A 144,179-nucleotide genomic window follows, 5' to 3' on the forward strand; every position below is an offset into this window, starting at 1 on the left:
GCAGCTGCCTCTTTTGTAGCCCTTTCTGACTCTCCAACCCAGAACTCTCTCTTCAGAACCACGTGGTACTCGTAACTCACCAGACACGGGTTCAGGGCTTTACATATATGTACATGAACTACTAATGAGGGAGTGTACACAACCAAGTAAGTAGTTACCCAGTCCTCCTATAGAAACAGAACCTCTGATGAGTAGATTGATTCCTTCAACACAGTAGTAGGCAAAACTACATGTCAGACACCAAACTACACATTGAATTGGTAAGCAAGAGAAGGTACTGGACTTCAAGATGCTATGGTGTAAAATTAGGTTAACTTAAGTTGCATATACACTACTTTTTTAGACTGCTAAATGCTATGTTAAACAGTTGATATGTACAAAATGTAAAATTCAAAAGGCAATAGGTGTGTGTGTTTCCTTTGTTCTCTGTTCCTAACCATCAAGTTATCCTTCTCAAAAGCATTGTTTCTGAGTATCCTTTTATGTATTTTAGTACTTCGCACATTTTCATAAATAGTGGTGTCATAATAAACTTACGTTGCACTATGCTTTTTTGCTTAGAAATTTTTTCTAATCAGGATATAATAATCGAGCAGTCTCATTCTTTTTAAGAGAGTTAACATCTGCACTGAGGTATTTGAGTTGGTTAACAGATTTTATAAAACACTTTTCTTTGTGTTAATATTTTAAGTCCTTTTCTATTGTACAAAATTTTAAGTAACATCGAATTCCTTTTTAAAATTTTCATTTACATGAAAAATACAATTGATACATATTCTATATCAGCAATAAGTAGAAAGAACTCGGTTCTTATATCAAAAATATTTTAAGGACATGGTACAGAATAAGTAATTAAAAATAGCTTTTGTCTTATTTTATTCAATATATTTGAAATAATCATTCACAAGTTTAACCTATCCTTAAAAATAGGCACTACTTATTTCAATATAATCCCATTTATGTACAAAGCAAACCCTTTACATAGTCACACTTAATTAAAAAGCATGAAAGGATATATATTATTAAACACTGGTAATCTCTGGGAGGGTAAAATAAAGGGAAATCATAATTCTTTATTCCATTTATTTCTGTATATTTGAAATTTTCACAAACATTATACTCACATAAATTAATTTTTTAAAAGGCCTAATGGGTCTTAGTTAAACCACTTTTCACCAACTGTTTGCATATTAATTAAAGCTTCTGTAGTTTCAGGGAGCTCTAAAAGTTTTTCTATGTCCTAAACTCCTTTTCCGGGAGAAGGCAATGGCACCCCACTCCAATACTCTTGCCTGGAAAATCCCATGGAGGAGCTTGGTAGGCTGCAGTCCATGGGGTCGCTAATAGTCGGACATGACCGAGCGACTTCACTTTCACGTTTCACTTTAATGCATTGGAGAAGGAAATGGCAACCCACTCCAGTGTTCTTGCCTGGAGAATCCCAGGGACGAGGGAGCCTGCTGGGCTGCCGTCTATGGGGTCGCACAGAGTCGGACACAACTGAAGCGACTTAGCAGCAGCAAACTCCTTTTCCCACTTGTCGTGTGAGTTAGTCCCAGTTCAGGGCATTAGGCAGAAGTATATTTGAAAGTGGTTTCACACTACAGGTATCCCACTGTTCAAGAAATCTGGATCAGTTTTTAGAACTCCTGCTACACACTATCTAAAACTTAAAAAAAAAAAAAAAAAAAGTCAAACAGATTTAGATAATATCCTCTATATTCAAAACCTAGAAATAAATATATTTGGTACCAAGGGATACTTTGTATTGCTATCTGGGCATTCCTTGGCGGTATTGTTGCCTTTAGGAAAGTGGCTCACAGTCCTTGGCTGCCCATCAGAAATCTGTGGAAGTTTAAAAACACAGATGCTTAGGGACCAACTCTAAAGATTTTGAACCTGTACTGTACTTTTAAGGGAAACAAACATTCTTTAAAATACTTTTTTCTAAATCTTGATCAGTGATTACAGAAAGGTATATTTAAAGAATGACATTACCTTGAGAGTAACTACAGAATATAGAATCTTATGGAATGCTACATCTAATTCAGAATCAACTTAGGTTTTTCTGGGGGGGTGGGGAAGAGGAACGTGTGTTGAAATGATTTGTTTTTGCTTAAGATATTTATAAGCACCAAAAACACTGTAAACAATGCTCAAGTTGGTAATAGTTTGTTTCCAGCAGTGGTGTTCCGCAGTAACCTTCCTTTCAAAGTCTAAATATACTGACAATTTAATGCAAAGACTGAAAACAAATATAATCCTGATGTTTGTTTATCAAATTTAATCAGTGAAGTAATCAATTGGATTTTAAAATAAGGGCAGTTTCATTATAATTGCATACTTGGCAAACCATGTAAGTGCAGAAACCTTTTTCAAGATTTTTAAAAGGGGGCAACACTGCTCAGCATTTGGTACATGAATATATAATAAACCTACTGAAAATCTTCCTATACATTATGGAAACCTGGAGGTAATTTGTATAGCTTGAAATGTCTTCATTTTAGAATGTTATGCACAAAAAGGGTTCTATCATCAAGATCAGAAAAGTGGCATTTTCTGTATTCAGACAATTTATAACACAACTGGCTTTTGATGTTACAGTAAGTAAATTATACTTCAAGCTCTAGAGCATGTGGTGTATAAAACCTGATTTAAATTTTATATGACAAAAATCCCAATAAATGTTTCTCTTAATAAATGGCTTATCAATATTCTCCGATTCACTTTAATCATCCAAGAAAAAGTAGTTTCCACTCTTCTTTTGTTCTACATCCTAAAAAACAAAGAGAAGCAAACAGAAATCAACACCATTCTCCGGTATGCCAGGGCTGGATTACCCACAGTAGTACCAGTGCTTACAACAGCGTCCCACAATCTCCTCTGTACTCACTGGCTGCTTCTGGAAATTCCTCATCCCACTGCTCAAAGGCAAGGTTACTATTCTGCTACTCACCTCCACAACCTACCAAAGACACCTTCCTTGGTACACCTCACACAAAATTCCTTTACATAACAAAATTTTGCTATATAAAATTCTGTTTCCAAAAAAACTATTAAAATTCCATTTTCTTCCTTTTAACTTTAAGCTCCTGATAAAAATATAACCATGTCAGTTTGGGAACTGCCTAGTATACAAAATGTATATAAAAATAGTTTTTCCCAGTACCATTTGCAGATTGGCAAGTAATGATCTATCTACCTATCTGCCTAGCACCTCCCTTATTAGAACTCAGGTGTGATTGTCTAGGATGAATTGATACAGAGACTATCCTGAATAAGTGTCCTTGGGGACTGAACTGAGTCTCTACCCAAGAAAACTACAGCACAAAGCGTAAGGCTTCAGAAGAGATTCTTATGAAAGTGCTCTAAAATTTAGTTCCTTTCTCTGCTTAATTCACTTTTCAAAACCGAGGAACTATTCAGTTTTAATTTAAAACTTGCATTTCATTGTCCTGGCTAGAGAGTAAACATAAAATATTATAGTGAAGGCTAAAGGCATCCAGAGTCTGTGTTAGGTGCTTAAGAATAAGTGATATGCACTGTGTCTCTGCTTTCCAAGGGCTCACGTTTTAGTAGCCAAGCTAGGGGAGTAGAGTATGAAAGGGCGATAGCAAGAGGGCCATGAAACGGAAGCTGTGCTTTAAGGAGGCATTCATTGCAGGCATACTAGAAACACAGAAACGCTTTTTTAGCATTTTTTTTGGGCGTGAAGAAATGACTGCTTTCTAAAAACCATATTTAACGTCAAGTATAGGGTGCACAATTACTTTACATACCACAAAGGAGAAAAAACTGCCGATTAAAAGACTGCAGATTTAACCAAATTTTTTGTTTCATTATTTAGAATTTAATGTTCACTGAAGAAGTGTTTAAGACTCTTAAAACATACATTTTAATCGTGTTGTTCTTATGCAAGCACAAAAAATGCGTAAAAAAAACTAAAAACTTCTCTATTTCAAGTGTAGTTTCCCTGAAAACACTTTAAATGGCAAGTACCCTCAACACAAGTAGTACAACGCGTGTGACTCAGATAATGCAGCGGTGGCAGCTCTATCACAAGTGCTGCCTCCAGACTGATGTGTGCCATCAGGGACTAAAACGTGAAAAACCAGAATCTCACAACTAAGGAGATGACAGAATTTTAATGACACAGTCTTCAATTCAAAACATACTCTCCAACTATCCACACTGAGAAAGTGCCCGTGACTTGAGATAGATTTTTACATACCTTGATTGAATTGAGCTTGTTTATTCTTGGCCTGTAGTTGTTTGGGTCTCTTCTGAATGTAATTTCAAGCTGAGACAAAAATTTATTCATGCCGGCCAAAAGGGTTTGAGGACTAGGGTGAAAAATAGAGTCTATCAATTACAATTGATTTTTACCCTCCCCCCAATTTAATTACTTTTTAAGAACATTAAGAATAACTGTTTCCTCTAATTCCTCAATCATAATTCATCTCGATAATAGTATAATCACAATATAAATCTATATTAAAAAATGTCTTTGCTTGGCTAGTTTGGCTGTATTTTTGTGCAAAACAAACACAGTTTAAAATGTTTATGATATGGAAAAAAACATTTAGCCAGAAGTACTACTTTAGAAAAATCAGGTGATTGCAGACTTTCAGATCTAAGACTTTTAGGAGAGAAGAAAATTTAACAGAGAAGGTACAATTATGTTAGAAATTTGGCACTGAAAAGACTATGTACAACATAATGGTTTTCAGTAATAATTCCTTTTAAAATTTCCATACTATTTCTATCCTAATCATTTTTTCTCACCTAAACTACTACTAAAACCATTCTAAATCATATCATACTTGTAGAACACTTAAGTATTTTTTAAATACAAAGCGTGGATCATTATTTGAAGGCTTCCCTGGTGGCTCAAACGGTAAAGAATCCACCTGCTGTGGGGAAGACCTGGGTTGGGAAGATCCTTGGAGAAAGAATAGCTACCCACTCCAGTATTCTGTCTGGAGAATCCCATGGACAAAGGAGACCGGCAAGCTATACTCCATGGGATCGCAGAGTTGGACACAGCTGAACAACTAACACTTTCATTTTTTTTCACACAGTCTAAGCAATTTCCCTAACAAAGTACATTATTTTCAATAATTGACAATTTTTAAATAAAAAAAGAATTTTAAGAAGTTTACTTAAGTACTTTTATTTCTTGGATGCATTATTCAAACAGCAAATCCACCATGAAATATTGCGTTGGAATCACATGAACTTACTGTTTTTATAGGTTAAATGGTTAAATATCCATAATTTCATATAGTTCAACCCAGTAAGATTTAAGCACTAAAAGCATAATAAATTTCTCATTAAAAAAAGAACTTTCTCAGAGAAATGCAAATCAAAACCACTGTGAGGTACCATTTCACACCAGTCAGAATGGCTGCGATCCAAAAGTCTACAAATAATAAATGCTGGAGAGGGTGTGGAGAAAAGGGAACCCTCTTACACTGTTGGTGGGAATGCAAACTAGTACAGCCACTATGGAGAACAGTGTGGAGATTCCTTAAAAAACTTGAAATAGAACTGCCTTATGATCCAGCAATCCCACTGCTGGGCATACACACTGAGGAAACCAGAAGGGAAAGAGACACGTGTACCCCAATGTTCATCGCAGCACTGTTTATAATAGCCAGGACATGGAAGCAACCTAGATGTCCATCAGCAGATGAATGGATAAGAAAGCTATGGTACATATACACAATGGAGTATTACTCAGCCATTAAAAAGAAAACATTTGAATCAGTTCTAATGAGGTGGATGAAACTGGAGCCTATTATACAGAGTGAAGTAAGCCAGAAGGAAAAACACCAATACAGTATAATAATGCATATATATGGAATTTAGAAAGATGGTAACAATAACCCTGTGTACGAGACAGCAAAAGAGACACTGATGTATAGAACAGTCTTATGGACTCTATGGGAGAGGGAGAGGGTGGGAAGATTTGGGAGAATGGCATTGAAACACGTAAAATATCATGTATGAAACAAGATGCCAGTCCAGGTTCGATGCACGATACTGGATGCTTGGGGCTAGTGCACTGGGGTGACCCAGAGGGATGGTATGGGGAGGGAGGAGGGAGGAGGGTTCAGGATGGGGAACACATGTATACCCGTGGCGGATTCATTTTGATATCTGGCAAAACATACAATTATGTAATTATGTAAAGTTTAAAAATAAAATAAAATAAAAAAAACAAAAAACTTTCTCATAAACTGTGAAAGTTAGGCTTCTTTATATTTCAAGTGCTCTCTATCAAGCCAATAAGGAGAAATGAAAGAAAAAAGAGGAGAGGTAAAATCATTCATTTTAAACTTGGCTGTACATTTATACCCGATATTTGGGGGATAGTAACCTTTACCACTAACTTTGTAAATTGGGCAAGTCACGCACCCAAATAAAAAAGCAGACAAAACATAACCAGAAAGAGACGGTGAGGGGCCCAAAGCTCTGCATCCTTATTCCCATGAGTCAGTGTTATACCACAGTCTAAAACCCACTATTCTAACCAATGTCATCCAATATGGTATACGAATAATCTTGGGAGTTAATCACTTCAAGAGTTTTCCTTATTAAAAATTAAAATAGTATGAGTAGTGTTTATATGCTGATTGGAAAAGTGTTGGAACTTATAATCAGGTTGAATGGTTTAGAAAATAGTTTACCTGTTTGCAACTGTGTTCTTGGATGGAACACCGTCAAAAACAATGACTCGATCTGCTAGATAGGTGGCCATGATGAAGTCATGTTCCACAACAAAGGCTGTCTTCTTAGCATGGAGTATGAAACTAAAACACATGATTTTGAGATCTTAGTTTTATATCATCAAATATTCAAGTGCTATATTAAGCACATTTGTCTTCTAGTACACATGATCACATGTAATACTCTTATGAACGGGATATTACCGTTTGACAACTCGAGCAGCCATCAATCTTTGCTCAGAATCCAAATATGCAGATGGTTCATCAATTAAATAGACATCAGCAGGTTTGCCCAAACAAAGAGCTAATGCTACTCGCTGCAGTTCACCACCAGATAATGTCTGCACCTATTTGCAGAAGAAGTTCAATAAACCATGTAGAGATACCCAACATTTAAAATGATAAAACAACAAAAATTATTTTAAGAGTACCTCTTGATCGATGATGTTTTCAATTTGCAGAGGCTTCATTACGTCAGTCACAAACTGTGGATGAGTGTAAGCATCTCTGATCTTTTCATGTAGTAGCTGGCGAACACTTCCCTGTTTTTAAGGGAAAAGTATTCAAATTTTATTTCAGTACAAAACTACTCTGATTAATGCACCTTGACAAAGTTAAGCCACAAAGCAAAAGTGTAACAATTTGTTGCCAACAGATATCCATAGTATTTTGATGCTTATCTATCAGCTAGGGCATGTTTTGAGACTTAAAAAATTAAAAACCCATCATGTCCAAGTAAAAAAAATAAAGCAATAATCTTAAAATCTGAAATAAATAAATGACTGCTTCAAGGGAGAAATCATTTCAGACTAGGAATACTTCTAAAGGTCAATATGTGTATCAAGTAATCTTAGGCAATCTGGGAGGTAACAAAATTTGCAACAGTATGACAGGGATGAATATAAGATGTCTTGAGAACTTAAAAAGCTAAGTTTATAGAAAACATCAATGATGAAATTTTTAATGTAAGTCAAGTCATCATAAATATTTTCAATATGAGTACTGAGCTACTGAAGTTAATAAGTTCATTACAACACCTGCAGAAATCAAAGGAAGTTAATTTCACAATGTTTTGTCTCATCCATGTTGTAATATATATCCGTGTCTTCTTTTTATGGCTGAATAACAGTGGCTCTACTGTTTTTCGTTCGTAACAGCAATCTATAAGGTTCAAATTTCTCTATATCCTCAGTAATACTTGCTCTTGTCTGATTGAAGTCATTTTAGTGGGTGTGATGTGGTGTCTCACAGTGGCTTTAATTTGCATTTCCCTTATGACTACCAATGCTGAGCATCTTTTCCTGTGCTTATTGGCCATTTGTTTCCTTTCTTTGGAAAAATGTTTATTCAAATCCTTTGTGCATTTAAAAATCGAGTTTTAAGAGTTCTTTATATATTCTGGGTATGAGTACCTTATTAGATATATAATTTGCAAACAGTTTCTCCAGTCTTGTGGGTAGCCTTTCACTTTCCTGATGTCATTTGCACCACCAAACACATTAGGTTTTTGAAGATTTATTTTGGAAAAAGATGCCAAACAGACTTAAAATAGTTTTCCCAGTAGTGGAAATGAAACTAAGGACTGCAGTAGTCTTAATATCTTCCTTTGCTACCTTATTACACCTGTGTGTGTGTGCTCAGTTGCTCAGTCATGCCCAACTCTTTGTGACCCCATGGACTTGTAGCCCACTAAGCTCCTCTGTCCTTGGGATTTGCCAGGCAAGAATACTGGAGTGGGTTGCCATTTCCTTCTCCAGGGGATCTTCCTCACCTAGGGATCAGACCCTTGTTTCCTGCATTGGCAGGCGGATTCTTTACCACTGAGCCACTTGGGGGCCCCAGACTGATTTGGAGAAACATTCTGACAGAGTGTAAGAGTAATAATGCTCTAGGTATATATACATATAAACTCTTCTTTAATAATAATAAAAAAAAATACCAGTATAACTCACGGTTGATTTGGGACTGATTTTCTGTGGCTTATAACTGACGTTTAGAACTGGAACTTCCCCTGCAAAATAATGCAAATAAATAAGACACTGAAAACTGCTCAGATCTTTAGAATCTACTACATGGAAAAGAGTAAAAAAACTCAACATTACAACAGTACCTCCTTCATCAGGTTTAAGCCTTCCAGCAAGCATTCTGATAAATGTTGTTTTACCAGTACCTGGCAACACAAAGCAAATTGATTTGAAAAATGTTTCACATTTAGAGTAAATCACTATGCATTACTGGGTTGTAACTGGGAAACTAGTTTTGAAAAAACATACTGACACTACAGAATTCTGGAGGCTATATAGAAAATCTACTTGAACTTTCATGATTCACCTCTCAAGCATCATTCTAAACTCATTAGGAGGAATACGTACTATTTAAAGTTTATAACGGCCATTTTAATAAATGGATCTATAAAGTCTTGGGTTAGTTCTTGACTTTTTTAGTTAAAGTATTGATGAACACAATTTATTGTTAAAACAGGACAATAACTGTTATGATTGACACTGTCATCACAAAGGCCATTTAACATGAAATATTTAATTGCAACCAAGCTAAAGACTAATACATTAACTAAAGACTGATATACCGCAACAATCTTCAGAAAATTTTTTTCTTCCAGTTTTGTAAGTTGTAAGCACAAAATTCCAAAATCATCTCGAAGTCATCAGCACTCAAAATCATCTAACTATATTTATGACAATAACCTATTATTTAAAAATGTCAGTAGTATAACTGTTTACAAAGTTGCAAGGAAAACATTTTAAACTAGACTGCTTTAGAATTACCAATTCTTTCCTTTCTGGTCAGTTTCTAGGATGAATAAATGTCATCTGTATCAATATATACATAGAAAAACCAACTTAGAAAAAGATCTAATTCTCACTGAAGGTTAACAAAATAAGAAATATGAACTTGATTAAATGACAAATTAAATCATATGCTGTCACAAAATGTGAACCACACTGAGAAATATAGGAATTCAATCTAGTTCCCAGACCTATAATATAACTGAGTCAAAATTTTTCAGAGTAATTAAAACTCAGTTATTGGATAAACAAAGTGAAAGTGAAGTCACTCAGTCGTGTCCTACTCTTTGCGACCCCATGGACAGTAGCCTACCAGGCTCCGCTGTCCATGGGATTTTCCAGGCAAGAATACTGGAGTGGACTGCCATTTCCTTCTCCAGGGGATCTTCCCAACCCAGGGATCGAACCCAGGTCTCCTGCATTGCAGACAGATGCTTTACCGTCTGAGCCACCAGGGAAGCCGCTGGATAAACAGAATCAACTTTCAAATATCACAGAATAAGGGAAACTTACCATTTTCCCCCAGCATCACCATGATTTCAGAATCTGTAAACTCTCCAGCTACAATCGCTAACTCAAACTCTCCCATCTTTTTCTTCATTCCAGGATATTTATACATACACATCTTTTTAACTTCTTCTTCATTTGCTGTCTCAGCCACTTTAAAAACAAGTGATGCATCTCTGAATCTCAAGTTTTCTGTTGGAACGTAGCCATCCAAAAAAATGTTTATGCCTATTGGAAAGTTATTGAAATAGATTAGCAAAGATCAATTAAAGACTAGACTTTTCCCACAGCAATAAATTATCATATAAAAACCAAACCCTAGGCTCTCTTGTGAGCAATCTATACATAGATTTAAACAGCAAGCAGTGCGACATGGTATTTCATGTACCTAATACCAAGTTTAATTCATGCACACATACATGCCTATATATACAAACCACACATATACAAAGCACATCTTTTCATTATTATGTGATTTTTATAGGACTTTTTCCATCAGATTTTATGTGAAAGGCTCTGATGCCATTTATTCTGTATTTTAAAATAAAAAAATTGTAATTTTTCTTTAAAAAATGACAAGTAAAATGGAGTATTTTCACAGATTGATATAAAATGAAATAAAATAGTTAAGAATTTAAGTTATAAGTATTCATTTTCATGTGAGACATAACCATATGCTGAACTTATGATTTATTGCATTTGTTTTCAGTTTAGCTTTGCAGATTTTTAAGAACTTCATTGAACTTTTCTTGGCTTTACTGTGCAAACAACATAATCTAAACAGATTTTAATAACTGAACAAAAACTAACATACTGGTACATGAAAATCCCTCCAAACTAAGGTTGTTAAGAACCACAATGGCAGATGCACAGAAATGGAAAAGCGGGTTATTTGGGAAACAATGAAAAGATCTGTTTTTGTGTTTACTATGTGTAACAGAAGAACAGTAGCTGAAGTTTCAGCAAGTCTTGAAAGAAAGTCTAGGATGTTATTCATTTCATTTGCAATCAAGAACCAAATCTAGGCCTTCTCAGACTAGAACACAGGTGGCTCAATAAATATATACTGACAGAACACATCACCAGATCCATTTATTCTGCCCAAATTAGCATTTTTAATCTTAAGCCATTTAAGATTAAGAATTCATGTTAAGAATAATGTGAGGTTAAAAAATTAAAACCAAACATTAAATAAAAATATAAACTCAAAGGAATCTAAGTGACCATTTACTACAATTGCCCAATCCATTAGGTAAGAAAAGAAAAGCTCAGAGAAGTGACTTTGTGGAAAAAAAATTAACAAATCGGCTGTATACACTCCAACTGCAATGTTTTTCTTTTTAATTTAAAAATGAGTTCAAGCTAAAATTCCTTTATAGTTCATAAAGAGCTTTTACATATAACGTGTTAATTTCAGCATATTAAAGGAAAGCAGAAAGATTAAGCGCAGTTTGTTAGTTCAATAGTTTTAACGGATAGGGTACATTAAAACCTCACCAGGAACTATTTCCCAGCATATGCTTTAGACATGGCATCTATAACTAGAATTATATAGTTACATAGAATTAGCAACCATGGATCACACAGAGTCGGACACGACTGAGTGACTTTCACTTTCAGGGCTTCCCTTGTGGCTCAGCTGGTAAAGAATCCACCTGCAATGCGGGAGACCGGGGTTCAATCCCTGGGTTGGGAAGACTACCCACTCCAGTATTCTGGCCTGTAGAATTCCATGGACTGTATATGTATATAGTTCATGGGGTTACAAAGAGGCGGACATGACTGAGCGACTTTCACTTTTTTCTAACTAGAATTATGAAAAGTGACTGCCACGTATCCATGTCGTTATTATCAATATGATTCTAGAACTACTTAATACTTTAGGCAGAGAGTAGATACTCTGATATTAGTTGCTAACTAAGGAGAATAAAACAGTAATTGCTTCTGCTATCATCTCTTAAGACTACTGGTAAAAAAAAAACTGGGCAATCTCACAAGTTTTTTCTTAAAATATATTATCTCAATAGATGGATAGTATCTATCTCAAATATATAGGTAGATAAGGGATATTAAGTCCTTCCCCACATCTTAAACTATTTATACCCTTTTTACAGCTTTAAAAAAAGAAAAGCCTGCCCAACTGAGGGAACTATAAAGCTACATGAATAATTATTCTTATGGAATATGGACTTTCAAGCATGGATTTTCAAGATATGGACTAAGGAGACCTTTCATGTCTAGATTATCAGTTTAAGGCATAGCTGGAGAGAAGAAACATAAAAAGTAAAAATAGGAGGAAGCAGTGAAGGAAAACAGGAAAGAAATTAAAAGGAAGAAGGCATACCAGGTGGAGCATGTACTGATTTTGCTTCAGGAGCCATTTAGTGGTAGGCTACTGCCGCTGCTAAGTTGCTTCAGTCGTATCCGACTATGCGACCCCATAGACGGCAGCCCACCAGGCTCTGCCATCCCTGGGGTTCTCCAGGCAAGAACACTGGAGTGGGTTGCCATTTCCTTCTCCAATGCATGAAAGTGAAAAGTGAAAGTGAAGTCACTCAGTCGTGCCCTACTCTTAGTGATCCCATGGACTGCAGCCCACCAGGCTCCTCCGTCCATGGGATTTTCCAGGCAAGAGTACTGGAGTGGGGTGCCATTGCCTTCTCCAAGTGGTAGGCTAGTTTTTACTTAGCCTACCTTGCTTGCCTAACTTGCTTAGGTAGGGAAAACACATGGACCAGAGAGACAGTCCCTAGTCCCTCTTTCCTGCAAGTAGTAGGAATAAGTGAAAATACACATACTGAGCTGTTGTATTAGAATTTTAGTCACTCACCAGACTATAATATATTTAACTGTTTTATTAGACTTTTGGATAACCTTAGTTCCACAAACTTAGGATACAGATTAAAGATAAATTTGAAACATGAAAACAAGATGAGCACTAAATGAATTTCAAGAGTTTTCCTACTGGTACTGGCCTGTCAAAGATAAAGCAGAAGATGACTAATAATACAGGGATGCTACAGAGGCCAAAATATAAAAGAACATTTTAGTATAGCAAATAAATAGTGAAACTGATAGAATATTTTTAGCCACAAAAACTTCTCCAAAAAGAAATAGGTTATGTTTAACAACTGACATATAGAACCTTATATATGTATATTCTATTGTGATTTTAAATTTAATAAGGCCAGAGTTTTGGATAAGTACTATGACAGCAACACTTTACTTAGTATCAGCAATACATTTTCTAAGCACTGATGTGAAAGAGCACTGTGAAGAGTTTTTCAAGTTACCTTCTCTTACACTAAAAGGCATAGTGACAACACCGTAAGCACTTGGTACGCCATATAAACAGCAGATGAAGTCAGAGAGGTAGTCTAATACACTTAGATCATGCTCCACCACAATGATATATCTGAAAATCAATACAGATGTTTATTTAAAAATGTAATATAACATAATTAAAATCATATTTAATTATAATTAAAACATTTACATAGCTTTAAAAAAACTATAGTGGAAATTTTAGGAAGATAAATACATTTAAAAAAATTAACTGTATAGACCACATTAAGCAAGTTATAAAATGTTTTCTTGGAATAAGACTCTAATCAATGTTTATATTTCAAATTATTTTCCTAAACTAAAAGAAAAAAGTTAACATGAAAATTTATGAATATATGAAATAAATGTTTTGCTAATAAAAAAAACATTTTTTTTACTAAATGTTTAACTAAAAATGTTTAAAAGCATTTTTAAACTTTACAAAGCAGAAATAATTATATAATAGGCCTACACTGTTTACTGTGCTGGTCAACTTATGTATTAAACCCTTCTACTTGTCCTATCCCACACTAGTTGCAGTACAGGTGTAGCAGGGGATGCGTAGAGAATATGACATAATCCTCAATCTGAGAACTTTCAATATTAGCTGTGGAGACTAGGAATTGATATAAAACAATACCAAAAAGACCACGTAGCAAAGTTTTACAGGTGATAAAAACCTAATGAAAGTCAGGAAGGAAACAGGTTAGTGTTGGAAATGGAGCACTTAATAAATGGGATAGAATAGGACCTGACTTTTTAATTAGTAAGAAAAAAAGTACTTCTAGTAGAAACAGGCAAATAAATAATAGTTATAAAGCTTTTATGTAGTATTTCATTCCTATTCAACTCAGTTTAAGATTTTCAAAAAGCAATGACCTGCAGACATCAAATTCCAATTTAATAGCTTTCTGTACAAAAACCAGCCATATTTTTATTTTAATGAAATCATTTAATCATTTAATGAAATCATTACTCCCATAAAAACTGACTCAATTTGATTCACGATGATATACTGTTTAAATTGTCAAGCGTGTCTAATTCACTGTTTTCTTTCTCTATCGAGATTCTAATTCAGGGTGTCATATTTCTATTTAATATTGCTATATGCTTTTAACAAATCTCATTTTTTTCTTCAGGGCCCCAGATAAGGCTCTTAGTTCCAGATGAAACAAATTTAACATCCTCAGATCTTCTTTTAAGACCTTCCAAAACTATAGCTACTACAGATATTCAATTTATAAAGTTACACTGATAAATCCATCATACTTAACCTAATCTAACAAACACGACACTTGGCCTAGCCTACCTGAAATGTGTTCAGAACACTTACTATTTTCCAATAAAGTGTTGACTGTCGCATGTAATGTGTTGACTACTACACTCAAAGTGAGAAGCAGAACGGTGGCAAGGGTGCCAGCTGTCTGTCCTCTCAACATATGGCTGACCGAAAGCTGCAGCTTGCTGCTGCTGCTCAGCACCACAGACCAAGAAAATACCAAAATCTGAAGTATAGTTCTACTGAATATGTACTGTTTTCACAACACTGTAAAGTCAAAAAATCTTGAGTTGAACCAAAGTATCTGTATATTCTTTTATTACATTTGTATATAGGATATACCAAAAAATGGATCTTTGTTTCCTGAATAATTTACTCTTCTATCTCTGTGTCTAAGGGCTAGTCTATGATTGAAAGGGTCTCCTGCCTAAAATCCTCATCTGTTCAAGTCCTATGTAACTCTTTAAGGTTCACCTCAAATTCTACCTCCAGTAGAAATACCCTTCTTAATGTGCAATAAACTTTCCCCCACTGTTGAACAGTGGTAAGCATCAATAAAAATGGCAAATCACCCAAGTGAGCCAATACTTATCCTGCCTTGGTATCATTACTGGCAATGTTCCATTACTTGGAATAATTCTCTGCTTTTTTATCACTGAAATCTTCAAGACCCAGTATATGGCAGCAGTTTTATCTAGTGGTTTTAAAGGTACTTTTAAAAAGAAAAAAAATAAGTCACCTGCTTTCTCTACTTTCATATGAATCTTATGCAGAAGTCCAAAATGTTATTAAAAAATATTTAGAAGACTCACTCTATTTTCAGAGGGTTTGGAACAATAATCTACAGCATAATGAGAAATCTATGCTGTGAAAATTTATGCCCTACACTTAATTTTGGGTTATCTGTTGGATTTTAATCTTCCTCTTGCATTATTGTTCCTCTCACTAATCCATCCTCTATTTCTTGTTGTTTCCTGGAGGATACGATCTTCAAAATCTTTTTACAGCATTAAAGACTGAATGGGTGCCTTGATACATCATAGAATTTCAGAATGCAGACATACTTCCTGAAACTTTTTATCGTCTAGCACTACAAAGAGATTATTTTGACCCTATGCCTATAAAATCATGACCCAGCACAACTGAGAGAACGTGTAACAATCATTCTCTTCACTTTGCCAATCTAATCTGTTTTGGTATGTTATCCCTTTTACCACTATGTACTGCGCTCTCATAACGTAGAAAATAGTGACTTGACTGAATACATGTCACCTGGTTGTAAATTATTATCCTTTTATTTCTCTGCTTATGTATTCCTTAATCTACCAGATCCTAAGGTCCCTGAATATTGGGACCGCATTTTATACTCTTACATTACCCAAAGGGGCTTCCGCCCTGGTAGCACAGTGGTAAAGAACCTACCTGCCAATGCAGGTAGCTGTGGATTCAATCCCTGGGTCAGGAATATCTCCTGGAGAAGGAAATGGGTACCCTACCCCGGTATTCTCACCTGGGAAATCCCACAGGCAGAGGAGTCTGGTCGGGTACAGTCCATGGGGTCGCAAAGAGTTGGACATTACTTGGTGACTAAACAACAGCAACAATTTCCCAAAGAGCCTATCATAATGCCCTGACCTATGCATGGAGTGAAAATAATGGTCACCATTTACCTCAACTAAGACTGTCTCTTTATTACTGATATTCTAAGTTTTACTTCAAAGTATGTACAGGAATCATTTGTTCCTTGAATCTAAGGAGTCAAGTTTTTCAATTCTGGAAAAAACCTGGCCATTATCTTTTCACAGTTTGATTTTTCAGATGCCTATAAAGACATACGCAATTGTCTTCTCATTCTGTTCTCTATCTTGTTCTATTCTCCATGTCCCTGAATCTCCTCCTGTTTTTCCATCTCATTCTCTGTTGTACTCTGGTGGCTTGTTCAGGTCAACTTTTAAAGTTTCTGATGCTCTTCTGTTGTCCCTAACCTGTCTAATCTGTCCAATGAGTTTTCAATGTCATGACTATATTTCTAATTTCTAGATTCGTTTGGGTTTTTAAAACATTTACCTGTTACCTTTTTTGGAGTATTATATTTCTAGAGCTTTAAACCTTTATGTTGACTCATCTTAAATACTGCCTTCCAGCCCCTTAGAGTGCCCCTTTCAGTTCTTGAAGATCTAAGTCCTGCTGTTTGTTGTTTACTGGCTCACTCGTACACTTTCCTTCTATCATTTATAACCCTGGCTTTGAAGCTCTTGGTCTTTACCTGAAGAAATCCTGTGTGACCAGGGTTGAGAGCGTATGTCTCTGGAGTGTTTTTATATTTGTGTCGTCTACGTACCATAGAACTGAAGAGTCCAGGACTCTCTCTGTGTTACTTTCTCAGCTTGGAGGGTTTTTAGACATCCCTGATTACATAAATTTCAATTCCATATCCATGTGAGCTGCCAGTCCATAAACAGATCTGAAGGGGAACCATCCCTCCATTCCCAAGGCTCTCACTGAGTGACAGGAGTATGTTTCCTTGACATCCTCATGTGTTTATTTACTCTTTTGCTGAGAAAGCAGTTGTTTGAGAGTCCTGGCATTTTGTGTGATAATTCAAAAGGAGGCTCTGCTACCTGCCCACAAATGGTTGTTAAAGCTCAAGACTTATTACAGAGACAAGCACAACCTTCAGGAAAGCCATCCTTGTTTCTCCCCTGTAATTTATAGTTCTCTGTTCGCTTTTTGATCCCCAGGGATTTCTCTTATGAAAGAAGTTATGAAATCAACTATTAAAGAATGGAACAGAAAACGCTATGCAGGAAAAACACTCTGTGTTCTGGCCATAGTCTTGCCATATCATAAATTAGAAATCTAGAAATAATTAATTTTTTTGACCTTAAACTTCTTCATCTGCAATATGGGAATACCACCTAAAGATTCTAACTTATGAGATTAATGAGGCTCAGATGAGATAACGGATATAAAAACTGCAAACTACAACAGCATCCTACGAATACATGATGTTGTGACTACTAAGAAGTTTTTAAGAACTCTTTTGTGCTCAGTAAAGACCTGGGACAACTGGAATTACTCTGTTCTAAATGATGTGTATAAGCGACATATCCATTTGAGGATCTGACAAAAGTTAAGGATCTGCTTCCTAGAAACCCATAAATATATGTCAAAAATTTGCATATCACTATAGTTGCTTCCCTGGTGGCTCAGACAGTAAAAGCGTCTGCCTACAATGCGGGAGACCGGGCTTCGATCCCTGGGTGGGGAAGATCCCTGGAGAAGGAAATGGCAAACCACTCCAGTATTCTTGCCTGGAAAATCCCATGGACAGAGGAGCCTGATAGGCTACAGTCCATGGGGTTGCAAAGAGTTGGATACGACTTAGTGACTTGACTTGACTTGACTTCACTTCATAATTCTTAGGCTCCCTGGAAACAGGTATGGTAGTAAATGCATCTTGCATTAAGAATTTCTGTTCTAGACAGAGGAAGGTTAAGTTCAAGTGATAGCTCAAAAACCAAGATGGAATATATGCACATGTATATGACATTGATGGTCCTGGTGTTGCATTTTTAGAAATTTATAAAACTTTTTAAACAGAACAGCATAGGCACACACCAAATCTTACTTACCTGTCTGGATTTATTAGAGATCGTATAGTAATAGCAGCCTTTAAACGCTGCTTGACATCTAGGTAACTAGAAGGTTCATCAAACATAAAACTATGAAAAAGAAAAGCAAACATAATATGAAAAGCAAGTATGATAATTATTCTATCTTGCATGTTAAAGCACTGAAATATTTCTGATTTAACAACAACAAAAATCCCATAACGGTAAAAATTTCTATATTCTGTTCAGAAGTAGAAGGAAGAAATTATGAAAAGCAGGACAGCATATCAAGTATGGGGAGAGGCTCACAGATTAGGCTAACTTACAAACTGTTATCTCCTCATGAAAACTATTCTGATATACTCCAAAATAATTCAGAGTGCTCTTATAATTGGCTGAAATCAGTTGCACTAAAGCAAACAGTTTTTGGAAAGGAGGGCCTTGCAAAAAATTATAGAATACGGAGAAAAACTAGCCTACATTGGACGCCAGAGTAGAAGTATGGAAAAAGATGAGAGGAAAAAATATCTGGGAAAAGAGAGACATTAAAAGGTAGGAAGGAAACTCGCCTTTACATTTGTCTCTCACGTGGCATGCCACCCTGATTTAGGATAACCTAAAAGACCTCATGTTCCACTTGAACTATTAAAAACCTTGCCGGCCTCGTTGGAGACCTTACATCTTAAAAAAAATAATCTTCCTATGTATAAATAGAGTTTACAAAATACCTGACCTTATATTAAAAGGCTCTAGAATTCATAAGTTGTAAAGTTTTTACCCCTGATGGAGTAACAGGGGAATGGGCAATGGATGCACAGCTGCTTCAACATCTGAACTCAAAAGTTAAAACATTCACTACTCCTTCTAATATTAACAATTTATCCCAAACCACTGCTCTTTTAGCAGCATTATAAATAAAAACTCTAAAGTAAGGGTAACATTTACAAGAATATAAAGTAACCTACATATCAGCTTTCTGTATGCAAACGACCGCACAGGCAAATCTCTGCAACTCTCCTCCTGAAAGATCTTCAACATTGCGTTCTTTCAGATGGGTTAAATCTATAAGAGGAATTGTCTTTAATGTTATTCTATTTTACCTCTTCAGGGTAAAATGTGCATTGCAAATCATCCTGCATTTGAATATTTCAGCTGAAAGTATGACAATTACTAGAGATTTTTCCCATTTATTTCAGTAATCCATATAAAGGCATCAAACTTTATGAGTTAAATTCATGGCCTATTAAAACACATACACAAAATAAACACTTACCAAGCTGCTGACATACAATTGCTTGTGTCTTTGTTTCATCTTTTCGGTCCAAAATAGACCCCACTGTCCCCTGTCACAATATATCAGTAACAGTTACTACTATTTTCCTTCAATACTAATCCCTTCAATATTAAGAAGAGTCACAAAGTAAAACAAGTTTAATTTATCTTTCATATGTCCACCAATATTTGTAATACCCACTACACATCTCCTAAAAAGCAACTGACCTTTGCAGCCTTGGGAATCTGGTCTACGTACTGAGGTTTGATAATGGCTTTTAGGTCATCTTCAAGAATCTTGGTAAAGTAATTTTGCAGTTCAGATCCACGGAAGTAAGTCAGAATTTCTTGCCAATCAGGTGGATCCTAGAAATGTATGTATAGTTATCTGAATTTAGTAATACAATTGCAAAGAGGATAAATGTTATACAAAATAGAACATATACTCAAATAGAATACTTTTGCTTCTAATATACTAATAATACCAGAGGTGGATTTTTTTTTTTTCAAATCAAGGAACATAACAGTTTACAAAATCTCAGAATTATCAATTAAGTAGCATTAACACATTTTTAACTAAAAAGGAGTTTCGTTTAGTTTCTCAGCACTAATTACACAAATAATCTTGAAAATAAGAACATTAAAAAATAAAATCACACATACTCTCTCCTTCACAGCCTCATAAAACTGACCCAAGATACTCATTTTTATAAGGTGGTAATACATACATCATACTTCCCAAGGTTTGGCTTTTGCTTTCCTGCTAAAATTTTTAAAGCAGTTGACTTTCCAATACCATTAGTTCCAACTAATCCCAAAACTTCACCCGGACGAGGAATAGGCAACCTGTCACAAGTGTACAAAAATAATGAAACAACTCAGACTTAGGTAGAAAAAGCTACATAATACCAGAACGATGTCTTCTGATGCATTTGCACTCCACACACATTCATTAATAAGCCAAAAGAGAAATATGCCAGATATTATTGGCTATTAGGAAAAAACAAAAACAGCAGCCAAGATTAACTTAAACTGTTAATTGTTAGAAATGCATCCATGACCAATATTACTCCAAATTTTATTTATTCAACTTTCACTCACAGTCTAAAGTAACAATTTTTCTTTACATATAAGGCTCAGTTTTAATGTACAATAAAATGCTTTGGTACAAAACTGCAGAGCAGGTGCAACCTCACAGTCTTTTTCCTTCTTTCTTTTTTTGGCCTGCCATTTACTTACAAGGAGAGAAGTGCCACATCAACCAGAAATATTCCACTTCATACTCCCTGCTGCAGTAGGGCCCCTTAAAGCTGGCAGGTTGAGAAATACCTTTTTATTAGTTAAATCTAGACTCCCCGATTCAAAATATTAGTGTTCAGCAGATTAAAAACCTCAAAGAATGTCTGTCAATAACAGTATATGTTGAAGCTCAGGGTAATATTCTCTGTAGATCATGAGATTAATAGATAAATAAAATCAACACAAGGCCCCTTAAAAATTATTTTGGGGAGAAGGATTTCATAACAACAATGATTCTCACCCCAGTTGTATACTAGAATCACCTGGGAGCCTTATCAGCTTACTAATGTCCAGACTATACATCCAGAGATAAGATGTAATTCAACTGGGTTGAAATTACCTGGGCATGAGTACTTTTAAAAAGACTCTCAGGTAATTTTAATGTCAGCCTGAATGAACCACTGACATATACAATGCTATTCTGCATGATGTTATAATATTATATTTTGCTTTAGTGGATGCAAAAGTTATTACCACTTATTTTCCATTTTTTAGTTTCTCTGAAAATTTCAAATGTATTTTACTCTTGACTGAAGCAAAGAAGAATGCTGACTTGGAAATATACCTGTGAAGTTTGAAGGCATTGGCACAATATCGGTGTGTTGTTTCTTTTTCCAAGTTGCTTGGTAAGTTGACAATTGATAAGGCGCCAAAGGGGCATTTCTGTTATTTAAAATAAAGAATTAAGTTTCCATTAATTTTTAGAAATATATGCATGACTAAAATGAACAGATTAAGAAGTGGTTTTTTTTGAGATAGAACATTTTTATTCAAATATGTAAGTACATTTTGTGTCCCATGCATTTTTTTTGTTGTTGTTTTTTATTTTATTTATTTATTTAAATTTTATTTTATTTTTAAACTTTACAATATTGTATTAGTTTTGCCAAATATCGAAATGAATCCGCCACAGGTATACATGTGTTCCCCATCCTGAACCCTCCTCCCTCCTCCCTCCCCATACCCTCCCTCTGGGTCGTCCCAGTGCACCAGCCCCAAGTATCCAGTATCGTGCATCGAACCTGGACTGGCGACTCGTTTCATACATGATATTATACATGTTTCAATGCCATTCTCCCAAATCTCCCCACCCTCTCCCTCTCCCACAGAGTCCATAAGACTGATCTATACATCAGTGTCTCTTTTGCTGTCTCGTACACAGAAGTTTTTATAATTAATTTTCCAAATGTGGGAGTTTCACACAGGTGTTTAAGTACTGTTTCACTTCCTATCCTTAAAAAAGTTAAGTTACTCGAAGGCAAGAATTTTAACTAATAAATCTGTATTCCCCTTAGTAACTGGCAAAATGCTGGAAATTTAATCTGTTTAACACTTAGTTAAAAACCTTACAGACCTGGAGATAGATTTTTGCGTTTTTGAAAAAATATTATTAGATAAAAGAAGGTTAAGAGCAAGATAAAACTTGATTATCTGGCATAGCTCAGCCAGTAACACTTCTGTCTGCAATGCTGGAGACCTGGGTTCAATTCCTCGGTTGGGAAGCTCCCCTGGAGAAGGAAATGACAACCCACTCCAGTATTCCTGCCTGGAGAATCCCATGGACAGAGGAGCCTGGCAGGCTACAGCTCATGGGATGGCAAGAGTCGGGACACGACTTGGTGCTATCTTTCTTTTCTATTGAGCGTACTATCTCATATACAGTCAATGAGAAACATCGTCCCTTTATTTCCTTCTTCCTGTCTTCTGTACGCTTCCTTTACAACTTTGTAAAGTCCTTTAAGGTCATGGTTTGTACCTTTCTTGGTCTATTTACATCTCAACAACAGCTAGCATAGTATCTGCACAGAGAAAGGACTAATGTCTTTCCATTGTGATTTTTAACCATTCCACATGAAAAAGATATTCATATTCCAAGTGAGTGAATTCACATAAAAAGAAAAACATTTATTCATAGAAAAACTTATTCAAATGGTGACTGTCAATCAGATAAATGCCCAAGGAACAAGAATGGTAAAAGTTGGAAGGTGATTTAAGAGTGGTAATGTGGCTAGAAAAATTCCTCCAAAGTACAGATAAAACCAAAAGGGTACAAGCGAAATGTATAAATGCAGATTAGAAATCTGTTCAATGAGCTTAGGGAACTAATTCAAAAGTTTATATACAAAGGTTTCAGTGAATTCCCATTTTCTAAGTTATAAGAACACAGAAGTTTAAAAAAACAAAACTCTTATTTTCAAGTTAATTCCTTATGCAAGATGGTTTTTTTTTTTTTTTTACAAATGGAGTCACTGCCATTTACAGAATTCTCTATTATTCTATCAATGTACATAAAATGCTTATTGGCTTCAAGTAATTTAAACTTCTCTTAATCTTCAAAGAAAAAATATCCATGTTGTTCATATACATGCTGCATTTCAAGTATCCTAAGTGTTCAGGAAGTATACACTACCCCTCTCCCCAAAGAGATTCATTACATCAGTATCTTTTCTGCCATGGAGTACATAACCCAAATTCTGGAATCTCAATATTCTATAGTAGCCAAGAAAGAAAATAAAATCAAATATAGTGTTCAAAATAAGATTTCCAGCACCCACAACATTGGTAGGCAAAAAATATTTGCTGGAAGAAATGTCTCCTGCTTATACTATCAAAAGAAGAAAAAACGCTTTCAGGTACCGAGCTTGGTACTTCTGGATACTTAACTGAAAATTCAGAAACCAATTTAAAATATACTTGAGCCTAATTAGAAAAAATAATAGGTGGTAGCCATATTCCAGGAAAGGTCCTTTCTAAAATATATTATGTGCAAATAAAAAATAACTAATTTAAGAACTTTATACTCTGGCTCCTAAATATCTTTTAAGAACCAAAGTTGGAAATCCATCACTCTTGAAGAAAAGCCCTAATCAAACTATTCAATATAACAAAAACTGAAGCATTTTGAAAAGTTACACTATTGGGATAAATTCAACAATAAAAGAATACAGCAAAAGCAGCACTTCAGGATTAGGTTAAGCTAAGAAAAGTTTTTGGCTGTGTCCATTTTTATTTAAAAGTGTGAATTTAAAATTTAACAGACTTAAAAAAAATAATATATAGTAGGACTCATATTTTTTGTATTTATATTTCCAAAAAGTTCTGGTAAAGATCTGGAGAATGTTCTTCTCATAAGAGGGTGAAAAAGAGAAATTAATTTTGGTTGGAGATGGCTTTACAAAATTGCATACAGCAAGGATAACTTTTATTATTATTTTTTAAAAGGATAACGTTTAAATGGGGTGGCTTAATTAATTGAAACTGCAATAATATTACTAATATAAGAAAACCATTTTTCTAAATTTGTATTATTTTTTCACTGTTTCATACTTGGCTCTTTAAAAACAGTTATAATGTATTCAGAATTTTTAAATTTCATTTTTAGGTTATAATTTAATACAATAAATAAAATATCACTTACTTTAATACAAATACCACAGCCAATACAAAGAGTTTCAGAAATCCAAGCTATTTTGCTCTGGGCGGTAACCTCTATGCATAATTTTCCTGCAAAGGAAAAGACAGAATTAAGACATTTATTCTGATAAGTCTAATTTTCTGACAACGCTGTTATTTCAGCAATTCTTGTTCCAAATTTCCATAAAGAATCAAATTTTCAAAGATCACAAAAAGAAATACACTTGAGATAATATCTTAAATCAGTGCTTTGTATGGATACACTGCTGGACTTATTTACTTATATGAATATTTGTCATGCAAGACAGAGGTGACTAATATACTTATTTTAATTTACTACAAGAAGATGCTGGTTAAAGTATTCGTTGTCATTGGGTCACTAAGTCATGTCCAACTCTTTGTGACCCCATGGACTGTAGCCCTCCAGGCTCCATCCATGGAATTTTCCAGGCAAGATACTGGAGTGGATTGCCATTTCTTTTTTTTTTTTTAATATTTACTTATTTTTTATTTGGCTGTGCTGGATCTTAGCTGTGGCATGTGGGATCTAGTTTCTTGACCAGGGTTCAAACCACGGCCCCCTGCATTGGGAGCATGTAGTCTTAGCCAATGGACCACCAGGGAAGTCCTAGGGGTTGCTATTTCTGATCTTAAAAGTTGACTAACCTGAATATTTAATCCACCAAATATGCCTTGACAATGGTAATGTATACCCGACAGGAGAATGAAATATATTAGCTAGATCAGGAAAGCTCCCCAAAGACATGCATCTAATACACAGACTAAATTAAATTTAGCATTAAGAATACCAATAATGGCATTTCTGAATAGCACAGTAGACTGTAAGATATGACATCTAAAGTTTCTTTTAAGATTTAGTAAGTTTATTTCTCACTAGTATGTTTAAAGTAACAATTATTTAGCATAGCTTTTAAAGACTAGCAATTCTGAATTTTTGAGAATTTATTTAATCTTGAAAATGTAGCAAAAGCTCATGAACAGTCATTCATACTAAGCTGTTTTTAAAAAGAATATTATCAAACGCAAACATCTTGGTAGTTCTTTCTTCGTGATTTAAAGTAACTAAAGGATTTTGTAGACCTGGAAGACTCTCACTAATCTGAACACTGGTTTGATTTTACAGTCAATGAACTTAAACAATACATGAACTGTGAACTTCAGATGTTCAAACTGGTTTTAGAAAAGGCAGAGGAACCAGAGATCAAATTGCCAACATCCGTTGGATCACTGAGAAAGCAAGAGAGTTCCAGAAAAACATCTATTTCTGCTTTATTGCCTATGCCAAAGCCTTTGACAGTGTGGATCACAATAAACTGTGGAAAATTCTGAAAGAGATGGGAATACCAGACCACCTGACCTGCCTCTAGAGAAACGTGTATGCAGGTCAGGAAGCAACAGTTAGAACTGGACATGGAACAACAGACTGGTTCCCAATAGGAAAAGGAGTAGGTCAAGGCTGTATATTGTCACCCTGCTTATTTAACTTATATGCAGAGCAACATCATGAGAAACGCTGGACTGGAAGAAGCACAAGCAGGAATCAAGCTTGCCAGGAGAAATATCAATAACCTCAGATATGCAGATGACACCACCCTTATGGCAGAAAGTGAAGGAGAACCAAAGAGCCTCTTGATGAAAGCGAAAGAGGAGAGTGAAAAGGTAGGCTTAAAGCTCAACATTCAGAAAACTAAGATCACGGCAAGAGGTCCCATCACTTCATGGGAAACAGATGGGGAAACAGTGGCAGACTATTTTTTTGGGCTCCAAAGTCACTGCAGATGGTGATTGCAGCCATGAAATTAACAGATGCTTACTCCTTGGAAGGAAAGTTATGACAACCTAGACAGCGTATTAAAAAGCAGAGATATTACTTTGCCAACAAAGGTCCGTCTAGTCAAGGCTATGGTTTTTCCAGTGGTCATATATGGATGTGAGAGATGGACTGTGAAGAAAGCTGAGCACTGAAGAATTGATGCTTTTGAACTGTGGTGTTCGAGAAGACTCTTGAGAGTCCTTTGGACTGCAAGGAGATCAAACCAGTCCATCCTAAAGGAGATCGGTCCTGGGTGTTCACTGGAAGGACTGATTCATTTGAAAAGACCCTGATGCTGGGAAAGATTGAGGGCAGGAGGAGAAGGGGACGACAGAGGATGAGATGGTTGGATGGCATCACCGACTCAATGGACATGAGTTTGGGTAAACTTCGGGAGCTGGTGATGGACAGGGAGGCCTGGCGTGCTGTGTGCCATTCATGGGGTCGAAAAGACTTGGATACAACTGAGTGACTGAACTGAACTGAACTTAAACAGGATCATTTAGTCACAAAGTATTAAAAGAAATTTAGAATAATATCTGGTCTTATTTTTACATTTTAAAGAAACTAACAGGGGTGAAAAGTGTACACTAAAGCCTAGAGAACCATGAAGATAATGTATTCTTTTAAAACTTTCTCTTATCCTTAAATGATCCACAGCTTACCCATCCGAACCACAGGGCAACTCTTCTTGCACTCCTGCCGACATTTCTTAGGTTTACATTTGTCATGGTTGACAATAGCAATTCTTGTTAATTTATCCGCCATGATTCTAAGGAAGTAAGAATATCCAGTTCCTCTATTAAAGAAAAGATTAACAAAATTATGGCATAGTCAGTGCAATTTATTAAGAGAAGTCAGTCACAGGTATAAAAAATTCAAGAGGAGGAGATATCACTATTTCAGATATTAATACCTGGAACTAATTAAAAAAAAAAACTAGTGAAAGCAATAAAATAACTTGTTATGTCTGGAAAAACAAAATTTTACTTATATACCATTAATCAGAAAACTTATATGTAGAAGGAAAAAAATACTACTTTCAACAGTATATACACGTGTGATGAAACTCAAAATTACCACTGAAAGACACAAAAGACCTGAACAAATAGAATAGCATGCTGTTTCAATTTTCACAAAAGAGAATAGTCAATATCATAGTTTTCAATCTTCCCTGAATTTATACATTTAATTCAATCTCAAAGGGAAAAAACTGAATCAGACAAATAAAATCTAAGCTCTTATGCAAAAAGTAGTAATAGCCAGGAAAATGGGAAAAGAGTAAGGGGTTGGGGAACCTATACTTGACATATGGAAAAAATTGATATAAGGCCTAAGTAATTAATGCTGATACCAGTGGATGAATACTGACAATAAAATAGAACAGAAAGACTTGACATGAAACATACATATGATAAAGATGTTTACTTCCTCCCTCTAACTAATCATCACTTCATGTCTTATCTATTTGACTATGATACTACTGGAGAAGGCAATGTGGCACCCCACTCCAGTGCTCTTGCCTGGAAAATCCCATGGGCAGAGGAGCCTGGTAGGCTGCAGTCCATGTGGTTGCTACGAGTCAGACATGACTGAGCAACTTCACTTTTTTCATTTTCATGCATTGGAGAAGGAAATGGCAACCTACTCCAGTGTTCTTGCCTGGAGAATCCCAGGGACGGGGGAGCCTGGTGGGCTGCCATCTATGGGGTCACACAGAGTCAGACACGACTGAAGCGACTTAGCAGCAGCAGCATGATACTACTGATGGAAGTGGCAATTACTAAGGGTTTAACCATTATGTTGGTCAATTGGAAAAAAAAGTAAAAACTGCTTTCCCTGGGAACTGAAAATATGGTCAAGATGAATTTTATGTTAACTGCACTGATATGAAAAGGAGACCGGGGACTTCCCTGGAGGTCCAGAGGTTAGGATTTTGCATGTGCAAAAAACCAAAACATAAGACAGAAGCAATACTGTAACAAATTCAATAAAGACTTTAAAAGGGATCCACACACACAAAAGAGAGACCAAGTAACTAAGTAACTGAAAGTTTGAAAGTTTAGTCGCTCGGTCGTGTCCGACTCTTCGAGACCCCATGGATTGTACACTACCAGGCTCCTCCGTCCACGGGATTTTCCACAAGAGTGCTGGAGTAGGGTGCCATTAACTATATGTATATAATTTTGGAGATTTTAAAGTCTTGATATTTAACAGCAACATAAATTACAGAGCTGAAGTCAAAGTTAACATAATCTTCTATATACTGGGCTTAGTGATAGAAATTAATTTTCTTAGAATGGGATCAAAGTAATTCCAAAAAGCACCTTACTACTCCAGTTTATTCCAACATGTAATGAAAGAACCTCAAGCCAAAAGATTATTGATCAACAAAGACATTCTGCTGGCTTTTTCTATCATGACTATGAACCCCCATCCAGATTTTTCTTGACCGAAAGCTTCCTCTAGCCTGTCCTCTCAGTTTATTAACCACTTTCCTCTAATGAGCTTGTCTTTTACCCTACCCCAGCCCTTCTTCCTTTGGCTAAATCCTTTACCTCGTCATTTTGAATAACTGCATTTTTCTGTAACCAACCTTTCAAATATGCCATTCTCCAACCAACATTTCTATCTTTTCACTTCACCACTCACATACACAACAATCCAACAACGCTTTGAACTCCCCTCATTCCTCAGACCTGTAACTGTCTCTACTGCTGCTGCTGCTAAGTCGCGTCAGTCGTGTCCGACTCTGTGTGACCCCATAGACGGCTACCCCGTCCCTGGGATTCTCCAGGCAAGAACACTGGAGTGGGTTGCCATTTCCTTCTCCAATGCATGAAAGTGAAAAGTGAAAGTGAAGTCGCTCAGTCGTGTCCGACTCTTCGAGACCCCATGGACTGCAGCCCACCAGGCTCCTCTGTCCACGGGATTTTCCAGGCAAGAGTACTGGAGTGGGTCGCCAGTGCCTTCTCCAGTAACCGTCTCTAGATTCTATCAAATTTCCACTGTCCTTCATCCCTTTGTATCTTTGATGTCTTTTGTACCCACCTAAAATTGTCAGTCACTTACACCCTTATCTATAATTCTGGTTAAATTCAACTCTTCACCTGCACACAGATGGCAAGAGAAAAAACAAAGCCACGCTGACTAGTATCATCTCAAGTGAACCTTTATGCCAATTAGCCATCACACGATATGTATTTCCATAGCTAAGTCCCTTTGCAAACTAAAAGATATCCATCCGCCAAGGAGAAGGTTGCAACAACTTTTTCCTGTCTTTAACATCATCAATTATTCAGTCTTTCCCAGCTTATTCCCAGCATTCAAACACTTCATCATCTGACCCCAACCTCCTCCCCTGCTTCATTTCTCCACATTTTTATAGCAGGACTATGTAAAAGCACAAGCTGGAATCAAGACTGCCAGGAGAAATATCAATAACCTCAGACATAAACGAGTTGCCTACAGTCAGTGTTTTACATCTCTCTGGGTATTTTCCGCGGAACCCACTGCAGACATTAGTGTCCATCATTCCATGAAAACAGCCTGTCAGGTCATCCCTGTATTTTCCATGACTAAAGCAAATGGTTGCTGGTATTTGCTTCAGGGTCTTAGCATTTTCTGCTCCCTTCGCGGGTAATGCTACTCCCACTAGTGGCTCACACCTTCAAGTCTTTAATGTTTATTCTCAGTGAGTCTTCTCTAGCTATAAAACTGCCTTGTTTTATTCTTCTTAGCTCTTTCTACAACTGCCTTGTTTTATTCTTCTTAGCTCTTTCTACTATATTACACAGTATATATTTCATATACACGTACGTATATGGTATATATAGGATTTCCCTCATAGCTCAGTTGGTAAAGAAACTGCCTGCATTGCAGGAGACCTCAGTTTGATTCCCGGATCAGGAAGATTCACTGGAGAAGGGATAAGCTACCCTCTCCAGTATTCTTGGGCTCCCTTGTGGCTCGGCTGGTAAAGAATCCCTGCAATGAGGAAGACCTAGGTTAGATCCTTGGGTTGGGAAGATCCCCTGGAAAAGCAAAGGCAACCCACTCCAGTATTCTGGCCTAGAGAATTCCCCTTTTATAGTCCATGGGGTCACAAAGAGTCTGACACAACAATTTACTGTGTGTGTATACGAATTTATGTGCTCTCTCTATATACATACACAGACAATATTTTTCCCTCACCAACTACAAAGTACTACATCATGAGTGCAGGAATTTTTGTTTGTTCATTTCAGTGGCTGGACCAGTGTCTATCACATAGTAGGAAAGCAAACATTTCTACTGAATGAAATGAGAAAATGAATTTAAATATAGTAAATAAATTTCCTACAGGTTATAACAACTTTAGGAGTCTCTGCAAGTTACCAATACATTATAGTGACAATTAAACATTAAAGTATATTATTTTTAAAAATCACCCAAAATGAAACAAACATTGTATGTAACAAAGTTACATTAATGGATAGGTTTACTTTACCTCTTTATAACCTTTAGAAACTCATCTAAAGATCAGCATAAGAAAATAAGTGATTTACGAATTGCTACCAAAAAAGCTATCATTCTAGAAGAGAATTCCCAAGTGACTGAAGATTCTTCAGCTATTAAAAATAATAAAACTAGAGATCATACAAATTATGGTGGATGAGCATGATTAATTCCCCTGCAGAGGATAAATCTTCATTGATTTATCAATGAAACTGTTCACAATAAGGTTTATTTCTGCCAAACTACTAAATTGTTTCAACTGCTATTTCAAACCATTTAAAAACCAAATGACTGTACGAGATGATTTTTATAAAATAAAACATACTATAGAGATGGTTAATAAGCTGATTTATATTTTAAAATGATAAATTATAATGCAATTAAGAAAAATGAATACAGATTCTTTGTAGAACTGTTAATTAACAGAGCAACGTGTAGACACTATTGTTAATTAAATTTCTATGTAAGTTTCAAGAATTGGGAAGAAGGATCCCCTCCTTTCTTTTTCAGCGAGAAAGATGGAGTACAAGAAAGCTTGGAGGGGAAGACTGTAGTTACAGACTCCTAGGAACAAACAGGGATCTGAAGCTATCTCAAACCTGAAAACAAACTGTTGAAAACAGGTACTTGAACAATGACATCCATCATCCTTCCAGCTGAGAGGAAAAAAGGAAGTGAGACATTTATAGAAAGCATTTGTAGTCTAAAGAAACTTAAGTTGAACAGTCGTGTCTGACTCTTTGCGATCCCATGGATTGCAGCCTACCAGGCTCCTCTCTCCATGAGATTTCCCAGGCAGGAGTACTGGAGTGGGTTGCCATGTCCTTCAGGGGATCTTCCTGATCCAGGGACTGAATCATCTGCTTTACCGTCTGAACCACCAGGGAAGCAAAGTCTTAACCACTGGACCACCAAAGAAGTCCCAGGAAGTTTCCCTGATAGCTCAGTTGGTAAAGGATCCACCTGCAAAGCGGGAGACCCAGGTTCGATTCTTGGGTTGGGAAGATCTGCTAGAAAAGGGGAAAAGCTACCCACTTCAGTAATCTGGCCTCAAGAACCAGTCCATGGAGTCGGACAGGACTGAGCGAATTTTCACTTTGTAGTCTAAAACCAAAATTATTTTAATACCCTGTGAAAGCATATGAAAACGAATGATGCTTATGTCATGTGAAATATTCTAAAATTATATGCTATTGCAGGTTATTAAATTTATAAAACGTGTCAGTCGGGAGAGGTGCACAACTCTGATTTCAGAGTCTTAAAGTGAAGACAATTAGAAGAGACACTAAATTACTATCGCTTTATCCTTGCCCCAGCAATTATAGTAAATATTCTTCCTAAAAATATTTTTTACAGGGGAAACAAGGATTTTAACTAAAATAAAAACAAACAACACTTTTTGGTTCAGATACGACAAGAGCCCTTGGTTAATACTGACAAAAATGAAGCATTATCGTCAAGTAGCTGGTATAGAATGCATATTCTCAGAACCAGGGACAAAAAGTACTGAGGGCTGCAAAAACAGATGCCACTGTCATAAATGCAGTTAGCAGTCCTGTGGAAGAGAAAGCACCCCTCCCCCCAATAAAACCATATACAGTGTTTTGACAGTTATTTCTCTCTTACCGGTTTTACCGTAAAAAATAAGAAAACCTGCTTAGGTAGTTTATGGGATGTGGGAATTGACTTTAGCCGTCGCGCCCACGATGCAAGAACCACTTAAGGGGAAATAAAGGTACTTTCAGTAAAGACATAGAACCTGACTTCCAGGGGTTTAAGATACAATAACGGGGAAATCGGAGAAATCATCAAGTGTCGTAAAAACTCTCGCGAAATGCAAAACGCGTTCAACTGGAAGATTATTTGAGATCACCATGGTGACAGCAGAGTACAAGCTGCTGTGAGAAAAGTCCAGTGACATCTGGCCATCATTTCTATAAAGACTGGGAGTGGACGAAGAGGATCCGACTCTTGGCGGTAAGATGCCGTGACTCATTCCACAATCCCCAAACCGCGAAGAAAAGGCTTCCCACCTGTGCCAGAAGAGCCGGGGCAGTAGGGGACGCTCTAAGTTATAAAAGCGGCTTTCACAAAGATTCAGTGCTAGGGGAGGCGCGGGGTCAAGGCGGGAGTGGAGGCGGCGGGGAGTGGACCACCGAGAGAATGACACCTATATCCATTTCCATGTCCCTTGGCGGGGCTGCCGGACCACAGCGGCCGAGAGCCGGGTCAGCTGTAGGGAAAGCGCCAGGCGCCCCCCGGCGCTCGGCGGCACCCGTGCTCCGGCGGTTCCAGCTGTCTCGTCCAAGCCGGCTGCCACGCGCTGCTGCAGCCGCCACCTGAGGCCTAACCAAAGGCTCTCGGAGAATGTCCCCACGGTGTTTAGACCGCGGCAGACTGCAGCTAAAGGCCAACCCCCTCCAGTCTATTCACGTACCTGGAGAAACAGATTCCCCTTGCGGAGGGGAACGCAGAGATCAAATCGGCGCTTGCTTTTCACTTCTCAGCCACACAGCGTGTTCCAGCGGCCACCGGCCAAAATGGCGGTGCCCAGCCGCCGCCTCACGCATGCCACAAGGACGTAATGCGCGTGCGCGCCAGGGCGCGCCAGGCGGAGCTGTAGAAAGAGGTAGGGAGGGGCGGCTGGGACTGACGTCATTGTACTGCGACCCCAGTGACATCTCTGGGGAAGCTAGGCGGGCCTGGGAAGCCGAGTGGGAGTGGCGCGGAGCTGCGGCGGATCCAGAAAAACTGAGTGGCAGCAAGCAGAGTCCGCAAGCTGTAAGTGCGTGGGCTTTCCCCGACGGGGAGAATGGTTCTAGCTTAAGCGAACACCTTCTCTTTTCCATTGTCAGTCTTCTTTTACGCCATTTCCTCAAGGCCCGGGGGTCAGAAATGGATCCTTAGAGGTTGCCCATTTTAGTACTTCTGACAGAGGTGTCAAGCAGAACCGACAGAGTCTGGACCAGACACTGCTCGCGGTGGCCTTCTCTCCTTGACCTTAGCTCCTGAACGGAATGGCCCGGAACCCATTCTTCTTCGAGCTCCGTGTTTTTTCCACTTGGTGGCGGCCAGTGCCAAGTTCGCCAGGTGAATTCTGCTCCAAAATAGAGATGGGCCTTTTGCGGCGACAGTTTGGCATTTTTTGGACATTTGAAGATGTGACCGTAGGTTTAATTACCTCATCTTAGATCTTACTTAACTTGCAGGTGGGAATACTTTAGTTTATTATTGAACCTATCCATTCACCCATGTACTGATTCAGAAAACTGCTAATGGATCATTTAAGCCTCAGTGCTTTCCAGTCTGTAGTTCAGTGTCTGGTATTATTTAAAGAGTATCAAGTGTGAAGAGTTAGGGAACAACTGAGATCTGATAGGAGGTGGATATCAAGGAGACAGTGTGCAAACCTTCTGGGCCAGGTTCATAATAGTATGTAGGTATAACGATGTTTAGTAGTTGAAACTGCATTACTGAAGCAATTTTACATGTTGTTCACTATCCAGAGGTTTTTTTTTTTTTTTTTCCCTCCCCACATTTGGACACTCTTACCAAGATTAACTAACAAAAGATGTGAAAGACGAAGTAAACTTGTGGTTTAGAATAGGCCTGTTACTCACTTCTAGACATTAAAGGCATTCTTCTGACTTTATGTTCTACGGTAAGAGCACATGTAATTGGAATTTTTGACAATTAATGAAGAGATGCAATTTTTCTCTGCATCACTTAATCACTTAATGGATTATTTAAGATGTAAACCAATATTTACATATTCCAGGATTAAGATTTCAGTCTGTCTTTTTTAGAGAAAAAACTGCATTTAAATTGGAATTTTTGCTCATAGAGGTATAGAACTGCACAGCATTATAGAGTTACACATCTACTCCTTTGGCAGGAAACGGGAAAGCCCAGACCCCTCAAAAGTCTAGACTAGTTAAAGGCAAGAGTCAACTCAAGAGTTGACATCCTGATCCTATGGCGTTCTGACTACTATATTCTGCTGCTTTGCACAACTTGTAAGTCATAATATGTTACATTGTAGAAACAAAACTGAATTCTCAAGCCTTTTAAATTGCAGTGGTTATGTCAACTGCTCTTGAAAATAGATGGTTACTATCCAGGTTACATTAGTGATACACTGGCTGTTAAACTTTTACCATTTGTATAAAGATGCTCAGGTCCTGGTATAATGTGAACATTCTTTTTTTTCTACATAGAGTATTTTTAAAATGACCACACCAAACAAGACACCTCCTGGTGCTGACCCTAAGCAGTTGGAAAGGACTGGAACAGTACGGGAAATTGGGTCACAAGCTGTTTGGTCACTCTCATCTTGTAAACCAGGTAAAACAAAACAGGAAGAAACTATGTTAACTACTGAAAGTTAACTTTAATATTCGTTTTGTTTAGATGTGTATGTGTGTGTGAGTGACTCAGTCGTGTTTGACTCTTGACGACCCTTAGCTCGCCAGGCTCCTCTGTCCATGGAATTCTCCAGGCAAGAATACTGGAGTGGAGTGCTATTCCCTTCTCCAGGGCATCTTCCTAACCCAGGGATTGAACCCAGGTCTCCCGCATTAAATGCAGATTCTTTACCATCTCAGCCACCAGGGAAGCCCTTTGTTCAGAGGCTTTAATTTTAAAATCTAATTGGATTTTCATTTGTTATATACCTCTTCTTAATTGCTTTACTAGTATCCACTTCAGTTTAACTGCACGTGTTGTAAGGTCCCTTTATCCTCCCTCTTTTTGCTATGATTCAGTTACTTGGTTGGCATTTTTTTGACTATTTCTCTGGATGGGATAAATGAATGATACATTTTCTGAGTGATTATAGACCCCTAAATAATTTTATTTTACTCTTGGTTGAGATAGAATTCTCTTTCTCCCCCCCCCCCCCCATTTGATAAAGTACATTTTTTTCTATTTTGAGAAAGGGGTCACTTCAGACTTTGACTAGGATGAAGTTGGATTAATTCTCCCCATTTAATGTGTAGTATTCAAGCTAGAACTCACATCACCAGGGACTGAAAATTTCTTTATGGACTTAACACTGCATCCTTTTCCTGGACCTAAAGCAAAATAAATATGTAGTGCTTTACAAATTTGCATGTCATCCTTACACAGGAGCCATGCTAATCTTCTGGCTGTCATTCCAATTTTAGTATATGTGCTGTCAAAGCAAGCACTGGGATAGAATTCTTGAGTGGCAGTCCTTTTCTCAAAAAGTTGTGCATGCTAGTTTACCATTTCCTTTTTTATCACGTTGCAGGTAAGACAGTGTATATCTGTCTGTCTTACTTGCTAAGTAACTTGTTCTTTCTTTCTTTCTATTGATTCTTAGAGTTCAAGACTTTTGCCAGGATATATGTGTATCTTTTCTCATCCATAAAGCCTGTAATATGATACGCATTTTCAGTCTGTAGACTCAAGCTCAGGGAAAGTTTTTAGCTTAAGGAATTTAAACGATAATGTTATTGATTCAGTAGTCATTTTTCTCTCAGAAAGCTCTACTATTTATACATAAGACTCCTGAAACCATCTTCCCAACCCAGCCTCTTCTGTTTCCTCTTAAGATTCTTTTCTCTCTCTTTTTATGAGTAATTTGAGGTATAATTTACTTAAGAAAAACTCACCCTTTTTGTATTTATAGTTATATGAATTTTAACAAGCACATCACAAATCAAAGCACCATCACAATTAAATATAGATTATTTTCATCATTTAAAGAAATTTCCTCATGTCTCTTTTTAGTCAGTCTTTTGCCCTGTCCCAGACCACTGACAACTTGATCTGTTTTGTGTCTCTTTGGTTTTTACCTTTCTCAGAATGCCATATAAATGTAATCATATTTTATGTAGCTTTTGAGGTCTTACTTCTTTCACTTAGTATAGTATATTTGTGATTGTTCCTTTAGGAGTTGGTTCCTTTTTATTGCTGATTACTATTCCACTGTATGGATGTATCACACTTTGTTACCTATTCACCAGTTAATGGACCTTTAGGTTTGTGGTAGTCAGCTTCCCAAATGGTACCAGTGATTCCTGTTTCCTGGTTTTCATGCCCCCCTGATGACCTCTCCCACATTGTGTCAGGGTTAGTCTCTGGAACCAGGAGAATATGGCAGATTGCAGTCTCAGTATGCAGTTTCTGAGGCTAGATCATAAAAGACATCATGGCTCTGCATGCTCTTGTTTGGATCACACCGTCTAGGGAAAACTAGCTCCCATTTTGTGAGGAAACAAGGGGACCCATGGAGAGGTTGATGGGGCAAGAGACATGGCCTTCTGACAATAGCCAGTGGAGGACTGGGGCCTCCTGGCAACAGTCATATGATTAAATCACCTTAGAATGGATCCTCCAGCCACTGGATAACCAAACTGGCCCCAAATTCCTATCTCATAGAAATTGTGAAGTAATGCATGTTTGGTGTTTCAGGGTGCTAAGTTAACTAAGATAAGGTTGCTTCCAATATTTGGTGATTATGGAGGAAGCTACCATAAGCATTCATGTACAGGTTTTTATGTAGACATATATTTTTATTTTTCTTGAGTAGATACTTAGGAGTAGAGTGACTGGGTTCATTTATTTTTATTTCTTCCTTTCCAGTCTATAACTTTTATTTCCTTCTCTTGTCTCATTGCATGAGCTAAGACTTTCAATATGATGTTACATAGAAGTGGCAAAAAGGGTTGTTGTTGTTTAGTCACAAGTCGTGTCTGACTCTTTTTTTTTTTGCAATCCTATGGACTGTAGCCCCCCTAGACTTCTCTGACCATGGGATTTTCCAGGCAAGAATACTGGAGTTGCCATTTCTTTCTGCAAGGGATCTACCCAACCCGGGGATTGAACCTGTGTCTCCTGCATTTAGAGGTGGACCTTTTACCGCTGAGCCACCTGGGAAGCCCCAAATATGGTGTTAGCTGTTGTTTCTTGTGGATATATAAAGTTGAGGAAGTCCCCCTAATTTCGGTAGATGTGCTGATAGAGTTTTGCCTTGAATGAATGTTGAATTTGTGAAATGCTTTCTCAACATCTCTTAGTATAATAATATGGTTTTTCTCATTTAGCCTGTTGTTTTGATAGATTATATTAATTTTAGAACATTGAACCAACTTTGCATACCTGGAATAAATTCCAATTGATTATGGTGAATAATTTTTTTATACTAACGTTCAATTTGCTAATATTTTCTTGTGAATTTTTGCATTTGTGTTCATGAGAGATATTATTCTTTAATTTTCCTTTCTTGTAATGTCTTTGTCTGGTTTCGTTTTTAGGGTAATGCTACCCATAGGTAAACAGTCAGAAAGTATTCCCTCTGCTTCTATTTTCTGAAAGAAATTTTGGACACTTGGTATTATTTCTTCCTTAAATGTTTGACAGAAGTCACCGGTGAAACCATTTAGGCCTAGTGATTTCTTTAGAAGGTTATTAAGTTTTGATTCAATTTTTATAATAGATATAGGCTTTATTCAGATTATCTGTTCCTCCTTGTGTGAGTTTTGGTGGGTTGTATCTTTCAAGGAATTGGTCCATTTTATTTATCAAGTTTGTGGGCTTGGAGCTCCTTATAATACCCTTTTATCCATGGGATCAATAGTGATGGCTCCTCTTTTGTTTTTTATATTAGTAATTTATGTCTTCTTTCTTTTTTTCTTGTTTAGCCTGGTTAGAGGTTTATTGATTTTATTGACCTTTTCAAAGAACCAACTTTTCAGTATTGGTGATTTTTCTCTATTAATTTCCTGTTTTTAGTTACATTGATTTTGATTTATTTTCTGATTTTTATTATTTCTTTCTCCTGCTTATTTTGAATTTAATTTGCTCCTCTTTTTCTAGTTTTCTAAGGTGAACACTTAAGTTATTGACTTTAGAGCTTTCTTCTTTTCTAATATATATATATTTCATGCTATAAATGCAGTAAATTTCAGAAAGCACTGCTTTCTGTTATTGATTTTTAGTTTAATTTTGTTGTGGTCTGGGTGTACAATTTGAATGATTTCTATTTGTTTGAATGTTTTTGTGTGTGTTTTATAGCACAAAATGTGGTCCATTTTGGTTAATATTACACATAAACTTGAGAATAACCATGCATTCTGCTGTCATTGGATGAAGCAATCTATAAATATCAAATTAATATAGCTGATTGATGGTGCTGGTTCAGTTCAGTCATACACTTACTGATTTTCTGCCTGATGGATAAAGGCTTAAGATTCAGAGTCTAAAATTCCTTTAGTGTCCTTGTTTTTGTCTCCCTTGTTATCTTTGAATTTCTCTAGAGACTCCTTATTGGAGAAGGAAATGGCAACCCACTCCAGTGTTCTTGCCTGGAGAATCCCAGAGACGGGGGAGCCTGGTGGGCTGCCGTCTATGGGGTCGAACAGAGTCGGACACGACTGAAGCGACTTAGCAGCAGCAGCAGCAGCAAAGACTCCTTAAATGGCATCTAAGCTTGCAGTTCTTTGAATTTAACCTACTGATAACTATATTGGAGTCCTGTTGATATGGTGTTAAGTTATGGGGAGAATGGAAGTGTTCTATAATCCTGTGATTAGAGCTTAGTCTTTTAGTGGGCCTGTGTCCATGCCTGTACCTTTGCAAGTGCTTCTCACCTTTTCTTACCCCACTTAGGTGAGACAGAAAGGCTAGAGGAGGATGGAGTCATGTATTTTCCTTTCCCTGCGTCAGTTGTGCTGTGCTTTGCTTAGTTGCTCAGTTGTGTCTGATTCTTTGCGACCCCATAGACTGAAGCTCTCCAGGCTCCTCTGTTCATGGGATTCTCCAGGCAGGAATACTGGAGTGGGTTGCCATGCCCTCCTGCAGGGGATCTTCCCAACCCAGGGATCAAACCCAGGTCTCCTGCATTGCAGGTGAATTCTTCACTGTCTGAGCCATGAGGGAAGCCCTCTGTGTCAGGCTCTGGTGAAAAAACAACAGCAACAAAAAACATATTGGTTAGGCTCTGTTAAAAGAGTTTTCCTTTAAGTCAGGCCTTTGTTACGGAAAAGAGAGTGCTTTTGGTGTGATTCATAATGATTACCTTCCTCTCTGTCTGCCTCCTGCAGAATTTTCTGGAGAATTTTCTCTGATCTTTACCATGAAGAGAACCTGGTGGGGCTTCTAGAGGTAAAATCCGTGAACATGTGGAACACTCTTTGAGGCTGAGCATCCAGCTGTTTTTACTGTCTCAAGCTAGCCTGTACTCAGTCTCCAGCAGTTAGTCCACTAGTAATTACTCTTAAGTTTTCCCTGTTGTTCAGTTTTCCGAGCAGTTGCTAACTCCAGTGATAGTTTCTGCTCCTGGTAAGATGTGATTCTCTGTTTTCTGTTTCTTCAGTTTTCTGAGTTGTGGTTTGCCTTGTGACCTCTATTGGACCTAAATAATTATTGGTTTTCAGTTCAGTTTAGTTCAGTCACTCAGTCGTGTCTGACTCTTTGCGACCCCATGGACTGCAGCACTCCAGGCTTCCCTGTCCATCACCAACTCCTGGAGCTTACTCAAATTCATGTCTGTCGAATCTGTGATGCCATCCAGCCATCTCATCCTCTGTCATCCCCTTCTCCTCCTGCCTTCAATCTTTCCCAGCATCAGGGTCTTTTCAAATGAATCAGCTCTTCGCATCAGGTGGCCAAAATATTGGAGTTTCAGCTTCAGCATCAGTCCTTCCAGTGAATATTTAGGACTGTTTTCCTTTGGGATTGACTGGTTGGATCTCCTTGCAGTCCAAGGGACTCTCTAGAGTCTTCTCCAACACCACAGCTCAAAAGCATCAATTCTTCGGCGCTCAGCTTTCTTCACAGTCCAACTCTCACATCCGTGCATGACCACTGGAAAAACCATAGCCTGGACTAGACAGACCTTTGTCGGCAATAGTGTCTCTGCTTTTTAGTATGCTGTCTAGGTTGGTTCTTCCAAGGAGCAAATGTCTTTTAATTTCATGGTTGCAGTCACCATCTGCAGTGATTTTGGAGCCCCCCAAAAATAGTCAGTCACTGTTTCCACTGTTTCCCCATCTATTTGCCATGAAGTGACCCAGCCATTTGTCATGATCTTAGCTTTTTTAATGTTGAATTTTTTGAATGTTCAGTTAATTCAGCTTTTTTATTTTTGTTGTTGTGAGAGTGAGAGTAACATTCTCCTTGCTCTTTACAAGTCAGGCTCTTTTTCCTTTTTCTTTTAAAATATGTATATCTTTTTATTTGAAGTGGATTTAATATAGACTTTTTAAAAAAAATCAAGTCTGACATTCTTTGTCTTATAACTGAGAGTGTTTAGATCATTTACACCTAATATACCTATTGGTGAAATTAGATTTAAAACTACTGTCTTGAAATTGGGGGATTTGTCCATTTTTTCCTCTCCTTTGTAACCTGATTTTGGATAAATTTAGTATTTTTTGTGACTCTTATCTTTCAACTGACTCTTAAGTTATACCTCCTTTTTGAAATTTTCTGAGGAACTGCCTTAAGTATTTCACTATATATCTTTTTCACAGTTTACCTTCAAGTAATATACTACTGCAATAGATAAGGCATACAGATCCTTTATCAGTATACTTCCAATTTCTCTCTCCCATCCTTTACGCTATTTTGACATACATTTTATTTTTTGCATATTTAAAACCTTAGGATACATTGATGCTATTTTTGTTTTAAAAGATCGGTTATGTTTTGGAGTGATTTAAAATCAAAACCTTTAACTTTTTCAATTTTTGGAACTTTTTATTTCTTTGAATAGATCCAGGTTTCTGTCTGGCATCATATTCTTCCTGCCTTAAGAACTTTCTTTACAGTTTTTATATTGCAGGTCTGCTAGCAATGTTTGGTTGAAAAAATTTTCATTTTGCTTTTTATTACTGTGGTATATTTTCCTTGCATGAAATTCTAGGTTGGCATCTAGGTTATCTATCATCTAGCATTCTAGGTTATCATCTCTATGTCTTAGAGATGATATTCTGTATCTTCTGGATTACATAGTTTCTGAAGAAAAGTCTGCTCTAGTCAATGTGGCTTTTTTCCCTCTGCCTTCTTTTAAGATTTTATCTTTAATATTTAGCAGTAAAGATATGAAGTGTGTGTATGTGTTTAATCCTGCTTGAGATTCATTGAGATTCTTAGATCTTCTGGCTTGATGTCCTGCATTATTTTGAAAATTCACTGCCATTATTTCTTCTAGTTTTTCTTTTGCCCCATCCTCATCTTTCTGGGAATCTAATTATACATATGCTTGTTGTTGTTGCTGTTCAGTTACTCAGTTGTATCCAACTCTTTACAGCCCCATGGATTGCGGCTCACCAGGCTTCACTGTCCTTCACTACCTCCCAGAGTTAGCTCAGACTCATGTCCATTGAGTCGATGATGCCATCCAACCATCTCATCTTCCGTCACCCCCTTCTTCTGCCCTCAAATCTTTCCCAGCATCGGGGTCTTTTTCAGTGACTTGGCTTTTCACATCAGGTGACCAAAGTATTGGAGCTTTAGCTTCACCATCAGTCCTTCCAATAAATATTCAGGGTTGATTTCCTTTAGGATTGACTAGTTTGATCTCCTTGCTGTCCAAGGGACTCTCAAGAGTCTTCTCCAGCACCACAGTTCGAAAGCATCAACTTTTTGGTGCTCAGCCTTCTTTATGGTCCGACTACTGGAAAAAACATAGTTTGATTAGACGGGACCTTTGTTGGCAAAGTGATGTCTCTACTTTTTAAGATGCTATCTAGGTTTATCATAGGTTTTCTTCCAAGGAGCAAGCATCTTTTAATTTCATGGCTGTAGTCACCATCCACAGTGGTTTTGGAGCCTAAGAAAATAAAGTCTATCACTGATTCTATTGTTTCCCCATCTGTTTGCCATGAAGTGATGGGACTGGATGCCATGATCTTAGTTTTTTTGAATGTTGAGTTTTAAAGCAGCAGAGCATTTAATTTTGGTAACCATTTGGTATTTGTCCCTTTGCTTTAGGTGCTCTATTTATTTCCCCTTTTTTTCCTCTTAGTGTTTTGCTTTGGGTTTTTTAATTGGTCTAGCTTCAAGTCTACTACTTCTTTCTTTGGCTTTATTGAATCTACTAATGATTCTAAGGAATCTTTCATCTTTGCTATGTTTTTTATTTATGGATTTTTCATTTGACCCTTAAAGGAGTTTTTCCTATGTTGAAATTCCCTGTTTCTTTGTTTCATCTACCTTTCCCCCTAAATTCTTTAACATATTAATCATAGCTATTTAAAGTCCCTGTTTGTTAATTTAAACATCTGGTTCATCTCTGAGTCTATTTCTAGTGATTGCTTTATCTTTTGATAATATTTGTTTCTTTTGTTTGTGTGTCGTAAATGTGCTGTGCTAAGTCATGTCCAACCTCAGTGGTGTCTGATTCTTTGTGACCCTGTGGACTGTAGCCTGCCAGGCTCGGCTGTCCATGGGATTTTCCAGGCAAGAATACTGGAGTGGATTGCTGTGCCTTCCTCCAGGGCATCTTCCCGACCCGGGGATCGAACCCTCATCTCTTACATGTCCTGCATTGGCAGGCGGGTTCTTTACCACTAGCACCACCTAGGAAGTCTGTCATAAATGTTTACCAAATGCTAAACTGTGGAAAATTCTGAAAGAGATGGGAATAACAGACCACCTGACCTGCCTTTTGAGAAATCTGTATGCAGGTCAGGAAGCAACAGTTAGAACTGGACATGGAACAACAGACTGGTTCCAAATAGGAAAAGGAGTACGTCAAGGCTGTCTATTGTCACCCTGCTTATTTAACTTATATGCAGAGCAACATCATGAGAAACGCTGGGCTGGAGGAAGCACAAGCTGGAATCAAGATTGCCGGGAGAAATATCAATAACCTCAGATATGCAGATGACACCACCCTTATGGCAGAAAGTGAAGGAGAACTAAAGAGCCTCTTGATGAAAGAGGAGAGTGAAAAGGTTGGCTTAAAGCTCAACATTCAGAAAACTAAGATCATGGCATCCAGTCCCATCATTTCATAGCACATAGATGCAGAAACAGTGGAAACAGTGACAGACTTTATTTTTTTGGGCTCCAAAATGCAGATGGTGACTGCAGCAATGAAATGAAAAGACGCTGGCTCCTTGGAAGAAAAGCTATGCCCAACCTAGACAGCGTATTAAAAAGCAGAGACATTACTTTGCTAACAAAGTCCATCTAGTCAAAGCTATAGTTTTTCCAGTAGTCAGGTATGGATATGAGAGTTGGACTCTAAAGAAAGCTGAGCTCCAAAGAATTGATGCTTTTGAACTGTGGTGTTGGAGAAGACTCTTGAGAGTCCCTTGGACTGCAAGGAGATCTAACCAGTCCATCCTAAAGGAAATCAGTCCTGAATATTCATTGAAAGAATTGATGCTGAAGCTGAAACTCCAGTACTTTGGCCACCTGATGTGAAGAACTGACTCATTGGAAAAGACTGATGCTGGGAAAGATTGAAGGCCGAAGGAAAAGGAGACAAAAGAGGATGAGATGGTTGGATGGCATCACCGACTCAATGGATGTGAGTTTGAGTAAACTTCAGGAGTTGGTGATGGACAGGGAGGCTTGGCATGCTGCAGTCCATGGGGTCACAAAGAGTTGGACACGACTGAGCGACTGAACTAAACTGAACTGAAACATTAGTAGATATTGAAAAAAATGGTATTTACACTCTGAAATGATTACCTCTTTTCTGTCAGACTTTTATAGTGGAAGTTGAGTAAGGAATGGACCTGGGTTTTAGATTGGTGTTTTTTTTTTTGTTCTGTTTTGTTATGGTTACCTTCAGTATCACAGGCTTCAGATTCCTCTAAAGATTCCAGTGTTTGTGGCAGGGGCAGTTGTGCCAGAGGAGTTTTCTTAGTATTCCTCCTCCATAATCGTTTTCAGTTATCTCTCTATCCCTGGGCTTCAAGGGTGTCTGTCTCCATGCTCTTGCCCTGCCTCCAGCGGTAAAATGTGATGGTTGTTACTCAATGCAGAGGATCAGAGGCAGGACTTCTCTGTTTTTCTAGTCCGACTTCAATCCTAGACAGCTCTTGTGTACCTGGTCTCCAGGGTGGGACCTTCTCAGCATTTTGGTCCCTCCTACCTATGATAGTGAAACTGGTCTTTGTGGCTCAGCTGGTAAAGAATCCGCCTGCAACATGGGTTCGATCCCTAGGTTGGGAAGATGCCCTAGAGAAGGGAAAGGCTACCCACTCCAGTGTTCTGGCCTGGAGAATTCCATGGGCTGTCTAGTCCATGGGGTCGAAAAGAGTTGGACACGACTGAGCGACTCTCACCTCACTTTCACCTATGATAGTGAAACTCCGATCTTTCCTAGGGGAGAGTTTTCTGTCCTGTTCCAGAGGAAGGAGTGTTCCTGCTCCTTTTCCAAGAGTATAGCGTTTTTTTCTTTCCTTCTTTCCCAGCAAGTCTGTATCTGTTCTGTGTGCTGGAGTCAGCAGGTTTGACTCTCTTCCCTTAGCGGCTTAAGTTCTTTTTCTGTAGGAGAGAGGCTTTGAGGGGAGGAGGGGTTTTTGCTTTTCCTGCAGTGGTAGTCAGTCCCCTCCTCCATGCTTGCACCGCTGACTTTCCAATTTCCTGTTCTCCCGGCAAAGTGTCCTCTTATGTGCATAGTGAGGGTTCTTAGAAAAGAATCTAAGAGTCAGTGTGAATTCACCTTGTGTGTGAGACTCCCAGGGCTGCTATTTTTCTATGATAGCCCACACTTAGCCTTTAGCAGTTTGTTGAAGTTCTACCTAATTCCTTTTTATGTGTGTATTGGGTCGTTGTTCCTTCCTCCCATGCTCTACCACAGTTGGGACTGGCTGTCCATCCTTTCTCTCCTAACCTGCAAACTATCCTTCTTGGGTTTCAGGGTATTTGGTTGCTGCATAATTTTAAGGGTTCATGTCTCCAAGAAAAATTATGAGATTTTAGTTTATCTAGCCATTTTTTGTTGTTTGAGTAAGGGTGGTGCCTTTTTCCAGCTTCATAAGTTCTAGACTGCTTCAGAAGTTTCTAATATTCTTTATAACACCAAATGTTTCTGTGAATTTACTCAAATTGAGTATCTTCTATTGCTTTACTTAGTAGCATAATTCAATTGGTGCCATGCTAATCTCAGTAACAGGGTAGGAATCAGTGCCAGTTCACACTGTTTTATGCTGTGGGGCTTGGCAGAGGGCAGCACATAGAAGTAAGTCATTGGTTGCCTGAAGATGCCCCCACTGTCTGACATGTTGGGGCTGCAGGGCAGACCAGTAGCTGACACTGCCAGAAGAACGCTGGGATCACTTACAATCGCGTTGGGTGGGAAAGTCATGAAATTCATCAGTGCACCGTCATATGTTTCATGTCTGTGACTTGCAGCTTTGGCTTCACCAGTGAAGTATAATTATGTGATTATCATTTTACATGTCATGAATGACGGAATACTCTTTATTAATGAGAAACAGCCTGAGAAAGTTGTTGAACTTTTACTTTGGTTCTTTATAGTAAGATGTTTTTCAGCCTAAGTCAGCAGACAGTTGCTGAAATCTCTAACACTGTTAGAGATTAAAAAATAAAAAAAGACCTTATTGTCAAGGAGTTCACAGTCTAGTGGAGAAAGTAGTAATTAGTCATTATTATACAGTGTAGTCATGGATAACTTTTAGAGTGAGGTTCTGTTTTAAGTACTTTGCATGTATAAAATAAACCATCTCAGTAAAGCCTCTGAAAGTCGTATGAAGTATTATTTACTGTTATTTTTTTAATTGCTTTCCAAATCAGGAAACTAGAGCCCAGAAAAATTAAGTAACCTGGCAAACATCACCTGGTAAGTGGGGATGCTGGGATTCAAGGTAGCCAGTCTGCACTAGGTCATACTGCTTTCCACAAGTGTGGGCTCAGTGCAGTGGTGGCTGGAGAAGAGGCCAGGACGATCGCCGTGGAGGATCAGGGACGTGTTTATGGAGATGATTCATATCTGGAGTGAGGGGGTAAGGTAGAATGTCACTGAGGAAGGACCTGAGGGCAAGAAGAATGGTCTGTGCAAAGATGTAGAGCCTAGCTGCTATGAGAACATGGTGCTTTCAAAGAATTGTGGATAGTCAGTAAGCCTAGAACAGAGCAGAGGAGCATAGGTGGAACTAGTTAGGAAGAGAGCTGATTAGAGGGGACTTTATTAAGCCCTTCATATTTCATTGTATATGTAGTATGTGCCACTGAACAATTTTAGCACAACAGCACAGTGTTCACATTTGAGAATTGTGGAGGATGGCCTGAAGTGAGGCAAGATTCGAGGTAAAGAACTGAGTTAAGAGCCATGCAGTAATTCAGGAGAGCACTGATAGAAGGGAGAATTTTAATATACTTCCAAAATGTTAGTATCAGTCTTTGGGAGATACAGATTTACCTCACTGCAATAGCATGGTTGGTAGTAGATGGCTTTGCAAAACTGTCATTTTTTTCTTTGGAAATATTCAGTATCTCACTCAGATGATAGTTGAAATGGATTTAGTAGATTCAGCTTAATTTAATACATATCAGAAAATTATCTTTCTTTAAAAATTATTTAATTAGAGGGTAATTACAGTATTGTGGTTTTTGCCATACACCAACATGAATCAGCCATGAGAAAATTATGTTTTGATTAGTGTAAGTTATTGTAGTTTTAATCAGGAAGAACTATATAGGATAGTTTTCCATTATCGAGAATGACTGGATAATTTAGAATTCTGGGTAAATTTAATTTTTGATTAATCGGATGTTAATCAGAAGCACTTGGTTTCAAAATGTATATGACTTTTGACAATATTTTTAAGTTGTCTCTTTTTCTTGTCACATTAAGTATGGCATTGTTGTTGTTGTTCAGTTGTTCAGTGGTCCAGCTTTCACATCCATACATGACTACTAGAAAAACAATAGCTTTGACTATATGGACCTTGGTCTGCAAAGTAATGTCTCTGCTTTTTAATATACTGTCTAATTTTGTCATAGCATTTCTTCCAAGGAGCAAGTGTCTTTTAATTTCATGGCTGCAGTCACCATCTGCAGTGATTTCGGAGCCCAGGAAAATAAAGTCTCTCATTGTTTCCATTGTTTCCCCATCTGTTTGCCATGAAGTGATGGGACCAGATGCCATGATCTTAGTTTTTTTAAATGTTGAGTTTTAAGTCAGCTTTTTCACTGTTCTCTTTTACCTTCATCAAGAGGCTCTTTAGTTCTCCATCGCTTTCTGCCGTAAGGGGAGTGTCATCTGCGTATCTGAGGTTATTGATATTTCTCCTGGCAATCTTGATTCCAGCTTGTGCTTCGTCCATCCCAGCATTTTGCATGATGTACTCTGCATAGAAGTTAAATAAGCAGGGTGAGAATATACAGCCTTGAAGTACTCCTGTCCCAATTTTGAACCAGTCTGTTGTTCATATCTGGTTCTAACTGTTGCTTCTTGACATAGTGAACTTAATAAAACCTGTTTTATTTTTGAGGGTTTTGTAGGACATGTGGGTCATTCTTATTATCAGCTTGTAAAAAGTTTAAGAAACTGGGTTTGAATACATACTTCAGAATATATTTAGAAGTTCTTCTTAAAAAATTAAAGCCAACAACCAAGAAAATGTGGTCCTAATAACTTTTGTGTGCAAATATGTTTTCTTTTGACCTGAAATGAATGGACTTGGAGATATTTCTCCAACAAAGGGGTTTATTCAGCATTAGCAGAAAATTGTGGTTTGGGGATTTTCAGCCGTGGAAAGCCACATGCAAGTTCCCATGTGACAGGGGAAGAAGCATACTTTAATAAAGAAAAGGAAGCGGGGGGAGTCTGTAGTAAACAAAGAATCCATGGCTTTTCATTGGCTGAGTCCCTGCTAGGGAAGAATAAGAGTCTTTCTTCTTCCTGTTTGGCTCTGCTATGGTCCCAGGGCATGTCAGCTCTCCCTTCTGGTCTCCCAGCTCTGTTTAATTGAGGTTTCTGTTTAATGTTTTGCATTTCCCTCTTTTGATTGAGAGCTTTCTCAAGTTTGGTGGACAAGGTGAATCATGTGAATCTAAGAGCCTGTTTCTTAGAGTTTGTTGGCACAAAGATTGGTTAGCAGTACTGATAGGGTCCTTTCCAGCAGTGTTGAAGAGTTCTTCTGGAGGTATGTTTTGCAATAGATGAAATCTTTAAGTTGTAAGGTATGATGCTTAAGGTCTTCGTCTCCCAGGAGCAGACTGTGGAAAGGTTGCTGTACCAAAGCAGGGTTATTCTTAATAGAAGCAGTTAGGCCTTTGCAGTACTGGAGCGCCTCTCCTTATATTGGTTGTGGGTCAGAAGATGCAGGGGCCAAGTGCACTGGGCATTTCATGATTTTGTCAAAGGGCTAGAGTTTATGAGTGGGTCTGAGACTTAGAAGGACCAATCACAGTGCTTCTGGCCACAGTATTTGGAGGGACTGTACAAATTTTGCCAGTTGAGTCTTAATGCCTTTTGTGCATTCAACTAAACTAGATGATCAAGGGTGGTAAGCATGATACAAGTGCTATAAGATTGGCCAAAGCATGTCGACTTGTTGAAATACCTGGCCAGTATATTGGGTTCTTCAATCACTGTAAAATTCAAGAAGAACCTCTTAGGTAGGAAAAATGATTTGCTAAAGGGCTTAAGCCACAGAAAAGGAGTAGCTTATATGCAAGGCTTCAGTCTTGTAAAAAAACATAGAGACCATGACTAAAACATTTATATCAGCAAGACAGAAGAAGTTGTATGTGATCCATTTGCTAGACCTCGAATGGTCCATTAAGCAGTTTAATATGTACAGGAGCAGTACAAACAAGCTTCCCTGGATTGTACTTCAAACAAGTGGACAAGTGAGGTAGGCACTCTTTGTAGCCTTGTTAATGTTTTCTCACCAGTATTGATGCATGAGGACTCTCATTATGTCAGTAGATCAATAGGACAGTGGTGGGGAGTGGGAATTTGAGTCTCTAGTAAAACTGGGTTATTATTTGGTTCAAACCAGAGCTTTCTCTTTTTATCAAACAGTTACTGAATTTTCAGTCTTGTTTTTTTCTTTTCTGAGGCCAACTGTTGGGTTCTAGACAGTTTTTCTAAATTACCATTTGGAGAAATATCCTTGTAGACCATGACACAGGTTTGATTGCTGTTGGTCCCTTTATTTTTTTTTTTATTATTTTTTTATTATTATTTTTTTCTGTTGGTCCCTTTAATGGCAGCATTCCTACAGAAATATCAGCAAGGTGATTTCCCTTAGTTTCCAGAGAGTCATGTTTAGAATTCCCCCAAATCTTAATAGCTAAAGCAGAGGTAAAAGTATCACATTCAATAATTTCTGAACTTAGGGGCCATTTTAAATTTTATTTCTGCTGTAATTAAGGAAATCATGTTGGTTTCACAACATTTCAAAATCATGAGCTACTCTGAAAGCATATCTACTATCACTAAGTATCAGCAGCTTTGTCTTTGGTTAAAGTACAGGATCATGTAAGAGTATATAATTCAGCCTTTTGGGCTGAAGTAGCCATAGTAACCAGTACTCTTGCCTAGAAAATCCCATGGATGGAGGAGCCTGGTAGGCTGCAGTCCATTGGGTCGCTACAAGTCGGACGCGACTGAGCGACTTCACTTTCACTTTTCACTTTCACGCAATGGAGAAGGAAATGGCAACCCACTCCAGTGTTCTTGCCTGGAGAATCCCAGGGACGGCAGAGCGTGGTGGGCTGCTGTCTATGGGGTTGCACAGAGTCGGACACGACTGAAGCGACTTAGCAGCAGCAGCCATAATAAAGATGCTGCCTCAACAGCATCAAGAGGAATTGTAATTGCTTACCCAGCACAATATTTGCCATTGTCACCTTTTAAATAAGCATCAGTGAACCATGAGAAGTCAAAGTTACCTAGAGGAATTTACTGTAGGTCATCATAAGGAGTCAAGATGTGGTCTGTCAGCATTAAGCAGTTGTGAAGGACTTCATTAGTGACAGGAGCAGAGTCCTGAGTTCAGGCTTTTACAGTGTAAGAGAGTTATTTGAGGAACAGTGTACAAAGGACATTTTAGGAGGTGAGGCAGCTGATTGAGAAATGTTAAGTATGAGAATTCAGGAGAGCTTCTACTGCATCAGGTACCAAAGTGGTTAAAGGGGATTCCACAATGATTTTTTTGCTGACCTTAACCAAAAGGGCAGTGGCTGCAATGGCTCTAAGGCAAGTGGAGAGTATCCCTCTTCCACAGGGTTTAAGGCTGAGAGCTCTAAGTGGTGGCTGTTTTCCTGTGAGAAATCTTGAGAAGGAGCACAAAGAAGCAAATCCTTCACATGTTGCAACAAAGCAGACAGAATCCCCAGGGACTTTTGTGTCATCCAGACCAGCCTTTGGGATTTGTGAGAAAAAAAGAAGGACCCTCAGTAAAACCCTGAGGCTTTATTATCTAGGTGACTTGTATTTCTTTCCAAATGAAGGCAAAAAGGTATTGGCTCCCTTCATCAGCTGGAGTACTAAAGAATGCACTGCGTAAATCAGTTACAGTTAAAGAATTTATTCCTGATGGGAATGGGGGGATTAGAAACAGCAAGGCGTCCAGGGATAAATAACAGTGTTGCTTATTGCTAGTGGGTCCTGGACAAACCTCTACCAATAAAATGGGAGTTTTTATAGGGATAATGGGGTCTTGAACCTTATAATCTTGTATTATTGGCTTTATGCCTTGAAAGACGTTTTTACTTATAAGGTATTGATTAATTCTAGGAAGAGGTTTTGAGGAGTTGTTTGAATCTTGATGGGAGATATGCTATGGATTTTGTTAGTATCAGTTGAAGATTTTGCCCATAAGGAGGGTGGTAGTTGATTTAATAGGGACAAAATGCTCGGTGTTTCTGAAATCTGCTCTAGTACCATCAGAGATGGAGCAAACAAAAGATGTCAAAGCGTCATTTAATTAAAGGATCATTTAATTAACTGTTAAAAGGGTCAAAGGGTCATTTAAATTCAAATTTTAATTATTTTGAATTAAATAATTGAATTGAAATAATAATAATTGAATTATTATTTAATTAAATTAAATAATACTTTGTTATTTTGCTGCTGTCAGTGTCTAATAATTTTCCCTTTTGGAAGAAAGAAATTCTGGCATGATAACTCTCTTAAGAAGTCTTGGCCCCTAATAAATGAATAGTGGTGGAGGAACTATTGAAAGTCTGAACTCTTGAAAGGGCCTAGACAAAAGGGAAAAGTTCAGGAACCTCCTGAGGGTGATCACAGATGCCCATTATTTGAACTGTGAGTTCTCTGAGACAGGGGCTGTTTTATAGTAGTGGGGTATAGAGAGTGGCTCCACTGTCGGAACTGGAAGAGATTGCTTCTCAATCTGGAGAAATGTCTCTCCAGACTGGCTGAGAGGATTGAGAAGAGTCCCTGTAGCTCCTTAGACCCCTATCGTTGAAAATTGGGAGGACACTGGAAAGGCTGATTAGAGGGCTGAAAGCACCTACAGTGCTTCAGTTTGGAATACTCTCTTTTCCAGTGTTGTAACTCTTGGCAATAGTAGCAGAAACTAGGAGGGCTTTGGTTCTGTCTAGGAGCCTTCATTTGCTAGAATTGAGAATTAAGAATTTAGGCAGTCTTCCTTTGAGATGACTCATCTAAAATGCAAGCGAATTAGCTCACCAGATTAACTGTATCTGGAGTGAACATAGTTTTCCATTCTATCCTGGTCCTTTTTACTAGAAGGGCAAGAGTCAGCCCATTAATAAACAGAAGTAGAGGTGACCTGAGTGGGATCAACATTCAGATGGAAGGCCAGAATTTTCTTCAGAAACAATTAGAAGTTGATTATAATAATCATAAGGAGGTTCATCAGATTTTTGTATGCAAGTCTGAATTTTGTTCCAATCAGCAGGCTTTGGAAAAGCCCCGGGGATGGCTCAATGAAACTGTTTATCGGTTGCTTGAGGCTGGTCACATAATAAGTTGGCAGGATGGTTTCCCAGTTATAATTCTAGAGACCTTTCAGGATTTTCTCAGTTAGTGGTTTTCATCCAGTGCTGGCCCTGGCCCTCACCAGTTATCTTTGAACTAGTTGATAGGAATCAGAGAAACCAGGTTGGTAAATTTTAATGACTGTACTAAATTCCTTAGCAAATATGTAAGAATCTTCAATTACTTTGGGATCATTTTTGGCTTGGGATCAGTTTGGCTTGCAGTTCAGTTTTGGTTTGGGAATTATAAGAAATTAAGGGTTTAATGTATATTATCATATGTGAAATAGATCACCAGTCCAGGTTCGATGCATGAGGCAGGGCGCTCAGGGCTGGTGCATTGGGATGACTCAGAGGGATGGGATAGGGAGGGAGGTAGGAGGGGGTTCAGGATGGGGAACACATGTACACCCAGGGCTGATTCATGTCAATGTATGGCAAAACCCACCAAATATTGTAGTTAGCTTCCAATTAAAATACATTAAAAAAAAATAAAGAGAAGACATACTTCTTCCCTCCCCCCACAAAAAAAAAGAAATTAAGGGTTTAGCCTTTAGAGCCTTAGGAGGCTTAAAGAGGAACATTCTGACAAATTCTAAAGAAAAGGGAGTTGGCAGAGTTTAAGAGACAAGGGGAAGGTTGGCGAGAGAATTAGTATGGGGGAATTAAAGGAACAGAGGAGGTGTCGTCAGCACAGAAGAGAAAGAGGAAGATGGCACCAGAGGTGGAGTCTGGCCACAGGAGCTACGGGAGGGTGACAAGATGGTGCCTGAGGTGACGCCTACAAGCAGCCAAGGAAGAAGAGCCTGAGGCTTCAGGAGCCATTTTATCTTTCTTTAATCATTTGTTTGCCTCAGTTCATCTTAAAATTTGATTTTGCAGAGAGACCATTTTAGACTCCTGATAATGTTGCGGAGCCTCAAAATACCAACCAAAATAAGCATTACACTCAGTTCTGGAAATTTTTGAGCTATTGTAGTCCGATTCAGCTCTAAGGAAATTAAGTTAGGAATCTCAAAAGTTCTTTGTAATGGCCATTGATATTTTTAATTGCCTTTGGTCAAGTTGGTCCATTTAGTTAGAAATGTGCCTGAGGAAGGACTTGGGCTTTTAAACATAAAATCATCTGGAGTCCTCCCAGGGGGCGGGCACACTCAAAATGTTTAGATCACTAGGATCTCATTTCTCTGAAGGTTTTCTCTGGAGTAAAAGAACAATTTCCAAACAGCTTACAGCACAGACAGCTCAATTCAAACAACTTGCAGGCTAATTTCAGCCAGTTTGAAGGAGACAGCTTGGTTTGGAGGAGGCAGGCCAGACTTTTTTAAGCCAGTTTCCAGAGGAGAGTCCCTTCCAAAGGAGTACGATGAAGAAAACTGGAACAGTTTCAGGGAAACAGCCCCTGTTCCCAAATGAATGGGCCAAAGGTATTTTCAGCCAGCTTTGGTTGAAACAGTCTGATCTCAAAATTAGAGTGACCTGCCAAATGAATACTTGTATACAAAACAAAGCCTTAACCGAAGAGATGAAACCTTAAGATAGATCCCAAATAAAGCCTGGAGAGCTTCAAATGCTAAGAGGGCATGTGCCCAGAATCAAGAGAAAGACTTACTTTCATACTCCAGGGTCAGCGAGAAAGCAGTGAGTGGGTTCACTGTGGGTATTGCACCTGTTTGCTCACCAGTCCTGGACCTTTGGAGGCCTGGACTGGTCCCCATTCCCTATGTGGGCCACTTCTAAATATTTGTTCTGAAATAAATATTCTGCCAGATATTTCTCCAGCAAAGATGGGTTTGCTTAGGATCAGAAGAGCATTGGAATTCAGGGTCTGCAACCACAGTAAACCATGCGCAAGTTCCCACAATGAAGGGAAGTAGCACCCTTTTATAGGGAGGAAAAAGAAGTGGGGAGGGCTTTAATAAACAGAAAGCCCATGGCTTTTCACTGGCTGAGTCCTTGCCAGGAAAGGAGAGGAGTCTTTCTTCTTCATTTTGGTTCTGTTATGGTCACAGGGTGTCAGAACTCCCACTCTGGTCTCCCAACTCTGTTTAACTGAGATTTCTGTTTATTAATTTTTTATGCTTCTAAGAATTGAAGTCTGGTTAAGAGGACGGGAGAATTTTGGTTAATTTAAATTACACAGTACTGACCATCCTGGGCTGGAAGAAGCACAAGCTGGAATCAAGATTGCCAGGAGAAATATCAATAACCTCAGATATGCAGATGACACCACGCTTATGGCAGAAAGTGAAGAGGAACTAAAAAGCCTCTTGAAGAAAGTGAAAGAGGAGAGTGAAAAAGTTGACTTAAAGCTCAACATTCAGAAAACTAAGATCATGGCATCTGGTCCTATTACTTCATGGCAAATAGATGGGGAAACAGTGTCAGACTTTATTTTTTTGGCCTTCAAAATCACTGCAGATGGTGACTGCAGCCATGAAATTAAACGATGCTTACTCCTTGGAAGGAAAGTTATGACCAACCTAGATAGCATATTGAAAAGCAGAGACATTACTTTGCCAACAAAGGTCCATCTAGTCAAGGCTATGGTTTTTCCTGTGGTCATGTATGGATGTGAGAGTTGGACTGTGAAGAATGTTGAGTGCCGAAGAATTGATACTTTTGATCTGTGGTATTGGAGAAGACTCCTGAGAGTCCCTTGGACTGCAAGGAGATCCAACCAGTCCATTATAAAGGAGATCAGCCCTGGGTGTTCTTTGGAAGGACTGATGCTAAAGCTGAAACTCCAGTACTTTGGCCACGTGATGCGAAGAGTTGACTCATTGGAAAAGACTCTGATGCTGGGAGAGATTGAGGGCAGGAGGAAAAGGGGACGACAGAGGATGAGATGGCTGGATGGCATCACCGACTCGATAGACGTGAGTTTGAGTAAACTCTGGGAGTTGGTGATGGACAGGGAGGCCTGGCGTGCTTCGATTCTTGGGGTTGCAAAGAGTCGGACACGACTGAGTGACTGAACTGAAGTGAACTGACCATCCTCTTTATCAAACTTGCTGGACAAATACATATAGTAGTTTTATGTTTTGAATATATGGCTCTTTCTTTTTCATGAGAATTCATTGTCACTTGTGATTTTAGGATTTGGAGTGGATCAGTTACGAGATGACAATCTAGAAACTTACTGGCAATCAGATGGATCCCAGCCTCATTTAGTGAACATACAATTCAGGTAATACATTTAAAATTTTTTTCAATTTGTATAGGTTATAAGTGGACAAAGAAGTTGATTTTATTGACAGAAAATTTAAATATAGAAATTATAGTGAAGTACATTTAACTCTGCTCTTTATAAGCCTCAGAGATTACTTTTCTACTCAATTAGATTCTGGGTTTTAAGTTTACTCTGTCTTATCCTTTATTAATTCTTTTTTTTTCCATTTAATCAATACTTTTTGTTGAAGTGTAGTTGATTTACAACGTTGTGTTAATTTCTGCCGTACAGCAAAGTAATTCACTTATATGTGTGTGTATATGTATATATGTACACGTTCTTTTTTTAGAATATTCTTTTCCATTATGATTTATCATAGGGTATTGAATGTATTAAGAGGTCTCTGTGCTATATATAGTACGACCTTGTTGTTTTCTTTATGTATTCTTCATGGTATTTACACAGTTCCTTTTATGTAGATATTTGTCAGATATAGTTTTCAGTATGATTTATATCAGAAAAATATGCTTTGCTTACGCCTTAATGAATTGCTTTAAGTATACCAGAAGTGATGATGTTAAGTTCGTTAGCTATAAACCGTTCATGTAACTTCTCATATTTATACTTCCATTTGGAAGAAAACTTTATTTACCTTATTACCTCTAAGGACACTTTCAGTTTTGAAATGCTTAATTTTGGTGTAAATGAAAAACAGCCATATGTTTGTCAGTTGCTTTGAATTTATTGATAGATAGGAACCAGTCAACTTGCTTATCTTGCTCCATATACACCATCTCTTTTAACATTCTGTGTATAGTATTTTTAGTTTGTTTTCATTGTCCTAGAATACAGATCAACACATTTCTTATGAAAAAACCTGGTAGTAAATCTTTTAGGCCTTTTGTGCCGTCTGGTCTCTGTTGCAGCTACTCGTTAATGCCACTATAGCGTGAAAGCAGCTGAAGGCAGCGCATAATCACTGAATTCAGCTGTTCAGAGTAGTCGTAACGTGAAGTGAAGTCGCTCAGTTGTGTCCTACTCTTGGCGACCCCGTGGACTGTAGCCTACCAGGCTTCTCTGTCCATGGGATTTTTCATGCAAGAGTACTGGAGTGGGTTGCCATTTCCTTCTCCAGGGGATCTTCCAGACCCAGGGATTGAACCCAGGTCTTCTGCATTGCAGGCAGAGCTTTACCGTCTGAGCCAGCAGGTAAAGGTCCTTGTTTATTTTATACACAATAGTGTATGTATGTTAATCCCAAACTCCTAATTTATCTGTCTGCCCTCCCCTCCCGCACCGCCCTGCTATTTTCTCTGGCAGCCATACGTTTGTTTTCTGTCAATACGTGGATTTGTTTTGTAAATGAGTTCATTTATATCATTTTGTTAGATTCTACTTGTGAGTGACATTTGATACTTGTCTTTGTCTGTCTGACTTACTTCACTTAATATAATAATCTCTAGGTTCATCCATGTTGCTGTGGATGGCATTATTTCGTGTATATTCCATTGTGCATATATACCATGTCTTCTTTATCCATTTGTCTTTGGACATTTAAGTTTCTTCCATCTTTTGACTATTATAAATTGTGCTGCAGTGAACATTGGGGTGCCTCAGTCTTTTTGAATTATAGTTTTCTCCAGATACATGCCCATCATTGGGGTTCCTGGATCATATGGTAACTCAAGTTTTAGCTTTTTTGAGGAACCTTTATACTATTATTCTCTAGGGCTTCCCTGATAGCTCAGTTGGTAGAGCCTGTAATGCAGGGAACCCTGGTTCAGTTCCTGGGTTGGGAAGATACCCTGGAGAAGGGATAGGCTACCCACTCCAGTATGGTAAAGAATCTACCTGCAGTGCGGGAGACCTGGGTTCAATCCCTGGGTTGGGAAGATCCCTTCTGGAGTGGAGAATTCCATGGACTGTATAGTCCATAGGATTGCAAAGAGTCGGACACTACTGAGCAACTTTCACTTCCTTCCTCATATTGTTCTCCATAGTGGCTGCACCAACTTACATTCCCATCGGACATGTAGGAGGGTTCCTTTTTCTCCACACACTCTCCAGCATTTATTATTTGTAGACTTTTTAATGATAGCCATTCCAACTGGTATGAGGTGATACCTCATTGTAGATTTGATTTGTCTAATAATTAGCGATATTGATAATCTTTTCATGTGCCTGTTGGGCATCTGTATGTCTTCTTTGGAGAAATATGTTTAAGTATTCTGCTCATTTTTTGATTTTTTTTTAAAATTAAGCCTTATGAACTGTTTGTGTATTTTGGAAATTAATCCCTTGTTGGTAGCATCATTTGCAAATATTTTCCCCATCTGTAGGTTGTCTTTTCATTTTGTATATAGTTTCCTTTGCTATGAAAAAGCTTTTATTAGGTTTCTTTTGTATATTTTTTTTTATTTAGGCGACAGATCCAAAAATATATTGTGGCAATATATGTCACAGAGTGTTCTGCTTATGTTTTCCTCTAGGAGTTTTACAGTATCTGGTCTTAAATTTAGGTCTTTGATTCATTTTGAATTTATTTTTGTGTGTTGTGTTAGAGAATGTTCTGATCTCATCCTTTTACATATAGGTGTCCAGTTTTCCCAACACCATGTATTGAAGAGACCATCTTTTCTCCATTGTATATTCTTCCCTCCTTTGCTACAGATTAATTGACCATAAGTGCATGGATTTAGAGCTTCCCAGGTAGTGCTAGTGATAAAAAACCCATCTGCCAATGCAGAAGATGCAAGAGATGCAGGTTCGATCCCTGGGTCAGAAAGATCCCTTGGAGGAGGGCATGGCATCCTGCTTCAGTATTCTTGCCTGGAGAATCCATGGACAGAGGAGCCTGGTGGGCTACAGTCCATAGGGTCGCAGAGTCGGACATGACTGAAGTGACTTAGCACACACACAGTCACACATTGATTCATTTCTGGGCTTTCTGTCCTGTTTCATTGATCTGTATGTCTGTTTCTGTGCTGGTACTATACTGCTTTGATGACTGTAGCTTTGTGGTAGTCTAAAGTCAAGGAGCGTGATTCCTCCAGCTCCATTCTTCTTTCTGAAGATTGTTTTGACTATTTGGCATCTTTGTGTTTCCATACAAGTTTTAAAAATATTTTGTTATAGTTCTTTGAAAAATGCTATTGGTAATTTGGTAGGGATAGGATTGAATCTGTAGATTGCCTTGGGTATTATGGTAATTTTAACAATAATGATTCTTCCAGTCCAGGAACGCAGTATATCTTTCCATCTATGTGTGTTGTCTTTAATTTTTTTCATCACCATCTTATGATGATCAGTTTTTGGAGTACAGGTCTTTTGCCTCCTTTAGTCAGTTTAGTTCAGTCGCTCAGTCGTGTCCAACTCTGCGATCCCATGAATTGCAGCATGCCAGGCCTCCCTGTCCATCACCAACTCCTGGAGTTAACCCAAACTCACATCCATCAAGTCAGTGATGCCATCCAGCCATCTCATCCTCTGTCGTCCCCTTCTCCTCCTGCCCCCAATCCCTCCCAGCATCAGAGTCTTTTCCAATGAGTCAACTCTTCGCATCACATGGCCAAAGTACTGGAGTTTCAGCTTCAACATCAGTCCTTCCAATGAATACCCAGGACTGATCTCCTTTAGGATGGACTGGTTGGATCTCCTTGCAGTCCAAGGGACTCTCAAGAGTCTTCTCCAACACCACAGTTCAAAAGCATCAATTCTTTAGCACTCAGCCTTCTTCACAGTCCAACTCTCACATCCATATATGACCACTGGAAAAACCATAGCCTTGACTAGATGGACCTTTGTTGGCAAAGTAATGTCTCTGCTTTTGAATATGCTATCTAGGTTGGTCATAACTTTCCTTCCAAGGAGTAAACGTCTTCTAATTTCATGGCTGCAATCACCATCCCAAAAATAAAATCTGACAGTGTTTCCACTGTTTCCCCATCTATTTCCCATGAAGTGATGGGACCAGATGCCATGATCTTAGTTTTCTGAATGTTGAGCTTTAAGCCAACTTTTTCACTCTCCTCTTTCACTTTCATCAAGAGGCTTTTTAGTTCCTGTTCACTTTCTGCCATAAGGGTGGTGTCATCTGCATATCTGAGGTTACTGATATTTCTCCCGGCAATCTTGATTCCAGCTTGTGCTTCCTCCAGCCCAGCATTTCTCATGATGTACTCTGCATATAAGTTAAATAAGCAGGGTTTACCTCCTTAGGTAGGTTTCTTTTTAGGTATTTTATTCTCATTTGATATGATGATAAATGAGATTATTTCCTTAATTTCTTTTCTGATATTTCATTGCAGTATATGGAAATGCAACAGATTTCCATCTATTAGTATCCAGCAACTTTACTGAACTCACTGATGAGCTGTAGTAGTTTTTTAGTAGTGTCTTTGGGATTTTCTAGGTGCAGCATCATGTAATTTTGCAAACAGTAACAGTTTTACTTCTTTTCCAATTTGAATTCTTTTTATTTCTTTTTCTTCTCTTACTGCTGTGGCTAGGACTTCCAAAACTATGTTGAATAAAAGTGATGAGAGTGGGCATCCTTGTCTTGTTCCTGATCTTAGGGGAAATGCTTTCAGCTTTTTGCCATTGACTATGATGTTAGCTGTGGGTTTGTTGTATATGCCCTTTATTCTGTTAAGGTATGTTCCCTCTATGCCCACTTTCTGGAGTTTTATCACAACTGGATGTTGAATTTTATCAAAAACTTTACCTACATCTCTTAAGATGATGACATTGTTTTATTCTTCAGTTTGTTAATGTATATTTCATTGATTAACTTGAGGATATTGAAATATCCTTGCATCTCTGTGATAAATCTCACTTGATTGTGGTGTATGATCCTTTTACTGTATTGTTGGTTTCGGATTGCTAATATTTTATTGAGAATTTTTGCACCTGTGTTCATCAGTGATATTGGCCTGTAATTTTCCTTTTTTGTGGTATCTTTGTCCAGTTTTGGTATCAGAGTGATGGTGTCCTCATAGAATGAGTTTAGAAGTATTTCTCCCTCTGTAATTTTTTGGAATAGTTTAAGAAAGATGTGTTAACTCTTCTCCAAATGAAGTTCATAGTTCCTGGCTTACCTCTGCAGCCCTCTGGTCCTAGACTTCTACTTGTTGGGAGTTTTTAAATTACTGATTCAGTTTCAGTACTGATAATTCATCTGCTCATATTTTCTGTTTCTTCTTGGTTCAGTCTTGGGAGGTTGTACTTTTCTAAGAATTTGTCTATTTCTTCCAGGTTTTCCCTTTTATTAGTTGCTCGTAGTGGTCTCTTTCAATTCTTTGTATTTTGTGCTGTTGGTTGTAACTTTTCCTTTTTCATGTCTGATTTTATTGATTTGGTCCCTTCCCCTTTTTTTCTTGATGAGTTTGGCTAGGGATTTATCAATTTTGTTTATCTTTTCAAAGAAACAGCTTTTAGTTTCATTGTTCTTTTCTGTTGCTTTTTAGTCTATCTGCATACTGAATTGCTTCAGTCATGTCCAACTCTGTGACCCCATGGACTGTAGCCCACCAGACTCCTCTGTCCATGGGATTTTCCAGGCAAGAATGCTGAAGTGGGTTGCCATGCCCTTCTCCAGGGATCTCCTCCGATCCAGGGATCAAACCTGCATCTCTTAATGTCTTCAGCATTGGCAGGCAGGTTCACTAGGATTCATATAGAATTGCTATTATTTCTTGCTTAGATAGGCTTCCTTGGTGGCTCAGATGGTAAAGAATCTGCCTGCAACGCAGGAGACCTGGGTTTGATTCCTGGGATGGGAAGATCCCTGGAGGAGGGCATGGCAACCCACTCCAATATTCTTGCTTGGAGAATCCCTATGGACAGAGGTGCTTCGTGGGCTCAGTCCATGGAGTTGCAAAGAGTTGGCTATGACTGAACAACTAAGTACAGTACAGCACTTGCTTAGATATTTGATAAAATTAACCATTGAAGCTATCTGTTCCCAGTGTTTTTTTATGTGAAGTTGTTTTTTTTTTTAAACATACAATTTATTATTTCTTTAATTTATTTTCTATTCCTGAATCAGCTTTCTTTCTTGCCGTAGCACAGATTTTCTCTTCAATTACCAGTTTATCTCCCATTTCATTGATACATTTCTCCCTCCAGAAAAATATAGTTTTTTATGCCTCAATTGTCAGCAGGTCTTAAAATTACTTTTTAGTGTAATTTTAATTTTATATTTGGGTATAGTTGATTTACAATGTTGTGTTTGTTTCAAGTGTACAGCTAGGTGATTAAGTTATATATATGTATATATATATATATATACACACATATTGTTTTTCAGATTCTTTTCCCGTATGGGTTCTTACAGAATATTGAGTAAAATAGTAGGTTCTTATTGATGATCTGTTTTATTGAATCAGTTTTGGTAAGTTGTTTTCAAAATTCATCTAATTTATTGGCCCAAAGTTGTTACCAATATTCTGTTATCGCAATAGTGTGATTTGTAAGAAAGATACATACTTGGTTATTCAGATGTCTCATATATACTTGGTTTTCATTCATACTTCCTGGCTCACAGCTCCCTAAACCCTTGGCATTTCCTGAATGATAAGAGCAATGGGATGATATTTGACTTCTTGCTCTCAGGTTCTTGAAAACACTTAAGGGAAGGGGACTTTTGGATTCCCCTCAAGGGTGGAGCTAGTTGTGGAGAGAATCAGCCATGTGACGAGAAGGTTGGAACTTGCAGTCCCACCCCGTGATTTCCAGGAAAGGGAGACAGTATTTTCCAGTATGTTCACATTATTCTGGAGAAGGAAATGGCAACCCACTCCAATATTCTTGCCTGGAGAATCCCATGCACAGAGGAGCCTGGCGGGCTACAGTCCATGGGATCGCAAAGAATCAGACACGACTGAGCGACTGACACTTCACATTATTTCCCATTGCATATGCTGTTCTTTAGCTTTGCTACTTCCTAATCAAGAGATGGCATCTATGACTCCTTTCTTGAAACTAATCAGGCCTTTGTGGATTTCTTGTCTAACAGAATATGGAAGTTATAATACTGTTCTTTCTAAGACCTGGTCATAAAAGTCAGTTTCTTCTTTGTTCTCTGTTTAATGGATTCTTTCCCTTGGTACTCATTTACCATGCTGTGAGAAAACCTATATCAAATAGAGAAACCCATAAAAAAAAATGAATCAAAACCCAAGTCCTCAGCTAAGCTCCCAGCTGACAAGCGGCACAGCTTGCCAGCTGTATGGGTGAGCCACCTAGAAGCTCATCCTTCAGCTCTCGAGTCAAGTCGTCACACCCGATGCTGTGTGGAGCCTTCACTTCTGGGCCCTGTCCAAATTCCAGATTCATAAACAAAGAAAAAAATTATTTTTTTAAGTCACTAAGTTTTGAGATGGTCTGTTGTATACCTATAGATACCTATTTATGTTTTCTCTTTTTAAGTTACTATTTTTTAATTCCATCATTTCTGTCTTTTCTTTAGCTGCCTTAATTGACTGATTTTTCCTCATTCAGTTCAGTTTAGTTGCTCAGTTGTGTCCGACTCTGTGACCCCGTGAATCGCAGCACGCCAGGCCTCCCTGTCCATCACCAACTCCCGGAGTTTACTCAAACTCATGTCCATCGAGTCAGTGATGCCATCCAGCCATCTCATCCTCTGTCGTCCCCTTCTCCTCCTGCCCCCAATCCCTCCCGGCATGAGGATCTTTTCCAATGAGTCAGCTCTTCACATGAGGTGGCCAAAGTACTGGAGTTTCAGTTTCAACATCAGTCCTTCCAATGAACACCCAGGACTGATCTCCTTTAGGATGGACTGGTTGGATCTCCTTGCAGTCCAAGGGACTCTCAAGAGTCTTCTCCAACACCACAGTTCAAAAGCATCAATTCTTCGGCACTCAGCTTTCTTCACAGTCCAACTCTCACATCCATACATGACCACTGGATAAACCATAGCCTTGACTAGACGGATCTTTGATGACAAAGTAATGTCTCTGTTTTTCAATATGCTATCTAGGTTGGTCATAACTTTCCTTCCAAGGAGTAAGCGTCTTTTAACTTCATGGCTGCAACCACCATCTGCAGTGATTTTGGAGCCCCCAAAAATAAAGTCTGACACTGTTTCCACTGTTTCCCATCTATTTGCCATGAAGTGATGGGACCGGATGCCATGATCTTAGTTTTCTGAATGTTGAGCTGTAAGCCAACTTTTTCAGTCTCCTCTTTCACTTTCAACAAGAGGTTTTTTAGTTCCTGTTCACTTTCTACCATAGAGTGGTTTTTCTGATTCTTCATAGTAATTTTTTATTAGATGCTGGATATAGTAAATTTTACCAAGGTGAGTGTTGGATTTTTTTTTTTAAAGAGAATTAGACTTTGGTCTGGCAGTCAGCTAAGCTACTCAGGAATAAAGCTGATGGGGTTTCCCTGGTGGCTCACTGGTAAAGAATCCACCTGCCAATGCAGGAGACATGGGTTTGATCCCGGGTCCAAAAAGGTACCACCTGCTGTGCAGCACACTCTAGAGCCCGGGCCCCACACTGCTCAGCCGCCATAGCTCCTGAAGCCTGTGCGCTCTGGAGCCTGTACTCTGCAAGAGAAGGCGCTGCATTGAGAAGCCTGTGCACTCTGGAGCCTGTACTCTGCAAGAGAAGGTGCTGCACTGAGAAGCCTGTGCACTGCGATTAGAGAAAACCCCAAGCAGCAATAAAGACCCAGCAAAGCAAAAAAACCAAACCTAGTTTCTTTATTAAAAAAGAAAGAATCAACTTGATCTGTTTTAAGCTTGACTTTAAGCCTCTTTATCGGGAACCTAGAGTACCTTTTGTAATGGGATAGACAGTAAATATTTTAGGCCTGGCAAACTATATTAGGGTTCAATAATATTGAACTCTAAAATTAAACAGACTTACCCATCCAGTCATCAAAGTGCTAGATGGGTGGAGCCAGCCCCTATTAAATGTGTGATGTGAGGGTTCTAAGCACATGTTTGCTTCCTGTCAAACTTTCTCAGAGGAAGGGGAGAGTAGTGGGTGAGGGGATAGAGAAAGGCTGGGAAGATTACTTATGTCATCAGAATAAAAGATTACACTCTTTCTTCTCCCTTCTTACAGTACTTTATCCTAAGATGCCTGGCATATAGTAAGCATTCAGTTATGGTGATTATTATTATGATGATTTGAGCAATTTGAGTAGCTGTCACTGTCTCCTCATCTATGCATTTACCCTTCCCACATACATTGCCATTGGACAAACAGCATGATTTTGTATGCAATATTAGTTTTTAAATTTACCACGAGATAAAAATTATAAATAAGTTTAAAAGGCTTTATGGAGTAATAGTTTTAAGTTTTTCGTGAGGCACAGTTTGCTTTGCAAATCTAATGAAACTACATATATAGTATAACTATGAACTGGACAGGGAACAACAGACTGGTTCCAAATAGGAAAAGGAGTACGTCAAGGCTGTATATTGTCACCCTGCTTATTTAACTTATATGCAGAGTACATCATGAGAAACGCTGGGCTTGAAGAAGCACAAGCTGGAATCAGGATTGCCAGGAGAAATATCAGTAACCTCAGATATGCAGATGACACCACCCTTATGGCAGAAAGTGAACAGAAACTAAAAAGCCTCTTGATGAAAGTGAAAGAGGAGAGTGAAAAAGTTGGCTTAAAGTTCAACATTCAGAAAACTAAGATCATGGCATCTGGTCCCATCACTTCATAGGAAATAGATGGGAAAACAGTGGCTGACTTTATTTTTTTGGGCTCTAAAATCACTGCAGATGGTGACTGCAGCCATGAAATTAAAAGACATTTACTCCTTGGAAGGAAAGTTATGACCAACCTAGACAGCATATTAAAAAGCAGAGACATTACTTTGCCAACAAAGGTCCATCTAGTCAAGGCTATGGTTTTTCCTGTGGTCATGTATGGATGTGAGAGTTGGACTCTGAAGAAAGCTGAGTGCCGAAGAATTGATGCTTTTGAACTGTGGTGTTGGAGAAGACTCTTGAGAGTCCCTTGGACTGCAAGGAGATCCAACCAGTCCATTCTGAAGGAGATCAGCCCTGGGAGTTCTTTGGAAGAAATAATGATAAAGCTGAAACTCCAGTACTTTGGCCACCTCATGCGAAGAGTTGACTCATTGGAAAAGACTCTGATGCTGGGAGGGATTGGGGGCAGGAGGAGAAGGGGACGCCAGAGGATGAGATGGCTGGATGGCATCACCGACTCAATGGACGTGAATTTGAGTGAACTCCGGGAGTTGGTGATGGACAGGGAGGCCTGGCGTGCTCCGATTCATGGGGTCGCTAAGAGCTGGACATGACTGAGTGACTGAACTGAACTGATACCTGTGATTTCTGGGGCTACCTAGACCTGGCTTACTGGTAGCTCAGTTGGTAAGGAATCTGCCTGCAGTGCAGTAGGCCCAGGTTCCATCCCTGGGTGGGGAAGATGCCCTGAAAAGGAAATGGCAACCCACTCCAGTATTCTTGCCTGGGAAATCCCATGGACAGAGGAGCCTGGTGGGCTACAGTCCCTGGAGTTGCAAAGAGTCAGACATATCTGAGCCATTAAATCATAGACCCGAGGGTAAGAACCCATGATGTAGATCAAATTTAAAGAATTATAACCATCTACACACTACTGTTAAATGGTGTCAACAGCAATGTTGAATAAGCTAAAATACAATTAATAGAAAAGTGATGATAGTTAAGATCCTGTGAGGCAGGCAGACACATGTGTGAACTCCGACTCAGCCCACTGACTAGCTTTGTGACTTAAGCCAGTTACTAACTGGACATGGAACAACAGACTGGTTCCAAATAGGAAAAGGAGTACATCAAGGCTGTATATTGTCACCCTGCTTATTTAACTTATATGCAGAGTACATCATGAGAAACACTGGACTGGAAGAAACACAAGCTGGAATCAAGATTGCCGGGAAAAATATCAATAACCTCAGATATGCAGATGACACCACCCTTATGGCAGAAAGTGAAGAGGAACTCAAAAGCCTCTTGATGAAAGTGAAAGAGGAGAGTGAAAAAGTTGGCTTAAAGCTCAACATTCAGAAAATGAAGATCATGGCATCCGGTCCCATCACTTCATGGGAAATAGATGAGGAAACAGTGGAAACAGTGTCAGACTTTATTTTTTTGGGCTCTAAAATCACTGCAGATGGTGACTGCAGCCATGAAATTAAAAGACGTTTACTCCTTGGAAGGAAAGTTATGACCAAGCTAGACAGCATATTAAAAAGCAGAGACATTACTTTGCCAACAAAGGTCCATCTAGTCAAGGCTATGGTTTTTCCTGTGGTCATGTATGGATGTGAGAGTTGGACTGTGAAGAATGCTGAGCGCCGAAGAATTGATGCTTTTGAACTGTGGTGTTGGAGAAGACTCTTGAGAGTCCCTTGGACTGCAAGGAGATCCAACCAGTCCATTCTGAAGGAGATCAGCCCTGGGATTTCTTTAGAGGGAATGAGGCTGAAGCTGAAACTCCAGTACTTTGGCCACCTCATGCGAAGAGTTGACTCATTGGAAAAGACTCTGATGCTGGGAGGGATTGGGGGCAGGAGGAGAAGGGGACGCCAGAGGATGAGATGGCTGGATGGCATCACTGACTCGATGGACATGAATTTGAGTGAACTCCGGGAGTTGGTGATGGACAGGGAGGCCTGGCGTGCTGCGATTCATGGGGTCGCAAAGAGTCGGACACGACTGAGCGACTGAACTGAACTGAACTGGAGTGTTACTTTTTTTCCCTTCAATCAGTAAAATTGAGATGATAATAGTTCCTATATCTCAGGGTTGAGGAGTCAATGAGATAATGCATATATAAAACATTCATTCTGGGCCAGACACAGAGTATATTCACTTATTCACTCACTGTTTCTGCTGTTGCTGTTGTGTTTATAATTATTAGTGTTGTTACTATCTATCCTTTGCCTTTCTAAGCTAACTCTGATTATCTTTAGGTTCAGTGACTAAATTATCCTGAATTTAATAACAGAGATGAAATTATTCTGAGCAGAAAGTTTGGTCCTTTAGATCTGCTTTTGTTAAGAAAGAAAAAGGAATCCTTAAGAGTCATCTTCATGATCTTTGATCTTTTCACGATAAGAAAGACCTTTCACTGCCTGTTTATGGCTGGTGTATCAGGGAAAAGATCTTTTGTACGCCCTTCAAAATTTACCCTTTTTCCTGTGTTTCCCCTCCTGTCTCCTTCCTGGCCCAGCAGACAGAGAATGATGTCTGTTTGATACCGCTGGCCTCTTTTGAAAATCTGGTAATGGCATTTATCCTGTCAGCAGTTCTTGAGTATTTAGCGTTTTACATCTTGATCTGTCTTTATTACTTGAGGAACAGCCCTTAACTTTCCCCATTCCTTTCTGATGAAAAGCTCAGGCTATAGAAGTTTGGTCCCCTCACTAAGCTACAGATCCCCTGCTGTTTTTATAGACCGACTTTTGACACAGACTGCTTCTGTTCAAGTAGCTCATTGTTACTAAGTGAGTGCCAGTTTATACCAGATCTTAACTTTTAAATCAAGTTGAAATAGACTTCTTAATGGTTATTTTGGTGCTCTTTAAATTGTCTGTTTTTTCCCCCAATGACCAAAATAATGCATGCTTATTTTAAAACATTAATCAGAAAATATAGAAATCATAAAAAAGAAAATAAGCTCTATGCCATCAGAATACTCACTTTTACTATTTTTGTATGGTTCTATATAGGCCTTTTTCTGTACGCATGTAGGTTTATATGACTTAAAATTTTTTTTGTTTTTCCCAAAATGACATCCTTTTTTTCCAGTCTGTTTTATAATCTGCTTTTCCCCCTTCTTTAACTATATATTTATGTGTATCTTAAATAGTTGTGTAATATTTCATTGAATTGGTATATTGTAATTTGCTTAACCAATTCTCTATTGAGATAGACATTTAGGTTATTTATAATTTTTCATTGACTTAACTGCAGGACCATGAACATTTCTCTTTATCTGTTTTAGAGTAGTTGTGTTATTGTCTTTTAATGCATTCTTAGAAGTTCTTTGTGAGTCAAAGACTTTGCCTCTACTAAATCGCCATGAATGTACATTTCCCCAATCATATTTGGGTATTATCAGTTATTTTCATATTTCCCAATATGATAAGAAAAACACCAATGTCTGTGTTTTAATTTCCTGTTTCTTTGATTATTGGCGATTGAATATATTTTAATTTTTTTTGGCCACTAGCAGCAGCAGCAGTTCTAAGATGTATATTTTAAAAGAGTAGAGGTTTATTTCTTGCACTAAGTAATAAGATTATGCTTTCTAGTTTTTAAACATTTTTCTCTTTGCTAGACTTAGTTTCTCACTTAGCTAGTTATTTTCAAGTATTAACATAGGAAATTAAGTAAGTACTAACTAGAAAAGAAAACCAAGCTTGTTAGAATAATCTTCTTTGTCTAAACACAAGTGAGGAGAACTGAAACTCTCAATGCTTATTTGCACTCTAAGGTACCTATTTTGGCTTAACTGGTCCTTCTTTAGCATCTGGCTCTTGACCATGTTCTAGGTGAGAGATGTTTGTAAAAGTAACGTGTATGTGTTTTGTCACATGTTCTTCATTTTTATTATTGTTAAAGGACATGGAAATCATTGATCCAAATACTCATTTTGGCAAAGTATGACTTTTAAAATCAGAAGATAAGATGTTTGGGATATAATCTTTGCACATGATAAAAGCATGTTGTTTTTACTTTATTGCTTTTAGAAGAAAAACAACAGTGAAGACATTATGTATTTATGCGGATTACAAATCTGATGAAAGCTACACTCCAAGCAAGATCTCGGTCAGAGTAGGAAATAATTTTCACAACCTTCAAGAAATTCGGGTATGTCTTTAAAAATTTTTTAAATATTTTGTCCGGTAACATTTGCCATTTAGAAGATGGTCACTTTTGACATTAAACAGATTAAAATGTTAATTTCTAAAAGGGAAAGTGTTAATATTTTAGAAAACACTTTATATTTCTTATATTTTAAATTTTCTTCTAAATTCTGATTGTCATCTGTATTTTATCTCCAGTATTTTATTATGGAAAATTTCAGATACACAGAAAAGCTGAAAGAACTGAACAGTGAACCCCAACATACTCATACTCATATTCTAGATTATACAATTGTTAGTGTTTTGCCATACTTTATTATGATCTTTTCATTATCTCATTTTTATGTACATTTCAAAATAGGTTGTAGATATTTCTACATTTCACCCCAAATACTTTAGCATGGTGTATGATAACCAGAGTCGTTAATATTTCTTTCTAAAGGTTCATTTTTTAAGGTAAAATTTATGTAAATTTTGCACAGATCTTAATTATTTGGTGAGTTTTGACAAATGTATAATACATCTGTATAGCCCCAACTCCTATTAAGATAGATATAGAACTTTCCATTACCCAGAAAATTCCCTCATATTTCTTTCTAGTCAGTCCCCATATCTGTCTTACCCTCAGTGGTAACTGTTGTGATTTTGTTTGTTCATTCATTCATTCATACCACAGATTAGTTCTGCCTGTCCTAGAATGTCATATAAATGGAATCATACAGAGTATACATTTATGTAAAGATTCTTTCGCTCAGCCTCATTTTTTTGAGATCCATCCATGTTGTTGCATGTATCAGTACTTCATTTTTTGGATTCCTGAGTTGTAATCCATTGTTTGAATAAACTACAATTTATTTATCTTCTGACAACTTTCTGAAGCCAATAGGACCATGCTTTTGTGACCTGAATTTTATTAATCCCCAAATATTTACATTCCAGACATATTTTCAGTGATTTTGAAATATACACTTGGAAAATTGTGACCCTTATTCAGCAGTTTTTCTTTTCAGAAAATTTTTGAGCTCAAATAGTCATTAAAATCCTCAAATTAGGTGGTTCTGAGAAATCTGCGACGGACCTATACTTTTTGAAAAGACTTCTAGTTAAATTGTGACCTGGACTCTTATTTGGTGTTTATATTTAGATCTATCTACATTTATATTTCTTCCCCGAGTTAGTAGTAGAATACTTAATAAAAATCGTATGTACTTTCATTGTTTTCTTATTAAGTGCAGTGTTTTCCTCTTGTGAAACTTGCTTATACATTAACAAATAATAAGTAAGTACATTGTCCACAGGTATTATTGTTGTTTGATCTTCTTTGAAATAAATTCATTGCTTTTTGAGATGAATACTTGATCTTCTTCCGGAGTTATCTTCCTTTATTTTTTTTTCCATGGTAAACATTTTATTTTTCTACCTCAGTTGCTTATGGGGGTAAAAATAAAACGTCATTAGGGAGAAGCACAGATGAACTATTTATGGAGATGAGGAAAATTCACGATGGCTCGAACGTCTGTGAGCTAAGTATACTAGCACAAGTTCACTAAAGCAAAGCAATTCACAGCAGAACAAAACAAACAGGAAAAAAAAAGCTATACAGATTTTGAAAAATAGCATCTATGAAAAAGTCTGTGGGAAAATAAAAGGAAATTAACCAATGACGACATCAAGCATCTTTAATGAGATGAGCCAAACTGCACATGTTGGGCCTAAAGGATGTGCGTGCATGCTTGTTGCTAAGTTGTGTCCGACTCTTTGCGACCCCATGGGGCCCGCCAGGCTCCTCTGTCCATGGGATTCTCCAGGCAAGAATACTGGAGTGGGTTGCCATTGCCTTCTCCATCTTCCTTTATTTTTAAAGAGTAATTCTGTAAATTTTCTCAAGGACTAATTCGGTTTTGAAAAATTGCCATAAAAAAGGTAGTCTTATTCTAGTTTAAAAACCTTTCTTATTTTCTCTTGACAGACCATACTGGTTAATTTGTACTTCCTGTGCTTGAATAAATTCACAAATAGATCAGCTCTGAATTTTCTTCATTTAAATTTTTTTCAATACTTTTTTCATTCAGAATCATTAAAAATTTTATTATCATAGTCATATTGGACCATTTGCTAGACTTTTATTAGTTAGTCATGTAACTAACAGTGCTTAAAGCCTTGAGACATTTACTTCTTGTACTTAAATTATTAAATATTTTATATTTATCACATGATTGGGTCACTCATATTGAGAAACCTTTGGGAGCAGAGTCAGCTTGTTTTGATTTAGAATTAAAGATTTGTCATACAATTCTTCATACAGGTTGAAATAAGTGAAACGCTAGGAAGAAAAGGTTTTGATCCAAGATATGTATGGTTGAATCGTCCAAAAAGAGCCTGTTAGAACAGTGCTGCTTTTCTTCTCTCAGAATTGTTACAGAGACTGCTAAAAGGAAATGATGTAGTCAGAATTGGTGTTCAAAGCACATTTGTATAATGTTAGCTTGCATTTTGGAGAAGGCAATGGCACCCCACTCCAGTACTCTTGCCTGGAAAATCCCATGGATGGAGGAGCCTGGTAGGCTGCAGTCCATTGGGTCGCTAGGAGTCGGACACGACTGACCGACTTCACTTTCACTTTCATGCATTGGAGAAGGAAATGGCAACCCACTCCAGTGTTCTTGCCTGGAGGATCCCAGGGAAGGGGGAGCCTGGTGGGCTGCCGTCTCTGGGGTCGCACAGAGTCGGACACGACTGGAGCGACTTAGCAGCAGCAGCAGCAGCAGCAGCAGCAGCAGCAGCAGCAGCATGTATGGTATATTTTTATAATGTCCACTAGATGTCACTGTTGTCCTTTAATTGCTGTTCTCCTAAATTTAAGAGATTAAGTTGATACCTCAAGTAGTCCTAGTTGCACTGGTTGTTTCAAGAGTGTATTAAAAAATTCTTTAATGCGTTTTGGGAACTGTAGGCTTCATGTCTAATTTCTAGCTATGTGTTAAATATATGTTTGTATCTGTAAATTATAGAAACTTTAAAGACCATTTGGACCATTGTAGAATACTTTTAATCTAGTCTTTGCTTTTATTATATCATTTAAGTCATGAAACATTAGCCATATAGAATAAGGGCTCTTTTAAATAGTCTCTAAGTGTGTTTATATTTCTGTGTAGTGACCACATAGCCTCATGAGACCAATAATAATAAATATTACCAGGTGATAATGTAAGTTGTTTTCCTGAAAAACTTAATGAACATACTGTTTCTCTGCCACAGTTCTCGCTAAGGAACCATAATTTTTGGATTTTGCTTTAAAATATTAGTGTTGCCTTTGCAGCTCATAGTATAAAGAATACTTTTATCTTTAATTATACATCTTTATAATGTGATTTATTCTGTTTACTTTTTATTCTTTTTTCTTTTGTAAGTTAAAGAAGTTAAGAATTTGATAGCACTTTGTTTTTTAAGGAAATATAAGCAAAGGATGATTTTATTTTCTTAATGTTACTCCTCTATAACATCTAAATTGTTACTTTAAAAAATCTTTGCTTTTTCTAACTCAGATACTAAGACAAGTGATTAAAATAGTGTGAACTTTTATGAGGTTTTTAGAACCATCATTTTATTAGTTATAGGACTGATTTAACTGAGTGGAAAATCCAACTAAATCTTTTTATATTTTTCCATGGATGCTTGCCCACCGGAGGGTGTAGTGTGTATTGGAGTGTTTTAATAGGTTTTCCTTTTTTACTAGAAATTATGGATTTGTTTACTTGAAACACTCTAAAGCCTATTTTCTGTAACTTTGTTATTGATTTGAAATAGCAACTTTGAAAAAAAACTATAGTTCAGGGTGAGAAAAACTTATGTCATCCTGTTTATCCAACTATTTCTAGTTTTCTAGCATATACTTTCTTTCATCTCAGTTATAAAGTATGACATTATATGTAGATCTTTGTTTCATCTGTTGAAAAATCTCTGCAAAAAGATCAGGCCCTTCCTTTACTATTCTAGAATGCATATTTTAACCTGTATTCCTGAAGAGGAAGTTAAAACAAATTAAGTTTAGACTTTCTGTCTAATGGATACAAGATACTGACTCTGGGCTTGGCCAATTAGAACACTTTTTGTACCAGAGTTGAATTAATTTATGCTGCTCATTCTGCTTTCCTGTTTTCAAAATTATCTATCCTACACAGATTGGAAACCAACAGCCTAAGAACATTTTATGTTTATAATTTATTGCTTCTGCAGAAGAGACTATTTCTATATGGAATTAAGAATTTAGCATTTCAAAGTCTGTTTCATTATCTTTTCAATATATTTAATCTCAGTTTTGTTACTTTTATGCAAGAAATCATGTTCATGTTGTCCAGGAAGTTATTCTAGAGATGTTTTCAAATAAAGATATGGTTTCTTTTTAACTATTTAAATCCTGTGTATTTTAGCATTATGTTTTGGTTTAATGTTGTTCTTTTCCTTCGCTCTCAGAAGGAAAATATGTGTGAAGGAAATTTTTTGTTGTTTAGTGTGAGGAACCAGAATACTACTGTGTATTAAATGTGATCATTTTAGAATACATCCCCAGCTAAAATTTAAGAAAATTTAAAATCTATGTTTTCTAGCTGGGCTAATAGATACATGTATATGTATGGCTGAGTCCCTTTGCTGTTTACCTGAAACTATTACAACGTTAATCGGCTATACTCCAATACAAAATAAAGTTTTTACTAAAGACGGTTCTCTTTTTATCTCTGTGTGTATTCTCATTCCCATAAAAAAAACTATTGTAGAAATTTTTGTTCTCAAATATAAAATGAAAGTCATTTATTAAACATATATTGGTGGCTCTCAAAATTACTTCTACACAGTTTATGAAAAACAACTTGCTAATTTAAGGTTAAGCAGATGTTTTCAGCATATGTGAAAGTTGTCTTTTGGTTCCTTGTTAGTATTTTACTTCTAAAATTTGTAGTCACAAGAGGATCAAGTACTGATGGAGCCCAAAATTGAGCGCTTAAGTGAATTTTAAGCCTTGCTTTTGTCTTCAGATAATAAAGCTCTTACCAAGTGTTTTTTTCTTTTTTTAAGAGGAGGCTTGAAACAAGTCTTTAATGTTAAGAGAGCCATAATGATATTTTCCTTTTCTTCCGTGTGGGCGAGCATTTTGGCTGTCTACCTCGTGTCTTAAATCAGTAGCATGGCTATGAGAGTCCATATATGGTACTTTGACAGAAGTGGTTAATAAGTCAGCTCTTCTGTTAAAATAACATTTACTATTATAATTTGCGTTCCATTAATGTGTGTGGTAGAGTGCAGAGATGCAGACAAAGGCTCTGACTCTCTCCATTGATCTTAAAATCTACTTTTATTTACTTTCTTATGAGAGGCCTATTTTAAGCAACTTGATATAAAGTAGAATGATTTAGGTGGTATCTACAGACATAAATTGGTTTGATAAGACAGTGTTTAATTTACTGAGCTCTTTGGAAAAAATAGTTTTTATTGAATTTAGCTAATTGGAAAGAAAATATTTTTTAAAATCAGCTTTTATAACAAATTTTAGGACATTTTGAAATGAGTGTAGAATATTTTGGTGTGGTACACACAATTTTTTGGCTAGAAATAGTGTTGTCTTTTATCCCTTTCTAAACATAATGAAAAATATTCATAATTATCAATGCATACATTGATATTTCTAAAATGGAGTTAAGATAACTATGCATTTGGCGTATGTTTCTTCTTGAAACTAAAATATATTACAGAATAGAAGAGTATATTTATTTTTAGGAGAGGAACCTTCTTTGTATCTCTTGTTTTTTGTTTGACCACAAACTTAAACTATAGATTTTTTGCATAGCCTGGCATTCCCATGTAATACAAATTCTTGCTTTGTTCAGTAAATATTTATTTAGAGGCTGTTAAGTGCCAGACACTGTATTAGGTACAAGGGATACAGCAGAGATAGTCACTAGTTCTGCCTTCAAGCACTTCGTAGTCTGGTGGAAGAGACAGGCAAATAAATCAACAATCACAGTTTAGTAAATACACGCAGCGTGTATGAGAACACAGTAGTTTAAAATTTTTTTAATTTAATGATAGTGATAGTTTGAAATTTTTTTCTAAAAGAGGTGATGGTTCGACTGAATCTGAAGGATAAAGTAAAGCCTCCTCAGGTGGAGAATAAAGTGGAGCTGTTTCAACATAAAGGTTCCGTACAATGTATGGAAGCATGCAGGTCTGGCATGATGGCAGAGCTGCCAGGAGTTTAGCATGCCTGACAGCTGGGTAGGTGTGAGGCGTCGCAGGAAGGACTGGAAAAGTGTTTATTCTTTCAGCATATTTACTGTGATGGTAATGGCCTGTGTATGTAAGGAGTTTACCTTTTTTTGTAGAGTAAATACGTAATTGTTCCACTGAAAATGATATAGGTGAAAGTCAGATTGTGCCTGCTGTCAGACTTCTAGGGAGCTTAGACTTGAAATGAGGAAACATTGATAAAGTGAAATCCTGGCTATGGTGAAATGGACTGGAGCAATGTGAAAACCAGGCATGCAGTCCTGTGAGTGCGGGCTTACTCGCTCAGTCGTGTCCGACTCTTTTGTCACCCTTTGAACTGTAGCCCACCAGACTCCTCTGTCCATGGGATTTTTCAGGCAAGAAAACTGAAGTGGGTCTCCATTTCCTCCTCCAGGGGATCAGGGTACAAATTACGAGGATTTAACTAAGGTGAGAGCGGTTGGGTTCAAGAGGAAGGGATGTGTTTGAAGTGGAATCCACAGGACTTGTGAATGATTGCTACCTGGGAGTATCTGCAGGTGATTCAAGTAGGTAGAATGGGACATCTAGCATTCTTCTCATGTCTGGCATCTGGTTGAATATTGCGATTTAATTGGAAATGGAATATAGAGTAAGGACCATAGAGGTGGGGATGGAGAGAAAGTTTAAGCTAATGAAATTAATTTTGCCTCTGATTTCTTGTATCCTTTCAGATGGAAGACTTTTCAGTGGGTAGTCAGGTCCATGAAACTGAACCCAAGGGAAAAAGTCTAGGTTAGAGGTATAGATTTGGGAATCATCCATATGTAAGTAGCAGCTTAGGTGTGAGTTTCAATTTCATTCACGGAGTGTGTATGGTTGAAAAGAATACCAGAGCTGAAACTGTGGGAAATGCCAGTATTCAAGGATTGGGTAGTAAAAGGTCATCCAATGAAAAACGCTGAGAGGAACTGCCAGAGATGAGAATAAAAATCAAGAAAATACAATGTCACAGAACTGATAATGGTCAAGAACTCAGTTAGATAGGGCCTGAAGAGTTTCCTTCCTAAGCCTGTGTGACATGTTGTAATAGGCAATGTATTTAATGCAGCTCTGAACTAAGTCACTCTTTGGAGGGATAGTTTCTAAATTTATATTAATAGATTGGAGGCTAATGAAATTGATTTGCTTTTGTAGCAAAAATTCTAAGTTTTCCTATCATAGTATTTGTGCTAAGTAAGAAGATTCTGATGGGTATTCTTGTTTCATAAGTCTTTAAATTGGAAGGTTTTGTCCTGCTGATGCATACTTGAAGGAAACTATGAAGTCGATGGGGTTTCTTTCAAGAGCATTGTGCTGTATAGTTACTTTTTCAAGAGCATTTTCACAGCAGTTATGGAAAGACTGCACTTAAAAAATTTTTTTAGGCAGAGTGACAGTAGTAACAGTCAAGGGCAAAGAAGACAAACAAACAAAAACCCAGAATTAGAAAGCCCTTTATTTAACCCTGGGCTTCCCTGATGGCTTGGTAAAGAATCTGCCTGCGATGCAGGAGACCTGGGTTTGATCCCTGGGTTGGGAAGATTCCCTGGAGAAGGGAATGGCAACCTACTCCAGTATTCTTGCCTGGAGAATTCCATGGAGCCTGGAGGGCTACCGTCCATGGGGTCACAAAGAGTTGGACACAACCGAGCGACTAACACTTCTCCTTTATTTAATCATATGGCAGGATGTGGGTTTCCCAGGTGGCACTGGTGGTAAAGAACCTGCTTGCCAATGCAGGAGACGTAAGAGACACGACTGAAGCGACTTCACACACACACGCGCGTGGCAGGATGTAATACAAAGATACAATAAAATGCACTTTATTATGTGTTTTACTTACAAATACGAAAATGAGATATGGATTATCAACCCCTGTTATGTAAAGAAAGCTTACTGAGTGTGAGCAGCTGAATGAGCCAGGACTGAGCACCTGACTGAAAACCTAGCGGGTGTCGAAAACAGTAGACTTTAATAAAAAAGTCAAACCAGCAGTCAGTCCATAGCCTTGCCACTGACCCATGTTTGTATACTTCAGGAAGATTATCTAAATAAATCCAATCGATTCCTTCTCAGGAAAAAAAAAAGTTTTAATTGTGATAAAAAAAAAAATAACCCCATAGGGTTTGTCATCTTAACATTTTTAAGTATATAGTCCAGTAGTGTTAACTATATTCACATTGTTGTATAACAGATCTCCAGAATGTTTTCATCCTGCCAAACTGAAAATCTGTGTCCATTAAACAAGTCCTTGTCGTTTCCCTACCCTCAGACCCCAGTAACCACCAGTCTGCTTTCTGTCTCTGAGTGAGTGAAGTCATACAGCATGTGTCGTTTCGTGACTAGCGTATTTCGGCTAGCACGATGCCTTCGAGGTTCATCCCCGTTGTAGCATATCACAGGATCCCTTTCCTTTCTAAGGCGAAGTCATATTCCATTGCATAGATAGACCACGCTATGTTTATCCATCCCCCTGACAATGGACAGTCAGTTGCTCCCACCTCGAGATTATTGTGAGTAATGCTGCTTTGAACACGGGTGGGCAAATAGTTCTTTGAAACCCTACTTTCAGTTCTTTGGAGTATAAATCCAGAAGTGGAATTGCAGAATCATATGGTAGTTCTGTTTTGTAATATTTTGCTTCTCTCCAAAGGATGGCTTATAAGAAACAGGCAAGTTAGCAGTAAGACTTGATGCAGAAACATAGTAATTTGAAGAAGGAGGGGTAAGGTGAAGGGCCGTGCAGCACTGAAGCTTTGAAGTTAGAAGATTATAAGCTGTGAGGTACAGGAGTGGGCAGGATGGCGTATGGATGGAGTGGGTGTAAGGACAGAGACAGACGCGAGGAGAGCGACAAATAGGGTGGGACAAGTGGCTGCTGCCCCAGCATTTTCATTTCCTGACCTTTCTGATACCTGGGTGTTTATTTTCTCCTGGTTTCCCATGTGTATATAAACTTTTCCGTAATCTCCCTCTCCCTATAGACTTTGGAGTGAGTTTTTGTCCCTGGCTACTAAAATGACCCTGATTAGAACACTAGTAGCAACAGAAAGCAGAGAAGGCGATGGCACCCCACTCCAGTACTCTTGCCTGGAAAATCCCATGGATGGAGGAGTCTGGTAGGCTGCAGTCCATGGGGTCGCTAGAGTCGGACACGACTGAGTGGCTTCACTTTCACTTTTCACTTTCATGCATTGGAGAAGGAAATGACAACCCACTCCAGTGTTCTTGCCTGGAGAATCCCAGGGACGGGGAAGCCTGGTGGGCTGCCGTCTATGGGGTCACACAGAGTCGGACATGAGTGAAGGGACTTAGCAGCAGCAGCAACAGAAAGAGCTGCAGTGTTTCTTGCTAAGAAATACCTGCTGAAAATAGTTTTCATAATTTAAATATATATTGAATTGAGGTAAGCCTACTCAAAGACTTTCATTTTTTTTTCTCAGCCTCTTATTTCACACGTGTTAAATGAAGAATTCATATTCTCCAAATATTAGAGGCAAAATTTTTTTTATAGGACCAGTGTTGCATTTGGAAGAGAAGAATTGGCATGTCAGTTTTGATTTTTTAAAAAATACTTATTTTTTTAATTTGCTGCTCCTGGTCTTAGTTGAGGAATGCAAACTCTTAGTAGCAGCTTATGTGATCTAGTTCCCTGACCAGGGATTGAACCCGGGTGCCCTGCATTGGGAGTGCAGAGTTTTAGCCTCTGGACCACCAGAGAAGTCCCTCAGTTTTGATTTAGATTGGGTTGACGATCATAGAATCGTTTTTGAGTTGTCGTGTTCACTATTATTTGTGTTTATTGTTAGCTCTGTGTTCTATTAAGTACTTCCTGCACATGTCACTGTGCTAAGCAGTCACTACTTACAGTTCTGTTTTTTCTCTCCAGAGCTCACGTGGTGGTCAGATATCATATTCAAATCAAGCTGAGACTTAGAGAGGTGAAGTAGATCTTGTGCTGTAGGGCTCACGCTCAACATAAGAACGTTAGAACTGAAAGGAACTTTAGAGGTAATTTAGTTCATCAGAAACTCAGATGCTGAACAAACTGGCAGGTAACCCACCACCGTTAATCCATGCCTTATCCAAAAGCTGTCCCCCCTTTGGATAAGGCATGGATTAATGGTGGTTCGTTACTGCCAGTTACTCAGTTGCAGCCTTTCTTACCTCAGGGAATATAGGTGCAGGGTTGCCAGTCTTGCAGTTTTTAAAGAGAAATCATAAATCTGGATTTGAATATGAAATTTCCCAATTTTTAAAACATGCTGGGCGAACAAGGTATATTTGCTGCTGGATGTGGCCACCAGTTAGCAGCTTCTTACCAAGTACGATGCCGTTATTTACGAGCAGTACACCACGAGGTAAAGTAAGCTGCCCAATGTCACACAACAAAGCAGTTTTTTAGCTGGGAACCCAGAACACTATGTATTTCTTTCATTTTTTTCCTAAAAAAAAATCACATTAGATTACAAGTTACCAAGACATTTCATCAAGTTTTTCAGAAAAATTGAAATCTGTACCTGAGGAAGTGAGCTAGTTAGTACTAATTAGTAAGTGGTGGGATAGATTGATTATTGATTTTTGAAATGTATTTAAAAATTGTTTACTCCCTTGGTATATCCTCTTGAAAATTATTGATACATGTAATGCTAAAGTTGTTGGCGTGTGTGCGTGCATGTTCGGTCACTTCAGTTGTATCCTACTCTTTGTGACCCTGTGAACTGTAGCCTACCAGGCTCCTCTGTCCATGGGATTCTCCAGGTAAGAATGTTGGAGTGGGTTGCTGTGTTCTCCTCCAGGGCATCTTCCTGACCCAGGGATTGAACCTGCGACTCTTAGGTTTCCTGCATTGGCAGGCAGGTTCTTTACCGCTGGCACCACCTGGGAAGCCCGTTGTTGGCGTACATGTTTATAAATATTTGCTTTTCTTTTTGCTGATTGCTTTTGCTTAATGATTTTATAAAGACCTTTCAGCAGGGTAATTTGGAGAATAAGATTTCTAAGGAGAAAAGAAAAAAATCTCCAAGTTTCAGAATAAAAGAGTGAGAATATTGGAGTAGGAACTCTGGGAATATAAGCCAATTGATAACTTTCTTCTGTGGCCACAAGCATTTGTAGGTTTTGGGGGACATATTTACAATTATAGTTGATGGTAGAAAACAGAAACAGTAGTTCAGCTATCTCAGTACTATTTTCAGAACAAATTGTCTACTTTGTAATTAGCTTAAAAATGATAATTAGCTAAAATGGTCCATAGCTAATCTTGATCTCTGGTGCTTAATTAAGTAGGGCAGAGGCGACCTTCAAAGTACTTCTGATAAGAAAAGATCTAGAATCAGACTAAGTGATACTGTAACTTAGAGACAATAGTAGGGAAATTGTTTACCTGTTAGCTGTCTAACAATTTTTATTGTCTGAAGCCTTATCTTGTTCTAAATTTATATGGTATTTCTTAAATAGCTGTGTAAATTTGCTACTGCCTTATTTTTGATAATGAAGATTATAAGTTCTTATTCTGGATCTTATATAATCTGTGGCTTCCCATTCTTTGCCACCAAATGAACAAAATTATCATATAGAGAGACCTCAGATTGAAATATATAATGTTAAGAGAATGAGAAGACAAGCCACAGACTGGGAGAAAATATTTGCAAAAGATACCTCTCATAAAGTACTGTTATCCAAAATATAGAAAGAACTTTAAAAACTCAATAAGAAAACAAACAACCTGATTTTAAAAATAGGCCAAAGAGCTTACCAAACATCTCACCAAAGAAATACACAAATGGCACCTAAGCATATGAGAACATGGTCCACATCGTACGTAATCAGGGACGCGCGAACTGAAAGGAGATGATAGTACACGTTTTATTAGGATGGCGAGTCCTGAGCACTTAGTGAACCCAGTCCTCACAAGGACATGGGGCAGAAGGAACTCTCTCACTGCTGGTTGGAAGGCAAGATAGTGCAGCCACTTCCCTGGTGGCTCAGACCGTAAAGAGTCCACCTGCCATGCAAAGACCTGGGCTCAATTCTTGGATTGGAAAGAGCCACTGGAGAAGGGAATGGCTACTCTCTCCAGTATTCTTGCCTGAAGAAATTCCACGGACTGAGGGGCCTGGGGTTACAAAGGGTCAGACACGACTGAGCCACTTTCACTTTCACTTTGGAAGACAGTTTGGCGGTTTCTTAAAAAACTACATGTACTCTTACCATATGATCCAGTAGGCTTGCACTTTGATATGTACTCAGAGGAGTTGAAAACTTCAGTTCAGTTTAGTCGCTCAGTCGTTTTCGACTCTTTGAGACCCCACGAATCACAGCACGCCAGGCCTCCCTGTCCATCACCAAATCCCAGAGTTCACCCAAACTCATGCCCATCGAGTCGGTGATGCCATCCAGCCATCTCATCCTCTGTTGTCCCCTTCTCCTCCTGCCCCCAATCCTTCCCAGCATCAGGGTCTTTTCCAATGAGTCAGCTCTTGGCATGAGGTGGCCAAACTATTGGAGTTTCAGCTTCAACATCAGTCCTTCTAATGAACACCCAGGACTGATCTCCTTTAGAATGGACTGGTTGGATCTCCTTGCAGTCCAAGGGACTCTCAAGAGTCTTCTCCAACACCACAGTTCAAAAGCATCAATTCTTCGGCGCTCAGCTTTCTTCACAGTCCAACTCTCACATCCATACATGACCACTGGAAAAACCATAGCCTTGACTAGACAGACCTTTGTTAGCAAAGTAATGTCTCTGCTTTTAAATATGCTATCTAGGTTGGTCATCACTTTCCTTCCAAGGAGTAAGCGTCTTTTAATTTCATGGCTGCAATCACCATCTGCAGTGATTTTGGAGCCCAAGAAAATAAAGTCTGTCACTTTCCACTGTTTCCCCATCTATTTGCCATGAAGTGATGGGACCTCTTGCCATGGTCTTAGTTTTCTGAACGTTGAGCTTTAAGCCAACTTTTTTACTCTCCTCTTTCACTTTCATCAAGAGGCTTTTTAGTTCCTCTTCACTTTTTGCCATAAGGGTAGTGTCATCTGCATATCTGAGGTTATTGCTATTTCTCCTGGCAGTCTTGATTCCAGCTTGTGTTTCTTCCAGCCCAGCATTTCTCATGATGTACTCTGCATAGAAGTTAAATAAGCAGGATGACAATATACAGCCTTGACGAACTCCTTTTCCTATTTGGAACCAGTCTGTTGTTCCATGTCCAGTTCTAACTGTTGCTTTCTGACCTGCATACAGGTTTCTCAAGAGACAGGTCAGGTGGTCTGGTATTCCCATCTCTTTCAGAATTTTCCACAGTTTATTGCGATCCACACAGTCAAAGGCTTTGGCATAGTCAATAAAGCAGAAATAGCTGTTTTTCTGGAACTCTCTTGCTTTTTCTATGATCCAGCGGATGTTGGCAATTTGATCTCTGGTTCCTCTGCCTTTTCTAAACCAGCTTGAACATCAGGAAGTTCACAGTTCACATATTGCTGAAGCCTGGCTTGGAGAATTTTGAGCATTACTTTACTAGCGTGTGAGATGAGTGAAATTGTGCAGTAGTTTGAGCATTCTTTGGCATTGCCTTTCTTTGGGATTGGAATGAAAACACCTTTTCCATTCCTGTGGCCACTGCTGAGTTTTCCAAATTTGTTGGCATATTGAGTGCAGTACTTAGCAGCATTATCTTTCAGGATTTGAAAGAGGTCAACTGGAATTCCATCACCTCCACTAGCTTTGTTCGTAGTGATGCTTTCTAAGGCCCTCTTGACTTCACATTCCAGGATGTCTGGCTCTAGGTCAGTGATCACACCATCGTGATTATCTGGGTCATGAAGATCTTTTTCGTACAGTTCTTCTATGTATTCTTGCCACCTCTTCTTAATATCTTCTGCTTCTGTTAGGTCCATACCATTTCTGTCCTTTACTGAGCCCATCTTTGCATGAAAGTTTCCCTTGGTATCTCTAATTTTCTTGAAGAGATCTCTAGTCTTTCTCATTCTGTTGTTTTCCTCTATTTCTTTGCATTGATCACTGAAGAAGGCTTTCTTATCTCTCCTTGCTGTTCTTTGGAACTATGCATTCAAATGGGAATATCTTTCCTTTTCTCCTTTGCTTTTCACTTCTCTTCTTTTCACAGCTATTTGTAAGCCCTCCCCAGACAGCCATTTTGCTTTTTTGCATTTCTTTTCCATGGGGATGGTCTTGATCCTTGTCTCCTGAACAGTGTCACGAACCTCCGTCCATAGTTCACCAAGCACTCTATCTATCAGATCTAGTCCCTTAAATCTATTTCTCACTCCACTGTATAATCATAAGGGATTTGATTTAGGTCATACCTGAATGGTCTAGTGGTTTTCCCTACTTTCTTCAATTTAAGTCTGAATTTGGCAATAAGGAGTTCATGATCTGGGCCACAGTCAGCTCCCGGTCTTGTTTTTGCTGACTGTATAGAGCTTCTCCATGTTTGGCTGCAAAGAATATAATCAGTCTGATTTCGGTGTTGACCATCTGGTGATATCCATGTGTAGAGTCTTCTCTTGTGTTGTTGGAAGAGGGTGTTTGCTATGACCAGTGTGTTCTCTTGGCAAAACTCTATTAGCCTTTGTCCTGCTTCATTCTGTACTCCAAGGCCAAATTTGCCTGTTACTCCAGGTGTTTCCTGACTTCCTACCTTTTGCATTCCAGTCCCCTATAATGAAAAGGACATCTTTTTTGGGTGTTAGTTCTAAAAGGTCTTGTAAACTTACATCCACACAAAATCCTGAAAAATCCACACAAAATCTTGAAAACTTATATCTACACAAAATCCTGCACCCAGATGTTTATAGCAGTTTTCGTCACAATTGCTAAAACTTGGAAGCAACCAAGGCATCCCTCAGTAGGTAAATGCATAAATAAACTGACAGTGGAATGTTATTCAGTGTTAAAAAGAAATGGACTCTCAACCCATGAAAAGACATGGAGGAACCTTAAATGTATATTCCTAGTGGAAAGATTCAATCTTGAAAGGCTACATATTGCACAATTTTAACTGTGACATTCTAGAAGAGGCAAAACTGGAGGGGGGAATAAGAAGATTACGGATTGCCAGGAGTTGGGTGTGATGGGAAGACGAATAGCTGGGGCTGAGAAGATTTTTAGAGCTGTGAAGACACTCTTTGTGATACTATAAAGATGGATACATTTCGTGGTATCAGGTTGGTACAAGCATAATTGTGGTTTCGGATGGTGAATTTTTGTCATTATATCTAGGCTCAAACATATCTTTATTAATCAAGATAGGGATCATTACAATCCACACATTCTTGCCAATGAGAAGTTTATTTGTATGGCATAAAAATCTGTGCTCCAGGGTTCAACAAACTCTTAGAAAGCACTTTCTGCTATGTGGAATGCTTTGTGGAAGCATTTTCCCTGCAAAAAGTTGTCAATATGCTTGAAGAAATGATAGTCAGTTGGCGAGACGTCAGATGAGGCAAAACTTCATAGCCCAATTCATCCAGCTTTTGAGTGTTGATTAAAAAGTTGAAGTGTTGGTTGTGTGACGTGTGATCGGGTGTTGTCATGCAAAAGAATTGCACCCTTTCTGATGAGCAATGCTGGCTGCAGGCATTGCAGTTTTTAGTGCATCTCATTGATTTGCTGAGCATACTTCTCAGATGTAATGGTTTTGCTAGGATTCAGAAAGCTGTAGTGGATCAGACTGGCAGCAGAACACACCAAACAGTGGCCATGACCTTTTTTTGGTGCAAGTTTGGCTGTAAGGGGCTTCCCTGGTGGCTCAGCTGGTAGAGAATTGCCTGCAATGCAGGAGACCTGGGTTCAATCCCTGAGCTGGGAAGATCCCCTGGAGAAGGGAACGGCTACCCACTGCAGCGTTCTGGCCTGGAGAATTTCATGGACCGTGTAGTCCATGGGGTCGCAAAGAGTTGGACACGACTGAGCAACTTTCACTTGGCTTTGGGAAGTACTTTAGAGCTTCTTCTCTGTCCAGCCACTGAGCTTGTCTTCACTGGTTGTCGTATAAAATCCGCTTTTCATCATATGTCACAATCCAATCAAGAAATGGTTCATTATTGTTGTGTAGAATTGGAGAAGACAACACTTCAAAATCGTGATTTTTTTTGATTTTTGGTCAGCTCATGAGGCACCCACTTATTGAGCTTTTTCATCTTTCCAATTTGCTTCAAATGCTGTATGACCATAGAATGGTTGACATTGAGTTCTTTGGCAACTTCTTGTGTAGTTGTAAGAGGATCGGCTTCGACGATCTTCTTGATTGATCATTGTCAACTTCCAATGGCTGGCTACTATGCTCCTCATCTTCAAGGCCCTTGTTTTCTTTGCAAAACTTCTTGGAACACCACTGCACTGTATGTTCGTTAGCAGTTCCTGGGCCAAATGCACTGTTGATATTGCGAGTTGTCAATGCCACTTTACGACCCATTTTGAACTCAAATAAGAAAATTGCTTGAATTCGCTTTTTGTCTAACATCGTTTCTCTAGTCTAAAATAAACAGCAAGTAATATCACAACCAAAAAAAAAAAAAACACATTAAGTGAGAAATGGGCATTAAAATGATGCATAACATAACCACATTTATTTAAGGAAGTATTCCGAGGGGCGGTCCTAGGACGGCGGAGGAATAGGATGGGGAGACCACTTTCTCCCCCACAAATTCATCAAAAGATCATTTGAATGCTGAGCAAATACCACAAGAATGTATTCCAGTATCAAATGCAAAGTTCAACAGTGCAAAACCACAGTTACTTCTGCTCCAACCTAATAACATGTGTCCAATTCTGTAGAAGGTATAACATAGGAGTAGAACTCTGAATGTAAGCTTTGGACTTCAGATGATTATGATGTGTCAGTAGAGGTTCACCCTCTAACATATGTGCCAATCTGGTGCTGGATGTTGATAATGGCGGAGGCTATGCTTGTGTGGGGCAGGGGTATATGGGAAATCTATACATTTGTCTCTCTTTTGCTGTGAATAAAAAAACTGCTTTAAAAAATAATCTTTATAAAAAATAGTATATTCTTTATCTCCCTACCACTGAGAGTAAGCAGTTTTTTTAGGGTTTAATGGGCACACTGAACTCATACAGTAATTATAACAAACTGACAGCTAATGTTTTCCCTACTTCTTCCCTGAAGAAGAACATGCTTGCTAAATAAACAAATGAGATTTCATAATAATAAGTACCCTGATATTTTTTTGTGAAGAAAACATCTCCAATTTTATAATAGAAATCAATAAAACAATTATTAACAGACTTATAGCCAGTAATTACTAAAAATGCTATTTTAGTATATACATTTATTCTTATTTAGAAAGCAACTTTGAAAATACATAGATTCTAACCCTAAAATATTTAGACTGAATAGTGTGTTTAGTGTCTAATTTTCAAAGAATCCCTGTTCAAATAATCTTGTATTTTTTAACTTACTGAATTTCAGTTTTGTGTGAGTTTACCTAAGTATTCAGATTTGATAGACTCCTCTGAAGTTGAGGAAAAGGTACTCTGTGATTGTTTAATGGTAGATACAGAGTAAATTAAGTTTTTTAGGCAGAGTATATCATCCTTCAAGATTCTGTTTTTGCTTTTTCTCCCATTTCACTTAATTGTAGTGAATCTTGCCAATCAATATGGGTTTTTTACATAGTGTTTCTTTTACATTAACCTTATACAATAATAACTGTGGCCTTTGACTTATTCCCTTAATTGTACTTTCTTTGAGATTTGTGAGAAAATTGAATATTGTTGTTCAGTCACTAAATTGTGTCCAACCGTTTGCAACCCCATGGACTGCAGCACACCAGGCTCCTCTGTCCTTCACTTTCTCTCAGAACTTGCTCAAATTCACGTCCATTGAATCGGTGAAGCTATCTAACCATCTCATCCTCTGTCGTCCCCTTCTCTTCCCACCTTCAATCTTTCCCAACATCAGGGTCTTTTCCAGTGAGTCAGCTCTTCACATCAGGTGACCAAAGTTTTGGAGCTTCAGCTTCAGCATCAGTCCTTCCAATGAATTTTCAGAGTTGATTTCCTTTAGGATGGACTGGTTTGATCTCCTTGAAGTCCAGAGGGCTCTCAAGAATCAAGTCATCTCCAGCACCACAATTTGAAAGCATCAATTCTTAGGTGCTCAGCCTTCTTTATGGTCCAACTCTCACCTCTGTACATGACTACTGGCAAAAAGTATAGCTTTGACTGTATGAACCTTTGTTGGCAAAGTGATGCCTCTGCTTTTTAGTATGGTTTCTAGGCTTGTCCTAGCTTTTCTTCCAAGGAGCATCTTTTAATTTCATGGCAGTCACTGTCTGCAGTGATCTTGGAGCCCAAGAAAGTAAAATCTGTCACTGCTTCTACTTTTTCCCCTTCTATTTGCCATGAAGTACCCTTTACATGTATAGTCCTTTAAAAAAAAAGATTGCATTTGGTTTCATTGTTCACTAAGTATTATACTCATTTTAGATACTGCTAACCGCTTAATATGAAAGCTTTCTTTTCCTATGTTTTGGGAATTACAATAAAGAGATATTACACATAAAACTTATGTAAAAAATAACTGAGTTGCCAGTAGTCTCAAAAGCTTATTTTTAGATCTTCAGACTAATTTTCCAAGAGTTGAGTTTCCTCATTTTTTAAAATTGGGAATTTCTTGAAGACATGCATGTTCTCTAGCTATTAAAACCATTATACTTTGGCTGCATTATTTATAAAATTGCTTTTATAGAATTTATCTTTTCAGTTCAGTTCAGTCTCTCAGTCGTGTCCGACTCTTTGCGACCTCATGAATCGCAGCATGCCAGGCCTCCCTGTCCATCACAAACTCCTGGAGTTCACTCAGACTCAAGTCCATCGAGTCAGTGATGCCATCCAGCCATCTCATCCTCTGGCGTCCCCTTCTCCTCCTGCCCCCAATCCCTCCCAGCATCAGCGTCTTTTCCAATGAGTCAACTCTTCGCATGAGGTGGCCAAAGTACTGGAGTTTCAGCTTCAGCATCATTCCCTCTAAAGAAATCCCAGGGCTGATCTCCTTCAGAATGGACTGGTTGGATCTCCTTGCAGTCCAGGGGACTCTCACGAGTCTTCTCCAACACCACAAAAAGCATCAATTCAAAAGCATCAATTCTTTGGCGCTCAGCCTTCTTCACAGTCCAACTCTCACATCCATACATGATCACAGGAAAAACCATAGCCTTGACTAGACGGACCTTTGTTGGCCCAATAGACCTACTTTGAGACACATAAGAAATTATGAAATTTGTTGTAATTCTGTTAGGAATATTTTTGAGGATGTAGTCTACTGTATCACAAAGTGTACAGATCCAGAGTAAAAATTTCCTCCAGATCTGAATTCAGGAAAAGTGTTTTGGTTCTTATTATGCATGCGTGCACACACTCACACAAGTTCCTCTACTGAAGAACTTTTGAGCTTAAGGACTTTAATAGACATGAAAATCTGACTGTTGTAAGAGAGCAGTGGGTAGGGGGAGAAGTTCATCAGCTCTGTTAATTACCAATATGTGGTATTAGCAGTTGATTTTTATAGTTAAAAATTCACACATATGACTAAATGGACTTAATGATAGCTCTTTGGACTATAAGTAGAAGAACATCTGTACTGTCAGAACCAATAATGATACCCACTTTTTTTTGACTGCCAGGAATTGTAGAGCCAAATTTTGTGACCTACTTAATAACAATTCTGTGTGTATTTCTGTGCCCTCATCTTTCCTTTCTGCCATTTAATAATTTTATGCCATATTTCTTATCAGCTGCCACAAATCTTTGGTAGCTTCCACTAGCACAGGGACAGTATCTGTCTTAATCACCCTCATGCCTAAGTATGTGGCACATAGGTGCTCAGTTAATGTTTGTGCATTTTTTTTTTTTCCTGCAATGGCCCTAGTATTTATTTTAAAGATAGCAGAGGGGCATCTGTTTTAGCTTTACTAAAGAAAAGAATTCTAGGCAGATTAGTTCTTAAACTGATTCCACCCTGGCAGCCCCACTTTCTGGTGTAAGCGTATGATCCTGGAGAAGATGATGACTACAGGGAATATAATTTACCTCCTAGGAGAATCTAGGAGACTTGTAGCTTACCTCTTATTCCTGGCCCAGTGGTGATAAGCTCAGGTTAAGTAGGATAAGAAAGGCACTTAGGGAGTAAGAACAAGCTGATGAATGAAAAGAAATCTCTGCCTGCCTTCACTTTTCAACTGTAGTATTTGGGAGATTGTGTCACATTTAAGATAATGAAAGGATAAAAATCAACTCAAAATTATTCTTAGCTAGTTTGTAAAATCTGGTTGTTAAATGTTAGCTTTAGCTTTATCCATTTAAAATTTTTGTCATTTCTCTGTGGAAGAATAATGAAAGGCATTGAGAGATGTTCCTGGCTGTAAAATACTTATTTTGAATGAAGAGTTGCCTTATGTTGAGAGAGAATTATCAAAGGCAAATATGGAATTCAAATTTAAAATTTCTGTTGACTAGGATCAGGATTATCAGTAGCATGAAATTACCATGACTCACTGAACTCCATTTAACCTGAAGTCATAGTCATTTGAAACTTGTTATTCCCCCAGAGTCATATTGTACTTGCCATTGAACACAGAGTTCTCTAACCTTGGCTTATGGGGGCAAAAACCCAGTCTGTTTCATAATCTGCAGCCTGGGTTTTAAATATTGTATTTAAAGTGGGACAGAAGGATGAGACTTAAGCCAGAGGAAGAAACATGTTTCTGGATTGTCTTTGCCACATGCTACTTTAATCGTAGGTTTGGAGTCTGTCAGATCAGAGTTGAATTCGTGGTACTATTACTTCTTTATTTTGTGATACGGTGCATTTCCTCTGTCCTCTTGGAGCCTTTATTTATTTACTTTAAAAAATGAGAATCACAATACTTCTCTTGTTTGGGTGGTCATGAAGATTAAATAAGATAAACTGTGTAAAAACATCTGCAGTGTATCAGATACTTAGTAAGTTTCTCAACATAAGTTTATGTCCTTCCATTCTCCTTTTTTCTCAAGTTTTATAATGGCTGCTTGCTTTATCCTTACTCACAGTAAGGATACTCCTTTCCAAGATTGCACAAGATTGAAAAATGCTAGATAAATGTGTCTTATATAAGGCTTCCCTTGTGGCTCAGCTGATAAAGAATCCGCCTGCAATGTGGGAGACCTAGGTTCGATCCCTGGGTTGGGAAGATCCCCTGCTACCCACTCCAGTATTCTGGCCTGGAGAATTTCACGGACTATATAGTCCTTGGGGTCGCAAAGAGTCGGACATGACTGAGCAACTTTCACACACACACACAGACGTGCTAGTAATAGAGAGTAGACAGGTTATCTTGGATTCAGCTCCTCACTGTCAGACCTAAACATGACTTGTTGCTTTTTAAAAAGTTAGTGTTGATACTTGGCATTTGTGTATCAATTGTCCAAAATTAGATAGAGCATATATTCCATGCCATCTTCTAGTTGTTTTTTTGTTTTGTTTTTGTTTAAACCTTAATGAAATTTTCATTGGCATTGAATTAAACATACGGAATAATCCTTTGAAACTACAGCATTATTTTGTGCGTTTTGTAAAAGAGTGGTTTAACAGTTTTAATCTTTCTGATATGATCCAGTTAATAGCATAAAATCTGTTGGAGCACACATTGAGCCATTGTGTCAAAATATTGGAGCTTTCTTTACTAAGGTAACAGCTCACTAATGTGGATACTTCCTTTGATTTTGTATTTTGTTCTTGAAGCTTTTTGTGCTTATGACATTTATTTCGATTTATTTAAAAAATAAGCAAAGCTGACTTAATACTGATGACTCTGAATTCTGCTTCTTGGTCCTTATAAATCCTTTCTCTGGAAACGTATTCTTTGGAATTAATACAGTATTTGTAGTAATACATTTATAGAGTAGGAGGGTATAAATGCCATTAAAAAAATGTATTTATGTACATCTTAACTGCCATGACTTTTAGCCAAGCCAGTATTTTCAAAAAAGCTCTGTCTGTCCTGATTGCATAAATATTTTTGCAAACATTTCCACTGAGCAGTGAATGAAGCCCTGAAAGTCACTCTCGCCAATCTGAAGGCTCCTAGAACAGAGAATTTGAGAGCAGTATTTGACTTTTGGAAATGCACAGTGTGCTTCTCCTGGGAGGCTTTTGCTTTTAGGGCAGTTTGGCCAGACAATTGAACAGATTGCTTCTGTTTGAAATTCATAAAGCAAAAATGGAGTTAATCACAATTTTTGCTAGAACATACGTTAAGTTGACTCGCTAGGTCAAATGATTTAAAAATTACTCTATGAAAAAGTTATTTAAAACTTAAAACTTATTTTAAAAATCCTTTGGAAAGAAATTGATACCTTGATATATGGTATTAAGATAGCTTTTTACTTCTTTGTGGCCCAGCCTAGTAGACAATACCTTTGGCTTAGAAGCTGGGAGTATTGAGTGTGACAGTTTAGATGATTTTGTGTGTATGAGCAGGTAATATACAGGCCCAGGCCTGTGTGTGGATCACTTATATATTCATACATGTGGGAGTACGTTTGAGTTGGAAGTGAAATGAATAAAAACAGGAGTATTGACTTACCGTTAATAAAACTTTAGTGTTGATATAATTATATGGGTATCAGTTACCCATATTCATTCATCTTTTTCTACTTGTTGCTCTGTAATAACTGGGCATCATTCTTTTACAGGATAGTTTTGAAGCTGGCAGTACTCTGTGGTCCAGATACTACAAGATGATACTGTGAGATAATGGGGGATTAGCTCATATTTTTGTGCCCAAGTCATGTTGAAAGATCATACTTTGGCACACTGGATAGATTTGGCCTCATACATCAATTTTGCCACTTCCTAGATTCCTAATGCATAGAATAAGGATAGCGGTGTTTTTCTGTGAGCTTCTGAGACAAGATAAAGTTTGCAAAGGGCTTATTTATGTTGCTTGTCATGGAGCAAACACTCAATGCAAATTCTCTTTTGTGTTTTTAAAAAATAAGCAATATTTGGCAACTTAAAGATTTTGTGAGTATTTGAAGTAAAATACAAATTAATTTCCACTATCTTCCGTGGGGGGAGTAGTAGTGCTTTCTGCACCTTGTTAGAAATCTTGATAAAAGTACTGGATGTTGCATTTTAAAAGGTTCTCCTATTCTATATTTAGTTGTATAAATCATATAAGCAAATGTAGACATAGCTGATTATTGTTTTTCAAAAGCTTTAACATTTTTATGGTAAACTTCTATAAAATAGAAGTTGCTATATATAATTTATAAGTCATAATTTACAAATTAATTCAATTTTAGATAAATGAAGAGTTTCTATCATGTAATCAACAGCCAGTTTTGGGGAAAATGACATTACTGTGACATGTTATTAAGATAAACTTAAAATCTCGTTAGATACCAGTATTGTCATGTTTCTAGAGGTTAATTGGCTTCATTCAGTTATAGATTATGAATGGTTCCAGTTGAATAATCCACTGATCTATCAGGCAGAAAGACCAATAGTTCACAGAACTAATTGACCTTGTCAGTATAATAGAAACACTTAGAGATAAAATTCTCTTTGCTAACAACACTGCAAATGAAAACCCCAGAAGAAACTGTTATGTCCTATAATGCTGTGATTCAGTTAGCAGACTGTGGATGGAGGTGGGTCATGGAGTGTGGAAGTTGGGGAGGTGAGGGGCATAAGGGATAGGAGGGAGAATTTTGGAGGGAAGCTGATCAGACAAAACATTAGAAACACACAGTTTCAGAATGATTTTAACCATCTTGAATCTCTAAAAACTGGTGTCTTTGAATTTCTGTAAATTAGTGTCTTTAAGTTGTTTTTTTTTTTTTTTCACCCTTCTTCTGTATGTCTAGCTCCTTTTTTGTAGATCTGATAGTCATTATTGCAGTGAGTTCTGAGCAGGAAGAACACATCTTTGAGGAAGCACAGCTCTATAACACAAGGATGAAACGTGTTTGCCACCCTACTGTCTTGCTTTATTTACATGTTTTACCAGCAACGTAAGGAGGATATTATCTGGGGCAGCATTATATCCTGGATTCTAAAATAACTCTATTTTTTGTTTGTTTGTTTTTTGGTACAGGTTTGGATTTGTGCCGGAGTGGGGGAAGGGAGCAATGTGGGGAAGAGATGCAGAATAAGAGAGAACACTCATTTCATGACAGATTTTGATGTTTTTGTTTTCTCTCTCTCTCTTGGGGGTGGGGATGGAGGAGAGTAATGATGAAGACCATGTATTTTATTAAAGAACCAAAGCAATATATCCATCTGTCTTAAAGAATGCAAGTGTTTTTCAAATGCTTTAAGAAACTTAGTGAACCAGTATCAGGCCTTGGTCTTTAAAGGGGAAAAAACAACAACTTAGCTTAAAAGAACTTAGCTTAAAACTCGTTTGGGGTAATAGGGATTTACAAAATCAGCCCTGAGAAACTGTGCAGCCGATATCAGCCTTCATTGTAATACTGTAGGAAAGTGATAACATTCCTGTCTCATTTCCCTTTTTTAAAGAGACATCTTTTTCATTATAAGAAAAAGACAAATTGTTAAATGGGCTTCAAAAATAGTAATAAAAAAAAGATTTATAATGGAAAGAGTTGATGGTATATTTCACCTAGAGTAAAAAAGACAATGTGTAATAAGGGATTTTGTGGTTTTACAGCTCAGTGCATGTGTTTGAAAGCTGTTCTCTCAGCAACGTGGGTGGCAGGTTATGCTACCATATAATGTATTGTAGTTGGCTCTCCACACTTGTCAGGGTTAGTGTTCAACCACTCGGAAAATTTTCCCATTGTTCTATCATGTGAACCAAGACTAGTGTTGAATTCCCAATAACTTAAAAAAAAAAAGAGTTTTAATTAGAAAGTTTGGAATTTGATTACATCTTATTGTTTTAATACAGTAATATATATATATATATATTAGTATTTTATCTAGTATTGCAATCATTTTTCAGGAAGAAAATAGCAAATCAAATTCATCTTATTCTTTTTTTTTTAATAGATTTTTACAGAAATTTGTATACTGAATCTTGCCCTTTTTTTCTGTCTTAACACTCTATTTCCATCTTAAGCATTTTGCTTTAGATGGACCATGGCTCTTGGCAGCTAGTGCATTTTTAGCAAATAATACTGTTTCTAGTAAGAGTTGCAGAGAGAAAAAAAAAGCTTAGTGTGAGGTCCTTGTAAACTGAACCTTTGGAACATTACTTTATTTCTCTCCCCCCCTCTTTGTGCTGCTTCTCTATTTGTGTAATGGTTATAAATTACATCCTTTGAAAGGAAGAATGAAAAACAATTTTGTTTTGTTATTTTCGTAGTTGATTTTTTTTTCTTCTTTACCTGCCATTTTAAAGATACACAGAGAAATAAGCAATTATGGTATTGAAATTCCATTGTGCCAGCACCTCCAGAGCATAATCCAAAAAAAACAGAAAACCGCCTGCTGGGCTGTCTGCAGTATGCTTGTGTGAACATCAGTGTCTGCTGTTCACACATCATTTTTTTACTGAAAATTCCTCTCAGAATAAAGACTCTGTGTTTTCTGAGTGTAGTGAAACATTTGTTGGTCCTTATATTTTAAATTTGTGAGGAATTCTGTTTATGGGCTAAGTTATCATAGGTGTATATTACACGATTGTTTCTGGCACATCGGGAAGTAGAGAAAAGGCGTGTATGTTTATGGGCTATAAAATAATGAAAAGCTTTAAATGAAATTATCAAGCAGTAAAGGTGAGAAATAACGAGCTTTTGTTGAAGAGATATATGAAGGATTGATTTAAATATTGACTTTTGCCCTTCAAAATCTATTTTATTTATAAAGTATAGTCTATCTTGGCGAGATGAATATACAAATATCATAAACATGTCCTATACTTCAGGAAAAATTCAGATGTTTAGTATTCAAATACTTAAATATGGTGGCTTCTTGACAATATTGATTTAGTAAAATCTTTAAAATGACCTTACCTAATTGCTCTAATCAAGAAATATATTTGAAAATATATTTATGGGTCCTTAGATTAATTTTTTCACTTTTAATCTTATATACTTCATTTATTTTTATTCTTATTATGCTGCTGGTTTCTTATAAGACATAGATAGCAGATTTACAGAATATAATCCAGAGTGTTGACAGCCTCAACCTTTCTTTCAGACTCATAAAATATCAAAAAGAGAAAGTATTTATGAAATAATAGGGAGCTTCAGGTTTAAATTTGGTGAAATGGAAGTTGATGTCCACAGTCTCCCATAAGGTTTTTTTTTTTTCCTTAGAAACTTTCCATGTAAAAGTTAGTAAAGTTTTTGCTGAAACTGAATTTTTATCCATTTCAACTATTTTTCATCAAGAGAGAATTTCAGGTTGTTTTGCCTTTGAATTTCACTGAGTTTTCACCAGTTAAAATGCACTTTCACATTTTATAGCAATTGTATGAACCTTCTAATTATTGATTCTTCTGACTATTAAAATGAGATTACTGTCTGAAATCAGTTATCATGTTTAGTCCAGTAAGCAGTGATGCTTGCATTCAGATCTCTCACATGTTCTCAATTTGCTACTTATTAGTTGTCTTAATCTTTCTTTCAGTCTTGTAGATGGAAGAGATTGTCATTTAAACAAGGTATATCTCAACATGCCTCCAAGAAAGCAGGGTAAGGGCACCAAGTCCTTAACATGCTAGTTTCCTAGGGGCCTAAGACTCCTGAGCCTGCTGATTGCCACGAAGCCTAATTGCTCACAGAGCAGCCTGGCACACTGCCATTCCCCCACTGGGCTGTTTGTTGGTGCTTATGAATAGAACAGAAATGTCTTTGCTTTCTCTACTCAGTTGTCGCTGATTGCAGTTTTAGGAAACAAGTTAACATTTTTCTTAATATGATAGTCATTCAGGCCAAGGTGAAGTCGAACTATATATCTAAGCAATAAGCAGTAGAATTAGTTCAGTGCTTTTAAAAGTAACATAAAATAAAATCATTACTTCTTACTCTATAATATCAATCTTGTAGACTCCACCTTAGCTATTCTAGACAGATGTTCTAGATTTGGGTAGACAGTTTTGAAAGTAAAGAGTGGTTCTTTTTTGTACTTTTGTTAACAGTATCTGTTTCATATATGAGTTATCGGGCCAATGGAAATCACTGTTCTTGCAAAGTATATGAGGGACTACTTCAGTTATTTTGAAAATCCTTTATTGAGAGTATTAGAGATGTTTGCATTGTAATTTTCAATGTACCTGGAGGTGTATATTGGGTTTTTACCTCTGCTTGGATTTGTAAGAAGAACTTCATTTGTTCCCAACATCATGCTCTACTTCTAGGCAGCGTAACTAATAGGAAACGGTGAGTGCTGTGGGACTTGCACACACTTGAGTTACTTCCTTTTCCTCCAAATCTGCTTCAGAGTTCCATATCTCTTTAAAGCACATGTAGGGTTATACTTGAACTGCAAATAATTTATTCACTTGTACTCATCTCAGAATATATCATAGCCTCATTTTTTATTCCAGAGAGACGTACTTCAAGACTACATTATTCTTTCAGTGATGTTCAGAGTTCGGGCAGGGAAATCACTTTCAAGTCCTGGCTTCATCCTTCACCAACGAGGTGACCCTCAGCAAATTATATACTTGGAAACAAGTAGTGTTCTCCTAGGCTGTAAAAACATGTGCTTCTGTGCCTTTCTTTAAAATCTCATGAAACTAAGACCTTCAGTTACACATAGCTGTTGGATATGCATTTGTATATTTGAGTTGATAAACATACCAAGAGCGTTGGCTTTGGAGTTGTCTGCTTGGGTTTGGGTTCCTTCCTGTTTTGCCACTTAACTCTGAACCTTGGAAAGTTAGTTTCTCTGGGCCTCAAATTTCTTGTGTATCAAATGAAGGTGAAATTAGTGTATCTCATATGGCTGTTGCAAAGCTGGAATGACTCAGTACCTGTAAAACTCTTAAAACAATATTTGGCAAAGAGTAAGTGCTCCAAACATGTTAGTTGCTGTTAACTGTTATATTATCTCATAGAAGAGGAAAAATTGCAGAGCCAGAAAACTTGAATGGAGTCAGCCTTAATTAGTGATGTCTCTTTCATCCACTCCCAGATAATCCCCATTACTTTGCTTTCCAGTCCCCTTCAGAGCTCCACATCTCCTGAAAGTGTCTGTAGGATTATAATGCAATCAGAAGTCTACTTTTTAGTTATTAACTCCGTAGAATTGTAACATACTTGCAGGAAAAATGTTTACATGTCTCTTGATCAGAAAGTATTTGTTGAGTTTATCACCTTCTACTTATAGGTCTTGGGTTAGTTTTTTAAACAGTCCTTTTAAAGACAACTTGATTGTGAAAAGACCTTTTAAAGGCTTCATGGAGACTCTAAACATCTTTTTTCTTATTTAGCTATATATTTATTTACTGCTTTATTGAGATAGAATCATATGTCAATTCTGTTGCCAAGTTGAGTGATGTACTGTGTGATGATTTGATACACACGTATTATTGTGAAATGATTACCCCCAGTAAAGTCAGTTAACACCCCCATGTCCTCACATAATTGCCATTTTCTGTGTGGGCAAGAACATTTAGGATCTGCTCTGTTAACAGCTTTGAACTATATATTAGTGTGGTTCATTATAGTCCCCATGCTGGACATTAGGTTCCTGGAAGTTGTTCATTTGACAGCTAGGAGTTTGTTCCTTTTAGCCAATATCTCCCCAGTTCCTTCAACTCCAGCTCCTGGCAGCCACCATTGTATTCCCTATTTCAATGGGTTTGGCATTTTTACATTCTACATGAGAACATACCATATTTGTATTTCTCTGAACTATTTTTTTTAGAAGGTAGTTGGGTCTCTGTGTATCCTTCTACTTCAATTGGATTTTCTTAAATAAGCAATTATTCACTTAGAGGTTAAGTCATTTATATGAAAAGTATTTTATAATGATTCTTTGGTATCTTAAATTACTGATCCCCCCATCTCTTTTCCAGTGGTTTGTAATCCAGCCGTAAGCCTTCAAACTGCCTGTCTCCTTAGATATAATTCTGCCATGTATACTTAAAGGCTATCTTTAACCTTTCCTTGTTTTGAGTATTTGTTTACTATCAAGATTTATGGTTTTAAAATGACAATATATGTTTTAAATTTGCTATACCTTAAAAATTACTCACATATGTGAAAAGTCTAAATTTGTATGCTAGATGTACAAACACAAGGTTTTAACATACCTACCATGCATACAAATTCTGTTTCTCAGTTTTGTTCTAGGATAAAAGATAAACTAATGTAAAATGTAAATGAAATGTACATTTGTTTATTTTAGAGCTCATTTAATAGCAAATCATAATTTGCTTGGAAGCTCAACGACGGGGAAAAAGCTGAGCCTCGTATGGCAAGAGAAGCCCTGCCCCTGTGCAGGCATTGCTGCGGGTGTTTCTCGTGTGCTTGGCACTCCCTCCTCCCCCGAGTCAGTAAAGCACCACACGCAGTTCATGTGTCTATGTAACTTACTTAATGTAAGAAAAAGAACTTAATGCGCATCCCAAAGCTAAAGTACACCTCTTCCCATCCCGGTCATAATCCTTTTCATATCTTTTAGAGGTAATCACTGTCATAACCTTTTATGATAATTTCTTTGGTTTTTTAAAAAATAGTTTTCCCATCTTTGCCTGCATCCCCTAAGCAATAGATTCGTGTCTGTTTTTGATCTTTTAACTGGTTCATTTGGTACTGTCAGATTTCTCCGTTCCCCCTCTTTTTTTTTTTTTTTTGCCAACTTAATCAGTCTTATTCTTTAATTTTCAGTTATACTGCAAATTGTCTTAAGTTTTATTTTTTAAATTTAAGTTTATTTTTGCTACCATAAAATATGTGTGTAAGTTAAAAGTCTGAAAGGACCACGACAGCACTTACAAGAACAGCACTTCTCTCTCTACCCCACACCTTCATCCTACTCCTCAGGAATACGTCTCTTATTCTGAGTTATTTTAGCCATTTGGGGGAGTTCTTTTTGGTATTTGCTTTCATATTTGTAAATGACATGTGCAGGTCTACATAATGTGTGTACATATCCATAAAGACACGATCTAATGATGTCTTGTGCTCTGCTCAGTTGCTCAGTCATGTCCGACTCTGCAAGCCCATGGACTGTAGCCCTCCAGGTTCCTCTGTCCATGGAAATTTTCAGGCAAGAATACTAGAGTGGCTTGCCATATCCTCCTCCAGGGGATCTTCCTGACCCAGGAATCAAACTTGCATCTCTTGTGTCTCTTGCATTGGCAGGCAGGTTCCTACTATGAAATACTAGGATTCAGCCCTGTAAACGTATTTCTTCTCTCAAAAACTTCTCTTTATTTTCCTAGTGTAGCTTTTCTTGCTATTTACTAAATCATTGTACATGTTTTCACTGTCATGACCACATTAGTCAAAATAAATCATTATTTTTGTAGAATTAATGATTGCCTCATTTTTCCCCCTGAATTTTAAAAATGTTTTCAGCTATTGATATATCCCTAAGTTCTCTGACAGATCTTGTGAAAACTTGTGGAAACAGTCATACATCCTCTCTCAGTTTCACATTTTTTTTTCATGTAAGCATCCCTACCGTACCTTCAGCCTGGCTATTGTGTCCATGTGTCAGTCAGTGGAAGTTCATTCAGAGAAGCAGAGCACTGGTGTATGCTTATGTGTGTGTGTTTGAGGGCTGGTATTGTATAGAATAGTTTTGTTTGAAGGATTTTGTCTTACACAAGTAAGAGTTGGTTAAATAAATTCTGCAAGGCTGTTGCTTTCACATCTGAATGCTAGAGCTTGAAATCCACAGGGCAGAAGGTCAGAAGTGAAGATGGTAAAGTGGTGAAGGGCAAGGGCAAGCTGGAACCCATACACCAACTCGAGGAACTGAGATCCACGTCAGTTCTCACTGCCTCTCACCTGTGATGTCAGTGTGCTGTGGAAGGAGTGATGCCCTTTGTCATGGAGCAGACACACACTCATCTTGGGAGGCAGAGAACCCACAGGAAGATTCAGGGGAAGATGGAGCAGTCGTAGGCCTGGCTGCTGAGCCATGACAGCGGGGTGTGTCAGCACGTAGTGACAACTTACGTGGGCCCCTAGTTTGATGATACAAAACCTGTAGACTCACCTACCTCCAAATGCAGAATGGCTGCTGCTTCACTCCTGCTGTCGAAACCTTGCATGAAAATCTCTCTCATGTCTCACCTAACCAGAAACATGCCAGGAAGGGAGTTCCAGAAAATGCAATTTAGGTTAGCAGAGCTGGCATGTTAGAGAGCCACCATGGTGGCCTTGAGACCGTTTCTCTTAGATCTCTGACTGATGGCCCCAGCTGCTGCTTTTCGGTATCCAGCACCCCATCAATGCCCCAGAGTGAGCACAGCAGGGGTACTGAGTGAGGCTCACTCGTGGGTACTCTGGAGTCCTCTGACAGGCAGCCATGGCCTAAGGACTCCTGGACAGCCGTGCCAGACTTTCACTAGATCTGCACTGCAGAATCACACGTCCACCCCACCCTCCTCCTTCCCCCATCTCCTTCTCCTGGGCTCAGACCTGCACTGCTGTCTAACAGCTCTTCCAGCCTTCCCTGGCTCCCTCCCCACTTTCTGTCACAGATGTTTCCTTTAATAAATTTCTTGTATATCTGTTTCTGTCTTGGTGTCTGTTCAGAGGACTTGGACAAACAACTGTCTTCTTAAGACATCCTTTCAACATCATCTTGGGAATTTCCTTCATCTTTTTTGGTAGATTCCTTGTTCCTTGGGTCCCAGGTCTTCATTTTTCTTAACTTTCTTCCTCTTTTGGTGAAATGTATCCTCCATATGGGAGGTAAAACTGTTGAAACCTTGCATGACTGAAAACTTTATTTTAATCTCACCCTCGAGGGATGATTTGGCTGGGTATGGAATTCTTGTTTGGAAATAATTTTTCATCAGAATTTTAAGCACATTCTCCATTGCCTCATAGTTTTCTGTATAAATGTTGAGAAATACAATGCCACTTTTGATTTCTGATGCTTTGCCTGTGACCTGTTTTTCTCTGTAGAGGCTTTTAAAATCGCTGTACCTTTGATGTTCAGAAATTTTATGATGGTTCCTCCATGGTGTGTGTGTGTGTTTCCTTCATCTTACTGAGCATTTGTGGTTCGCACCAGTGTGGAAACACCTGTCCTTTATTTCTGGGAAGTGCTCTTATGTTCCTTCATATTTTTCCTCTATTTTCTCTGTTCTCTCTTTCTGAATTCACATTTGTTAGCAGTGATTCTTCCTGCATTGAGCCACTGATTTTCTTATTGTCTTTCTCTTTTGTTTTCTCAAATTCCAAGCAGTTCATTTAATTTTGTATAATTAAATGTGTGTGTGTGTGTGTGTGTGTGTGTGTGTGTGTGTTGCTCAGTCGTGTCTGACTCTTTGCAACTCCGTGGACTATAGCCTTCCAGGCTCCTGTGTTCATGGGATTTCCGAGGCAAGAGTACTGGAGTGGGTTGCCATTTTCTTTTCCAGGGGATCCTCCAGAACCAGGGATCAAACCTGGGTCTCCTGCATTGCAAGCAGATTCTTTACTGTCTGAGCCACCATGGAAGCCCTGTATGTGTATATATATATACACACACACATACATATACACATACATATATACATGTATATACACACACACGTGTGTGTGTGTGCACATGTGCATGCATGCAAAGAACTGATTCATTGAAAAAGATCCTGATGCTGGGAAGATTGAGGCCAAGACGAGAAGGGGGTGACAGAAGATGAGATGGTTGGATGGCATTACTGACTCAGTGGACACCAGTTTGAGCAAACTCGGGGAGATGGTAAAGGATGGGGAAGCCTGGCGTGCTGCAGTTCGTGGGGTCGCAAAGAGTCGGACACTACTGAGAGACCAAACAACAGTGTATATGTATATTTCTAAGACCTATTTTTGCTTCTTGGTCTTTTTTATAAAATAGCATTCTAGTGTTAAGGATGCTTTCCTTTATGAAGCTGAAGATATTAATAAAGCTTTGCTTTGTTTTTAAATTTCTTGTCCTCCCTTTATTGCTTCTCTTCAGATTTCCTTTCTTGTTTTTGCTTTTTTTCAATTTTGCTTTTTGTTTTTATTTTCTTTCTTTTTTTTTTTTTTACATGCATGGAGAGCCTTGGGTATTTTCTCATAGCCTAGGCGTGAGACACAAATTAGCAGTTGGGGAGCAATTTGCTGCTCGTGATGGAATTTGATGCTTACCAGGCCTTACAGCAGTGTGGTAAGGCTGGCACCTTCATCTTTTTGCACACAGGCCACCTTTTCAATGAGGCCTGTTGTGACCACCTTATTTAAAACTGCACACACCTGCCCTCTGGTGCTTCTGATCCTTCTTTTCCTGTTCTGTATTTTCCCCAAAGCTTTTTTCCCCTCAGAGCACTTTTATTACCTAATATATTATATAATACCTTATTTATTATATTTGTTATTCATTTTCTGTCTTCCCTCAGTAGGAGTATTGGCTCCACAAGAGCGGAGATTTTGTTATTATTTTTATTTTCACAGATATCTTGCAACCACCTGGAATAGTGCCTAGCACAAAATAGGCATTTAATAAATATTAAATTGGGGACACTCACATCACTTGTGTGTACCTCTCATTTTATGAATTTGTTCTTTTTTCACTTTTCTCTTTTTCTTATGGTCTTATTTTTTTTCCAGAAAATAGTAATTCATTCTCTGGCCTAGAGGCGAAGGGTGGAGGATAGGAGGTGGGATTTGGAAGGGGCTCCAGGGTGATCTGCCTGGGATTCAGCAGCCCTGTAGCTGAGCAAGATGAAGAGAGCTGAGGTTCACTGTTAAATGTCTAGACGTTCACTCCATTAAAAAAATAATAATATGCTGCCATCTTGTCTTGTTTTACCTCAATCTAGATCCTCCCTTCATTAACCTGTACAGATAATATGAACTTTTAGTTTTCTATGGGAGTAGGAAAGGGAGGGTCACCTGCCTACTTAAGCTGGGGACTGGTGAGAATCTTGACATTAAACTGTTTCCTCATTGGATAACTTGTTTTCCTGTTTGCATATTTGTTTATTTTTAACCTAACGTGACCCTCCTACCTTCAGAACTACCTGGTGCTTTCGCTTTCAGTGATGTTAGGGTGCAGTGCACCATGCTTCTTCTTGACTTCTCCATCCTGCCTGCTTTTGGGGATTTATACATTTTCAAATTCTTTAGCTGTCATTTTTGTTGATGTCTGGGAGTTTATTATTTCCTAAACTATTTTGCAAAGCATTTATAAATTATATTCATCAAAATGGTATGTGCATGAGAAATAATGGATGATTAGATATAACTCCTGAACATAAATAAATTTCCAATAAATTGATAATTTCCTTTTACTACACCGGTCACAGTTTCTAGTAATCCAGGACACAGTTAAGTCCACACTTTGTTGACTGATGAACAGATTCTACTAGATTTGAGCGGTAGTATGATGGCATTTAAATATCCTCTTTGGAAAGTTTAAAAGTACTTTGTATATGTATTTGTATACTTGTGTGTTTTCTCATATCAGGAGAGATGTGAAAAAAGATATAAACCTAATTGGAATCTACAGTTAGCATTTAAGGAATAGAGTGTGGGGATTGAAAAGTAGAGGGCCATAAGTTGAGAATAGTTGTTCACATTAACCATGAGTGCTAGGGTTTTGAAAATGAAACAAAATCTTGGTAAAAGGTTGTATAGTTAGTGGACTTCAGACTTAAAGAAAAATTAGAGTTAGGGGGGCCAGGCTCTCATGTGACAGACCAGATGTTCTTGTATTATTCTTATATTTAAAAATAAAAAAAGAATTCACTAAACTAGAGCATATCCAAGACATTTGACCCATTTTAGATGACATATAGTCAATGTCCCTTTGCCCTCCCCGATCTTTGGAATATTTTCAGAGTCAGTTTCCTGCACAGTGTGAATTTGCTTTTGCCCTACTACAGGTTATATGGCTAAAATGTGGGTCAAGGGCCATTCACCATGAGGCAGAGGAGATAAGCAGAGACTAGATCATGCTTACAGTGTTAAGGATCATGGATTTATTCTTAACTATAATGAGAAACTAATGAAAGGTGTTTCAGGTTTACATTTTTGTCTGATGACTCTGCTGCTAATCTGAGCTTAGACTGGAGGAGGACAGAAGCAGCTATGGTAAAATTGGTTGAGACATCACGAATAACAGTCCTGGGCAGCAGGTATTGCTGATTACCAATGCCACATGCCCCCATCTCCTTTCCTTGCCCAGAGAGACCACTTCCCCCAGTAAAGACAGAAAATGCCTGGTACTCCATTTCCAGCTTCCCTTGCAATTAGTGCAGAGAGGCATGTGATCCAGAAATGGCCAATGGGAAATCTGATAGCTTCAGGAAAACATTTTCCTCTATAATTAAAACAGGAGAAAGCCTTTTTGGACATTTGGTGTGTGAGAACATGATGCTTGCAGCTGCTGCAGAGATCATAGACAACAGAGTATGTATGACAGAGCAGAAAGATCTGGGCCTTTTTTCTTTTTAACTTTTTATTTACATGGATACAAAAAGTCCACATACTGTGTGAAAGGCTCATTGAGTTTTCATGAATTAAAGCAATCTATATAATCAGCAACCAATAAAAATCCAGAAACCCTCCTTATGCTTTCTTATGCGCTCTCAAGGTTAATCATTATTCTGACAATATGGATTACTTTCACTTGGATTTCTAAAAAAATCTGTTTTGTTTTTGTTTTTATCTTTCAGTGTTTTGCATTAGGAGATGGCATCATATTTTGTATATACTCTTTTGGGTCTGGCTTGCTTTTACTTGGGTTTCCCTGGTAGCACATATGGTTAAGACTCCACCTGTAGTGCAGGAGACCTGGGTTTGATCCCTGGGTAGGAAAGATCCCCTGGAGAAGGGAATGGCTACCCATTCCAGTATTTTTGCCTGGAGAATCCCATGGACAGAGGAGGCAAATGCGACTGAGTGACTAACTTTGTTTGTTTGTTTGTTTTAATTTTATTTTATTTTTAAACTTTACATAATTGTATTAGTTTTGCCCAATATCAAAATGAATCTGAATAGCATGTTTGTAAGAGTCATCTGTCACTTGGATAGCTATAGATTGTTCATTTTCATTCCTGTAGAACATTATGTTTTGTGAATATACTCCAACTTATTCATTTGACTGTTGGTATCTATTTGGGTGGTTTGTCTAGCTAGGGCTCCTATGAATATTTTCATATACACACTGTTGAATATATGTATGCATTTCTGTTGGGTGTATATCTCTTTGATTTGTAGTAGTTCTTTAAATAGTTAAGATAGGATTCCTTTTCTACACATAGGCATAGGCATATTTCCCAATCTGTGACTTGTTTTCTCCACGCTCTTAGTTATATCTTTTGATGAACAGAAGTTCTTAATTCTGAACTAGTTGACCACTATTTGTTGATTGATGCTTTTTGTGTCCTGTTTAAGAAAATTGTACCTAATCCAGAGTTACAAAGATATTTTATTTTCTTTTGGAAGCTTTAGTTTCTGACTTTGACATTTAAATTCAAATTCATCTGAAACTAATTTTTTGTTTATGGTGAGAAGTGAAGAAATCAAGATTATTATTTTTCCCTCAAAATGGAAATCCAGTTCATCCAGCATCATTGCTTAAAGAAACTTATATAAATAACAAACCTATATATAACAAAAATATACATAGTTTTGTGATGGATTTTAAACCTTCTATTTGTTCTTTTTGTTTATCTTTTCCCTACTGCACCAGTGAGTGTCATCTTTGACAAAAATCAGATGTCTTGTAAATTTGTGGGTTTGTTCCTAAACTCTGATCTCTTGGTTTGTTAGTCTGTCTTTGCACGAATTCTGTACTGTTGCGGTTATAACTTATGTTGACCTTGTATCCAGTGGCCTTGCTAATTAAACTTTCTTATTAATTCTAATAGTTTATAGGTTCTTTCTTAATTTTCTAGATGTACAGTCATATAGTTTAGAAGTAATATTATTTTTTCTTCCCTTCCAATCCTATTCATCTTCTCCCTTTCCTTCTGTCCCTCTCTCCTCTGTTCCCTTCCATTTTCCTTGCATTATTATACTGTTTATGACCTCCAGTACAGTGTTAAATAGAAGGGGTCATAGTGGATGATTGTCTTTATATAATCTTTTTAGAAAATATTTTAATATTTCTCCATTCTATATGATGAGGGTAGGTTATTTGTTTGAAAAGATGCCCTTTCATATTAAAGAGACTGTATTCTGTTCCTGTTTGCTGGAAGTTAAAGTCATAAATGGGTGTTGAATTTGTCAAATACCTTTTTTTTGTCTGACAATGATTATGTGAGTGTCTCTCTTTTTTCTATTCAGTTCAGTTCAGTTCAGTCGTTCAGTCATGTCCGACTCTTTGCGACCCCATGAATCTCAATGTGCCAGACCTCCCTCTCCATCACCAACTCCCAGAGTTCACCCAAACTCATGCCCATGGAGTTGGTGATGCCATCCAGCCATCTCATCCTCTGTCGTCCCCTTCTCCTCCTGCCTCCAATCCCTCCCAGCATCAGAGTCTTTTTCCAAGAGTCAACTCTTCGCGTGAGGTGGCCAAAGTACTGGAGTTTCAGCTTTAGCATCAGTCCCTCCAATGAACACCCAGGACTGATCTCCTTTAGGATGGACTGGTTGGATCTCCTTGCAGTCCAAGGGACTCTCAAGAGTCTTCTCCAACACCACAGTTCAAAAGCATCAATTCTTTGGTGCTCAGCTTTCTTCACAGTCCAACTCTCACATCCATACATGACCATTGGAACAACTGTAGCCTTGACTAGACAGACCTTTGTTAGCAAAGTAATGTCTCTGTAAATAATATTACTTCTAAACTATATGACTGTACATCTAGAAAATTAAGAAAGAACCTATAAACTATTAGAATTAATAAGAAAGTTTAATTAGCAAGGCCACTGGATACAAGGTCAACATAAGTTATAGCATATTAAAAATATGCTATCTAGGTTGGTCATAACTTTCCTTAATAAAAGTGAATTACATTGATTAATTTTTAAGTGATAATCCAACCTTGCGTACCTGTGCTAAACTCCACTTAGTTGGACTTGTTACTCTTTTGTTTTAGATTTTCCTATGTTTCATAAGAAAAAGTGGTCTTTAATTTTTTTTTCTTAAGAGAGGGATATTTTTTAAATGTTTTTATGAGGCCAGAACAACTTGTTGGAACCAAAGTTGTTCTGGCCTCATAAAAATTTTTTTAAAATATCCCTCCCTTTTCTATTCTCTAAGCATTTGTGCAGAGTTGATACCATTTCTTTGTTAAATATTTGGAAGAATTGAATGGTAATGCCATCTGGACCTGGAGTTTTACAATGGATTTTTAAATTACAAGGCAGTTTTTAAAATAGATATAGTTCTATTCAGATTTTCTATGTGTTCTTTTTGTTATTTTTGATAAGTTGTATTTTTCAAGGAGCCTGTCAACTTTGTCTTCTGATATGTGAATATATATTATATATATATAATATATATATAAAATCTGTTGAGTCAATCTGATAGATTCTTAATTTCAGATATTTTATTTTCAGCTCTACCATTTCTATTTTAAAAGTATATTCTAATTCTCAGATGAAATTATCATTTCATTTATTTATCTTTCCCTCTTCTTAGCTTGGTTAATAATAGTAATGGTTTTTTGATTGATTGCTAGGCTAGACTCTAGATCTGTGCTGTTCAGCCACATGTGGCTTTTGGCTAATCTTAATTGAGATATGTATGGTATAAGTGTAAAATGTCAGATTTTAACCATTTGGTACCAAAAAAAGTATGTAAAATAGCTCAGTAACTTTACATAGATCACATGTTGAAATGATACTAAAATGAAATTAATTTGACCTGTTTCTTTGTGCTGTTATAAATAACTTCACAATGTGGCAGATGTTTTGAGGGGAAAATAGGCTGTGTGCTTAAAGATCTTGAGGTTTCTAAGTATGTCTTTTCTGAAAGACCGCAACTAGTCATAGTTCCATGTGTTTGTAGAAGCACCTCTCTATCTGGGCAAAACCATGATTTGTAACATCTCACCTTGTCCTAGAATCGACAAACACCCCCATGCTTTAAGTGAGTTCAGAAAGACAAGCTACCTCCCTGAGGTTCTCCCCTCCCGAGACTGTGGCCTCCTATAGTCCTCTCTGTTTTAGCGGTTCTCTGACAACTGTAAAATGATGATTTAAAGAGATGCTGGATCATCAAAAAAGCAAGAGAGTTCCAGAAAAACATCTATTTCTGCTTTATTGACTATACCAAAGCCTTTGACTGTGTGGATCACAATAAACTCTGGAAAATTCTGAAAGAGATGGGCATACCAGACCACCTGACCTGCCTCTTGAGAAACCTGTATGCAGGTCAGGAAGCAACAGTTAGAACTGGACATGGAATAACAGACTGGTTCCAAATAGGAAAAGGAGCACGTCAAAGGTATATATTGTCACCCTGCTTATTTAACTTGTATGCAGAGTACATCATGAGAATCGCTGGGCTGGAGGAAGCACAAGCTGGAATCAAGATAGCCGGGAGAAATATCAGTAACCTTAGATACGCAGATGACACCACCCTTATGGCAGAAAGTGAAGAAGAACTAAAGAGCCTCTTGATGAAAGTGAAAAAGGAGAGTGAAAAAGTTGGCTTAAAGCTCAATATTCAGAAAACGAAGATCATGTGATCCGGTCCCATCACTTCATGGGAAGTAGATGGGGAAACAGTGGAAACAGTGGCTGAGTTTATTTTTCTGGGCTCTCAAATCACTGCAGATGGTGACTGCAGCCATGAAATTAAAAGACGCTTACTCTTTGGAAGGAAAGTGATGACCAAGCTAGACAGCATATTAAAAAGCAGAGATATTACTTTCTCAACAAAAGTCCATCTAGTCAAAGCTATGGTTTTTCCAGCAGTCATGTATGGATGTGAGAGTTGGACTATAAAGAAAGCTGAGTGCTGAAGAATGGATGCTTTTGAACTGTGGTGTTGGAGAAGGCTCTTGAGAGTCCCTTGGACTGCAAGGAGATCCAACCAGTCCATTCTAAAGGAGATCAGCCCTGGGTGTTCATTGGAAGGACTGATGCTGAAGCTGAAACTCCAATACTTTGGCCACCTGATGCGAAAAGCTGACTCATTGGAAAAGACCCTGATGCTGGGAAAGTTTGAGGGCAGGAGGAGAAGGGGACGACAGAGGATGAGATGGTTGGATGGCATCACCGACACAATGGACATGAGTTTGGGTGGACTCCGGAAGTTGGTGATGGACAGGGAGGCCTGGTGTGCTGTGGTTCATGTTGGTCACAAAGAGTCAGACACGACTGAGTAACTGAAATGAACTGAACTGAATTATTTGATAATGAAAAGAAGAAAAAAAATTCTCCTTGTGATGAGAACTCTTAGGACCTACTCTCTTGACAACTTTCCCAGGTATCGTTTAGCAGTGTTAGCTATAGTCATCATGGTGTACATTGCATCCCTAGTACTTACCTTATCGGTTTTTCTTTTCAGTGATACTTAAGTCTGGCTAACTTGTTCTTGTCCTCCAGAGATTTTCTGCAATTTCTTAACATTTCTTCACCATTTTGGGCTTTTGATGAAATTATTGTTTTTGACATTCACTTCAAATTTAATTCAGAATTGTTCCTGTAGATTAGTAGAACAGTCTATCTAGTTCTTATCTTTGTTATGCCTCTTTTTTTTTTTTCAAACAGGTAACTTTAAGATCACACCGTTAAAAACTATATAAGCTTGACTCTCCAGGAACTCCTTCTGGAGGAAATGTCTCTATATAAAAACTCTTGCCAACTTACAAGTCCAGAATTAATGTCTTGACCCTCTGTAGCAGAGTGACTGATTTTGACCTCAGGGTGATTTTCTTAGGTGGGGTCACCTTCTTCACTAGGGTCAAAGAGCTTGCTTTCCATAGTGAGCTCTTTTAGTTGGCTTCTGTCTTTCTTGTTAAGCTGCCTTTGTGGTATCCTTACTTTCAACAAATTTGGAACTTCTGAAGTTTCTTTTGGATCCTATTAGACTTTCTTTCTCTACAAGTAGGTCATCATTGCAGTTAACTGGTTGTATTCCTTCCGAAGTGGAAGGATGGTTAAAATGCCAGAATCTGCTGCTTCATGTATAACAGTTCTCGTTTTGAGAGTCTGTAGAATTTTATCAACTCACAGCTATGGTTAATGAAGGAGCACTAGGTGGTGAGAGAGGAGAGCAGAGAGCAACTTTCTTGAGGGCAACTTTCAAGTCATTGTTCCTTCTCTCATTTATTTTCTAGGGATATGTGATTAGCAATAGGAAACGACATATGAGCAGCTTTGTATTTGATATTTGATGTGATTTTCATTAACAAATGATTTCCTTTTTTTTTTTTTTCCTTGTTAAGGTAAGCTTTGTTTATGGTGGAGTTAATCCTTTAAATCAACATATTCTTAGAGGATATCCTGAACTAATACAGCCAGAGTAGAGCTAGTGGCCTAGAGGTTGCTGATAGGAAGCAGAAGATCTTGGAGCCAGGCTGAGAGATCACTTGAGAGAAACTCCTCATAACAGAAGTTTGCCAACCCCTGCCCTACATCTATAGTTAGCAGAACTGGAGGTATCTAGCCAATAAAAAATGTTAAATGAGGGTATATATGGGGAAAGAGCCAAAAGGGGAGATGGTAAGAAGAAAGAATGAGCAGGAATATAGAAAATTTTACATTTTAATGGTGATGGAAATTTTATTCATTGACGTCCAAATCAAATGGGAAAAAGAAGAAAGTTAAATTGGCAAAATTTTATCTTTTATTAATTTTCTGTTTAAAAATACAAGCAAGAGTGTAAATATTTTTCACTTAAACTGTATTAGCCTTTTAATCATTGTTATAAAAAAGGCATTAAAATTGTACCTACTACACATATTTGAGTTTTTGTTTAATCCATGAAATAAGTTAAAATATGGCAGGATCAGAATAATAACTCTTTGGAGATGACTGAGAAGTTTAAACAGGGTACAATAGAACTGAAGTTGATACATGAGTTGTTTTTTATGACTCTCAGGCAATGTAGTTGATTGTGAAGCTATTTGAGAGATGTTAATAGCTATACATACTTTGTAATATACTTTTAGTGACTAAGATCAGTAATTTTCTTATGTTCTAAAGAAATAATGTACTAATAATATTTATTGAATAATTTACTACGTTTACAATTCTGTACTATCATGCCCCAAATTATACACTACAGAATCTTAGTATAACTTCCATTACAGTGAAGCATTTAAAAAATACTCTAATAATACCATTGAGTCTATCAGAAGTAGAAGTAGATAGATAATTAATTTGGTTAAATTTATTCACAAGATGATGCTATTAAAGTGCTACATTCAGTATGTCTCAACATGTCAGCAAATTTGGAAAACTCAGCAGTGGCCACTGGACTGGAAAAGGTCAGTTTTCATTCCAGTCCCAAAGAAGTGCAATGCCAAAAAATGTTCAGAGTTTTGTGTACTATTGAGTACCATTGTGTTCATTTCACATGCTAGCAAGTAATGCTAAAAATCCTTCAAGCTAGGCTGTAACGGTATGTGAACCAAGTACTTACAAATGTACAAGCTGGGTTTAGAAAAGGCAGAGGAACCAAAGATCAAATTGCTAACATTTGTTGGCTCATAGAGAAAGCAAGGAAATTTCAGAAAAACATCTGCTTCATTGACTATGCTAAAGTCTTTGACTGTGTGAATCACAACAAACTGGAAAATTCTTAAAGAAATGAGAATATCAGACCACCTTCCCTGTCCCAGTGAGAGACTTGTATACAGGTCAAGAAGCAACAGTTAGAACCAGATATAGAACAACAGACTGGTTCAAAATTGGGAAAGGAGAATGTCAAGGCTGTATATTGTCCTCCTGCTTATTTAGCTTATATGCAGAGTACATCATGTGAAATGCCAGGCTGGATGAATCACAAGCTGGAATCAAGGTTGATGGGAGAAATATCAGTAACCTCAGATATGCAAATGATACCACCCTTATGGCAGAAAGTAAAGAGGAGCTAAAGAGCCTCTTGATGAAGGTGAAAGAGGAGAGTGAAAAAGCTGACTTAAAACCCAACATTTAAAAAACTAAGATCATGGTATCTGGTCCCATCACTTCATGGCAAATAGAAGGGGGAAAAGTGGAAGCAATGACAGATTTTATTTCTTTGGGCTCAAAAACCACTGTGGATGGTGACTGCAACCAAAAAATCAAAAGACACTTGCTCCTTGGAAGAAAAGCTATGACAAACCTAGACAGGGTATTAAAAAGCAGAGACATCACTTTGCCAACAAAGGTTCATATGGTCAAAGCTGTGGTGTTTCCAGTAGTCATGTACAGATGTGAGAGTTGGGCCATAAAGATGGCTGACAGCCAAAGAATTGATGCTTTTGAATTGTGGCGATAGAGAAGACTCTTGTGAGCCCTTGGACAGCAATGAGATCAAACCAGTCTACCTTAAAGGAAATCAACCCTGAATATTCATTCGAAGGAGTGATGCTGAAGCTCCCATACTTTGACCACCTGATGTGAATAACTGACTCCTTGGAAAAGACCCTGATGCTGGGAAAGATTGAGGGCAGGAGAAGAAGGAGGTGACAGAGGATGAGGTGGTTAGTTGGCATCACCAACTCAGTGGATGTGAGTTTGAGCAGACTCTGGGAGATGGTGAAAGATAGGGAAGCCTGGCGAGCTGAGTCCATGAGGTCATGGTGTTGGACCCAACTTAGTAACTAAACAACAACAGTAAGGAGATGAACAGAATCTTAGTTTTGCTTTTTTGTCATTATTGAGATTCATTATTGTATACTTACCTGGAAAATAGATTATTCTAGCCAGGAGTGCTTTTCCCCTCCTCTGAACTCCTGTGGGTATCCATTATAGTAGTTTCCTATTGTTGCTATAGCATATAACCACACCCTTAGGGGCTTAAAACAACACACAGTTATTATCTTACAGTTCTGAAGGTCAGAAGTCCAGAATGGACCTAATGAATTAAAATCAGGTATCAGCAAGGTGGGTTCTTAAATGGAGATTGTAAGGGAGAACTGTTCATTGCTTGTTCCATCTTTTAGAGGCTGCCCACATTCCTTGGCTTGTGGTTGCATCACTCAATCTTTGCTTCCATCATCACATCTCCTTTCAGTCTTTCTTGGCCTTCCTCTTATAATGACCCTGTGATTACATTGCACCTACCCAGGTAATCCAGGATAATCTTCCCATCCCCGGGTCTGTAACTTAATCACATCTGCAAAGTCATTTTGCCCTGTTAGTTAACATATTCAGAGAACTTGGGGAAGGACATGGACATCCCTAGGGGCCCATTATTCTTCCTACCACAACTTTCTCCTTTTATTTAGAATCATCGGATGTCAGAGCTGAAAGGAGCATTGGATGAAAACTTGTCCAATCCCTTTACTTTATACATGAAAAAACTGAATGAAACCAAAAGGCCGTTTGTCTTTGTCTGCCTCTAAAGCTTTATTAAAAGATTTGAAATAAGGCCTTAATTATGTTTTTTGTGCTTAACTGTACTTTTATCATAAGTATACAATATTTACTGCCTGAATGATTAAAAGGTTAGTCATAGAAACCAGGAATATCTTATTTCTGACTCAGCTATTTTAAGTCAGTGCTAATGGAAGTTTATAGAAAGCGACTGACTGAAAATACCATGAAGGATAGGGATTCATTTATTCTTATATTTTAAAATTAAAAGAAAGAAATTTTCCATCTTAAAAATAACTACCTTTTTTAAGATGCCAATTCTCTGTCTCTTGCCCAACTCTCCTTTTGTCTACTCACCCTCCTTCATAAAAAATGAAAAGAAAGACTAAAGAAAGAAACAAAGAGAAGAAAGAAAAAAAGGGAGAGAAGGAAAAAAGATACAGTGGTATTCATTTAATAGTTTTTCTAGAGTAACTCGTGGAATCTGGATTGAGTTTCTTTGATATTCATTGCTATTGGGATGGATTGATAAGTATTATCTGTAATAATTATCTGTAATAATATCATATATTATCTGTAATGCACATCTTTCATATGTATTCAACCCAGGGATCGAACCCAAGTCTTCCGCATTGCAGGCAGAGTCTTTACCAGCTGAGCCACAAGGGAAGCCCATTCAATAACTAAGATAATTTAAAAATCAGTGTTTATCTTTTAAAAACTGTTTCATAACTTTAGGAAATTTTTTTAAAATTTAGGTTTATTTTTTGAATTATGATTTTTCTTCTTTTGTTAAGGAAGGATAGTTTAGACTCTTGGTTAAAATGAAAATTTTTTTAAGTGTATCTGGAAAAACATTTTAAAAATCTAGATTTTAGGTTTAGGTTGTCATTCAGACTAGATAAATGACTTACTGTTTTCCAAGAAAAAAAGCTTTGATGCCTATGCAATGACTGATTTTCTTTTGATATTCTTGTAGTTTATATGGAATCTGATTTATTGTTTGGTGAGTTTGGATATATTAGGCATGGTTCTTAAAATAAAATATACCAGAAGCATTATGTTCTGCATAATGAGTCTTTTCTTACTTGTATCAGCATGGTTTTCCATTGGCCCTATACATCTATACATGTCTAAATCTAAACTTGTATGTTATACAGTTCAGTTCAGTTCAGTCACTCAGTCGTGTCCGACTCTTTGTAACCCCATGAATTGCAGCACTCCAGGCCTCCCTGTCCACCCAAACTCATGTCCATCGAGTCTCTGATGCCATCCAGCCATCTCATCCTCTGTCGTCCCCTTCTCCTCCTGTCCCCAATCCCTCCCAGCATCAGAGTCTTTTCCAATGAGTCAGCTCTTCGCATGAGGTGGCCAAAGTACTGGAGTTTCAGCTTTAGCATCATTCCTTCCAATGAACACCCAGGACTGATCTCCTTTAGAATGGACTGGTTGGATCTCCTTGCAGTCCAAGGGACTCTTAAGAATCTTCTCCAACACCACAGTTCAAAAGCATCAATTCTTTGGAGCTCAGCTTTCTTCACAGTCCAACTCTCACATCCATACATGACCACTGGAAAAACCATAGCCTTGACTAGATGGACCTTTGTTGGCAAAGTAATGTCCCTACTTTTCAGTATGCTATCTAGGTTGGTCATCACTTTCCTTCCAAGGAGTAAGCATCTTTTAATTTCATGGCTGCAGTCACCACCTGCAGTGATTTTGGAGCCCAAGGAAATAAAGTCTGACACTGTTTCCACTGTTTCCCCATCTATTTCCCATGAAGTGATGGGACCAGATGCCATGATCTTCGTTTTCTGAATGTTGAGCTTTAAGCCAACTTTTTCACTCTCCACTTTCACTTTCATCAAGAGGCTTTTTAGTTCCTCTTCACTTTCTGCCATAAAGGTGGTGTCATCTGCATATCTAAGGTTATTGATATTTCTCCCGGCTATCTTGATTCCAGCTTGTGCTTCCTCCAGCCCAGTGTTTCTCATGATGTACTCTGCATAGAAGTTAAATAAGCAGGGTGACAAAATATAGTCTTGGTGTATTCCTTTTCCTACTTGGAACCAGTCTGTTATTCCATGTCCAGTTCTAACTGTTGCTTCCTGACCTACATATAGGTTTCTCAAAAAGCAGGTCAGGTGGTCTGGTATTCCCATCTCTTTCAGAATTTTTGCACAGTTGATTGTGATCCACACAGTCAAAGGCTTTGGCATAGTCAATAAAGCAGAAATAGATGTTTTTCTGGAACTCTCTTGCTTTTTCCATGATCCAGCAGATGTTGGCAATGATGATCTCTGGTTCCTCTGCCGTTTCTAAAACCAGCTTGCACATCTGGAAGTTCACATATTGCTGAAGCTTGGCTTGGAGAATTTGAGCATTACTTTACTAGCGTGTGAGATGAGTGCAATTGTGCGGTAGTTTGAGCATTCTTTAGCATTGCCTTTCTTTGGGATTGGAATGAAAACTGACCTTTCCAGTCCTATGGCCACTGCTGAGTTTTCCAAATTTGTTGTCATATTGAGTGCAGTGCTTTCACAGCATCATCTTTCAGGATTTGAAATAGCTCAACTAACTGGAATTCCATCACCTCCACTAGCTTTGTTCGTAGTGATGCTTTCTAAGGCCCACTTGACTTCACATTCCAGGATGTCTGGCTCTAGGTGAGTGATCACACCATTGTGATTATCTTGGTATGTTATACAAGTTTCATTAAATACTGAATTGCAAATAATTCTATTTTTATTTTGTCTAAGATGGTACATATAGGTGCTTAACAACTATAAAACCGTGGACCATGCCAGAAGTGCCAGATAACTGATAATGTTTATTATATTGTCATGTTCTCAGTGAGAAAAATGTTAATTATAAGTTAACTTTAGAATGCATTCATTAGAATTAATTATGTTTTGTTGGATGAAAACATAATCTGACTCTTCTTTTCTTGGCAGCAACTTGAATTGGTGGAACCAAGTGGCTGGATTCACGTTCCCTTAACTGATAATCATAAGAAGCCAACTCGCACATTCATGATACAGATTGCTGTTCTAGCCAATCACCAAAATGGAAGAGATACCCACATGAGACAGATTAAAATATACACACCAGTGGAAGAGAGCTCCATTGGTAAATTTCCTAGATGTACAACTATTGATTTCATGATGTATCGCTCAATAAGGTGACCTTAGAACAAAAGTCATTAAACATCTTATCAGTACATATTAAATCTGGTATCTTTATTGAAAAATAAATTAATTATTTTGCAATTTGGTATGCATTGAAAAGTATTTTATTGTAAATTGAATAAATACATTTTGGGTCATAATATCTTTATTTTCTTTAACATATAATAAGGCTCACATATTTTATAATTATTAAAAATGAACTTGAACCAATCGTTTAATTTTCCTTATACCAAAAGAAAGCCAACTGAACTGAAAAAATTTTAAGATATACACAAGTATTTTTACTAACTAGGTAATTATTTTATATAGTGATCATTCATTAGAGTAATGATGTATTGCATGTTTGGGAACAAAACTATGTTTTATCAATAGATATTATCTTTAATAAGTCAAAATTATTATTAGTTTTTTCTATCCAGAGGAATGTCTTATATTAATGCTAGGCCTTTAAAAAATTTTTTTTAATTTGTTTATTTGGTTGGTTCGAGTCTTAGTTGCAGCACACAGGCTCTTCCTTTGTGGCACACGGACTCTAGTTGTGACACGGGTTTAGTTGTTCCACAGCATGGAACAACTTAGTTCCCCAACCAGGGAGCGAACCTGTGAACCCCTGCATTGCAAGGCAGATTCTTAACCACTGGACCAACAGAGAAGTCCCAATACTAGGCCTTTTATTTATTTATTTATTTTTTTTTTTTAGGCCTTTTAAAAAACTGTCAAAATAAGCTTAGCATTCAGTGTCTTATGAGAACCACTCTGATTTGGGGAGTGTTATTAATTGTAGCATAATTATTGTACTTTCATGAAATATTTTTAACCCGAGTTGTCTATATCCTAATATTGTGTCAGATTGCTACTATAATCTACTGTTTATCCTAATTCTGATGCTGCTTATAGGATAGTTAGTTTCAAATTTGTATCTGACACTGAAGTCCCATTCCCTGAGGGATATAATGTAGCTCACAAAATTTTTTAAAATATGTGAAATTATTCTTTACATATAAAAATATTTTAAAGGTGCTTAAATGAGTTTTCTTTCCATGGTTTAACATGGATCCATTTGATTCTGTATGTTTTTCCCAATGCTACTTGCTGCCCCATATTTCTTACCTTGAGGGAGACAGAACTTCCCTATATTGGGTAATTTTTTTTTTTTTTTTCTTTTTGTGGCTGTGCTACATGCTTGTGAGCTGTTAGTTCCCCAATCAGGGCTCAAACCTGGACCCTTGGCAGTGAAAGCATGGAGTCCTAACCACTAGACCACCAGGGAATTCCCGCCCCTTATTGGCCCTTGTTTGGGAAAGATTCCTCAGAGGTTCTTGCATTACTGGGTAGACTGAAGTCTTAAATTAACAAAGTTTAAAAAATAATTATGGGTTTGATTTTATTGTGGTAGATTTGATTTATTGTGGCCACTGATTTATGTGGATGCTATAAAAAATAAAGGTTTCATTTTTTTGACTCAGCAGAACCTCAGCTCTTTTTCTATGAGTTCCACAAAGAGTTTGTTATTTTCATTTTCTCCTTAGAGTAAGAAGCATGGTAGGTGACTATATGGTCAGCAAGAAGTCTGTAACCAAAACTCATTTGAGATCAGCAAATTAATCTCAAATACAGATGTGGGGTACTGGGAGGGAAAGAAGAGAGAGCTGAAGAAAAACATGGATAGGAGTTTTAAAAACAGGAGCGAATCAAGGAAGTAAGAAGAGTAATATATAGTTGGCACTGTATTAGATGTTCTTTGTTAGTCTGATAAGGAAAAATTTATGTAAACACAAGGTCTTCATCTCAAATACAGAGAAATCTAATAAAAGTTACAGGAGGTTTTATTAGTAATAATTATCATTTATCAGATGCAGTCTGTTATTTCCTACTATACTAATAGGTTGTGAAGAAACTCCTAAAATTAGTAGGGATTAAGAAGATTGATACTTTTGAACTGTGGTGTTGGAGAAGACTCTTGAGAGTCCCTTGGACTGCAAGGAGATCCAACCAGTCCATTCTAAAGATCAGCCCTGGGATTTCTTTGGAAGGAATGATGCTAAAGCTGAAACTCCAGTCCTTTGGCCACCTCATGCGAAGAGTTGACTCCTTGGAAGACTCTGATGCTGGGAGGGATTGGGGGCAGGAGGAGAAGGGGACGACAGAGGATGAGATGGCTGGATGGCATCACTGACTCAATGGACGTGAGTCTGAGTGAACTCCGGGAGTTGGTGATGGACAGGGAGGCCTGGTGTGCTGTGTTTCATGGGGTCGCAGAGTCGGACACGACTGAGCGACTGATCTTATCTGATCTGAAGAAGATTGTTGGGAAAATCAGTACGTTTTCTGCTTCTGTTCCCTTTCCCTGTTTTCCATAAGCCAGCTGGCTGACTACGTCATTAGGCATAGGGAAACTTGGTAGTGGAGGATTATGGAGGTAATGGTTCCCCTATTTTAAGGATTATCTGAAGTACAATAACAATGCATAATTACCTGAAGCAGTTTTATTTCTCTCTTGAAAGTAAATTATATATCCAATAAAAGATTTGTGTCTTGAATATATAAAGAACTCTTATAACTGAATAGGAAGAAAAAAAATTCAATTAAAGTGAACAAAAGATTTAAGCCAACATTTCACCAAAGAAGACATATGATTGGCAAATAAGCATATAAAAAGATGTTCAACTTCATTGGATGTTCAGTTTAGTTCAGTTCAGTCGCTCAGTCGTGTCCGACTCTTTGCAACCCCATGAATCGCAGCACGCCAGGCCTCCCTGTCTATCACCAATTCCCGGAGTTCACCCAAACTCATGTCTATCGAGTCGGTGATGCCATCCAGCCATCTCATCCTCTGTCGTCCCCTTCTCCTCCTGCCCCCAATCCCTCCCAGCATCAGAGTCTTTTCCAATGAGTCAACTCTTCGCATGAGGTGGCCAAAGGACTGGAGTTTCAGCTTTAGCATCATTCCTTCCAAAGAACTCCCAGGGCTGATCTCCTTCAGAATGGACTGGTTGGATCTCCTTGCAGTCCAAGGGACTCTCAAGAATCTTCTCCAACACCACAGTTCAAAAGCATCAGTTCTTCGGTGCTCTGCCTTCTTCACAGTCCAACTCTCACATCCATACATGACCACTGGATGTTAGTGAAATGCAAATCGAAATCTTAATGAGATACCATTTCACAGCCACTAGAATGTCTGTGATTAAAAAGACAATTGCAAGTGTTAGCAAAGGTATGGAGGAACTGGACCTCATGTCAGACTGCTGATAAGGATGTAATTGATAAATAAACAATGTTGATAAGGAATTTGGTAATTTTTTTAAAAGTTTAACAGATGCATATTATATGACCAATCAGTCCTCTTACAGGTATTTACCAAAGAGAAAAGAGAGTGTATGTCCATGCTAAGACTTGCACATGAGTGTTCATAGCAGCTTTATTTGTAGTACCTAAAAATTGGCAGCAAAGCCTATGTTGTTCAACAGGAGAAGGTATAAACAAATTGTGGTAAATCCATGTAATAGAATACTACTCAGTAATACAAATAAATGAAGTTAATGAATACATGCAACAATGTGGATAAATTTCCAAAATAATTATGGTGAAAGAAGCCACTAAAATGACTATAGTCTGTATGATTCCATTTTTTAAAAACTCTAGAACATACTCATCAAGTGATAGAAGGCATATCAGTGGTTGCATTGGATGGGGTGTAGAGAGAAGTCAGAGGGATGAATTACTTGAGCGGATGACAGAAATGTTCATTATCTTGACTGTGGTACTGGTTTCACAGCTATATACATACTCCAAAATTTGCCAATTTACACATTTAAAATGCCTTAATAAAGCTGACTTTTAAAAAATAGCTTATTCTACCTGTTTCACATAGGAATCACACAAAATGCTAAACTCAATGTAGTTATATTTCTTACTGTATAGAATCTGAGAATAGAAAACTAGCATTGAAAATCCATTTTAACAGTTAATAAAACAATGACAGAAAATTCATGGGTTCATCTGCAATCAGTATACATTTTTGAGTATTGATAAAACTGTGCATTTGTGAGATTTAAATGTTTTCATTTCACATGTAATCAAAGTATTGGACACTTTAAAAATCAGTTTATCAACTGAGGAAATATTGTCACAAGAAACACTCCATAAAACTGTGGAATTATAAAATACAACAGTTCATTGAAGAGTAGTAAATACCCAACTTATCAAAACACTAACATATATTGAGTGTTGAATTAGATGTAATAATAAAACCAAAGTAAATCTGATGCAGACTTTGCTTTCCAGTTGCTTTTAGTCTACTGAGGGAAATAATAGGTCTCTGATAACCAGGTCAGAATTTAGAGCGGTAAGATCGCTCTGTAGAAAAGAGAGTTGACGTCCTGTTCAGGAAGTTAGAGGTAAAGCTGGAGAAGGCACTGTGGAGGAGGTGGAATTCCGGAAAGAAAGACTGTTTGTAACATCAGCTAGCTCACTCACTTTCCAAGCTTATTCTCAAATCCAGACTATCGTTGCTTTTACATGAATAACAATGATTAATTTGAAACAGATGATTTGAATGTCAGGAATCCAGTGATGTTTTGTATGTTTGAAAGCTTCCAATGATTAAAACACAGGCCAGTCTTGAAAAGTAATTTTGGACACCATGGCTCTGTCCTTTTTGTTATTATGACTACTAGTTACAAATTTTTATGAGTATAAAGTTTTGACTCAAATACAGAGATTTGATGTGTTTCTAGTGTTAGAAAATCTGGCTTTAAATTCTTAATGTCTTATTATATGTCATTTTTAATTGACTTCTTGGTTATTAGCTTGTTTCATCAATTACTTTTTAAAATAATGAGTTGCAGAATATGTTAAAGCATTAGGGAAAATAATACTTTGCAGTTGTGGTTATTTGGAGACACTTTTGCCTTGTGGATCTTTTAAAGCAAGATTACCTTCTTTTGCCCACATTGTTTTGGCTTTCCTCACTTCTGCTATGACTCCCTGGGGTATGGTGTTTGGACGTGTTCGCTGTACAAGGCTGTTTACCAGCCATCTACAAGGAGGCTCTCTGCGCTTCATGATCTGCCATTTAGTTGAGCCTGCTTCTGTGCAGTGGTGTCTAGAAAGCATTAGAGAGAAGACAACAACAACAAAAGCCTCAGGGATTACTTTATTAATTATCCATAATAATGACTTATTCTATTAACAGGTCATATCTAAAGGCTAATTAATTAGGACTCCCCCCACTTTAAATTCAAGAAAATGTCTATAATCCATGGCAATATTATATGAAAAGTTGAAATTATTTTTTTACTAATATTAACCAGTCTATATTTTAGTTTTATGTGTAAGTACCCTCCCTTTTTTCTATGGCTAATCCAATGGCACCCCACTCCAGTACTCTTGCCTGGAAAATCCCATGGACGGAGGAACCTGGTGGGCTGCAGTCCATGGGGTCGCTAAGAGTCCGACACGACTGAGCAACCTGACTTTCACTTTTCACTTTCCTGCATTGGAGAAGGAAATGGTGACCCACTCTAGTGTTCTTGCCTGGAGAATCCCAGGGACAGGGGAGCCTGGTGGGCTGCCATCTGTGGGTCGCACAGAGTCGGACATGACTGAAGTGACTTAGGAGGAATCCTACGATGGTTGTTTATTTTCTCTTGTCCTTTCTGGTTAATAGAACCGATTTACTATTTTGCCAACATAAGCAAAATTACACCTTTTTAAAGGTAGTCTACCTGCTTATGAAATCTTTTTCTGAGTGAATTAATATTTCAGGAGATGATATTTCACACCGTGTATCATTGAAACTCTAGTATTTACCATCTCGGTTGTTTTAATTATTGCACTTGTGGCTGTAAACTTTCCACTGATGGAGTTCAGTGATCACCGTAAGATGTTTTTCCACTGTGCATTTACTTTTCCAATGTTGAGAGCAAATTACGATTCTCTCCCTGTGGTCCTAGAAGGAACTCCCCCAACTATTTTTATAGACTTTATTCTGAGACTGGCTATCCTCTTTACCCTGGCATTCATCTATAGCTGGAGATCCAGATTTTAACAGATCATTTCCTGTTATTACTACAGCAATATCAAAATGCTGATCGCTTACCAAGAAGCAAAGTTTTCAAAAGACTGCAGTAGAGCATTCAGCCAGCTGTTTGTTTTTCAACTGTTAAAATTCATGAAAATCACAGGTTAAATGGATGTGAAGACAAAACGAAATAGACTGTAGGCTTAGTAAAGAGAAGGATGATTACAAGCCTTTAAGTTGTAACAGCTGTTGAGTTATAACACACACAGGTGTCTATCAAGACAAAGGAAAGGGATTTTACTGTTTATTTTAAAACTTTATTTCTTAAGGTAACATTCAGTAACTGATAAGAGATACAAAGAACTTATTCTTCAGGAGTCTTCTTTCATTTTGTCCCCATCATTTGGGCTATTTGGAACAAAATTCATTTCTTTCTTGAAATCTTCAACTGCTAGGCTGGTGTTTGGGTGTACTTTTGAATCTTCTCCTTCATCTTTCTATACTCAGTAATTGTAAACCCTGAAGATTCTTTCTCCACATGAATTATCACTTTTAGTTTCACCTCATTCACATCTTTCTAGGTCAATTCAGTCTTACCAAAAAAAGAAAAGGTACCAGATAAAACTTTCTAATCTTGCAAACTGGAATAGATGCTAACAACCCTGCACTTTAATACACATGTGCATTCCCACTGGTAGGAAATGAGTATCACGCTGAACAGGAAGCTCCAGTGTTCTCTGACCCTGTCTTAACTAGTTCTAAGCCAGTCTCCTAGACCCACTCTTCCTGCTGATTCTAGTTCTGAATTCCTTAGCTGCTTTTAGCCACTTCTTTTGTTTGTTTGTTCTTGGCCCTTTGGAATTTAATGATAAGGATTGATTTTCTAAAAGAAATGTTGGATTCTTGTGTCATTTTGGGTACATTTTATCTATTTTAATCAGTTGAATAATAGTCACTCTCCTAGACTATCTCTAATAACAAAGCTGATCATTTTACTAACACTGTGCCAATGAAGAGAGATAAATACAGTGACATATAACATTTACTAAGGTTGGAAAGCATGCAACACATTTTATAAAGATTTATTTAGATGGAAATAATCGACTGTCATTTTTTTTGTTATTAAGGATACTTGATTACTTATCCCTATTAAATAAAAAAGATGTTGACTCTACACTGCTGTGGTCAGTTGTACTGCATATAGTTTCCAAGAGAAAAATTATCTTTTTTCAAACAACATGTATGATTATATTCCTTATATCCTGTGTAGAATATAAATAAGTAGAAAACGTATTTCCTGTTTAGAAAGAATTTATAATCTAGCTGATGATAGCTAGGAACACAGACACTCATGCGTACTTAATAGAAGGTAGTATTGCATTAAACAGATAAGTATCTTTTTAATAAGGATAAATATCACCAATGCCCAGGGTAGTCAGTAAGGTTCTTATGAAAGAGAAATTCATGCACGTAGGGTATCTAAAGAGGCCTTCTTGCCAGCTTATGTACAAGTTGAGAAATAGTGAAGGTAAAGGTCAGAGTATCACCTTCTTTCTTGACAGACTACAGATTGATGGATGTGTTTTTAAGTCTTAGCTAATTTGGGCTTTTCTAATAATGAATCCTTAAGATTCAGGTCATAACTGGCTGCACTGAATGAGTCAGGAGGCTCCCTAGAAGGAGGATGGAATTTTATTTTTCCTATATTTACAAATCAAATGTTTACCTCCTCAGGGATGGAGTATCGGGGTAGAGAGTGGCTCAGAGTAAAGGAACTAAGTTTCCTTTTAGTTGGGAGTCATCAGGAATAGGGAGGAAGTGTTTCTAAATTTATACACTGGTTCTAGAACAGTGGATCCAATTTGGACCAAATTTCCAATTTGGGTCCAGTTTGTGCAATTTTAAGTAGAGATAAATGAGAGGGCATTTTAGGCATGGAAAACTGCATTTGTGGAGGACTGAGGAGATTATATTCAGATTACAGTAAGCAGGGTTTTAATTTTAGTAACATGTTAATTTAGGATGAAAGAAAGGTAGGGCAGAATGGGGTGAAAGTTTAATCTTACCCTGTTGGATGTGGGTAACTAGTTTTATACCCTTATATTCCTCTTATATTTAATGCTGTATTATTTTTTAGAAAATTTATTGGTAGATAATTGCTTTAAAAATATTGTGCTGGTTTCTGCCACACATCAACATGAATCAGTCACAGGTATGCATCTGTCTCCTCCCTCTTGAACTTGCTTGCTATCTCCCACCTCATTCCACAGAGCACTGGGTCAAGCTCCCTGTGTCACATGGCAAATTCCTGCTGGCTGGCTGTTCTACATATAGTAACATACATGTTTCCTTGCTGCTCTCCATTCATCCCACCCTCCCCTTCCCCCACTGTGCCCACAAGTCTCTTCCCTATGTCTGTATCTCCACTGCTGCCTCGCAACAATAGATTCATCAGTGCTGTCTTTCTAGATTCCATACACATGCTTTAATATACAATATTTGTCTTTTTCTTTCTCACTCTACAGTAGCTGTAGGTTCATCTACCTCATTAGGACTGACTCAAATGCATTCTTTTTTATAGCTGAGTAATACTCCATTGTATTTACGTACCACAATTTCTGTATCTGTTCATCTGTCAATGGATGAATCATCTTCCATGTCCTAGCTATTGTAAAAAGTGCTGCAGTGAACATTGAGGTACATACATCTCTTTCAATTATGTTTTTCTCAGGGTGTGTGCCCAGTACTGGCATTTTTTGGTCATATGGTAGTTTTATTCCTAGTTTTTTAAGGAATCATCATACTCTTCTTCATAGTAGCTGTTTCAATTTACATTCCCACCAACAGAGCAAGAGGGTTCCCTTTTCTCCATGTCATTTCCAAATGCTATATTTTTATTAAAACTTTGGAAGAGAAAAGATGCAATATGGTAGCCTAACACCTACCACCATTGTAAGTTGTGAAGGAGACTATGGAACTAAACTATTTTTTTAAACTAGTTTTATGTAAATCAAAAGATTTATTTAACATTTGTCTTAATTAAGATTGGACCTTGAAGAAGACTGTCAGAAGTTTGCCTGGGGTGAACAGTTGGGTGGAAATCTGTGCTTTTCCAAAGGGAATTGCTCAGTGGATGATTCTTGTGGAACCACAGAAATGCCCAGTCATTGTTTCAGGTTCTCTCCTTTCGTTCCAGAGATTTAGATAATAAAGGGAATTCTTAGAAAAATCCACTTGAAAGCAAAACTATCAGAAATTATACACAGCTCTAAATAAGGCTCTCAAGTGGCCATTATAAAAATATTTGAGTTTTTGGATGTGTTATGTGTTTAAACAAAGTCATCATTTAGTAGAAATACAACTTGAGTCCTTTGGGTCCAATTTGTGCTTGTCTTACATCTAATTACTTTTAGATTAAAAAATAAAGACTTCTTTTAGAAATGAAGAAGTCTTTGAAACCATATTATTCATACTATGTGTGTGTGTTAGTCACTCAGTCGTGTCTGACTCTGCAACCCCATGGACTGTAGCCCACCAGGCTCCTCTGTCCATGGAATTCTCCAGGCATGAACACTAGAGTGGGTTGCTGTTCCCTTCTCCAGGGGATCTTCCTGACCCAGGGATCAAACCTGGATCTCCTGCATTGCAGGCAGATTCTTTACTGCCTGAGCTACCAGGGAAATCCATTCGTACTATAATCCCTTTTAAAGATATGAAATATCTTTTAAGATTTATATCATGAAATATACTAGTGATATGAAGAATGATATAGTGCAAGCACAGTTTCTTGATTTAAATAATAGAAACAATTTTGCATATGCTCTTTGTATAGCTACTGCTGCTGCTGCTAAGTCGCTTCAGTTGTGTCTGGCTCTGTGCGACCCCATAGATGGCCTACCAGGCTCCTCTGTCCCTGGGGTTCTCCAGGCAAGAACACTGGAGTGGGTTGCCATTTCCTTCTCCAATGCATGAAAGTGAAAAGTGAAAGTGAAGTTGCTCAGTCCGACTTTTAGCGACCTCATGGACTGCAGCCTACCAGGCTCCTCCGTCCATGGGATTTTCCAGGCAAGAGTACTGGAGTGGGGTGCCATTGCCTTCTCCGCTTTGTATAGCTAGTGAATACAAGAGATTTTTAATGTGTGAAATTTTCTATTATTTACAAGCTAAAAGGAAGTAACTCAGTAATGTAGGAATTATACGAGCACCTAAACCCTATCTGTGTAATCTTTGGCTAAAGGTTTTACGAGCTTTTTTCCTTTTTAGTTGTATGTGTGTGTGTGTGTGTAGCATAATGTGTATACAGTGAAATGCACCAAACACTAGCTCAATGAATTAGGTCAAAGTGGACACCCATATCCATGCCAACGGCTAAAATACCTCCTTGAAGCCCTCTTCATGTGCCATCTCAACCACTGTCCCTTCCTTCCTTCTAAGATTGACCTCTACCCCTAATGTAATATCCATATGTATTAATACATACAATGTGCAGTATATTTTCTTTTGTGTTGGTTTCCTTTTACTCAGCATGATTTTTGTAATATATATTCATATTACTGTATCCTATAGCTGTAGTCTGTTCATTTTTACTGCTATATATCTAGTATTCTATTGTTGAAATATTGTTTTTGTTTAGTCTCTAACTTGTATCCAACTGTTTTGTGGCCCCATGGACTGTAGCCTGCTAGGCCCCTCTTTCCATAGGATTTCCCAGGCAAGAACACTGGAACGGGTTGCCATTTCCTTTTCCAGGGGATCTTCCGGACCCAGGGATGGAACCCACATCTCTTGCACTGGCAGATTCTTTACTGCTGAGCTACCAAGGAAGCCCTTCTTGTAGGAATCGACAGTAATTTGTTTACTCATTCTACTGATGTTTGTTATTGTGTTTTCCCATTTGAAGCTATTACAAATAATGCTGTTATGAAATTCTACTACCTGTCTTTTGACTCATCATCATTTTCAAAAGTGCATGTAATCATTCACATGTCAACAGCAGGGTATGAGTCTCTGCTGCTCCATCTACTCAGCAATTTAGTATTGTTGGTCTTTTAAATTGTAGCCACTTTGATGAATGTAGTGTTGTCTTATTGTAGTTTTAATTTTCTGTTCGTAGTAGTTAACGAGATCATGCCACTTTTCATATGTTGTCAATTTGGATAATGTCTTTTGTGAAGTATTCTAGTCTATTGTTCATTTAAAATTTTTATCTTGTTTTCCTTGTTGATTTATAAAAGTGCTTCACATATTCTGGTTATAAATGCTTTGACAGTTATCAGTGTTGTAACTGTCTTCTACTCTATGGTTTTCCTTTTTCATTCTCTTAAAGATGGGATCTCTTAATGAACAGAAATTCTCACTTTTAATATAAACCAATTTATTAATCTTTTCCATGATGTTTAGTGATTTTTGTGCAGTAAGAAGGCTTTTCCAACCTGAGAATTGTACAGATATTCTCTTATATTATCTTCTAAAAGCTTTATTTGCTTTGTTGTGTAGACTTAAGTGTGCAATCCATCTTAGATGATAAGAGTTAAATTTCAATTTTTTCTTCCATATACATTGACCCAGCACCACTCATTGAAGACCATAATTTCCCATTGCTCTACAATGTCACCTGTATTTCAAATCAAGTGTCTATATGTGTATGGTATGTTTTTGCATTCCCTACACAATCCCATTTGTCTCTTGTACCAAAAACATACTGTCTTATTACTGTTGGGTTGTAACAGTTTGATATCAGGTATAGCTATATCAAGTACAGTCTGTTCCTTCTTAACACTCTCTCAAATATTCTTGACATTTTTCATTATTATTATTATATACATTTTGAATTCAGCTTATCAGGGTACATGCGTGCATGTGTGGACACAAACACACACAAACTGGGTAGAATTTTTCTTGGGATTGCTATGAATCTATAGATCAATTTGATAATTTATGCTGCACTTCATGGGATCACAAAGAGTCGGACATGACTTAGTGACTGAACAACAACATGCTTTTACAATATTGTCTTCTAAGTCACTAAAAACTCCCTTGTATTTAAGTCTTTAATTTCTTTTGATGATGTTTTATACATTTTTAGGGAGACATCTTGTACATGTTTTGTAGATTTACTTCTAAGAATTTGGTATTTTTGATGATATTATGGATGATACTTTTAAAAAATTTATTTTGGTAAATAGAAGTAAAATTAATTTTTTATTTTCACTTTATATCTAGCAAATTTATTACTTACCTCTAATTAGAATTTTCTGTAGATTCTTTTTACATTTCTAAATGATGGCTATTTTATTTCTTTTATTTTTCTTATACTTTTACTTATTTTATTTCCTTTTCATACTAGCTACATCCTCCTGTGGTGTATTGAAGTCACATTGAAAGCAGTCATTCTTATCTTATTTCTGGTCCTAATGGCAAAGCTTTCAAGATTTCCCTGTTTTATATGTTTGCTTAGGTTTTTTATATTTTTTTCGGAGAAATACTTAATATTGATAAAATCAATGCTAGTCCCTTGTATTTCTAGATTAATAATTCTTTTATTTGTTTTTAAATCATGAATGAATATTGAATGTATAAGATGCTTTCCTTGCACCTATTGAAATAACCATAAGATTTTTTTTCTCTATTTTATAGTATGTTGAATTATATTAGATGATTTTTGAGTGTTAAATTAATCATCTGTCCTGGAATAAATCCTACATGTGAATCACTGGATTTGCTAAAAATTAGTTTAAGACTTTTTCACCATGAGTGAGTTGACCTGTGAGATTCCTTTCTTTGTACTGTCCTTGTCATGTTTTTGGTATCATAAAACAAATGGGAAAGTTTTTAAATTTTTCTGTTTTTTGGAAGAGTTTGTGTAAGATGAATGGTTTCTTAAATGCTTTATAAAATTCACTGTGAAGGCATAATTATAGGTTTGATCGTTAATTTTAAATAGATGGAGAACTATTCAGATTTTTGTACTTCTTTTTGTGTAAGTTTTGGTAATTTGTATTTTATTGGGAATTTATCCATTTATCTATATTTTCAAATTTATTGGCATAAGTTATTCATAGTGTCATTTTACGATATTTAGAATGTCTGTCGGATCTGTGGTGGTAGATCCCTCATCATTCCTGACTTTGTTATATGTGACGTCTCAATTTTCTTCTTGTCAGCCTCAGTAGAAACTTATCAGTTCTGTTAGTCTTTTCTAAGACTTAAATTTTAGTTTTATCCTCTCTATTATGTATATTTGTTCTATTTTTATTAATTTCTGCTTTTTATTATTTTCTACTTTATTAATTTCTGCTTTTTATTATTTTCTTCTATTTTCTTTGGACTTGTACAGCTCTGGTTGGTTTAATATGTTTTAATACATATCTTCAGTTAGAATATTTTCTAACTTTTGTAAAAAGGTTTCTCTTTGACCCATCATTTATTTAGAAGTACATTGCTTAATTTTCTGTCCAAATATTTGGTAATTTTCAAAATATTCTTTTATCATTCATTTCTAGCACAGTCACCCTGTGAAAGGAAAACATTTTTTGAAGTTTGTTGAAACTTGCTTTAATAGCCCAGCATGTGCTCAAATTTTTATTCATGTCTCATACAAATTATATATATATATATATATATATATATATATATATATATATATTGCTCCATATATATCATATATGCTCCATATATATATATATTAGGTCAGGTTTATTGTGTTGTCCAATATTATATATTCTGATTACTTTGTCTGCTAATTCTATCCATTAGTAAGAAAGTTGTATGAAAATCTTCCACATGATTGTGGACTTGCCTAATCTTTCTAGTAATCCTGTCAATTTTATCTTTATATATTTTGAGGCTCTGTTACTAAATACCTACACACTTAGAATTATTATTTCTCTCTGAACAATCAAACCATGTATTATAAAGTGTACTTTTTTGTCTCTAGTCATTTTTTTTGCCATAAAGTCTGCTTTGTCTGATTTAATAAAGCTATGCTTGTTTTCCTTTGATTAGTATTTAAATGTTATATCTTTTTCCATTCCTTTTCTTTCTGTCATTTCATATCCTTATATTTCTTACATGTTTTTTGTAAATATATGTTTTTTTCATACACTTTGACTCTCTGGTAGGAAAAAATCCATATGGCTTATTTGAAAGATCAGTTCAGTTCAGTTCAGTCTCTCAGTCGTGTCTGACTCTTTGTGACCCCATGAATTGCAGCCCAAACCAATGCAAGTAGGAAGTTTGACCTGTATCTTCCTTCAGGGAAACAACTGTTGAATTTTGAACAGATAGGTGAGTGTCGAATAGATAGGTACATGTTTTGTATAGATGGGTACATTTTGCGTATTGAATAGATAGGTACATTTTGAATAGGTAGGTACATGTTTTTTGAGGATTAAATCAGTAAGATTCAACTGGAGCAGGAAGCATTGGAGGCAATAAAGATAGTTTCTGTATGCTTTAAAATAATATAGTGTCTATAACAAGGGTACTTAATAAATGATAAGCTTACAGTCAAATATTTGATGACTAAATGAGAAACCCAGGTGTGCTGTGATGAGAGACCAATATAGGAAGTGACAGGAAATGACTGGAAATATAAAACAGACAAGATTCATTGTCTGTTTTAAATGTGGCTAGGCAGAAATTTTAAGTGTAGACATTGATTTAAACAAACATATTGATATCATGCTGAGATATTTATATAGGTGTCTATTATATGGGGGCCTCAGAAGAATAAATTAGGCAAGGAGAAAATGGTGAATATATTGATCATTAATTTATAAGCATTGCAAATAGTTATATATAGGGAAAATTTTAAAGAAGAGTATAACACTTTGCTTCACCACCTCTCCCAACTTTGAAACTACCGTGTTAGTTCTAATTTATAGATTATATTCTCCAGGTCCTGTATAGGTGGTTGCTTGCTCTGTATTTTTCAGGTACTTTTGAAGAAAGAGCCTCAATTTACACATTTCCAAGAGGAGGTCATTTTCCTTGCAGTAGTTAACTCTTAAGTGCTTTCACAACTGTATATTATTACATGGTTTCAAAATAATTCAGTGGTGAAAATTTAGTTCTTTATATACCAGACCACTTTACCTGCCTCCTGAGAAGCCTGTATTGTAGGTCAAGAAGCAACAGTCAGAACTGGACATGGAACAATGGACTGGTTCCAAATTGGGAAAGGAGTAGGTCAAGGTGGTATATTGTCACCCTGCTTAATTAGCTTCTATGCAGAGTATATCATGCAGAATGCTGGGTTGGATGAAGCACAAGCTGGAATCAAGATCACTGGGAGAAATATCTGCCATTGCCTTCTCCGGGGAGAAATATCAATAACCTCAAATATGCAGATGACCCCCACCCTTATGGCAGAAAGTGAAGAGGAACTAAAGAGCCTCTTGATGAAAGTGAAAGAGGAGAGTGAAAAAGTGAAAGTGAAGTCACTCAGTCGTGTCTGACTCTTTGCAACCCCATGGACACCAGGCTCCTCCGTCCATGGGATTTTCTAGGCAAGAGTACTGGAGTGGGTTGCCATTTCCTTCTCCAGGGAATCTTCCCAACCCAGGGATCAAACCCAGGTCTCCCACATTGTAGACAGATGCTTTACCGACTGTGTCACCAGGATGGCTTAAAACTCAACATTCAAAAAATTAAGATCATGGCATCTGGTCCCATCAATTCATGGCAAATAGATGGTGAAACAATGGAAACAGTAAGAGACTTTATTTTGGGAGGCTCCAGAATCACTGCAGATAGTGACTGCAGCCATGAAATTAAAAGATGCTTGCTCCTTGGAAGAAAAGCTATGACCAACCTAGACACCATATTAAAAAGCAGAGCCATTACTTCACCAGTGGAAGTCCATCTAGTCAAAGCTATGGTTTTTCCAGTAGTCATGTATGGATGTGAGAGTTGGACTATAAAGAAAGCTGAGCGCCAAAGAGTTGATGCTTTTGAACTGTGGTGTTGGAGAAGACTCTTGAGAGTCCCTGGGACTGTAAGGAGATCCAACCAGTCCATCCTAAAGGAAATCAGTCCTGAATATTCATTGGAAGGACTGATGCTGAAGCTGAAGCTCCAATATTTTGGCCACCTGATGTGAAGAACCTACTTGTTGGTAAAGACCCTGATGCTGGGAAGGATTGAAGGCGGGAAGAGAAAGGGACGACAGATGATGAGATGGTGGGATGGCATCACCGATGTGATGGACATGAGTTTGAGTAAGTTCCAGGAGTTGGTGATGAACAGGGAAGCCTGGCATGCTGCAGTCCATGGGGTCGCAAAGAATCGGATACAACTGAGTGACTGAACTGAATTTCTGGTTTTGCTCTGACCTTTACTCAAAATGCACTTATTAATCTTTCCCTTAACAGCTGCTCATCTACTTTTCATTATTTGTTAAGGAATGCAGAATTTGTAGTAGTTACCAGAATTTGGAGGAGATTTAGACTAATTGGGCTTCCCTGGTGGCTCAGACTGTAAAGAATCTGCCTGCAGTGTGGACCCTGGGTCAGGAAGATCCTCTGGAGAAGGTAATGGCAATCCACTCCAGTATTCTTGCCTGGCGAATTCCATGGACAGAGGAGCCTGGTGGGCTGTAGTCCATGGGGTCACAAAGAGTCAGACACAACTGAGCAACTAACACTTTTACTTTTTCACTTAGACTAATTAGTTATATGATAATTCTTTTAGTCATAATTCTTTAGTAGTCTCTATCATCTATTTCTATTGTGTTAATATCTTCAGTTTTAATCTGTTATTTGGCTACTGAATCTGCCTATTATATATATGGCTTCCCTCTTGGCTCACTGGTAAGGAATCTGTCTGCCAATGCAGGACACACAGGAGAGGCAGGTTCAGTCCCGGGGTCGGGAAGATGCCCTGGAGGAGGGCATGGCAACCCACTCCAGTATTCTTGCCTGGAGAATCCCATGGACAGAGGAGCCCGATGGACTACAGTCCATAGGGTCGCTAAGAGTCCGACACGACTGAGGGACTAAACGACAATAAGATATGTATATGGCTTCTGGCTCCGTAGATGACGTGTGATATAAATTCTGTCCTCTGTTGTGCAAGGCCATATTCTGAATTCTCAAGAGATTTATTTTACCCATTCAGAGCCCAAGCACAGGAAAATGGGTTTCCCTATTGTCTATTGCCTTCGTTTGCTGTGTGGGCAGAGTTCTTCCCCTCAACTGAGTGTTTAGACCTTCCAATTTTATGTGGGGATCTTAGTTTCAGTTCTCTATTTTCAGGAGCCAAGTTATCTATCCTTTGCTTTCCCTTAAAAACCGAAGTCCTAGATTGCAGCTATTCCTCACCACTCCCCTCTGAGGCAAGCACAGGGTAACCTCATTGCCAGTCCAGTTTGAAGTAGCTTCATTATTCCTGGCACCTGGATATTTTTCTTTTATAATATGTGAGCTTAGCTGTGCATTTTTTTAAGTTTATGCAAAATTTCCCAGCATTTCCAGTTGCTGTAGCAGGAGGGTTTTTAATGTATAGTCTGCCATATTGTTGAAACTCAAATCTTGAATTCTTTCCACGCCTACAAAGTTTTTTTATAAATATCACTGACTTTTCACAGTTGGAGTGGCTTTAAAATGGCATATTTTCCCTCTTTTGATTTAATTTAAAAAATAGTACCTGATTCTGATACTACTAGACCTTTGCCACATCGTAAATTCAACTCAGAGGCACAAGGAGAATAACTCTGAAGGCTGATAAAAGCATGGCCCTTTTATCTTGATCTGAGAAAGTAACCCTGAGACTACATCCCATGTGAATAAATAATGCCAAATTCAGTATGGTGAGTATGTTGGGGTCCAGGGGAAAGAGAAACTGAGAATGAGATCATTAGGGCTTCAATTACATTTGTAATGCTTTATTACTTAAGCTGTATAGTGTATACCCAGGGGCTTATTATATTCTTTATATTTTTAAAAGTATATATCTGAGACACTTCATCATAAAAATGATTATAAAAGAGATTGTCACCATAGTGACGTTGTACTGTGTATTTTATTTCATTTAATGGAAGATACACAGGGCATTTGTCATCGTCATGTGTATGTGTCAAGCAAAAAGATAGTTTTCCATCCTAATGAGATAAAGAAAGGAGTAAGTTACTTCAACTACTGCTAAGATTTAGTTATTTCCATATTAGACTCTGTTTCCTCATGCCTGTTAAAAATGTTGCATGCTATGCTATGCTATGCTAAGTCACTTCAGAATTTTAACCTACCCAGTGATCATGCTATTTCCAACGTGGGGAATAATTCTAGATTATCCAGAATAACAGCAGGATATATCTGAATCCTCTTTTGTGTTAAAAAGTCCCTATTAAATGTTTTTGCAACCAAATATTCTGCGGACGTTCTTTGTTCATGCTGACTACAAGCATTACTGTTTAGTGATCTTGTTCACACAATCTCTCTTAATCCTAGAATAGGCAAAGAGGAAGGAAGGGTTGGCATATAGAGGGCCCAGATTCTTTCACATGTTTACTTAGGCTGGGTACTCGACTTGACTCTTTGTACAGACTCCCTCTTGTCCTCACAGCATTAAAAATAGTTAACATTTGGGGCTCCCCTGGTGGTCTAGTGGTTAGGGCTCTGCGCTTCCACTGCAGAGGGCACCAGTTCAATCCCTGGTCAGGGAACTAAGATCCTACAAGCTGTTCAGCATGGCCAAAAAAAAACCCTTAATAATCACTGAGCACTTTTTTTGTGCTAGTGGTTATGATAAAACATTCTTGATGTATTATTGTAGTTAATCCCCACTATATCCTATAATTATCATTATCCCCTTTTTAGAATGAGGAAAACAGATTGATTAGCTTGACGAGATTTCACAGTTACTAGAACTGAGTTGAATATTCTAAGTAATTATGAAGGAGCTGTCTTCTCTCTGTCATATATATATATATATATATATATATATATATACACATATACATATATATTGGAGAAGGCAATGGCACCCCACTCCAGTACTCTTGCCTGAAAAATCCCATGGATGGAGGAGCCTGGTAGGCTGCAGTCCATGGGGTCTCTAGGAGTCGGGCACGACTGAACGACTTCAGTTTCACTTTTCACTTTCATGCATTGGAGAAAGAAATGGCAACCCACTCCAGTGTTCTTGCCTGGAGAATTCCAGGGACGGGGAGCCTGGTGGGCTGCCGTCTATGGGGTGGCACAGAGTCGGACAAGACTGAAGCAACTTAGCAGCAACCAATGCAGGAAACTTAAGAGATGTGGGTTCGATCCCTGGGTCAGGAAGATTCCCTGGAGGAGGAAATGGCAACCCACTCTAGTATTCTTGCCTGGAGAAGCCCATGGATGAGGAGCCTGGTGGGCTGTAGTCTCCAGGGTTTCAAAGAGTTGGACATGACTGAAGCAACTTAGCATGTGTGTGTGTGTGTGTGTGTGTGTGTTGTTAGAAACAGGGGTTGGGGGAGATTCCATTGTTCTATATTATATCCTCTAGTTTGGATTTGTTGTTGTTCAGTCGCTAAGTCATGTCCAGCAGTTTGAGACCCCAAGGACTGTAGCACACCAGGCTTCCCTGTCCTTCACTATCTCCCGGAGGTTGCTCTGAATCATGTCCATTGAGTCGGTGATGTATCTAATCATCTCGTCCTCTGCCACCCTCTTCTCTTTTTGCCTTCAATCCTTCCCAGCATCAGGGTCTCTGAATACCACATAGCAGTAACTTAATATTACTAGAGCATCAGAAAGATTGATGTAGCTGTTATAAAATGTAGAATTTAACTGATTTCGATTTACAAAGAGTAAAATGTGAAACAGGAAAAGACTGGATGGATGAGCAGTGAAAAGCAGACTGGTTCATCAGGATACAAGAGTGGCTGGAGGGCAGAATACTTGTAAAAATAAGCTGCCTCTGACCATGGTAGAATACTTATTGCTGCTGATGGTATGTGTGGATAAGATAGATATGTAGCCTCTGGTTCTATGGTTTCTGTCATACCAAAGACTATTAAAAGGACAATATTGTCCTGGGATTCTCACCTTTGACCTAACCAAATAAAACCCTCCCCACATCACTAATGTTAGGAGAGAGGGGCGGGTGCAGGATTGGTACACAAAGATAAAGAATATAATGAATTGCCTAGGCTACAGGAAACATCCTATTTCTTTACAGATTAAACTCATTGCTTTTCAGAAAAGGAGAAAGAAGGGAGAATGGAGGGACAGAGAGATAGGCAGGAGGAAAAATTGATCCAATACAGAGAAAATTATTCACTTCTATTTCTCTCTGTGACTTAGAGAAGATGCTTGTGTGACTGTTTTGTGAACTTAACAACTTTGAAATCAAGTGATTTCATTTTAACAGAGCCTTGTAAAGAGCAAGGGATTGCTTTCCCTCAAGTTTTCTTAGAGAAATTCACATATCTCCAAATTTCATCTTGAATTTTTATTTATATTTCTGACTGGGGCTTGTGTTTAATTATGTTGGCCTGTTTCCATAATTCTGGGCTTGGGGGCACTTAGACATTTAGGGGCCCTTCATTAGATTAGCAATAAATCATAAATGAGTAAGTATAATCTCAATTACCATAATGCTTCCTCTATGCAGTTTACCACTGGCATCTATATGTGATCTAAGCTAAATCCCGCTGCGATAATATTATAATAATTATTAACAAGTTAATAATAACATTGGCTCATAGGACCCAGAAGCATGATTTAGGGGTGTGAGCAGATGTTTTCTTTTGCCTTCAGAATTTCACAGGTGTCCAACAACATTGTAAATGCAAGAAGGGGCCAGTCTAAGGACAAGTGCCCTGGGGTGACCAATAAATAGTTCTGCTTGCATGAATATTTTACTGTTTTGTAGTTTTAGAAATCCGTAATTAAATTAAAGGTCTTGTGGAAAACTGTGAATCTCTTTTCTCCAAACTTTCTTAGAAAGATTCAAGTATTTTCAGGGTGCTCTCTGAAGCCACATTTTGAGCTCTATTTGATTTCTTGGGCAGCTGCTCCTTCAGTACCCTCTTCCCTTATGTTTCCGATAAGAAGGGTACAAAATTTTATGAGGAATCTTTTGCAGTTCTTTTGAAAATCTTTAATAAAATTTTCTTTGAAAAATTTATTCCATTTTCTGTACACAGGAAGTGAATAATTCAAATATTTTATAAGGTCCTTTATTGTTTACAAAGAATATTTATGCCCATTGCCTCATGTAGATGTTTAAAACAAATTTGTCAGGTAGATAATGTAGGTCACCCCATAATACAGAGGAAGCTGAAACCGCAGATAGTAAATGACATAAGTCTTCTGACTGTTCATCTAGCAGTTTTTCCTTATTTCAACTTATTCCTTGACCAACTGCCAATGAAAGACTTCCATTTAAATATAGATTCTTGGGTTTTCATGCATGTGTGTGTGTGTGCTAAGTCGTGTTCGACTCTTTAGACCCTATCCTATAGACCGTATAGGGTCCTCTGTCCGCCAGGCTGCTCTGTCCATGGGATTCTCCAGGCAAGAATACTAGAATGCGTTGCCATGCCCTCCTCCAGGGGACCTCCCCGCCTAGGGATGGAACCTGCATCTCTTACATCTCCTGCATTGGCAGGTGGGTTCTTTATCATTAGCACCACCTGGGAAGCCCATCTCTAATACTGATTTTTTTGAAACTTTATGGAATCATTAGAACTATAAAGGTTGTTTGAGGGACAATCAGTAGTTGATAACAGTCTACCATTAACTGACTTTGCTTTCCTTTTCTGTGTATGTTCTGGGTCTCAGAAGTACAAGACCAAGTGTGAATGAGCTAAGGGGACCCTTCATCACTAAACAAGCATTTAACTGATTCCTGCTGAATGGTAAGCATATAATAAATGACAGCTTCAAAGAATATTTCAACATGATACAGAGGGAGAGTCTTAATTCAAAATTGTAAGATGTCAACAGCTTCATTAATGGAAGTTATGTGGGGATGAACTCACTTCTGCTTGCTTCTTTCTAGAACTTTGGTATTCTTCATATTCCTGTGTCATTACACAAGAACTGTTAGCTCCAAGAATACAACCATGGTGCCCAAAGGTTGTGAACTCGAACACCATTGTGTTTATTTTTATGAGAATTAGGTCAAGATTAGCCTAAGCAAAGGCACCGAATAATTTAGGATCACAAGCAAAATGGGAAGGCTTCCCTTGTAGTTCAGTTGGTGAAAAATCTGCCTGCAATGCAGGAGACCCAGGTTTGATTCCTGGGTTGGGAAGATCCCCTGGAGAAGGAAATGGCAACCCATTCCAGTATTCTTGCCTGGAGAATCCCATGGACAGAGGAGCCTGGCGGGCTACAGTCTATGAGGTCGCAAGCAAGCAAAATGGGAAATAAAATGTATTTTATACTGAATCTTTACAGATGAATTTTGCAAAGAACCGTTAATTAACTGTAGTCCCAACTGGGGATACATTTTTAATGATTTGCAGGAAGTCTAGGAAAAAGCTAGATAAAAAAAAAAAAATTCTAGTCCCAACTGCTCTATAGCTGGGAATTAAAATAACCTGTGAATTTTTCTAACCAAAATACAAATACTAGTTATGAAATATTTCTTTTACTCATTGCCAATTCTTTAATAGTCCATTAGGTATTTCTAGGAGGTGGAGTAGTTGAAATGAAAATTTGAGCTCAGAAATCTGAAAGGCCAGAATCTTGGATAAACTGGCTGAGGTGAGATAGACCTGGGTGTGAAAGGAGGCTTTTTCTGTGGTAGATTTGCCTTCGAACTGGGCATGTGTTTCATTTGGGTAAGTCTTTGAAAGTTCCAGGAATCACTGAAAAAGGAGAGTTGAAGAAACTTTGAAATAACTACTTTAATCCTACTGCAACTGAAGAGTAGACTATTTCATGGAGAAGGCATTCAGTTGCTTCTGTACGACTTAGCTTAACTTCACTGTCCTTTGCAGCTTAAAAGTTAAGTTATTCAACTTGGTTACAGAATCCACTCTTTAAACCCATTCCATCTCCACATTAGACCCTTGTTATAAAACCAAGTTTCTTGTATACTACCCGTCTAGATGGATTGGGATAGATATGGGCATTTGGAATTGACAGGTATACACTGTTATATTTAAACTAGGTAACCAACAAAGATCTACCATATAGCACAAGGAACTCTGCTCAATATTCTGTAATAACCTGAATGGGAAAAGAATTTGAAAAAGGACAGATACATGTATATGTATAATGGAATAATTTTGCTATACACCTAAAGCTAATACAACATTGTTAATCAACTGTACTAAAAAATATATATATGAGAAAGTAAAGAAAGGAAAAAGAGAAAGAAAGCAATCCCTTTACAGGGGCCCCTTCTTTCTAAGCCCACTTCTAACATAGGGACACAGGCATTATATTTATACCTACATTAAAAAGAAGATGCACTCACATGTGGCCTTATTTCATTGAGAACAGTTTTCACTTTCAGTTATAACTTTTATTCTTTTTTTCTATATGACCACTTCTTTAAATAGCAGCCATTTCTAGTTTCCTTCTTTAAATACCACCTTACGAAATAAAGCTAAAATAGGTACCTTCAACTTTTTTGTACCGTCGAGATTTTATTTCAAAAGAAGTGAAATCAAATTTCCTTGAGGCGAAAGCCGAAAATTCAGCTTTACTCAGGGTTCTTCAAGCTACTGGTTACCCAAAGGGGGGGAAAATGAGATAGAATTATGGAATGTTAGCTCTAGGCACCATTTAGTTTAATCTCTTAACAGTCAAAGAAGCTGGAGCCCTATTGGCCAGCCAGTTCTCTAGTAGGTTATACAGATTGGTAGAAGTCTGTGGGGATTTCTTTCAACTCAGAACGATGTTGAACCCTGTGTATTTGGTTGGATTTGGCTTGAGAAGTGGTGAAAGAAGGGAGGCTGAGGAAAAACAACCCATGACAGCTTTATGGCCAGCTCGTTAAATTAAATCCTTCACTTGACACTGTATTGCTTTCTTTGCTGGGTGTGGATTGACAGGTATTGATGAAACGTCTTGGTTCTAACTCAAAATGCGGGAGTGACAAGTTATAACTTTGACAAGTTGAGGTTATCAACAAGCCACAGGGTGAGTCTATGGATCCCAGGCTGCAGCAGCCACTCTACCACCTCTAGCAAGCCTCTTGCTTTAACAGGGATGCACTTGATCTCTTCACCCTCAAGGAGTAGATTAAGTGCTTCAGTAAATGTGCCATTAAGATACTTCATTGTACTAAGCCATTAATACACACCTCAAAGACACTGGAAGCTGAGGGCCTTCAGCCACCCAAGAAGCAAGCATATGAATAGCCTAGAGGAATGCCTAATACTGTATCTATGTTGATATTTCATTATTAAACACAGTTTAAAAATTGCTCTGAAGTAATTTTTCTATGGCTTTGAATAAAACCAAAGTGGATACAATAGCAAATTCCTTTCCAAACTACTCTAAATGTCTACTTTGTTGTGGTTCTGACTGTATTAATTCCTTGACCTTGGGCCTGAGTCAGGCTAAAGGCTTTAGCCTTTTCACCACCAACTAAGCCTTTTTGAGATTTCACTTTCTTATTGAAGAAGCTAAATTCGAAGGATTTTAGAGATGTTTACTGTGAGTGTACTTTTTTTTTTAGTTGTTTTTTATGTGGACCATTTTTAAACTGTTTATTGAATTTGTTACAGTATTGCTTCTGTCTATTATGTTTTTTTGGATTTTTGGCTACAAGGCCTGTGGGATCTTGTGGGATCTTAACTTCCTGACCAGGGATTGAACCCACACCCCCAGCGCTGGAAGGGAAAGTCTTAACCACTGGACCACCAGGGAAGTCCCTAGATGTACTGTTTTGTTCTCTGCTATTTTCTTTCTTTTCTTGACATAATTCTTACAATAATAGAATAACATGATAGAAGAATTTTAAACCACATTGGACCCAAGAGATATTTAACTCAACTCTTCATTTTAGAGGTGAAGAAATCATAGGTCAAAACTGTGAAGGCACAATTTTCGTGTTTGCCTTTTTGCCTTAAAGGAATTTGGTATCTGTAGCTTATTCTTTTCTTAAAACTATGAACTTATTTATCCTCTCTAATCCTTAGTCACAGTTTGGTTTTCATCACCTTCTAGTGATCGACTGAAGCGACTTAGCAGCAGTAGCAGCAGCAGTGATTGATATAATGTATTAGGTGTGAAAACTTAGAAACAAAGAGATGACTTGGCAAAGTCAGAGAGATTGAGGTAAGATAGAGAAAAATTTGGTGTTGAATTTTGGGGTGCTATTCCTGAGGAGAGACTCTTTTTTCAAAAGATTTATACTCATTCCTTTTGATATTTAAAGAAAATTAAAAATCTGCATTTCCACATTGATCTTTAATATTTTCTGTGGTTCAAGAAAGTCTTCTGAGAGTCAGATACATCCTGCAAATTTTGTAGAACAGTCTTTCAAATGGCTCACCTGGAAAGACACATGGACTTATTAACTGTAGATAATTTTATAGCTCTCTTGTCTTTGTTGAGAGGAAGGGGTGGTTATGATTGACTTCAGTGAATGACTTAAGGCTAAATTGACAGAACCAATAATGGATGTGAATGTAGGAAAAGTGTTGTCCATGGAGAGCCTCTTGAAAGGAACTCTTGTGGTACTAATATCCAATCATGTAAGAAGCCGTCTGCCTCATCATATAATGATCACTATGTATTCTACAGATTCAACTCATTCACTAAGTTATTGTTGTTGTTCAGTAACTAAGTCATGTCTGACTCTTTGCGACCCCATGGACTGCAGCCCTCCAGGCTCCTCTGTCCATGGGATTCTCCAGGCAAGAATACTGGAGTGGGTTGCCATTTCCTTTTCAAGGAGATCTTCCCAACCCAAGGATTGAACCCAAGTCTCGTGCATTGCAGGCATGTTCTTTACCATCTGAGCCACCAGGGAAGCCCCAAGTTAGGATCTAGTAATTCTTATTATCACTTACAGTTGAAACAACCAAACCAAACAAAAGCCATTGCTCTTAGGCAAACCCTTTTTTCCCTAATTAGCTCTCAGGATATATTTTATCTGAAAAATGAGCAGGTTTCAGGTGTTTATTATTCAGAAATATAATAGTTAAGAATAATGAAGTCATGGGATTTTGAATGATTTTTTTACATTTTATTTGTTACTTTTATTATTTCAATTTTTTAAAATATCAGAAATAAAAACCAAAAAGTGACATTTTATGTTGATTTTATTTTCTCATCAGATCCCTTGTTAGTGCTTCCATAATGCCATATCATAATACCACCACTGAATTTCATTTCTATTCAAGTGCACACATTTCTAGGGATCCTAGGCATCAGGAATACAACTGTGACCGATAGCCCTATCAATCCTGTAAAACTATGTAATATTCATTTGCACTCTCTCCTCCACTAAATCTTAAGTTGTCCCAGGACAGAGACTGTGTCTTACTCATCTTTGTGTCTCCAGTTTATAGTACAGTGATGCAATCAAAAAATATCTTTTGGATGAATCTGTGAATTAAGCTCTGTAATCCTGGTGTCCCTCTGAATTTCCTCTGAGGAGCATAGAGTTCCAATTCTGAATG

At 37.7% G+C, this 144,179-nt stretch overlaps 2 protein-coding genes and 1 non-coding gene across 8 annotated transcripts; 1 reads left to right on the forward strand and 2 right to left on the reverse strand.

The window, feature by feature from the left end:
- Positions 1 to 859: 859 nt before the first annotated feature.
- Positions 860 to 33,106, reverse strand: ABCE1 (ATP binding cassette subfamily E member 1). 2 transcript variants are annotated; one of them, XM_061384089.1, is made up of 18 exons: positions 33,016 to 33,106; positions 26,747 to 26,880; positions 24,252 to 24,337; positions 21,399 to 21,496; positions 20,263 to 20,380; positions 19,763 to 19,900; positions 19,536 to 19,605; positions 19,228 to 19,324; positions 18,284 to 18,373; positions 13,339 to 13,460; positions 10,052 to 10,273; positions 8,842 to 8,901; positions 8,684 to 8,742; positions 7,163 to 7,273; positions 6,936 to 7,078; positions 6,693 to 6,815; positions 4,232 to 4,343; positions 860 to 2,776 (listed from the first exon to the last, which is right to left on the reverse strand). In XM_061384089.1, exons 2-18 carry the CDS (start codon positions 26,847 to 26,849, stop codon positions 2,729 to 2,731), a joined length of 1,800 nt encoding a protein of 599 aa, XP_061240073.1. In that variant the 5' UTR covers positions 26,850 to 26,880; positions 33,016 to 33,106; the 3' UTR covers positions 860 to 2,728. The 2 variants fall into 2 exon arrangements, with proteins under 2 accessions (XP_061240073.1, XP_061240074.1); XM_061384090.1 differs by having other exon boundaries at positions 26,747 to 26,853; positions 33,016 to 33,105.
- Positions 32,450 to 119,050, forward strand: ANAPC10 (anaphase promoting complex subunit 10). Of its 5 annotated transcripts, none has more exons than XM_061384093.1 (5): positions 32,450 to 32,555; positions 34,796 to 34,922; positions 55,608 to 55,698; positions 69,434 to 69,554; positions 117,346 to 119,050. In XM_061384093.1, the coding sequence occupies exons 2-5, from the start codon at positions 34,808 to 34,810 to the stop codon at positions 117,574 to 117,576; spliced, it is 558 nt and encodes a 185-aa protein (XP_061240077.1). In that variant the 5' UTR covers positions 32,450 to 32,555; positions 34,796 to 34,807; the 3' UTR covers positions 117,577 to 119,050. The 5 variants fall into 5 exon arrangements, with proteins under 5 accessions (XP_061240077.1, XP_061240080.1, XP_061240075.1 ...); XM_061384091.1 differs by lacking the exon at positions 32,450 to 32,555 and adding an exon at positions 33,233 to 33,359; XM_061384092.1 differs by lacking the exons at positions 32,450 to 32,555; positions 117,346 to 119,050 and adding exons at positions 33,233 to 33,359; positions 69,749 to 76,917.
- Positions 35,661 to 35,767, reverse strand: LOC133229324 (U6 spliceosomal RNA). The gene has a single exon (XR_009730547.1). It is a non-coding gene; the product is annotated as a U6 spliceosomal RNA (small nuclear RNA).
- Positions 119,051 to 144,179: the final 25,129 nt, after the last annotated feature.

Source organism: Bos javanicus, chromosome 17 (assembly GCF_032452875.1).
Source record: "Bos javanicus breed banteng chromosome 17, ARS-OSU_banteng_1.0, whole genome shotgun sequence".
NCBI lineage: Eukaryota > Metazoa > Chordata > Mammalia > Artiodactyla > Bovidae > Bos > Bos javanicus.

Bases quoted from the DNA above. Each gene is read 5' to 3' on its own strand.
- ABCE1 (XM_061384089.1), bottom strand. From the start codon at position 26,849: ATGGCGGATAAATTAACAAGAATTGCTATTGTCAACCATGACAAATGT. The intron at 21,497-24,251 runs GTAAGTGATATT...TTTAAATAACAG, and splicing joins GCTGTGGTATTTGTATTAAA to AAATGCCCCTTTGGCGCCTT. The intron at 7,079-7,162 runs GTACTCTTAAAA...TTCTGCAAATAG, and splicing joins AAAACATCATCGATCAAGAG to GTGCAGACATTATCTGGTGG.
- ANAPC10 (XM_061384093.1), top strand. From the start codon at position 34,808: ATGACCACACCAAACAAGACACCTCCTGGTGCTGACCCTAAGCAGTTG. The intron at 34,923-55,607 runs GTAAAACAAAAC...TTGTGATTTTAG, and splicing joins ACTCTCATCTTGTAAACCAG to GATTTGGAGTGGATCAGTTA. The intron at 69,555-117,345 runs GTATGTCTTTAA...TTTTCTTGGCAG, and splicing joins ACAACCTTCAAGAAATTCGG to CAACTTGAATTGGTGGAACC.